General features: G+C 38.6%; 1 protein-coding gene, 1 long non-coding RNA gene and 1 pseudogene across 7 annotated transcripts; 1 reads left to right on the forward strand and 2 right to left on the reverse strand.

Moving 5' to 3' along the window:
• Positions 1-18,043: 18,043 nt before the first annotated feature.
• Positions 18,044-97,773, reverse strand: MAP3K1 (mitogen-activated protein kinase kinase kinase 1). 6 transcript variants are annotated; one of them, XM_032336196.1, is made up of 20 exons: positions 97,248-97,772; positions 53,549-53,699; positions 50,062-50,262; positions 46,376-46,576; positions 45,854-45,970; positions 45,340-45,488; positions 38,569-38,690; positions 37,796-37,877; positions 37,507-37,690; positions 35,240-35,515; positions 31,491-31,612; positions 29,837-29,928; positions 29,179-29,368; positions 27,580-28,858; positions 27,071-27,223; positions 25,753-25,915; positions 24,385-24,516; positions 23,347-23,489; positions 22,485-22,616; positions 18,044-20,688 (listed from the first exon to the last, which is right to left on the reverse strand). In XM_032336196.1, the coding sequence occupies exons 1-20, from the start codon at positions 97,730-97,732 to the stop codon at positions 20,539-20,541; spliced, it is 4,524 nt and encodes a 1,507-aa protein (XP_032192087.1). In that variant the 5' UTR covers positions 97,733-97,772; the 3' UTR covers positions 18,044-20,538. The 6 variants fall into 6 exon arrangements, 5 of the variants coding, with proteins under 5 accessions (XP_032192087.1, XP_032192091.1, XP_032192092.1 ...); XM_032336200.1 differs by lacking the exon at positions 97,248-97,772 and adding an exon at positions 96,651-96,943; XM_032336201.1 differs by lacking the exon at positions 97,248-97,772 and adding an exon at positions 96,177-96,637.
• A 37-nt stretch (positions 97,774-97,810) lies between these two features.
• LOC116586352 lies at positions 97,811-101,597 on the forward strand. Its single transcript, XR_004283998.1, has 2 exons — positions 97,811-98,192; positions 99,515-101,597. It is a non-coding gene; the product is annotated as an uncharacterized LOC116586352 (long non-coding RNA).
• Positions 101,598-120,926: 19,329 nt separating this feature from the next.
• On the reverse strand, positions 120,927-121,790 carry LOC116587208 (annotated as a pseudogene).
• Positions 121,791-144,179: the final 22,389 nt, after the last annotated feature.

A 144,179-nucleotide genomic window follows, 5' to 3' on the forward strand; every position in this document is an offset into this window, starting at 1 on the left:
CCTCCAGTCAATTCTCTGCAGTTTGTTCTTTGCCTTTAGTGGGGAGTGTTTGCACCTTGGCCAGAGTGGTTAGTTTTAACTAGGTGTGCTCTGGGCTGCTTGTTAAAAGAGACCTGATGCTATTTCCATTAGAACTGAAGCTTGGCAGCACTCTATGGCCAGTAGACTTCGTGCATGTGGGGCGTTTGTGTTGGTCTTCTGGAGGGGGGCCTGCTGCTCTGGTTCTCATGTACCCTTGTCCTAGTAAAGAAGCACATGCAGAGTGTAGGAGGCAAGACTTGGTGTAAGCAGCTAATGCCTCCACTTTTGGTGCTTTGCTGCTTCCTGATGTTAGTTTGTACTGGGAGACTGGGGAGGGAAATGGCACCACCCCTCTCCTTTGTCCTTGAAGAGGGGAATTTGTCCCCACCAGTTTCCCGGAAGCCCTCACAGAAGAATGAAAAATCTCTCTGCTTGTGTCCCAGGCCTCTCTCAGATCCATGCCTTCACCCTGTCTGTGTTTGGGCTGTTTGCCTGCCCTGCAGCACAGTGCAACTATGTTCTATCCTAGGGAGGCCGGCTGAGTTTTAAAACTACCAGCCTTAGGGACTTAGTATGTGTTGCCACCTGCACTGGTTCTCTGGGGAAGGTGTTCACTGTTCTGGGGCTGGTGCAGGTTTGTCCAAAAAGGGAAGTCGCACCAAAGCATAGGTGCTCGGAGTATGGAGTAAAATGAAGCAAAGAGTCAATGTCCAGGTTAGCCACCCAGGTTAGCAGGTGTCTCTGCATCTGTGCTGAGAGTCAGGGAGCGTAATGGTATCTGCAGGCTCTTTTGTCCTTGGTGAGGCATGCCACCTCTTCCAGATGGGCTCCAAGATGGGGGGACCATCTCTCCCAGTGTGTTCGAGGGGGTCCTCAGATCTTTCTGCCCGCTACTGGGTTCTCTGCCCTCCTTCACAGGAGCACTGTACGGCCCACTGGGTTCCATACCAGCTAAGGCGTGGACCTTTAAAGCTCCAGTCTTTGAGCTCCACTGGTTGTCAGAACTCACCATAATCAGCTCTTCTCATTTTCCGCATGAATGGCTTTGGGGAAATTTTTCCTATGTGATTCTCTGTGCACTCCTCTCTTTCTCTCTCTTGCCTCTCTCGGTGATTAACATTGCCTCTCCTCTGCAACATGCACAATCCTTTCCTCCCCAAAATCTCATCTCTGCACCTACTACCTTCCACAGTAGCCTCTTCTCTCTGCCTAGTTGTATAGTTTGTTCTGTTACTCCTCAGATTGATTTCTTGGGTTTTCAGAATGATTCAGTAGTTATTTAGCCATGTTCAAGTGATGAGGCAAGCCTAGGACTTGTTTTCAAAATTGATATTATTGTAGCCAAAACAGTGAAATTAAGTGTACATATAAACTTTTGCAAGTGTGTGTATACACACACACACACACACACACACACACACACACACTCTTGAAGTTTATTTGGGGAGATAGTGTTAAATAAAATTAAAGTTTTATACATTAGTTACATAACTCAACATCCTTAATATGGTATAAGTGTGACACATTTTCTTGTTTTCCTGTGTTCTGCTAAATCACCATAACCTAAACTGCTTTATAAAACTGATATGTTGAAATTTATCTTTATCTTATTTATTTATTTATTTCACAGAGAAAGACACAGCAAGAGAGGGAACACAAGCAGGGGGAGTGGGAAAGGGAGAGGCAGGCTTCCTATAGAGCAGGAACCTCAATCCCAGGACCCTGGGATCATGACCTGGGACAAAGGCAGATGCTCAGCAACTGAGCCACCAAGGCACCCCTAGCTTTACTGTTTCTGCTTATGCTCAGATTCCAAACAAAACTTTTCATAAGGTTCTTCTGTCTCTGGGTCCATCTCATCATCAGTATCATCCAAGTATGGGTCCTCCCTATATTTTAGGTTTATGATGTAAGGTATATTTTATATCCTTTTATTTTGTGAGTTCCTTGATGATACTTTATAGAAACACTAATTTTTACTGCTTCTGTGTTTCCTATGTTCATACTGTCATTTTTTGTCTTTACTTTCCACTCAAAGAGTCCCCGTTAGTATTTCTTACAGGGTTGGTTTAGTGGTCATGAACTCCTTTAGTTTTTTTTTGTCTGGGAAACTTTATCTCTCCTTCTATTTTGAATGATAGCTTTGCTGGATAGATTATTTTGAGGTGCAAGTTTTTATCATTTAGCACTTTGCATCCCACTGCTATTTTTAAGAAAAAGATTTATTCATTAGAGAGAGAGAGAGAGAGAGAGAAAGGGTATGTATGCATGCGCACACAGGAAAGGGCTGAGGGAGAGAGAGAGGCAGAAAAGCAGACTCCACGCTGACAGTGGAACCTGATGCGGGGCTTGATTCTAGGACCCTGATATCATGACCTGAGCCAAAAATCAAGAGTCAGATGCTTAACTGACTGAGCCACCCACATGCCCCATGTCTTGTGGCTTTTAATATTTATTCATTATCACTGTATTTTGCCATTTTCATTACAGTATCTTTTGGTGTTGCTCTGCTTTTGTTGTTTTGTTGGCAGTTCTCTGTGGCTTCTGCATCTGGATATCTGTTTGCTTTCCCAGGTTAGGTAAGTTTTCATCTATTATTTTTTAGAATAAATTCTCTGCCCCATTTTCTCTTTCCTCTTCTAAGACTTCTATAATAGGAATGTACTATGTTTGATGGAGTCACTGAGTTCCCTAAGTCTCTTCTCATTTTGCATAATTCTTTTGTCTCTCTCTTTTGTTTAGCTTGATTACTTTTATTACTCTTCCAGGTCACCAATTCATTCCTGTGCTTCTTCCAGCCTGCTGTTTATTCTGTGAAGCTGTTTCTCATTTTGTTCATTGAGCCTTTTATCTCTTCTCTGTTATTCTTTATCTTTGTGTTAATAGTCACTAATGTCCTCTATTCTTGTATCCTTACAATCCTTGCTTTTAATTCTCCATCAGGCATTGTTACTGATCTCTTTCACTTAGATCCCTAGTGTGGCCTCCTTCTATTCTTTCATTTGGGACAAATTCCTCTGTCTTCATTTTGTCTTAAGTCCCTTTTCCTGTTTCCTTGTGTTAAGGAAAGTCAGCTCTTGAGAGTAGTGGCTTTATGAAGAAGAGGTCCCTGCAGTGTCATGTCACCTATTCCCTGGGGCCTGGTGCTACTGAGAGTATATCCATTGTGTGCTGCATAGACTCCTTTTGTGTCCTGGTTGCTTTATCCTTCAGGTCAGTTGTCTGCAGAGGCTCTTTGCCTCTCATGGGCGGTCTTTGGCTCCTGGCCTGAATGTGTTGAGCTTCAAGTAGGTGTCCTCTGATCTGCTTGTGAAATGAGACCTGTTGGTGCTATACCACTGCCACCAGAACTAAGGGTCCCCAGAACTCCCACATTAGGAGATGAGGTGTGAGCATGTGTTTGGGCCAGTCTTGTGGAGGAAGGGCCCCGCCATGCTGGGACTGAGGCAGGTGTAACTCAAAGGGGCAGCTCCAACGATAGTGCGGGTGCGGAGCTTGGTGTAAGTTAGGTAGCAAGTGTCTGTGCTGGTTCCGGCAGGTGGCCCTGTGATTATGCTGAAGGGCAGGGTGGGAAATGGTGCCTGGAATTCCTTTCTTCCAGGAGGAATTTCATCATGAATGCTGACTCTCTGTGATATGCTCTGAGAAGAGCAATTAACCTCACCATGTGTGCCCCAGGTGCTCTTCAGATCATTGTTTTTATGCTGTAAGTCTGCAAGTTGTTTGACCTGCCTTTTCTCTTAGTGCAGCCCCATTGTCTTCCTGAACTCTTCTAGAGCCAAGCATGCTGACCTTTAGAACTCCAGTCTTTAAGCCCAGCTAGTTAGAAGAACTCAAGAAATTCGGGCCCTCCTTCTTTCTAAGCCAATTGCTATGGGGATTTATTTTCCTCTTGCCCTCCCATGTGTTAGCTTGTCTCTGGTCCTTCTCTGTGACCATGGCTCCCTCCCCACTGCAGTGGCCACAGTCTGTTTCTCTCCTAACCACTGTCTCTGCATTTCTGCCTCCTTCAGTGTGGCCTCTGCATTACTTGTAGGGTTTGTTTTGCCAGTTTAAAGGTCAATTTCTAGTAGATTTAGGATGACTTGATAGTTACCTAGTTATATTCATGGAGCGAGGTGAAGCTAAGGTCCTCCTACTCTGCCATCTTCCCCTGTCTCAAGAATCCAGTTCTTGGGGTTCCTGGGTGGCTCAGTCAGTTAAGCATCTGCCGTTGGTTCAGGTCATTATCCTGGGGTCTTGGGTTTAAGCCCCACATAGGGCTCCTTGCTCAGCAGGGATTCTCCTTCTCCCTCTTCCTCTGCTTGTGCACTCACTCTCATGCACACATTTTTTCTCTCTCTCGCTCTTTCTCTCTGTCAAATAAGTAAAATCTTAAAAAAAGTCTAGTTCTGGAAATAAAATAGTTGTGCAAAAATTAAAAAATGCCATTCTTCTCACTACTTGGGAGGGAGTGTGAATTAGCTGCTTTTCTTAAAGGTATGTTTTCTATATTAAGATGTAATAGATTTTGAGTTTTGATTTTTAATGAATTAATAGGTAAATATTTTAAAGCATTATTTTTCATACACTATAGGAATATCAGTAGATATATCCCATATAAACAAAAGTTCCTTGAAGACTCTTGATAATCTTCAAAAGTGTAATGGAGTCTGAAGACAAAAATGTTTTAGAATCAAGTGTTAGAACCACATACTATGGTGCAAGATTTTGAGGAGGGAAGTATGTGATAAGTCATTGCATTAGATATTGAGTTAATGCCAGTTCTTTCAATTACAGTGGTATATCGCATATTGACAAAATTAGTCACAAAGTATTTGGAAGTTATTTTGTGCTGTAGGACCTAAAATACTGCATGAAAAGAAGGAGAAAAAAAAGCTATTTAGTATTTCAAGTAGCAAAAGCCACTACCTCTTCCGGACACTTCACTGCCATCTAGTGGAAACTAATAAATACATAAATCTGTTAGTACAATAGTGTGAACGATGCCCCATAGAATTCTGTAGTATACTGTTGGTTGTACAGCTTTGATATCAACTGGAAGATTCCATGCATCTGGTTCTCAGCTGCCTCTCAGACCAAATTATGAGACAAAGGAGTTTGAGAACTACGGGTATTAGCAAAGATACAGAGATGGGATTGAACACAGTGGGTTCAGAGAGCAAAAATATGATGATCCGAGTAAACCAAAAATTTGCATTAGGAGTAGTAGGAAATAAAATTTTCAGTCAGAGTAGAATCACACCATTGGAAATGTTGAGATCTGAGGTAGGGAGTCTTTGAAGGTTCCAGCACTAGCATATAGAAATAGTTTAGGAAGCTCAGGGGAATAGTGGTTACCAAGATGGATGTGGGGGTGTGTGAGTGGGTAGATGAATGGTGGATGGATGGGTGGGAGTGTGGATGGCCAGCTAGGAGGAAGGTGGTTTTCAGAACAGGAAGACCAGAAAAGAAGTTATCAAGTGTCTTGATACAGCCACTTGATTGTAACTGGCTGTCAGAGGGGAGAATAGGAATGTCCCATCAGATAATAAACATTGAGTCTAGATTTTAGATGGAAAAATTGAAGTCTCAGAGACTGCCTTTTGAGTTTTCCAATTTTCTAAGAGAAACACTAACACAACTGCTTTGTTCACGAGAGGGAGGAGAAGTAAAGTCTGATTTTCAGATAACTGGCAAAGTTTAACACACCCAAGATCATCCTTTAAAAAAAGTTTTACTCTGCTGCCCTCTTCTGGATATTATGTAATTGCCAAAATATTTCTTAAAATGGTGGTCAATTAGTGAGGGTAGAATTGCCACTGAAATGCAGGAACTTAGCTGCAAAAGAAGGAAATCAAGGTAAAATGTAAAAAAAGAAATGGCAAACCAAAAACTGTACAAACTTAGAAATATTTTACCAACTTTTTAAAAAAAGATTTTATTTATTTATTTGACAGAGAGATCACAAGTAGGCGGAGCAGCAGGCAGGGAGAGAGGGGGAAGCCGGCTCCCCACGGAGCAGAGAGATCGCGAGATTTTTTCTTCCCATTTAAACAGTTTTACAAGAATAACGTTTTTCTATGTAATCCCAATATTATATGCAATATCATGAGTATATAGTCCACATTTAAATTTCTTTTATCTCGAAAACGGCTTGTTTTTTAAATTGGATCAGAGTTCATGCATTGCATTTTGTCTATTTTATCTGCTCTAATTTAGTCTACCCCTGCTTTTATTTGTTTTTCATGACAAGGCATTATTTATTTATTTGTTTAGTTAGTTATTGAGTTGGTAGGCTCCACACTTAGTGTGGAGTTCATCATGGGGCCTGAATTCATGACCCTGAGATCAAGACCTAAGCTGATGTCAAGAGTTGGTTGGACACTTAACCATTTGAGCCACCCAGGTGCCCCAAGACATAAAACATTTATGAGGAGATCAGACCTGGTGTCTTATGTTCACCATTTTTCTGATTGTTTGCCATAATTCAACTAGGACACTTTTGGCAAAAGGTAGACGTCTAATTTTGATGCTTCTGATGTATATTATATATAATTTGTACTTACTGCATCGCTTCAGGAGTCCCATCATTTCAGAGTGTCCTGGTAACGCACTGCTACATGCAAGCACTTTTGAAAAGTGACAGCAGACCTCCACTGGAAGATAATGGTTTTCCGTTTTATTTTTAAGTCATCTCTAGAGTGATGCTCTGTGGCTATGAGATGATCCCTTTCTCCAGCCTTTCACTCAGTTGTTTCAGCATCAATGAGGATTTTTGCCTGAGTCGGTTACTACATTGGAATTCATGAAATGATGTGTTTCTAATTTGATCCCCCTTTCTGTATTTATTGGTTTATTAGTTGGTATTCTTTTGTAAAGAACAGTTTTCTTTTTCTCATTCTCTGCCCTCTCATAATCACTGTTAGCTCTAGCTAGGGCCTTTTTTTATTTGACGTATTAACATGATTATCCCATTGGATGATCAAATTGCCCCAAATTTGTTCTGTAGGAGCCCTGTTAAGCTGTATCCTTTTGACTTGCTACATTAAGGCTTGTGTTCTAGGCTCACTTTCTGTATTGTTCCAGATCTGGAACGAGTTATTTATATAAGGAGCCCTGTTTCTTCTCATCTAAGGTGTCAGCCTCAGATGCCAAGTTTGAGGAGCTAGGTGTGCTCATTGTTACTAGAAACTATATTTTAAAAACCAAGAGTTCATGGCCAATTGAAATTTAATAACATCTGATTTTCCCCTACCTTTTCCCATTCATATTTCTATCTTCCTTCTCCCACAGTGAAAACGCTGTTTGTCAGTGGCATCAATATATTTACTTATGCACTCTGTCCTACAGTATGCAAAAATGCTTTGAGAATTACAACACCACTACCGAAACCAAATATTTATTTGCTTTCTTTTGTTCTTGAATATATCCCACTAGGAATATACAGTTAGAAAATTGTTCTCATCAGACACTTAAGCTATAAAAATTTTAATTTAGAGATCAACTGTATTTTTTTAGTCAATAATTTCTCCTTGCCATTTAGTTCAACAAACCAAGGTTAAGTCCGTTTCAGCCCCTGCACTAGTTAGTGAGGGCACAGAAATAAATAAGATACTCTTCCTACAGCTGCAAAACACATAGTCTCTTTCAGAAGAAAGGTAATTAAAAGATTATAGCCCAGTGGGAGAAGGATGAAAAAGTGTAGTTATGGTTGCCAAAGCATTACAGGGAAAATCATCTGACCCACTATGGGTAAGAGTAACTTCCTAGAGGAACCAAGAGTAAGTCTTAAATAATAAGGTGAAGTGAATCAGGTGAAAAGAGGGATAGCATGTCCTAGTAGAGGAATGTGATGATAAAGAGACCATTCCCCATGCTGGGAAATAGCAGTGGCTGAGGAGATATCTTGGTCTTAAGATGGTGATAGTCCAGGAGATGAGAGTTGAGCAGAAGTCAGATCATGAAAAGAACATTTTAAGCCATCTATACTACTTCCTTTCACTTCTACGTAAGTAGCAATGTGTTAGTTTTACAGCATAATGATTTATGTATACACTGCAAAATGACCAGCACAATAAGTTTAGTTGATATCTGTCACCACACAGTTACAGTTTTTTTTCTTGCGATGAGAACTTTTAAGATCTACTCTCTTAGCAACTTTCAAATACGCAATGTAGTGTTGTTAGCTATAGTCACCATGTTGTACTCAATACTGTACATCCCCAGGACTTATAGCTGGAAGTTTGTACCTTTCAATCACCTTTATCCATTTTTGCCCAACAACAGCCCCCAACCCCTGGCGACCACCAATCTATTCTCTATGAGGTTTTTGTTTGTTTGTTTGTTTTAAAGTTGCTACATATTAGTGGATCATACCGTCTTTGTTTATCTCTTATTTTTTTTTTAAAGATTTTATTTATTTATTTGACAGACAGAGATCACAAGTAGGCAGAGAGGCAGGCAGAGAGAGAGAAAGAGGAGGAAGCAGTCTCCCTGCTGAGCAGAGAGCCCGATGTGGGGCTCGATCCCAGGACCCTGGGATCATGACCTGAGCCGAAGGCAGAGGCTTTAACCCACTGAGCCACCCAGGTGCCCTGTTTTTTTCTTATTCACTTAACATATAATGTCCTTGAAGTTCATTCATGTTGTTACAAATGATAGGGTTTCTTTTTCACAGCTGAATAATACAGAAGCGCACACACACACACACACACATACCACATCTTTATCCATTCATCCAGTTGATGGACACTTGGGTAGTTTTATGTGTTGGCTGTTGAAAATAATGCTACGGTGAACATGAGAATGCAGATACCATTTTGAGATAGTAATTTCGTTTCCTTTAGATGAATACCCAGCAGTGGAATTACTGGATCATGTGGGGAAGTTCTGTTTTTAATTTTTTGAGGGAACTTCATACTCATCCACAGAGGCTACACGAATTTGCGTTCCTCAAGGTGATACCTCCTTGTGGTTTCAGTCTGCATTTCCCTGACAGTTATTCATACTGATCATTTGTTCCTGCATCTCTTGACCATTTGTATGTCTTCTTTGGAACAAACTATTCAGATCCTCTGTGCATCTTTTAATTAGATTGGCTTTTGCTATTGAGTTCTGAGTTCTTAATGTATTTTGGAATATTAACCCCTTATGAGATACGTGATTTACAAAGGTTTTCTCCCATTTAGTAGGTTTTTCATTTTGTTGTTTCTTTTGCTAAATAGAAGTTTTGGGGTTTTTTTTCAAAGATTTAATTTTTTTTATTTGATAGAGATCACAAGTAGGCAGAGAGGCAGGCAGAGAGAGAGAGAGAGGAGGAAGCAGGCTCCCTGCAGAGCAGAGAGCCTGATGTGGGGCTCAATCCCAGGACCCTGGGATCACGACCTGAGCCGAAGGCAGAGACTTTAACCCACTGAGCCACTCACGCACCCCTGCTGTATAGAAGTTTTTAGTTTCATGTTCCTCTTACTAATTTTTGCTTTTATTGCTTCCACTTTGGTGTCTTATTCAAAAATTGTTGCCAAGACCATCACCAAGAGTTTTTATCCGTGTGTGTGTGTGTATGTGTGTGTGTGTGTGTTTCTAGGAGTTTTACATTTTCAAGTCTTGTAAGTCTTTAAACCATTTTGATGTGATTTTTATGAGTGATGTAAGATCAGTGTTCATTTTCATTATCTGGAAAATTGTTACCCAGGTTTTTCTAGCACCATTTCGAAAGAACTTTTTTTTCTTACTGAATATCTTGACTCCCTTGTCAAATATTAGTCGACTGTATATGTAAGGGTACATGCCTAGGCTCTTAATTTAGCTCCATTGGTTATTGTACCTATTTTTGTGCCAGTATCGTACCATTTTGGTTACTGTAGCCTGATAGTAGAGTTTGGAATCAGGAAATGGGATGTCTCCAGCGTTATCTTCTTTCTCAGGATTGTTTTGGCTATTAGGTGTCTTTAGTGGTTCCATAGAAATTTTGGAATTGCTTTATCTATTTCTTTGAAAATTGCCACTGGAATCTTGATAGATTGTGTTAACTCTATAGGCGGCTTTGGGTAGTATGGACATTTTAACAATACTACTTAAGTTTCTTTGATCATAGTTTTTTAGTTTTCAGTGTCTAGATCTTACATCTTCATGGTTACAATTATTCCTGTCTTTTATTGGTCTTGATGCACTTTTAAAGGAGAATGTTTTCTTTCCTTTTCAGATATTTGATTGTTAGTATATAGAAAGTACTGACTTGTGTATGTTAATTTTATATCCTGCAACTGGAAAAAAAATTTAAATGAAGTTATTTGACATGTAATATTGTATTAGTTTGAGGTGTACAACATAGTCATTCAATAGTTACTTATATTTTGAAACACTCACCATGATAAGTATAGTTACCATTACTCATCAAACAGTTACTTTGATATTATTGACTGTATTCAGTTAACTTGTATTATTGACTGTATGCTGTACTTTCGATCCCCATTACTTTTTTATTTCATAACTGGAAGCTGGTACCTCTTAATCTCCTTTACCTTTTTTTTTTTCCCCCTTTACCTTTTTTGCTCATCACCTCCCTCTACCCCCACAATCTCACTCCCCTTTGGCAACCACCAGTTCGTTCTTGGTATTTATGGGTCCATTTGTTCATCGTTTTGTTTTTTTTGGATTCCACATATAAGTGGAATCATATGGTATTTGTCTTTCTCTGTCTTATTTCACTTAGCATAATATACCTAAGTCCATCCATGTTATCACAAATGGTTAAGATTTTATTCTTTATTTTTATGGCTGAGTAATATTCGTGTGTGTGTGTGTGTGTGTGTGTGTGTGTGTGTGTGTGTATACACATCTTATGTATTGGACACTTAGGTTGCTTCTATATTTTGGCTTTTGAAAATAATGGTACAGTAGACATAAGTGTTTAGTGTTTTTGTTTTCTTTGGGCAAATGCCAAGAAGTGGGATTACTGGATCGTATGGTAATTCTATTAATATTTTGAGGAAGCTCCATACTGTTTTCCATAATGGCTTCACCATTTTGTATTCCCAAGAGAGAAAGGAATCTCTTTTTTCCACATCTTTGCCAACATTTGTTATTTCTTGTCTTTTTTTTTTTTTTTTTATACTAACCATTCTTACCAATTTGGGGTGATAGTCATTGAGGTTTTGATTTGCATTTCCCCGGTGATTAATGATTTTTGAGTATCTTTTCGTGTGTGTCAGCTATCTGTATATGTTATTTAGAAAAATAACTAATCAGGTACTCTGCCCATTTTCTAATCATATTGTTTGTTTTTCAGTGTTTAGTTGCATGAATTCTTTATATATTTGGATATTAACCCCTCATATATATCATTTGCAAATATCTTCTTCTCTTTAGTAGGTTGCCTTTTTGTTTTGTTGATGGCAGCCTTTAGTGCAAAAGTTTTTTAGTGTGATGTAATCCCAATCGTTTATTTTTTACTCTTGTTGTCCTTGTGAGAGGAGAGAAAACCAAAAAATACTGCTAAGACTGATGTCCAAGAGTTTACTGCCTATAAAAAAAAGTTAGTTTCTTTTAAGATTTTTTATGGTTTTAGCTCCTGTGTTTAGGTTTTTAATCCACTTTGTTTATTTTTGTATATCATATAAGAAATTGATTGTTTTATTCTACTTGTAGCTGTCCAGTTTTTATAACACCGTTTGTGGGGGAGACTGTCTTTTCCCCATTGTGTTTTCTTGTCATAGATTAATTGACCATATAAGTGTGGCTCTACTTCTGGGCTACTCTCTATTTTCTTCAGTTGATCTTTGTTTTGTTTTTTTGTGCCAGTATCATACTGTTTTGATTACTCTAGCTTTGTAGTATAGTTTAAAATCAGGGATTGTGATAACTCCAGCTTTTTATTCTTTCTTGGGATTGTTTTGGCTATTCAGAGTCTTTTGTGGTTTCAGACAAATGTTAGGATTCTTTGTTCTTGTTTTGTGAAAAATGCTATTGGTATTTTTTTTTTTCTTGGAGATGCATTTATTTGAAAAAGAGTGAGAGTGCACACATGTAGGGGAGGGGCAGAGGGAGAGAATCTCAAGCAGACTCCCCTCTAAGTGGGCAGCCCAGTGTAGGGCTCTGTCTTGCAACCCATGAGACTACGACCTGAGTCAGAAGCTTAACCAACTGAGCCACCGAGGGGCCCCTGTTGGTATTTGATATAGACTGCACTGAATCTATAGACTGCTTTGGATAATATGGACATCTTAACAGTATCAGTTCTTCCAGAGGAGGAGCATGGTATATTGGTATATATTTTCATTTATTTGTGTCATCTTCAACTTCTTTCATCAATGTTTTACAGTTTTCAGAGTACAGGTCTTTCATCTCCTTGGTTAAATTTACTCCTAGGTCTTTTATTCTTTTTGATGCAGTTGTAAATGGGATTGTTTTCCTAATTTCTCTTTCTGCTAGTTATCATCACTGTATAGAAATGCAACATATTGGGCACCGGGGTGGCTCAGTGGGTTAAAGCCTCTGCCTTCAGCCCAGGTCATGATCCCAGGGTCATGGGATCGAGCCCCGCATTGGGCTCTCTGCTCAGCAGGGAGACTGCTTCCTCCTCTCTCTGTGCTTGCCTCTCTGCCTACTTGTGATCTCTGTCTGTCAAATAAATAAATAAAATCTTAAAAAAAAAATGCAACATATTTTTCTACATCAATTTTCTATCTTTTAACTTTACTGAATTCATTTATTCTAACAGTGTTTTGGTGGAGTTTAGAATTTTATGTATGTAAGACTGCATCATCTGCAGACAAAAAGAGTTTTACTTCTTCCTCTCTGATTTGGATGCTTTTTTTTTTTTTTCTTCTTATTGTTCTGGCCAGGAAATTCCAGTAGTATGTTGAGTAAGACTGATGAGAGTACGCATTCCTGATTGTTCCTATCTTAGAGGAAAATCTTTCAACTTTTCTACACAACTGAGTTATGTAAAGCCCTCATCCTGGTAGCATATTTACATCAAGATTGAGAAATCTCCCTAAGCACAGTGACCTTAAGGGAAAATAACAATTACATACATGAAAACTTAGTTGGGTCTGATGTTAGTTGTGTACTTGTCATGTATGGCCTTTATTTAAAATGTTGAAGTATGTTCCTTCTATACCCCAGTTGTTGAGTGTTTTTTTAATCATAAAATGACACTGCCTTTTTGTCAAAAGCTTTCTACATCTATGTGGCATATCACATTCTTTGATTGTCTATGTGGGACCATGCTTCTATCCCAGGAATACATTCCTCTTGTTCATGCTATAGGAACCTTTTGATGTGCTGCTGAATTCAGTTTGATAATGTTTTGTTGTGATTTTTCGCAACTATATTTATCAGAGATTTTGGCCTATAGTTTTCTTTGCTGGTTGAGTGCGTATGTGGCTTTGATATCAGGCTAAGATTGGCCTCATGAATAGAGTTTAGGAGTGTTCCCTCTTCAGTTCTTTGGCAAAACTTGAGAAGGATATTAATTCTTTCAATGTTTGATAGAATTCACCTGTGAAACAGTCTTGTCCTGGGCTTTTTGTTTTTCTGGAGGGGCATAATTTTTTTGATTACTGATTCAGTCTCCTAACTTGTTACAATTTGTTCACATTTTGTGTTTGTTCATGATTCAATTTTGGTAGGGACCTATTACGCTGCCATGATGTCACTCTCCCTTCACAAATTTTTTTAAGTAGGCTCCAAGTTCAGCTTGGAGCCCAATGTGGGACTTGAACACCCTACCCAGAGATTAAGACCTGAGCTGAGATCAAGAGTCAGATGTTTTTTTGTTGTTGTTTTGGTTTTTTGTTTGTTTTTTCTGAGATTTGATTTATTTATTTGACAGAGAGATCACAAGTAGACGGAGAGGCAGGTAGAGAGAGAGATAGAAGGAAGCAGGCTCCCTGCTGAGCAGACAGCCCGATGCGGAACTCGATCCCAGGACCCTGAGATCATGACCTGAGCCGAAGGCAGCGGCTTAACCCACTGAGCCACCCAGGTGCCCAAGAGTCAGATGTTTAACCGGCTGAGCCACCTAGGCAACACTCCCTTCATAATTTCTTAACTGGATACTGCAGCTGTCTTCTTTGTCTCAGTTTTTTGTTCTACTGTGTTTCTTTCTTCAAGATGCTACTAGAGTGATCTTTACAAAATACAGTCACGCCACTTCCTGCCAAGGATTTCTCAATGTCTACCATCCCGTGTTATTGCTCCTCCTTTCCCTTTCACCCTAGTTACACCCTTATTCTCTCAGTATCTCTTTTTTTTTAGGATTTTATTTATTTATTTATTTGAGAGCAAGCAAGTGAGCAGACACAAGCAAGGGGAGCAGCAGGCAGAGGGAGAGGGAGAAGCAGACTCCCCACTGAGCAGGGAGCTCAATGCCGGGCTGGATCCTAGGACCCTAGGATCATGACCTGAGCTGAAGGCAGATGCTTAACTGACTAAGCCACCCAGGCACCCCTCAGTATGTCTTTATACATGGTGAGAAATCTTTAGCAAATTGACTTTAAAGGAAAATAGCACTTAATTATCTCTAAACTCTAATAGGAATTTCAGCATTGTTGGAAAGGTACTTTGGGGTGTGATGACTTTGCCTCTTACATCATCATGTTAGCTTAGTTTTAGCCCTGCGTGGGTGTCAGAGGTATGAGGGCCATGAGGCATGGGTTAGAGTGATTCCAGGATGACTATAAAGTGGTGACGCTGCTTCAATCATGGATGGAGTTCTCTAGTCACATAATACAGAATATCTGTTGTCAAATAAAATTCACAAAGTTAATATCACAGTGATGGCATATTTGAATGTTACATATGCATAATATGCTACCTGATAATTAGGATTTAATGGTAAACATTTCACATTAGTGCATATAGTTAGACATTAATTTTCTCCTCAGAGGTTTATTCTCTAGCATCTGTAATCATCTCCAGTTTCCCCTCTTCTCACAGCTCTTAAAAGACAAAAGTCCTGGATCCACTTTTCCAAAACTGAGATTCTCCTCCAGTAGTCTACCTTCTTTTGTTTTAAAAGACTGGACCAAATCAGAGATCAGAAAGTGGCTAGCCACAGGTTAAAACTAGCCTATGAGTTTTGTTTAGCCTATAGTTCCTAATCCAAATTTTGAATTAGTTTCCCATATTTAAACAACAGGAAGTTGCAGATAAAATCCAGATTTCCAGCTTCTTTTGAAAATTTAGAGGCTTTTATTTATTTTTTTTCTTCCCATTCCAGTATGGCAAACACAGACCCCTTCTTGAACACGAATTTGGCATGAACTCTTAGGTTGGCCATAGGCCCTGCTAAGGACACTTCAAGCCACATAGGTATTTGAATCTATAACCTTTGGATCACTCATCTATTCATCCAAACATACAGTGTGCATCCAACATGCCTGACAGTGTTCTAGGCCATTTACATAGGTTCTTTTACTTTGCACAACACTGTCACTTTCATTCTATAGAGGCGGAAGTGAAGGTTCAAAAGGTCAAATGGCAAGTGGCAGAGCCAGATTTGAGCCAGTGTATGTATGTATTCATGGTTTCCAGGTCCCTCCTTATGACCTACTACTGTTCCTTAGAAACCTAAAAATTGTCATGGTGTAGAAGGGTGACAGATTGCCAAAATTTCTGTTTAGTCACTGTTTTCCCCAGTGGCATCAGTATTTCATGCATTTTATAACAAGTGAATTACTATATTAATTCACATGGGCATTTATTGGCATTTCTGGGTAAGCATGATACCCCAACATTTTTCTAGATTCTCTCTATCCTATATATACAGCCCTTTTACACAATTATTATTGCCATTTAAATAGATGGCAAAATCTGTTCTCAAAGGTAATATTTTCTGGAAATGACGTAAGTGTACTGCTTAACAGTAATAGCTAAAGCCTATTTAAAAGATGCACATTTAGGGGGGCACCAGGTGACTCAGTTGGTTAAGTGTCTGACTCGACTTCAGCTCAGGTTGTGATCTCAGGGTTGTGAGATTGAGCCCCATGTCAGGGCCCACACTGGGCATGGAGCCTGTTTAAGAATCTCTCCTGCCTGCGCTTCATCCCTGCACCCCTTGCTTCCTCTCTTAAAAAAAAAAAAAAAAGATGCATATTTTCATATTATACAGAGTCTTTACAACAAACGTGGATGTAGAAAATGCCGTCTGAACCACCACTTAATCCGAGACATCACCTATTTTGCAGGCTTAATTCATCTTGTTTCTGATTAAGTTTGATCCTGTGAGAGATGACTACTGGCAGAAAAATGAAGAATAAAAGTAGAAATGAGTACACAACCACAAGGTACAATCTAAGACTAAAACTGTGGGGCAGGCCAAGGGAGTTCCCTGGTGTAGCTTGATTGCAGAATGATTGCAACTGGCTGGTTTCTGCATTTGTGAAATGGAGCGTAATCACTGTTCCAGGGTATGCCTGACAAATACTTCTGGTGAGTGAATCTTTATTCCCATACAATATAAAAAGAATCAACTAAGTTTAATCTGTGCTGCTAGGAACAGTAGTAGTATTTATATGAAAGTATGTAACATGTCAAGCCACATAAGGTAGAGTGTTAAAAGTGTTATAACTTTCACTTAAGATTAAAAAAAAAAACTTAACTTTTTTGGAAGAGCTTTCCTTCTTGGCAAAAAGTCCTTAGATGTTGATAGTTGAGGAGGCTGTGAGTCAATGGGACCAGGAAGCATATGGTTAATCTCTGAATCTTCTGCTAAATTTTGCTGTGAACCTGAAAGTACTCTAAAAAAATAAAGTATATTGTATATATAATCTATATGCTATTATATGTAGAGTATGTATCATACAACTTTTATATATTCATGTAAGATGGCTTTAAAAAATATATATGGAACATATATCTATGAAAGCCTACAGATAAGTAGGAACAAAGGCAGTCCAGCAGGGGTTGGGCCCCATGCAGGGAAGGCATAATATATATAGGCAGAGATATACATACACAGAAAAACTCTGGGATCAGGTGACACACAAGTGATACCCAAGAGCAAAGAGTATTTTTAGCACCATGTTTTTAAATACTAGTCTCTATCAAAGGAATCTTTGAAAAATGGCTGATCCCAGGGCTGAAACAGAGAACACACAAGATGAGTCTCTAAATATGGAAGTGTTCGAAGAAGGTGGCTTGCCAGCAGACAGAGAAGCTGGCTTTCAGAGGCACCCAGTGGCTGAGGATGGCTATTTGAGCTAATACATGATGACAGTTAATTGATTTTCTCTCACTGTACAGGAATCCAAAAAACCATTCTTATAAGTGAGTAATAAATAGGAGAAGAGAAAGCTCTTTTTATAGCAAAATGTCTATTAACAAAATACAGAAAGAATGCAAGAACTAGAAAAATCACCATTTGGCATCTATCGGGAGTAATAATTCAGAATTCAAGAAGGCTAAGAGCAGAGAGTGAAGTTGAATGAAGAACAAACTATGTAATCTCAAAGTATCACCTCTACAAAATACTTAACATCCATACTAAGCTGGATATTAATTACAAAGGGAAATGGTAACTTTACAGTGGTGAAGCTTACTCAGATGGTCACTGTTAATATCACCAGCATTGGGACAAATTGGCTTTGAAGTGCCTCCTGATAAGACACACCAGGAAGAGCCGGCACTGGGCTCCCTGTTCAGCAGGGAATCTGCTGCTTCCCCTTCCTGTGGCTCCCCCTTCCCTCCACTCTTGCTCACTCTCAAATAAATAAAATCTTAAAGAAAAAAAAAAAAAGACACACCAAGAAGAGCATAGCATCACCTCTCTGATATTCCTGTCACAAATGCATATGTTAAATCCAGTCATGAGGAAGCACCAGATGAACTCCAATGGAGGACCTCTATAAAACAAAAACCTGTAATCTTAAAAAATACTAAGGTCATGAACATAAAGAAAATACTAAGGAATGATTCTGGATTGAATGAAACTGAAGAAACTTGATGACTACGAGGAATACGTACTCTTGGTCTGGATCTTTCATCTATAAAGGACATAACTGGGCAGCTGGCAAAATAAATAAAATTACCAACCTTTGTTCAAAAACTTTTATTTACTATAAAGACAAACACCAAAATAGGTACAAATACTATAAAATTGGTTCAATGGGGTAAAAATTTTAATTAAAATATCTCGATATATTTAAAATAACAAAGGATACATTTAAGCCAAATTTTCTTAACCCAGAGATTTTTTTTTGTAACATTTGCTTACACAGTAAGGTGCTAATAGAAGTTAGCCCTTAAGCCCTGGAAGTCTTAGGAATCATAGTCACACAGCAAATATAATTTCATTGTGAAAGTGAACTTTGGTAGAAGAAGAACTATAGGACACCTGAGGTAGTAGAACCTGGAATAAACAGCAGTAGACATTATTTACAACTTTTGAGTACCAAATAACATTAAGAACACAAAAATAATTACACAATACAATTTTCAGTCCAGCTTTGATCCAAAGAAAATAAGAATATTATATCACATTTGCATTGAAAACAAAACAAAACAAAAAACAAAACACCACAATTACCAGCAAGCTGAGGGAACTGCAAACAAACTCAAACAATGGATTTGCATCTAGAGGCAGTTTGAGTTTGAAATGTGGTGGGCATGGTGATCTACAAAGTAATACTGATTAGCTGAGGTTCCTCAGTTTATACAGTTTACATTTCTGTCAGACACAGTATTAATCTGACCAGTGATGATCTTCCAGTACATAAAATGGCAAGAGTGCATCCGTTAAAGCTTGCACATGAGAAACTTGGAAACAATCTTTTTAGGGTCGTGAAAGTTCTAAGTAGTCACACACACAGAAAAGATAGAAAATAAAAAAAGGAAGTCAAGTACAACACATTTAGAGCTACCAAACTTCACATTTCGGTACTATTTTTAACTCTTCAAATATTGCCAATCTTCCAAAAACAAAGGAATGTAAAATTTCACTAAGAGACACATTCATGTAAAAAAAAAAAAAAACCCCCCCCCCCAAAAAACCAAAACCAAAAAAACCTGCCTTTTAAAAATTATATGCAATATATCTCTGTAAACTTATCTTGTAACTTATTTTACTTCCAATTTGTGATGTACATTTAAAATGTACTCTGTATAGCTTATTTAGTTTATCCTGAGTCTTTGAGAATAACCAATTCTGTTTCACTCTGCAATAATTCAACTGGCTTCTGAAGAGTTAAAACTTCTCATCTCAAAAAGTTGTATTAAATATTTAAAGAGTCACAAAAAAAGGATAAAAGAGCTGCCATTTTCCTTCAGGATTCCATGCATCTGAATTCAACTCTGATGAAAACCATTAGATAATTGAGCAAAAACCAAGAATTAGGGTGTAAGTCAAATTCAATTTCACTTTTCTTTCTGAACATGTTTTCAGAGTTCCAAGAAAATTTATTTTGTAAAAACACTATTACTCATTGATAGTTATTAGTTAATTTCTTTAATTATGAGCCAGGCCTACTGTAAAGAGATAATGCATGGTAGAAGGAAAATAGCAGTTTAATATTATTAGTGGTGATGGATGATGAATGATGGATTGTTACATACAAAGTTAAGACTTCAAAGGTGTGATGTTTCCTATAAAAGAAACCAATACATTAAAAAAATCAAATTTCAAGGTCATCTTGATCTTGGTTTTGAGCTGCATCACAGAGAATAGTTGATTTTCACTTAATTTATATTTAACCTGCATGAAAAAAGCAGTGACTGACTCAGTGAAGGTAGTATTTTATTATATTCCAATTTTAAAAACAAACAAAATTAAATCTGAATTTTAAAAAAAACCCTCTTGCAATAGCAAGATATTTAATAAACTCTAGTTCACACCTAGTTCTATTTTTTTTTCTGGTTTGAAAAAAATCACCTTTCCCTGAATATTAAACAAAAGTGAAGGTGAAATGAAAATACAGAACCATGATTTCCAAAAACGAAATGAATGGGCCAACAGTAAAATGCACAGTGAACCACAATTGCCCAGGCATTTAAAAAATAAAGGTCAACTGTGGTTCATAAAGAAGTTATCAACTTTTAAAAATATATTTACTGCTACTTATAGCATATTCTGACCTAAAAGAGGCAGATACTGATTGGGAGCCAGTGACAAAAAAAAAATGAACGGAATTGCAGAACCCCCTGCTTGTGATCACGATATCAAATGGAAGAATAATTCAAACATTAAAATAGATCCTGAGCCCCTCAGCTGCTAATATTGCTGAAAAAGTGCTCCAAAAAAAAAAAAAAACCCCAAATACGCTTCTGTTAGTCATGCAAACTTCACTGTTTTCCTGTTTACCTATGGCCAGTTCTTTGAAAGGCACGGTTTACAGTTTCTGCACAAATTGTGGGCTTTTGCATACTAAGCTTAGGTACAGATCATGATTTGTCAATCACATACTTAGGTAAGGGTTCCCCACTGGTCCTGTTCATAGCTGTTCAGTGGCATGAAGGCCAGCAGATTATCAGCGTGGTTCCCCACAAAAGTTTTGCCTTGTTGAGCAACCTGTCTCCATCAGAGTCTGTAATTGGCTACCAAGTAGTACGGAAGACTGGATGCTTCAGTAGCTCTCTTGACGGAGGTCGGTCCTGAGGTTGAAGTTCTAAACACCGAAGAGCCACATCTCGTAAACCAGGAGACAAATGTGAAGGGATCGATGGAGCAGTAGTTGCACTTGCAATCTATAAGAAAAACCACCAGTATGTTGACACCTTGCATGGTCGGAACTCTGTAGTACACACAGATCTTGTGCACAGAACGGAAGCTTAAGTGTGTGGACTTTCTTCTGACAGAATTTATGGGAAAACTCACCAGCCAGATGGGAGGCTTCCTCCAAGAACCTTCAAATTTTAGGATTTTTAGAATTTGACCAAATACATCCTGAGCAGATAGATCTATGCGTTTCCCTTATTGTCTCAAATGAACACGGATGAGAGCATCAAAATGGTTAGACAGGTAGGTAAAGTATTTATACTATACGCTCTCCTACATTTTCTTCTTTTTTTTATTTTTTTATTTTTTTTTTTTTAAATTTTTTTTTTTTTTAAAGATTTTATTTATTTATCAGAGAGAGAGAGGGGGAGAAAGCAAGCACAGGCAGACAGAATGGCAGGCAGAGGCAGAGGGAGAAGCAGGTTCCCTGCCGAGCAAGGAGCCCGATGTGGGACTCGATCCCAGGACGCTGGGATCATGACCTGAGCCGAAGGCAGCTGCTTAACCAACTGAGCCACCCAGGCGTCCCATCTCCTACATTTTCTATTATGCAGCACAAAGAGCTATTTGAAGACCACACCTGCCCATTTTGTACATCAGACACACAGCTGCACCAAAGGAGGAAGGTCTCTAAGTATGGGAAGAACCAGAGGCAGTTATGGCAGCTGGGAGGTGCTGGGGTGCCAAGGCAGTAGACTTTGCTTTACTCAGGCCCAGAGATAATCTCATGAAGTAGGTGCTGTCACTACACCCATTTTACAACCAAAAAAACAGGGTAGATTGAGTTAGTCATTCCCCTAGTGACAGGGCTATTAAAGGTTAGACTGTGGTTTGAAACCATGTCTGTATCACTCCAGAGTCCAAGCTGCTTTTTTTGTTTAACTTAAATTCAATTAATTAACACAGAAGTATTATTTGTTACAGGGGTACATATCTGTGATTCATCAGTCTTATATAGTACCCAGTGTTCATGACAACATATACATACCCTTCCCAATGTCCATCACCCAGTTACCCCATCCCCCATCAGAGCCCAAGCTTTTAACTAGTACGTGTCTGGATCAAAAGCTAAAAATCTCAACTATGATACTCTTCTCTGCTGGAAATGGACAGAGTAGATTTGAGCATTGTCAGAAAGGTAGAACAGATAGGATTTGGTACCTGATTCAGGTGTAATTTTTTAAAATACACCAAAGAGTAAATCTGATTTTAAAAATTGGCAGATTGTGTACATAAAAAGCTCTATGTTCTCGGGGCGCCTGGGTGGCTCAGTGGGTTAAGCCTCTGCCTTCGGCTCAGGTCATGATCTCAGGGTCCTGGGATCGAGCCCCGCATCAGGCTCTCTGCTCAGCAGGGAGCCTGCTTCCTCCTCCTCTCTCTCTCTGCCTGCCTCTCTGCCTGCTTGTGATCTCTGTCTGTCAAATAAAAAAAAAATAAATAAATAAAAAAATCTTAAAAAAAGCTCTATGTTCTTACCTTTGAAAGTTGGATACATCCATTTATGTATTTCACCTAGGAACAATGATTTATCATTTGCTAACTCATTGTTCCAAGTGACTTTATAGAGCCTTACTATTGTGAAAAATGAGGACTGACTGTATTTGCTGCCCATATTCACCACACCATATAAATTCCTGGAGATGTACACATGCATATTTATTTCAAAGAGGATATGCTTTCAACTGAGATTGAGAGTTAAGGAGAATCCATGAAAATCTGCCTCCTGCCAATTTTAGGAGAAAGAAGTAATTTTTATATCAGTTACCTTAAATATCAAAGCAAGATGATTGGAGTGTTTTTCTGCATTCCAAGGTGGTTTAGCACAAGCCATTTCTATAATGGCACAGCCAACACTCCATACGTCACAGCTCCTACCATACTGCTGACCTCTTAGTACCTAAAATGGAAGGTGATTTGGAAATATTACTCATTAAAAAAAGAGAAAGATGTTCTGTAGTTATAGATCCTAGCTTTTTTATTTCAGATCAAAACAATGGTAACTCCACGGATTACCCTGATGTCTCATTTATTTCATCAATAAACTTATTAATCTCCTATGTGGCACAAAAGTATTTTGGAGAATTCTGAGATAATGAAAGAAAGATATATCACAGAATTTCCAAGCACCCCCAGTGCACTTAAGTAAACCAAGCGGCCAGAGGACAAGTAAGTGATCACCACATGTAAACACGAAGAGTTTGGAACACAACAGATGAAGCCTGATTCAGAACAGCAGTGCTTAGTTACACTTCTTCCACTGCTACTAAGACCAGCTTCTCTGTGCTCACCTCCCTTTGGAACAGGGAGAGACCAACTGTTGAGATTCCTATTATGTGTGCTTTGGGTGTACTACAAAACAATAGTACAAATCACCCCAAAATTCTTTGTTAGAAATAGTCTTATAAGCAAACTATTAAAACCTGCCTTTTAAAATTTTGTCAAGACAAAGATGGAAAGGCACGGATTAAGGGTTCTGAAATCAAGGATATAATTAAAACCTTATTTTTAGAGCTATACGCTTCTAATTTGCAAGCATATACTGAATAACACTGCAAACTAATTTGCTCTAATTCTGTCACCTAGAACTCCAGGTATTTTCTTTCATCACACTCAAAGCTGCTTCTCACCTCTGGTGCCATAAATGCAATTGTCCCCAATAACTGTCCCTGAAACTCTCCTGCACCAGTTCCTTTTGATGCCAACCTGGCTGCAGCTCCGAAATCTGCAATTCTCAGTCTCTGACCTGTGCTGTCAATTAGCAAATTGGCACCTGTCAAAAGAAATAGCAAATGACCTTGTATGTTAAAAACAAAAGAACAGATTAGAAACTCAGTAAGATACTAACAAAATAGGACGTAACAAAGGAAGCAGACATGGAAGGGTTCAGAAAAATCTCCTCTCTGAATTCATTTCATTCTTGCTAAAGGCACAGAGGTATCAACAGTGCAAAATAAATAAAATCCAAATCCTCAGAGGGAAGATCAAAGTAACGAGGCAGAAGGAAATAAAGGCAGACATTTAATAAAAAGTGCTAAAAACCTTTAATATAATGATTCCCATCAAAAATCTTCCCTCGAAGTTAAAATTTTAGTGTAGTTTCCATTTTAAGACAAAGTCCTACTGAAACACACTCACTAGACCAACTGAAAATATACAGGAATTTCACAATTCTAACTTATAAAAAATTAATGTTATAAAATTACTTGAGTATGTTATATCAAATACTAGCCATAGACTCATGTCAGAAAGCCAACGTTGTTCTTAATAAGATGAACTGCAAAAGATCTGAAAGGATTTTTCTCAAAAGAAGTACATGACATCCCAATTATTCTAAATAAAGCCAGGAACAGGAACTTTTGGGGAGGTAGGAGGTTATGAGACCAAGATAGGAAATCAGAGACCTGATTTTTGTACCTGATTTGCCATCAATTAGCAGTAGGACTGGAAAAATCAGTCTCTCCAAGGAAGGCAGATTACATGACTCCACAGGTTCCTTTCACTTCTATTAATTCTAGTGATTGGAGTTACTCAGGAGAAACAACCCCAAGTTTCTAACTTGAAACCCCAAATAGTTTCAAGGTAGAAACTATCAACAAAGGTCCAAGTTATAAAACTACATGTATTTCTATTTATTGGTAGTAGGTAGTAATTAAAAGAATACCTACCTTTGACATCTCTATGAATGATCTGGTTTTCATGGAGATATGAAAGGCCACGAAGTAACTGTTCAGTATAATTAATAACTACTGATTCCTTGAAGGCTCCATATTTACTGAGCAAATGAGCCACAGATCCTCCTATAAGACAAATATAATAATTATCATAAACTCGAGCCAAAATTAAAACAATTTTATTACACTTAGGTTACATATTCTTGTGCCAGAGCTCATGTTCAATATGAAATATTAAATTTATACTCTGCACCAGAAGTGAAACGGATTTTAAAACTAATATATTCCAGGGATATCAATTAGACATTTTCATCCAACTTTCATGACCTAATTTTTTGGAAGGTCAAGATTTCAGAAAGCTTTGAAACTTAACAATTTTGGATGGAACTATTTTGCAATATACCATTCACCTCTCTTTTTGACCAAGATATACAAAATACCTTTCTTAGTAAGACTTAAGAGTGCTAACATGTTATTTTGCAGAAGGTAGAGAGAAGCAGCCAGACCAGAAGAGCCAGCAAGAAGCTTCATACTCTACTATTTACTAGCTCTGACCTGGGACAGGTCACAAGTTCAATAAACCTCACACTGAGAAGTATTTAAAATAGTCAACCTAAAAACAACAATCTACACAGCTACAACCAACATCAGGGAACATACCAAAGAACAGATATGTAAACAGAAACACACTCCTTCAGATGCAAAAAAATCTAAGATGCTAAACCAAGCATTTGTTCATTCATTATATCCCAAGTTACTTGTTCTACTGTATGTACAATATGATACCACATAAAATTCAGTTTTTATTTGTTCAAGTAGATGACAAGGTTCAACTTTATGCTTCAGTGCTAGTTTGCCTACAATAATTTTTCCAAGTTATATCTTAATTTCATTTTTATATTGTCACATTAAAACATCTCAAATCTGTCCAACTAATGATGGCTATCTGGAAAAATATGGCTCTTACACATAAGCAGGTCTTTCAAAAATTATTCCTGTAAAACAGTGCTACAAAATCATTTAAAAAGGAACACTGAAAAAGTCTGAAAGGTAGAGACAATGAATATCTTATTTATATTTAAATGTAAGACAAAATGGGCAACCCAATACTCTTGGCTCCCCTCGCTCTTTGAGAGCTTTGTACTATTACTCGGTACACTTCGTTTTGCTGCCCACCAATCAATCAGTGTAAGATAAAACAAAGTATTTCCGGTTTATATTATGTTAGGGTGATTTGCTTTTAGAAAAGCAACTACTTACTAAAAATAAGTGTTTTAAAAATAAGCTGTTTTTCTTAAATTTAGTATTAGCCAGAAAGTTAAATTCATGTGCTACTACTGGCAATTTAAAACAGGAACATACCTGCCATCCATTCGATGAAGAGATTATAATTGCTTTTCTCACATGTGGCTCCCAACATCCTAATGATGTTGGGATGATTCAAATGGCTCATCATTCTGATCTCTTCTCTTAATGCTTCCACTACTTCCTCTTGCTCAGAAGATGTATTTCTGACATATGTCACCTGTTTCAATAACCATGTTTATAAAGTTTTGAATTCTGATGAATTTCTATTTACAAACTTTATTAACAATCTGATCTAAAGTGGACAATTTCAAATCAGTTACAGATTAACAGGAGTTAGCATTTATGCTAATATGTAGATACTTCATTAAAAAAAAATCAAACTCTTAGAAAGAAAAGAGAGTCTAGCTTAAGAAGCAATGAAATATCAGAAAAAGGGAAAAAACTGGGATGTAGCCAGTCCTCCCAAACTGTCCAAAGATGGAGTAAGAAAAGCCCATTCATAGAAGAACCAACATAATTTAAAAATGAAAGCTTTATTTTAATTTTCTTCTTTTGATCAGGATGTTCATAAAAAGTAAACTAGAGATCCCAAGATGCTGCTGCACAGGTTACATGGGTAAAAGGAGTATGAAATCATAACTCTTGTTTATAAAAAGCACAACCAGGGGCAACTGGGTGGCTCAGTGGGTTAAGCCTCCACCTTCAGCTCAGGTCATGATCCCAGGGTCCTGGGACTGAGGCCTGCATTGGGCTCTCTGCTCAGCAGGGAGCCTGCTTCCCCCTCCCCCTCTGCCTGCTTCTCTGCCTGATTGTGATCTCTTGTCTCTCTGTCAAATAAATAAATAATCTTTAAAAAAAAAAAAGCACAACCAAAAACAACCTCTATGAGGCCCATCGTGGTGCTGCATTTTAAATAATCATGCTTTAAGACTATACTTTCAGGAGCACCTGGGTGGCTTAGTTGGTTGAGCATTTGCCTTCGGCTTGGGTCATGATTTCAGGGTCCTGGGAGCGGTTCCCTATCGGGCTCCTTGCTCATCAGGGGAGGAGGCTGCTTCTCCTTCTCCCTCTGCCTCTGTCCCTCCCCCAACTCATGCCTCCCCCGCTCCCAAATAAATATATGAAATTTTAAAAAGAAAGAAAGAAAGAAGACTATCAGGGGACATTTCTGCAGCTCATTAAAATAAATCATGCTTCAGCTTTCCATTAGAATCCATGATGCTTTTGGTGCTTTGGCAGTATTTACTTTGAAATTTAGGTGTCTGAAAAAGAACTAAAGCATATACACACTGGAACATATCCTTTATTTTTCTTACTTGCTCATGCTTCATTTCTATAATTTAAGTCATTTATGTGCTCACTAGGTATTTACCTGTTTAACAGCCATTAATGTTCCAGTTCCCACATCTTGAGCCTGGTAACAGGAAGAAAATGCTCCAAGGCCTATCTGCTGACCCTTCAGCCATTCAGTGTCTTCTCTGTAAGGCTGTTTTGCTTTGGTATGTCCTGGTAGAGTTTCTGGTGTCTACATATTAAATGAAAGCAATCTTTTTACTGTTAGGTTAAAAGAGGAAGAGTTTGTGAAATCAGCCTGGCAAAATACTATTCTTGCTTGGTCTGGCTTCTCAGACCATCTATAAAGTTGACCTCTGTAGGGACAGTGTCGGTGACCAATGTCAAATGCAGAAGGGATCACCATTACAGAAATGCCTTTGAAATAGGCAAGTAGTGTTTGTGGTCAAGCAACAATTAAAAAAACTGCTGTATAACTCTATGTGAAAAACTGCTTCTCACAATTAACTCATGTGAAAAGCATCGTTTCTGAGTTGTTTCTTTTAGCTTGGTGCAAGGAAACTCTAATCACTTCAAGACTATACTTACATCCTGTTGAATAATGATGATATCTTCTCCATTTTCAACTTGTAGTTGAGGAACTATGGGGAGGGCATCCTGAGACGCTGACATTGCCATGGCAATTGCTAAAGCTTCTTCTTCTTCAGCTTCCATCTTTTCTTTGCATTTTTGATTATGATTCACATCATCTTTGTAGGTATCATCATTTTCATCCTTTTCAGGGGAGAGCACAGCAACTTCTGACTTAAAAGTTACTGTTGTATCACTTGAAGGCATAGATGCTTCAAGAAGGTCCTCAATACTGGAGTTGAGCTCTGTATTGACATCTAGTCTGCATTTCTCTTCTACTGGGGTGAACACTGTCTCATCACTGGGTATGACAGCATTACTGCTATTGCTGCTGCCAAAGCTGTCATCACATTTGGCAGTACTGTTCAGATCAAGTGTCATGCTATTCTTTGAGGCCTCTCCCTGTTTACTTGAATTACCTGGGGAAGGTCGAGATGGCTTTGGCCTGTGTATATTACTAGAGGGCAGGGGTCTGGACTGAGTAAAGATGGGGGAAGATTTATCTGAGTCTCTGTTTTCCGAACAGTTTCTCTGGAACTGTAGAGAAAATTTTCGCTGTGTCTGAGGAGATGCGGAAGGTATTTTGCAGGGAATGAATCCCTGAGGTCTATGCTTAGAGACATCCGTTCCAGTGCCAGTTGGTGCAGAGGGGGCAGATGAAGAAGGACTTGACAAGGGTGGAAATATTAATGGAGAATGATGAGATAAAGGAGAGGTGTTCAAACACTGACTGTGGGGTCTGCCTTTTGTTTGAACCATTGGCTTTGGTTGCTCCATTGTTGTTGAGCTGGGAAGTCCTACTGAAATGCTGCCCAGTCTGTCAGTAATGTCCTCTGAAGTGGCACTCAGTTTTGTAGCACATAGTCCTTTTCCAGTTTTCTCTAAATGGTCTGTGTGCTCAAGGGAGCTGTTCTCTGTGGTTTCTGGGTAACTGGTTGGGACAGCCGCCTGTAAAAAGCTGTCATGTCGACCCTCCAAAGCGTCTCCTACGCCTAGCTGGATGGCCTCAGCAATTTCCACCTCATCTGCAATAGCCATCAAACGACGACGCATCCTGGTAAAATGAGTGGAACTGGAAACATTCAGCATTTCCAATAGTTTTGAAAATACGTGGGGGACAGCAGTAACCATTCTTGCGGAACTCAGATATATCCTTCGGGAGAGTTTACCAACCATTGAGTGGGAATTATCAATGGACTGCAAAGCAAAGGTTAAGAGGGACAGCAGCTTTTTATACCTGAAAGAAAAAAAAAATTCAATCACTAGACAAGTCAAAATTACTGCAAACTATATGCAAATAAGAAAGGTACTAGAGTTTAAAGCTTATACACTGAAAAAAAGTGTATAAGAACTTTGTTTCAGAACAAAGGATCTATTAAATTTTAATTAAATAGCCTAGACTTGAGGTTTTTTTAATCAATCAAAGATTAAGGTATTAGTAACCTATATATATGTTCTGTAGCTTCTGAGTCTTTATAATGAATCTAAAATGTGTCCTTGGGGGGGGGGATGAGTAGAAAGAAGAACAAAGTAATTTATTTGCAGAAGAAATATTACCTGACATCAACAGGCTCAGCTTGTGAAACATCAGTACTGACAATATGAGGGTAAAATTCAGCAGGAAATTCCAAGAGCAGTCTGTCTATAAGGCAAAGGCGGCCCAGAAGTTCTTGCCAGTTGTTTGATTCAGTTTGGTTTCCAAGAATACAACTTAAGACATAATCAACACCACCAATACCAATGGATCCTGTGAAAAGGAAAGCAGAAATAATTGAAAAGCAGTGATATTAAAATCTAAAACAAAACATGGTCAAAATAGCACAATGTCAAGGACAATACTCTAATTATATTCATTTTAAAAATTTGTTAGGGGTTTCCTGGGTAACTCAGTTGCTTAAATGGCTGACTCTTGAGTTTGATTCAGTTTATCATCTCAGGGTCCTAGGATTGAGCCCCAAGTCTGGCTCTGCGCTCAGCAGGGAGTCTGCTCCCTCTCCCTCTGCCCCTCCCTCTGTGCTCTCTCAGATAAATAAATCGTTTAAAAAAAGAAAGAATTTCTTAGATTAATTCATATTTCTAACGTTAGCTGACTCAATCAATTTACACAATTACTCCAAAATCCATACAACTGCCCTGTCAGAGATTACAGAATTAGACAGTCGGCGAAGGAAAATGGTAAGATCTGCTACATTATTATTAAGTAAAAAGTTATTACCAGCTTTAAGTATTTCTCTGCCAACTGCCAACTCTCCTGCTTGGCCTTTGCATAATTCCAACAGTGTCGATATAGACAGCTGACTTGTACGACTACAAATGAAAGAAGCAACATCAGACTTGGATCTTAGATAAAATGCACATTAAAAGGACAAAAGTAATGTAATGCTATGTGAAAAGGTGGGGAAAAAAGCTTCCACATGTGTTTGCTTTTCCACCACTAAAATCACATTAATAATATTCCTACAAATAATAATATTCATCATTTAATGTTAATTTCATTACCTCATTTGTGTTAAGCACAGAACTTTTACTAGTGGCTCTTGAAGAGCAAGTACTGATTTAAATAGCAAACCAGATAAAAAGCGTATTTTGGTTATTTCATTAAAATAAAAAATACTTGTTTTGATTTCTGAATTTTCAGTAAGAATCTCTTGCATTAAAAGCAAAACCTTCCCATCCAAAACTTTATTTCTCTTATTTAGCCTGAGTGAGTTCCAAATACCTTAAAATCTTTTTACTGTATTTTTTTTTAATAATGTTCTGTCACTGAAGGGACCAAGTAAACAACCTAATTTTAGTATTTGGGAAAGCACACAACACAACAAATGCCACAAAAGCAATGAAGTTCTCTGAAAAATATACTCTGATTCTGAAAAACAGCAATTTTTCTATGCATTTGCAAATTATTTATTAATCTGCCTAATGTTGTTCAGGTATTATAGTATTCTCTCTAAGCAACAAGACCATCTCTAATACTTTCACTTCATAGGCTTATGTGGAGAAAACAATGGAGGCAAAGCACACACTTCATGAAATGAGAAGTCAAATCTAAGCACCTAGTTTTTGAGACCAACTGCAAACCTAAAACTGCATCATGTGACTTAGGAAAGAAGACAAAAGTTGGGCTGAGCGAGCTTCAAATGGGTCATGGCAGAGGCACATGGGAGATCCAGTGCTTCCTCCCCTGAAATGGGCAGGACTGAAAGAGGTGAGAATGCCCAACGACCTTTAGCACTAGCTATGCTCATTAAAGGAGCAGTGGGCGAACCACTGGTCTCATAAAGGCACAGTTAGAGCTTAGTTTTTACTATGATCATGACTCATTTCTCTACCTAACTATCCTTACCTTTCCAATTAGCATTACTCTTGTTGCTTACCAGTTTTTAAGGATATTGCAGGATCAAATGGAATTTGTTGCTGTGTGGTTCTTTTTTTTAGCATAAACTGTCATAGAGTAAAATTCCAAAACACAGCAAATATGAAACTGTTTGGTTTTTTAAGCAGATGCAATGATTTTATTGGTTCCTATCCCGTGTAACTCATTCTCTAAAGTAAGATTATGTATATAACACCTACTGTTCTTTCAAATGGACTTGAGATTAAGAATATTACTTTACGATAAAAGAAAATCAATCACAACACAGTAAAATGGTTATCCATGCAGTTTGTTAGCCTGGTTTTTACTTGTCACTAGTCCTTCTCCCTAGTGTTCAACAGCTTTAAGTGTTAAATTTTAACTTCAAATCTCATATCAGAAAACAATATTCAAAGCCTCATTTAATAAACATGTATCAAATACTCACCAGGTGTGAGGCTTGTTGCTAGGCTTTTAATATAAGAGGGTTTGAAGCAGTTCATCAGTAGGGCCTTACCTATTGGCATCTGCACACTTGACTAGGATGGTGTCTACAACTGGCCGGAGAAGTCTCTGCAGTTTGATTCTTTCTGCCAAACTATGGCAAGGAGTATATACTAGCATGGCTCTCAACGTTTTCTGGGAAGAAAAAACCGAAGGTCAGTTTAACTGCATTTGAAAAGCATAAGAGACCCTGGCATAATCTGAGACCATTTAATAAAATAAATTATGATAGGAAAGGAAAGGACTGTAATCCATAAATAATCCATGATATATTTATAAATAAATAATCCATTATACACACACACACACACACACACACACATATATACATATATGAATAAACAGTGGGGTATAAGGAAACTCTTGAACTATTTCTGCAATTTTTGAAGAATGAATTTTAAAGTAAGTTAAAAAAGAGCTTCTAATGGCCAAAGCTCAAATAATATAAGCAACAAATTAAATGATGATAGTACTGGATTATAATCCACAGATAAAATAAATACCCATCAGTCTATACTGGTATAAATTTAAAAACTGAATAAATACATAAATGGGGGGAGAAGAGACAGTTTGTTCCTCTTGATAGAAAAATCCCAATTAATTAATATAGAAGAAATAAGGGAAATAGAAAATCACTGTTAGAACACTATAATAATAACTGCTATAGGCAAGATCCACTGACAAATGCTAAAATCAGTGCAATGCAAAATTCTTAAGAGAAATAGAGGATATCTGCAGCCTCAAAGTATCTCCCCTAAGACATTTATTATAGTAATTTTATAGCAAGAAACCCAATAAACATCTCCTTAACCAAATGATGAAAGACAGCATCACCAATAATAAGCCAGATCAACATCATATATCCTTTGATACAGTGCACTAAGAATGGCACATTGCCTCTTGTATTCCTTCTGTTTTTTTTTTTTTTTTAAGATTTTATTTATTTGACAGAGAACACAAGCAGGGTGAGCAGCAGGCAGAGGGAGAAGGAGAAGGAGAGAGGCAGGTTCCCCGCTGATAAGAAAGCCCAATGTGGGGCTCTATCCCAGCACCCTGGGATCTTGACCTGAGCCAAAGGCAGATGCCTAACCGACAGAGCCAACGAGGCACCCCAACCTCTCATATTCTTATGAAAATGCATAAACTCTATCAAATCATGAGAAAATACCAGATAAACCCAAAATGAGGGACATTCTTCAAAATAAGTGGCCAGCACACTTCAAAAATGTCAAGATGTATCCAAGACAAGGAAAGACTAAGGAACTGTCACAGATGGGAAGAGATTAAGGGAGTACAGTTAACTAAATGCAATGTGAGTTTCTGGACTAGGTCCTGGAACAAAAAAGACATTAATGGAAAAATTGGTAAAAACTGAGTAAAGTCTGTGGCTTAGCTATAAAGGACACTGTTGCAACAACGGGATATCTAGATATGGACTTCATAAGTACATAATAATACTGTTATTAATGCTAAATTTCCTGAGTCTGCTGATTGCATTGTGGTTATACAGAAGAATGTATTTGTTCTTAAAAGCTACCCGCTAAAATATTTGAGCTAAAATGTCATGTCGTGATGCCCACAAATAACCCTCCAATGGTTTAGCGAAGAACTGTATATGGCAAGGGAAGGGAGGGGAAAACAGGAAGGACAAAGAATGGAGAGCTTTAAGGGATGGAGCCGTTTCTGCTTCCACTGTGCATGGCACACTAAGTAATTATAGAGGAATCAAGAGTATAGTCTGATTCTCAGAGTCCTTTCCCTCCACAGTTCACAAACTAGATGGGAAACCGTCTGAACTTAGGAAGAAACAACCAGACAGTAAGGCAGTACTTTGAACAGTCAAGTAGGTTTGTGTTGGAAAACAGTAAGAAAAAGAGGTAAAAAGTTGGGCCAAAAACATTGGTCTTTATAGTATGCTGATCCCTGGATATTCTACATGAAAAAACCAGACCGTGGTAAGATAGTTTGGGAAATAATGCATTCTACCTCTTGTTCTTATAAATTCCTAATGTACATTATTTTACTGAAGGTTCCTAGAAGCCTTGCAAGGTACAGACCCGCTTAACTTGTGTAATTCACTGCTCATCAATTTTAACTGAACAGAGAACTCTTCCTTCAGGGGAAGTTTTCATAATCCTGCCAAATTGCCATAGAATATGCTTTTGGAAATGCTGCTAATCCTCTAAGGGTTTCTAACCCAGGCAATAACCAAAGTGGTCTTTAAGGAATACTGATGGCTACTATATAATCAGTGTTCTTACAATGTGCCACACTTTATGGCTAGAGGTTTTACACAATCTCATTTCAAACCTAACAGGTAATATTTTCATTATTTTATGTGAGAAAGTTGAAATTTAATGAGTCCTAAAGTGACACTGCCAGCAAATGGAAGAACCAGAATTTCAATTAAGGTCTCTATAATCTTGATCTTATGTTCAGATTGCCTAGGCTAGTCCCAGTTTAACTAGCAGATTATTCAAGTACCCCAGTTAGGATGGTAAGTTATGAAATCATTCAGTTCTAACTCCAAATTCATGTTCATAACCATCAGGCTATATTACCTCTCAAAAAGAAGATTCACTGGGCATAGTTCTTACAGGATGGATTACAAGAAGACTGAGGGTGGAAGCAGAGAGATTAAGGAGTTTTAAAAAACCTGAGCTTGGAGCCTAGTTAAAAGAAGAAAGAACTAGGTAAGAATTATTCTAAAGCAGTCGTCATGAAATGGGGCAATTCTGACCCTCAGGGACACTCAGCAATGCCTGGAGACATTCCTGGCTGTCATGAAGGAGATGGGAGGGAGAAGAGAGGTTTGCTACTGATACCTAGTGGGTAGAAGCCAGGGATGGTGCTAAACATCATACAGTGTACAAGACAGCACCCTTGCCCCCAACAAATACTTATCTGGCTTAATGTCAAGAGTGCTGAGGTTGAGAAATCCTGTTCTAAAAGATATATATACTTAAAATGGAGAAAGTCAAGTTAGCCTCCAAAATTACAAATTAAGCAACCTCCTCATTCCATCCCACTCAAGAAAGACAACTTTTTACAGCTTCAACTAGAAAAACAACTCAGTTATCTATGTCATGGAACCCTCCTCTGTGAAAACGATCCTGAATTTCCATACAACAATGTTTATTAATAATTAGTTCTCCTTAATGTCTAATGTCAAATTATTTTTAAAAAATCAAAGGAACTATGATCACTTGCTATCCCATAAAGCATTTTTAATTTGATCACGTGTAAGGTATTAGGAAGATTTAAAGATAGGAACAGCAAGACATGGCTATTTTAGGGGAGAAAAGTAACCAGCATATAAGAAAACCTGAATAGGTTAAAACAAGTAAAATCCAGGGGCGCCTGGGTGGCTCAGTGGGTTAAAGCCTCTGTCTTTGGCTCTGGTCTTGGTCTCGGGGCCCTGGGATCGAGCCCCGCATTGGGCTCTCTGCTCGGCAGGGAGCCTGCTTCCTCCTCTCTCTGCCTGCCTGTCTACTTGTGCTCTGTCTGTCAAATAAATAAATAAATAAATAAATAAATAAATAAGATCTTTAAAAAAACAAAAACAAAAAAACCAAGTAAAATCCAAATGAAGAGATTAAATAGAAAACTGCAATTTCTTGGGATTATGGAATAAAAATTTGGTTTTTCCAAAATTAAATCAGATAAAGTAGTTTTCACTGGATCTTAAGAGTGGTATCTACAAGTTCTAAACAAAACAAAAACCCACCCATAATGCTTTGGTTAGGTAATAAAGCTACTTACTAAAGCAGCAACGTACACTTTGTAGACAGGGTCGGCACAGACCATTGACAAAACGTTGCAGCATGCCTCTACCACGTCTCCTGAGATACTGGTCTGGGAAGACCCGCTGGCCCCAGCACTTGGGCTGCTTCTACCGTTGCTCCCAGAATTTCCAGTGCTCTCCCCATTTGCCAATAGCAGAGCCCCACTAACATCGTGGGAAAGACGCCTGAGAGCCATCTCTCTTATATTCCAGTTTCTAGAAAATAAGCAGCCAACGAGTTCCATTCCAAATACCTGTAGTCAAACAAACAATTCAATGTGAAGAAAAACTGGTAAGTCTCAAATATTTGAAAATAAGCATGATTTTTGAGTACTAAAGGAAAATTGTGTACATTTCTTAAATCTTCACCAATCTACAGTTTCAAATTATGCCCAGCCACTTAAAAATCAGAAGGAGGAATTTTATATTCAAGTTTAACTGGTAATTACCCAAACTCCTTAACATTCATTGGTGTAAACAAAATTAAGAGTGAACTTCATTAAGTAATTAGATGGATATGTATATGTTTTTGTACTGTTATACTTATGACCAAAAAAAAAAAATCTGTTTAGAACCCCAACTTTTTATTAAGGTTAGTTACAGAGAAAAAAACTGAAGCAAGATAAAGCCAAATCAAAAAAGGCAATGGAGTGTCCAAAGAGATACAGAGTATTTCTCCTACAGATGACAGTGGTTAAGTCAAAAACTTTAAATGTGATTTTTGTCTTGCAGAAAAAGGTTAAGGGAAAAAAATACCCTCAACAAAATAGATGGAACTACAACTAAGGAGTGGAAAAATCTCAAGAAAAAAACTTGTGTTCAGATCAGCAAATCACCGTGCCTGCAAAGAAAGGGTACATGGTGTTGACATTATGGGCCAATTAGTTAAAAGTAAACTTAAGACCCAAGATAACTTATCTTATGAAAATTTTCTGAATTTTAGAGATGAAAATTTCTGAATTTTTAGGGCAAATAAATGATGATTTATTTAAATGTGTTCCATTACAAGGTGATACTAAAGGAGAATAAATCAACCAAAATAGTCAACTTATGCCTGGCATGCAGTGTTAAATAACATACCATGACCTAAGTCTTAATTCTGTCTTATGTCATATTTTTAATAAAAAACTAGTAGATAGCATAGTCCAGCCTAAAGCTTAAGCAAAACTGACTACACCACTGCCCTGAAAGAATGGCATCCATAAACAATGAATCTTGGAACACTGAAAAAATAAAATAAAAAACAAAATACCAAAACACAGGTATTGCAAAATAAACAAAAACAACAACAAAAAACCCATGAAAGAATGGTATCCCTAGCCCCTGAGTACCAACTTTGAGAATTCTCTTGAGGACTCATGAAGGGGCAGGGTAAGGGCCTATGTTCAATACCATTAATGAACGAGATAAATAAGGTTATGTTTTTTAAGTTTCCAAATTTTATTAGATTCATGATAGGTTACTTACATACTAAGAAAAGAATTCAAAAGCTGCAGGACTATAACAGTCATTAAAAAGAAAAAGGAAATCCTAATGACATACAAACTGAATGAGTCAGTGTGTCTGTTTACAAATTTAATAGTATTAAAAAGAATTTAACAGTTTATTAAAAACATTTTACTTTACTACTGTCTACTGGAGACATCGTTTATAAAAAATAATAGACTAAGCAGACAACAACAAAGAAAATCACTAGAATCCAACCAACCAACTAACAGAAATTCCAATTTACCGAGTAAGAAAAAAGATTTCATCAGAAGAGAAAAAATGGAAACTGCCCTTTCAAATAAAAATGGCTAATGTAAGGCAAAAGCTCTATTTTTTTTCTTATTAATCCACTCAGCAATTTAGCACCTACTATATGCCATGAGGATACAGAAAATAGAAACTGAGTTTAAATGGTAATAAAAAGAAAAATGACAGAAAATTCTTCGTAGAAATGGGATTAAACATTTGAAGAAGTTAGCATTGAAGGAGTCTAGCCTCTATCCTTAGATAATCCTGATGTCTGATGGTTCCGAAAGAGATTTTTCTAGAGATGGGAGGTGAGACTCCAACAATGTTCCAAGTTTAAACTCTTTAATAAGCAGATGAGTGTTAATACCAGAGGTAAATTTTTCAGTCAAATTATCAGTCATGATGGAGGCAAGCAAAAGTACTTTCTTAAATTAGAACAACTGGGAGGTGGCTACATTAATTGGTCTATAAAGGTTTATTTGAGAAATGAAGAATAAAAACTATTTACCTGAATCCATGGCTCAGCTAAATCTTTGTAAGCAGGGGGAATCTGCTGAGTTCCATAATGTGTAAGGTTAAAATTGCTCTCCTGACTCCTCCGTTGGGATCCAGCCAAAGGTTGCTGATGTACTGTTTGCTGCTGTGCAGCTCGCAGGGAAGAAGGGGAATCCACAGGGCTTGACAACTCGTGGCTAAATGAAAAATTAACAAAAGTTTGTTAAAAAATTTAGTAACACTTCCAGAACATTTTTATTTTTTATTAAACAGGTCTACATCATTAATGCAAAAACTGTTACCTGTAGAAATCATGAGATCTCCACTTAGACCTACAAAGAGGACATATCAAAGGTTCTCTATTTCTTCTACATTCTTCTGCCCCTGAAAAATTAGAGGAAAAAAACTTCAAAAAATATAAATACTTAACATTAGTTGTATGTAATAATTGCTGCTAATGGTTTGTACAGGTTTATAGCGAAGGAACCTCAAAAAATACTTTGATGTATTTACCTGAAGCAGGCAAACACAAGAGGTAAAATTATTTTGATGCACGTACCTTTTGCATATGCTTTTTTTTAGTTACAGCATGTATTTTGCTAACTGTTTTTTAGAACATTCTGCCCACTTGATTACCTGGTAAAGTCATTCCAAAACTTGCTTTCATGTTACCCTGTCATGCCTGCCCAGGTCTTCTACCTCCTCACCTCTACGTACACTTTCCAGATAAGAAATATGTTTTCAATCCTGTGCATGCCTTCCATTACTACATGTATCACCCCACATTACATTTTTTTTTTTCACAAAGCTCATGTCCTAAGAGATCCTCAACTCCATTTCACTGGAAACTTTACATAAGGACTGTATCACCCCACATTACATTTTTTTTTCCACAAAGCTCATGTCCTAAGAGATCCTCAACTCCATTTCACTGGAAACTTTACATAAGGACCTAGATATACTTCTTTTCTTCTCTCCCCAGTCTCCCCAAAAGTCATGTTAAAATCCTAAAGAATATAGTTAACTCCTAAAGTAACTGTGCTGAGTAGGCACAGGGAGAAAAAGAGCCACATACAGATTGACATGCAGTGATGATGCAGCTTGTTCCTGCAGCCATCTTCACACACGGTAAGACTCTCTTCATCAAGCATGCCCAACAAGCATATAGGACACATCTGTTCCTCCTCATCTTTTATACTGTGAGGAAGGAGAAAGGAAAGCATTGAATGCCAAAGAATATAATGCAGAATTAACACCACAGCTAAAAACAATTTTGGATTCTTTACAATATGAAAAAAAACTCATTAGAAATTCTTGTTAGGAGCATCTTCTATAGAACTATTTGAGAAATATTTATTTCTTCTATTGCTATAGACTAATTTTAAGTAAGAGTCACACCACTAATATTTATAGATTATGGGTATGTGTTAACCTTTTCTTGCTATGAATACAATTCAAAATATGAAGTATAATCTTAGAGACCTATATAGCCCCAAAATCTGCAGTTGTACCTTTTCAACAACTACTATAAGGTTTGACTTATGGAAATGTGATATGCCAACAGATTCAAGATTTCGATCATTGAAAAGGACCTTAGAGCTCATCTATCCATGTAAGTCTGAAGGCCCATCACAGGTGCTTTTTGTGAGTCTATAAACTGGTCCAACTTTCCTAGAAACTAAGCTAAAACATACGTCACATTGTTAATAAGCAAATTAGACTTCCAGGAATGTATCATAAGGAAACAGAATAATGAATATCTGTATCTGTATCTGTATATCTTCACTGCAGTATTATTTAGCATAAAGGAAAAAATTAACCAAATGAACATCAAAAGGTTAAAAAAAATAGTACATCACACACTGTGAAGCTTTTAAAAAGGATCTAAGACATTCATAAATAATGACAAAAACATCCACAATATACTACTATATGGTGGGAGAAAACATGACAGAATTCTAATTTGTATAGAACAATTTCAATATATGGCAAAACTGCAACTTTATTGTGTATATTTAAAGTATACTGTATATATTTGAACACTCTTAATATACAAAGTGCTTATAAAAATCAGTAAGAAGGGGTGCCTGGGTGGCTCAGTGGATTAAGCTGCTGCCTTCGGCTCAGGTCATGATCTTAGTGTCCTGGGATCAAGCCCCGCATCGGGCTCTTTGCTTAGCGGGGAGCCTGCTTCTCTCTCTCTCTCTGCCTGACTCTCTGCCTACTTGTGATCTCTCTATGTCAAATAAATAAATAAAATCTTTAAAAAAAAAAAAAAAAGTAAGAAACTGTTGGTGGGAATGCAAGTTGGTGTAGCCTCTTTGGAGGACAGTGTGGAGATTCCTCAAGAAATTAAAAACAGAGCTTCCTTATGACCCTGCCATTGCACTACTGGGTATTTACCCCAAAGATACAGATGTAGTGAAAAGAAGGGCCATCTGTACCCCAATGTTTATAGCAGCAATGGCCACAGTTGCCAAACTGTGGAAAGAACCAAGATGCCCTTCAACGGACTAATGGATAAGGAAGATGTGGTCCATATACACTATGGAGTATGATGCCTCCATCAGAAAGGATGAATACCCAACTTTTGTAGCAACATGGACGGGACTGGAAGAGATTATGCTGAGTGAAATAAGTCAAGCAGAGAGAGTCAATTATCATATGGTTTCACTTATTTGTGGAGCATAACAAATAGCATGGAGAACAAGGGGTGTTAGAGAGGAGAAGGAGTTGGGGGAAATTGGAAGGGGAGGTGAACCACGAGAGACTGTGGACTCTGAAAAACAATCTGAGGGGTCTGAAGTGGCGGGGTGTGGGAGGTTGGGGGAACCAGGTGGTGGGTATTATAGAGGGCATGGATTGCATGGAGCACTGGGTATGGTGCAAAAAATAATGAATACTGTTATGCTGAAAATAAATAAAAGAAAAATCAGTAAGAAAAATACTAGTAATTCAATAGTAAAATGGGCAAAGAAGATAAAAAAGCAACTGAAATGAAAAACACCAATAGCCAATTAAGTATGAAAATTGAATTACAAATGCATATTAATCCAACTATCTTTTTTTAAAATAATCTGGTTGACACAAATTGTTTAAGTTGGTAACATCTGGCTTCATTTTGGCATAGGAAAACAAGTTCTCATATATACTACTGGTGGGAGTAAAAACTGAAATTTTTGAAAGGGAATTGCTAATATTTCTTAAATTACTTAATGTACATATGCATGACCTAAAAAACTATTTTCTAGGATGCTGTCCTACAGAGTCATTTGGAATATATAAACAAAGCAAATGTATTGCATTTAATAGGCAAAAAGTTGGGTGTACTAAATGTCCATTAATTACGGCAATGGCAAAATAAATTGTGTCCTATCTACATTATCTTATACAGCCATAAAAAAAAGTAGTGTGTATTTTTGTACTGACTCAGGAAAATCATCCTGGTATCTAAAATTAAAAAAAAAAAAGTTTCAGATCAAAATTTAAAGCATGAAATTTATATTTGTTTAAAAAACAAAGATGAGAGAAGTACTAAGGAGTGTGTGTATGTATATAAAAAAACAATGCAGGGGAGAGTTTTATTTCAGTTTTTAAAAGTTGTATTACACTGTTAACAGTAGTTATTTTGTATGCAGCTCAGACTGGAGAGAGGGGTTTTGTTTTATATTTTATAAGTTGTTGTTGAACCTTTATGATGTCACGAGTGGCTTTTAAAAATCAGTAATATTATTTCCATTACAGCATACAGACTAGGTTCTGAGATGTTAAATAAGCTGCCAAAGACCATTAAAATCAGTTTGTACTAATCTTTAATTTGAGGAGAATATTTCATATTCTGCCTACCCCAACAAATTCGAGTCTCTACTAAGCTTAGGCTTTTCTCTGGGCCTAATATTACACTTCTACAACCTTAAGCTATAGTTCCCGAAAAACAGTCTGGATGACAGACAGCAAAGTAACAGTTTGCTTAAAAAACTTTAATAAAAGCTGAACAAATGGGTGCAACAAAGTCATGATGCATGATTCCTGAGGTGAAGGCACACATACTAGTCTCTTCCCCTCCTGATTATTTGCCCCTTCTCTTTATCTCTTTTCATAATTATGGAGCTATGTGGAATGGGGAAGTGCTGCCAAAATATATATGTGGTAATGAGAAATCACTTGTACAACAGTCTATAATAAACATATGAATGGCAGAGATGATCCCAGGTCAAGCAACTTTCAAATTACACCAAAAATAGCTTATTCAAATGACTTAGAAGAAAAAAATAAAATTCCACAATTTAGTCCAATTGCAAGTATAACTTATCAAACAAATGCTTTTCTTTTTTTTTCCCAAAGTTTTTTAATTTTTAAGACTTTATTTATTTGACAGAGAAAGAGACAGCAAAAGAGGGAACACAAGCAGGAGGAGTGGGAGAGGGCGAAGCAGGCCTCCCACTGAGCAGGGAGACCCATGTGGGGCTGGATTCCAGGACCCTGGGATCATGACCTGAGCCGCAGGCAGACACTTAACAACTAAGCCACTCAGGCACCCCTCAAATACTTTTCTGACTTCAGCATTCTTTTATTGCTGGGCATGAATTGTTTCTCTATTTTCACCTTTTAAGAAACCAGCAGAAACATTTTTGTGCCCACTTCTTCTACATTATACATTTTCTTTTTACCATAGTTTTCTCAGAAGTAAAGTCACTTGAATAGAGAGCAGGTATTAGCATACTACAAGGGGATCACATTAGCCTGTACCAACTTTTGTAAATAAAGTTTTACCAGAACACAGCCATACCCATTTATTCATTTATCCTCTATGGCTATTTCAGCTACAAGGTGATGAATCTTAAAGCCCGAAGTATTTAAAGTCACCCATAATAATGCCACCTGCTAATAACCATTAAAATTCTTACTCATTATGTATACACCCACAATACCTTTATATATAAAAATTAGATTCAGGGGGTGCATGGGTGGCTCAGTGGGTTAAAGCCTCTGCCTTCGGCTCAGGTCATGATCTCAGGGTCCTGGGATTGAGCCCTGCATCCGGCTCTCTGCTCAGCAGGGAGCCTGCTTCCTCTTTTCTCTCTCTGGCTGCCTCTCTGCCTACTTGTGATCTCTGTCTGTCAAATAAATAAATAAAATCTTTAAAAAAAAATTAGATTCAGGCATAACATACAGTATTATAGAACCTGGATTTGGTTTCATGCCATTCAGTATTCTTCAGACTACATAATTAAAAAAAATTTTTTTTTTTTTTAATACTTTGTCAGAAAGAGAGAGAGCTAGCGAGCAAGCAGGAGGTGCAGCAGGTAGAGGGAGAAAAAGGCTCCCAACAGAGCCAGAAGTCTGATGTGGGACTCGATCCCAGGACCCCGGGGATCATGATCTCCTGAGTGGAAGGCAGATGTTTAACTGACTGAGCCACCCAGGTGTCCCCATAATTTTTTTTTTAAAGATTTATTTATTTGAGAGAGTGCACAAGACTGCAAGCAACAATAGGGGAAAGGGGCAAAAAACTGGAAAGAATCTGAAGCAGACTCCCTGATAAACTCAGAGCCGGAGACCAGGCTCAGTGACCAGGCTCAGTCTCAAAATCCTGAGAGCACGATCTGTGCTGAAATCAAGAGTTGGATGCCTAGCCAACTGAGCCACCCAGGCACCCCAGAAGCATAATTTTAATAGCTGCTGCATGAACTATTCCTAATATGGGTATACTTTAACCAAATGCCCTGGCTGGATATTTAAGCTACTCTCAATTTTTTCCATAATACTGTGACAGAGTTATATATATAAATATTGTGCATTTCTCAGATTAAAATTTTTTGTCAAAAAAGTACATTTACTACATCAACAAATATAAACATTTTTTAAAAAAACATATTTTTTTCCAGAAGACTACAGAACTTGACATACGGTGAAGCAAATCCTTATACAAGAACTGAACTGTCTGACAGATTATCTAAATAAATCTACATAAATATCTAAAAATCTATACAAATATACAAATAAATTTTTTTTTTTAAATGACCATTTCCTTAGTATGTTTGTTAGCTTCTTGAAATTTTTTTGTGAATGTCCTCTTCACGCCCTTTGCCCATTTATGTACTAAGACCTTAGGTTCACTTTGTCCCAATTCTGGCTTTTGTTGTTTCTTATATAATTTAAAATTAATACAATGCAATCAGGTCTCCAGACAGAGTTCCTGTTTTTTTTTTTTTTTATTGTAGTCTTCAGATATAAAAATTTGTGGTTACATGAAACATTAACCTACTTACCTGTACAGTATAATGTCAGTATATCAAGATGACAGCTTCAGTGGTTCCCCCCATATATATATTAATCCAAGTGAATAAATAAAACCTCCATATTATGGCCAGTCCATATTTGGAAGTTATCTTCATTTATTTTAGAGAGAAACTTTCTATTTTAACTTTGGCTACCCGGTTTTAAACATTTTTTTTTCTTTTCCAAAGCAAAAAGCTATAGCAATGTGAATCAAAAGGAGGAGGGTTCCAGAATAAGTTTGGGTCATGAAGCTCAAGAAATAAAGCTCACTTTTTCACTATTTACAAGAGATAAGGAGTAACAGAAAGAGCCCTGAACTAGAAGTCAAGATACTTCCTTTGCTCAGCTGAGCTGCATGACCTCTTTTGGCTTCAGTTATCACTAAAGCATGTAAACTTAAGAAATCTCTAATTCCCCCCAAAACTTGTAAAACTCTGCAATTCTAAAACCAATTCATTTAATAAAAAATAAGAAAATCTAGACATTTACTTTTCCCATATATCTCTCCATTCTTTTCTTTACAAATCCTTGACCTCATTACTTTTCATTCTTCATCAATTTTGAATTTTTTAATACTTAAAAAAATTGCTGATATGAAGATGGGACTTAATCACTAAGACTAGTGCTTCTCAAACAGGTGCCTCGGGAACATATAGGAGGTGCCATTTTAAGAGAAGCAGCATTCCTTTTCTGGAGTAATTTTAAAAACTCATTTTTACCAGTGAAGGAACCAATGAAGGAACCCAATAAAGAACTTAGAAAAGAAAGAAAATTCACATGAGAATTGAAAATTTTTTCACACCTGTCATTTTGGGCTGTATTTCAGATCCTCAGCATTACGTGTTCATTCTTATTAGCAGCTAGGCAATGGAAGAGTTTGAGAAGCATTGTAGATTTTAAATACCTGTGATTAACAGCTCCTGTATCACTTAATTATAAATGATTAATCTGTTTAGAAGAGCATCCTTGTGTTCTCACACATAAAACAGCCTGTAATGAGGATTCTGTGAAAATATCTATGAAAGAAGTAGTGATGTCATACAATTTAAGGTACTACATGGGAAACTGATTTTGGAAAACCACTTTGGCGTGTATATAATTTGTTTATAAAAGAACTAAAGACTTATTTTTTACACAGTAGCTCAACTTCACTGTCTGCCAAAGAGTGGTAAAACCATGTAATGAGGTTTGTATAAGAACAGAATGAGAAACCATATTAGGTGCTTGGCAAAAAGTAATGATTGATAAACAGTAGCCACTTATATTTTATACATGCCACCTGATTTTTCTTATGAAGTGCCTATTATATTCTGATTTTTATGGTGCCATTTTTCAACAGTGTAGTTTTTCAGGATGAAAAGTCCATATATATATGTATGTATATATGTATGTATACACACAAATACTCAGATGACCTTTAAATATTGTTTACCCTTGATTTTAACTTCAAAGCCAAGATTCAATAATTATTTTCAAGCAACTTAACAAGTAAATATAAAAAATTACCCCTATAATTGAAAAGTAACACTGGATTAATGCTTTTAATTCCTTAAATTGTACTAACCTGTTTTCTGAACTAGATGTAGAAGTACTAGATGATGACAATGTATGAGAATTTGACATGCGTGAAACAAACTTCTGGATGGTGTTACGAGATGGAGCTTTGATCCTTGAGCTACGCCTACTGTGATATTTCTGGAACAAACTTTCAACCTAACATTGAAAAAAAAACAGTAACAATGATATTCGCACTATAATATACATATAAAGAGTTCTAGAGGTTCCACTGTCTTTTATTTCATAAAATTTTTCACAAAGCCAATCTTAAGAGCTTCAAAAATAAGAACATATATAGCTTACTAAGGACAATATTTACTATAACATGTCAGTGTTTACTTTCTTTTCAATCTGGAAGAAAAAACTAGTCAATGAATTATAAGAGGTAAGTCTCAAATAATTCTTAAATATCTTCACACCTTCAAAATGTCTCCTTAAATTTATAGCTCACAGGAAATTGCCACGAATGAGCCATAAAAAATTGTTAGCAGTTTTACTCTAAAGCATTTATTAAAAATTACCTCAAAATTCTTTAAAGTTTTTCTCCATAACATTGGGTCTGAAGGTTCTAGTTGAAACACCCGGAGCATAACAAACAACAGATGAATACAAAAAGTTCCACGGCCACAGCTGCAGTTCTAAAGAGTTACAGAGAATTTATCGGTAATAAATCTGTGGTTCCATCAGAATTCCCAAGATGATCACTTTTTTAAAATTTCCAAGTTTAACAATGTTTCTGTTAATTTGCTTCATTATTCTTACATAGTAAAGTATATAAGAATATGTAAGAAAAGTCTACACTATGACTTAATCTCTTATTTTTGGTGAATTTATTAAATCAGATTTGTGGTCTAAAGTATATTGAGTCATACTAGAGACCTTCACAAATACATCAAATAAAAATGTTTATTAGCCCAAAATATATTTTAAATTCACTTTAGTTAACTAAAGAGAATTAACTCATCTAAATTTAAACTGTTATAGTACATACATTTGAGTTAATACCAGATACTAATAAAATGTAAAATGGTGAAAAATCCTACCTGAGGCCCGATAAACACCCGGTATTTGTTGTCTGGGCTGTCTCCTCCAATTAGGAAAGAGTTGGGTCCTATTTGTTGCAATAAGTACAGCCTGGCCCGCATAACTTTGTTTACACGGCGGTTTGTCTCCTCAGGGCTGTATGGTGAGAAGCCATCTGGTGAAGGGGCTCTTCGAGGTGGTGTGACTCGCCCACTCTGAAACTTCACAACGTTGTTTTTGTGTTAGGTATATTACTTACTTCTTGATAAGAATCAATGACCTCCAAAAGGGTCATACCAGATATGGCCACGTGGCATTTTATATTCTGAAAAAATGCTCCAAAATACAATGGGACAAAATGTGTTTTGCAAATGCTTATCTGACATACGCATCACAAATAAACTTCTAAAATCTCAGTTATCCTTACAACTAATGACAAATATTTGGCCAAGTGAGACAACTATGTGGTAGTTTTACAAAATGTAAATATTTGAGTTCTTTGAAAAGCATCAGGTAAATCAAGATTAAAAGCATAAAAATTCATCCATAAGCAAGCAAAATGAATTGCTTCTTTCTAGTGATAAAAATTAAACATCCAATTCCCTGGCTTCCACTTAACATGTTACTAAATGTTCTTTGCAACTGGTAATTTATAACTACCATGGAATTCCTCCCATATATTCTATAGAGAACTAGTAAGTGACTTTCCCCAGATTAAGACGTTTCACTGAAGGCAGACAAAATCTCCTGTGGTCAAGGTGATATATACCACTCATTCCACTCCACTGATTCCCCTAGAACTTGGACTTTCTATAGTAATGCCCAGGGGGAATTCTAGTCCTTTTTGATGCCTCGTTTAATTGCTAAAGATAATAAATGCTAGTGAGAACATGAGGCTAGATTAGAACCCTCATACAGTGCTGGTGGGAAAATAAAATGGTACAGCTGCTTTGGAAAACATAAGCCAGCAATTCCACCTTCGGGTATAAACCCAAGAGAGGTGAAAAAATACAAAGAGATCTGTACACAAGTGTTCCAAACAGCATTATTCATAACAACCAAAGACTGGAAACAACCCAGAAGTCCAGCAACTAACAAATGGATAAACCAAATGTGTTTATCCATACAAAAGACTGTTATTCTATAGTTAAAAATGAAGTACCTCCAAACAGAATTACAGAGAATTGGGTCAAATGGAAATTAGTTTTGAACGTTAAACAAACAAAAAACCCCCATGAATATGGCATAGCTAATATTTTTATGTTAAAATACGTATGTATGTGGCAAAAATCAACACACACATTGATAAACATATTTTGTGGGGGGGGGGGGGGACAAAAACCAAAAAAAACCCAAATGGGGTACTGGTACAAGTTATACTATGGATGAACCTCAAAAATATGATAGGTGACAGAAATCAATTAAAAAAAAAACACATATACTGAATGATTCCATTTACTGTTTATGAAATAACTAGAACAGGCAATTACATATAGACTAAGAAAGCAGATTAATAGTTACCAAGGGCTGGGCAGAGACTGCTAATTGGTCTGTGGTTTCTTTTTGGGGTGATAGAAATGTTTTAAAGTTGACTATAGTGATGGCTACAACTCTGAATAGACCAAAACCCAATGAATACTACAATTTAAACAGGTGAATTGTACAGTATAGGAATTATATCTCAATCCAGCCATTACTTTTTTAGTAGGCAGTTATTAAAAAGTAAAAAAAAAAACAAGTACACATGCACATGCTATATGACCTAAGTATTCAGACTATGGATATGCTCACAGATGTGTAAAATGCCATATGCATAAAAACTATGTTTGCAGGACCATTTTTTTTTTTAGTAATGAAAACAAGGAATATACATGTCCATTAATTAGTATGCAGTTCATTAAATAAAGTATGATTTATCCAGATAATGAAATGCTAAACTTAGTGTTAAAAAGAACAAGAGGTAATTCTGACTAACATATATCCTAAAGTGGGGGAGTGAAGGGGAAATGCAATTCTGTATACACTTGTGGTAGACTTTTATACTTTAATGGCCCCTGTACCTCCCTGTATTTACACCCTGTGTAGTCCCCCATCACACTGATTCTGGATATACAACTAGCATGTAACTACCTTTGGGCAATAAGGCATTAGGAAACAAGGCAGTTTGAAAAAAGCTTCCACACTGGACTTGCCCTCTTGATACACTTTTTTTTTTTTTTTTGGTCTCATAGTTCCAGAGGCTACAAGTCCAAGAACAGGTGTGTCAGCAGGGTTCCCTCTGAGGACAGAGAGAATCTGTTCCATGCTCTCTCCCAGTTTGCAAAACTTGGTGTTGCAACCTAACTTCCATGCTATGAGGAAGAGATGCCAACAGCCTCCAACTGTTCTGGTATCCCAGCTGAAGCACCAGACACATGCGTGAGGAAGCATCTTGGATATTCCAGCTTCAGCAGATATCATGATGAACAGACATAAGTCATTCTTGCTGAGCCCTGCCTAATTTACATGAGCAAAAACAAGATTGTTCTTGTTTTAAGTTTAAAAATAATGGCTCATTTAAAGATGTGTCAACATAAAGCCAATAAATACTGTTAGGTAGTTTGGACTTTAATGTAAAAAAAATTATTTAAAATTTACTTTTGGACGGATTTATATGCTGATCAGAGGAAAACCAGACCCCCCTGCCGTGGTCATGATCTTAGTCATTCTACCACCTACTCATTTGCTCTTTGCTCTTCAAGTTCAGAAAGTAAATTTAACTTGTATTTCTTCACTAGAAGTCTTTCTCTCTCTCAGAAAGTTAGCACCTACATTTTGCAAATCTCTCTAATGTCTGATTTAATACAGAAGACAGCTGGATTCTCATCCATACTTCTGCATTGCGTCTGCTGTGATAATGACATTTTGGTTAAAGTACATGAAGAAAATGTGGCTTCACAAATATATGCAGCTGGAAAAGGTATTTTAAAAGACTCTTCCAATAATTATGAACACTCTTCTTTGATACTAGTCCCAAGACTGTGATATGAAATCTGAAACCAGATCAACAAACTTCTCCTACTCTTACACATGAAAATCCAGATCTGTCTTTCACAATTTGAATGGATCATTTACCTAAGGATGATTTTGTTTCATCATGCATTGGTCATTAAGAAAATACTGGTTCACCAAGTTATGCAGATTCCCTAAATGTTTACGCATTTCGCTGTGCAATACATTAAAAAAAGGTCACATTTGGTAACATCACCAATCTTGTTAGAAAATTCAAGTATTGGGAAACTGCCAAGTTTATAGTGGTGGATATGAGTTTCCTGAAATTCTAAACTCCCTAGTTAAAAAACATTTCAATTTTCTTTCTTGAAGTTCCTTCCTTCACTTAACTTGTCTTAAGGAAAATGTCTGCCAAAAATACCCCGATTCCTTTTGTCATAGCCTTAATTTAGGTGAATGCATCAGCTTTACCCACCACTGTAAATGTTTATGCAGTTAAAGAGGCAAGTGAGATCTCAGTTTTATTACAAAATTTGTTTTGATCTAATGGATCCACAGAAAAGGTCTCAGGACCTGCGCTCTTCCCCCAACCAAGGGTCTGTGGACTACACTTGGAGAAATGTTGCTGTAACAGATGGCTAGCCAATCTTTTCTGTGTTATAAATGTATCAAAAAATTATAGAAACTTAATATACTTTTTGAAACATTAACTTACAGGCACTGGGGAAACTCTTTTCCTCCGAACTCCTGGAGATTCCGACTTCACTGAGCGACCCGATGGGGAGCTGCCAGGAGAAGGACTACGTCGGCCTTTGGGAGCAGGTGACGTGGTGCTCGCCTGGCCCTCTCCTTGTGACTCAGTTGCCAAGTTGTGAATTTCAGAACCATCTCCTTTAATAGGGATTGGTTTTACCACCTAAATTAAAATTCCCATATTCTGATTACTTAACAATATAAAAAACTAAGTAAATTTAAACACAGCAGACCAAAAAATGAATTCAAGTTTTCATTACACAATGTTATACAAATATAACAATTTATCAACTTTTATTTAGTATTACTTCAAACAATGAATGTTAAGACTATTTTTACCCACAGATTTCATTCATTTAGGCTTTATCACTAGTTAAAATGTTACATATAATTTTAGAATTTAGTATTATCTGTTATTATGTCCCCTAAATCACTTAACATTCAAAATCAATAATCATAGGTTAGTAAACAAACATGAAAAAGAAGCACTTTTACCTTCTACAGTTAATTTATTCAACTAGATTCAAGGAGATGTTTTCTTTTTCATTTCTATTGAGAAAATGCAGGATCTTGAAAACAATAATGGGCATAATTTAAATGCCCAAATAGTTTGATTAATATAAAACCATTTTGCCTTTTTTTATACAATGTTTTATTACAGTAGTTTAGACATGTATTTCAAAATCATCAAAGAAAACTACACATTTAAAGAGCAATGTCTCAAGTAGAAAGGCAGCTTGCAAGACCTGTGGTTTCTCAACAGACCTAATCTGGCTCTGACCAAAAGGCTAAACCCTGTAACCTTAGCCAACCTTCCCTGCCTTTCTCCCACTACTGTTTTACTCTACTAGCCTGCTGATGTGCCTACCAAACATGACTAACCTGACATCTTCCTGGGCTTTCACTCCCACTTTCCCTGCTAATCACATCTCCAGCCTGTAGCACACCAGGCAGCATACCTTCACCTGGTAAAAACTCCCATCTTTTTTATTTTTATTTTTTTTAAGATTTTATTTTATTTAATAGACAGAGGAGACACAGCCAGAGATGGAACACAAGCAGGGAGAGTGAGAGAGGTAGAAGCAGACTCCCCTCTGAGCAGGGAGCCCGATGTAGGACTCGATCCTGGGACCCTGGGATCAGGACCCAAGCGAAAGGCAGATGCGTAACAACTGAGCCACCCGGGCATCCCAAAACTCCCATCTTTTAAGGGTCAGTTAAAATCCAGATGTGCACTTAACTTTGTCAGCCTGACATTTTTCTTGTAAGTTGTTACTGTTCTCTGCCCACTCTACACATTTGGCATACAGTCACATACTGTTCTGTGATATTTCATGCCTTTATTTTTAAGTTCCATTTTCATAATTGGGAAATATTTATACCTCACATTTTAAGAAGGACCTGATTTAAACTACATAAGCATAATAAAAACAAACAAAAGCAGAGTCCCCAAGTAGACTATAAACTTCTTAAGGGTAATATGAAATCTGTAAACTGTGAGATGTAGGGTAGCATAACTGAATTTAAGGACTATAAGTCGTGTCTTATTCCATACATCTCTTCCCTCTTTACCTCTGTCCTATACACGTACTCAAGAATTTGTTGGAAAGGGGACAGTGAGAAAAAACTGAATTTAGCCTTAGATAACTGAATGTCCTTAGTTTATATGTCATAAAGGATTGGCTTTTTTGGCTTCTTTTCAAAAAAGTTGTGATTTCTGCTTTACAGTATTCTCAAAGATCTGGACTCTCCATCAGCACAAGGAGCTCCAGAAAGCACATTCAAACTTCAGATGGATTTAAACTACTCAAATATTCTTTATATTAATTGGGTAGAAATTTACCCCTTCTATAAGATGTTTTCAATAGAACTTTCTCTGTTCTAAGATGAATCCCCAATTTCTTCATCTGCATCCTCTGACATGATTACTGCAACAGTGAGGGGTTCTCACCATACTACTTCATATGAAAAACAAATGAAAGAAATGTGGAAGCTTAGCTGGAAAGAAAAGGACTCCTGGGCAATATGGTACATTAGCATAAAAGCTGATATATAAAGGAACAATTAAATATATTCTATATTAGCTCCATGGGTTAGCACCATTGGGTAGAGTGTGCAAGACAGAACACAGCTCAGTGATGAGGGAAGTCTATATGGCTACTGAGCATTAGAAACATGGCTAATGTGGCTAAGGAACAAAATTTTTACTTATTTATATTTAACTAATTTATATTTATTTTTTTTTTAAAGATTTTATTTATTTATTTGACAGACAAGCAGGCAGAGAGGCAGGCAGAGAGAGAGAGAGAGGAGAAAGCAGGTTCCCTGCTAAGCAGAGAGCCCGATGCATGGCCTGATCCCAAGACCCTGGGATCACGACCTGAGCTGAAGGCAGAGGCTTTAGCCCACTGAGCCACCCAGGCACCCCTAACTAATTTATATTTAAATTTAAACTAAATAGGCAAGTGGGGAACACCTGGGTGGCTCAGCTGGTTAAGCATCCAACTCTTGATTTCAGCTCAGGTATGATCTCAGAGTTGTGAGATCGAGCCCCATGTCGGGCTCTGCACTGGGCATGAAGCCTGTGTAAGATACTCTCTCCCTCTCCCTCTGCTCCTCCCACCTCCTCTCTAACCCTCTCTTTAAAAAAAAAAGGGGGGGGGCAAGTGGGATGAATGCAGGGCTAGATGATCATACAGCTGGAAGGTTTCAATTGTCAAATGAGTAGCTTGCCCAGTAACTTTTATGATTATACCCACCATCCCTTTGCCCTCCCCCAAATCTAATAAATCTTGTCTTTACTTATAAAGAACAAACAAAAAGCAAATAAAAACCTGCTGATACAAACTGATACTGGAAAACTTAAAAATCAAGATCTACTTCTTTTATAAGAAAGATGAGCACATTTCAAAGTATTTGTATACTTTAAAAGAAAATAACCATGGCAAAGGATAGAGAATGCCTTTCTTTCTTAATCCTAGCTAGCTAAGTTTTCTTTCCCCAAACCCTGGGCATCTTTTAAATTTACCTCAAACCCTATGAGTCTATTCAAACTTTTTGCTTTCCTGAATGATTTCTGGAACTTGGATCTTTGGATCCTACCTCGGAGAAAGAAAATCAAAATAAAATGTGAAAAAAAAAAAAATGCTTTTCTTTTTCTAAGTACAATAGAAGTCTCTACTAAAAAGTTTTAGATACTGACAGTAGGGGGCAGTGTTGCTTTAAGCATTACCTCCCCAACCCAACCAGCTTAGTTTAACAGTTTAAGGTGCTTACTGAGCATAGTTTTAGGTATATTTTGTTCCAAGTGGCTAGAATATCAAGCAAATGAAACGACTGTATTTAAAAATCAAGAAGAAAAAAACGCTTACAAGAGGATCTATTTATGATTCATTTCCCACTTCCTGCTATGCTTTCTTCCTTACATCAGGTAACCCACAGCCACTTACCACAGGGCCTCTCCGGTTTCTCCTTTCCAGCCACTCATGCTTCCAGGCTGGCATACAGGTTGCCTTCAGTTTCTCCCTGATCATTCGTTCTTCTGGGCGATCGTCCATCTTGTGCAAGCCCTTGAGAGTTTCTTTACTCTCCATCTCACGACTGAAATGGAGGGAGAAACAAGAATGAGATTAATATATAAAAAATAATTTCCAAGAACAAATCGAATTTTATACCTTCATTGGACATGTAGCTAAAAAGGTAACTGCTAACGCACCTCACCAATGATTTAAGCCAAGAATGAAAGTATCACTGTGAATCATACATACTCTTGTTCAATATCACATGATAATATGAGTTTACTAATGCCTTTTTAAAAAGAAAGGTTCTATTTAGAAGGTACAGACTTAACTAACAATATTAATGCAGTCCTTGTTCCCAGATAGTTAACAAAATGGATCCCAAGACCTTAAGTGTGGCATTAATCAACACATTCATGAACACTGCATTGTTTCCAATTGCACCACTCTCACATCCTGAAGTATTTAACAGGGATTTAGAAGAGTATTTTACTACTATAGGATTTCCAGTAATTTAAGGATTTCCAATAATTTATTCTAGCATTTCCAATAATTTAAGTCTTTATAGACTGAATTTGGTGGATATGCTCATTTTATGAAAAACAATATTTAATAAGCTAACTGTAACCTAAGCCATCTTCTGTGATCCCACAATATTTGTTCAAAGCCTAAATGATTAAATTTGTATTCTCCCAACAATAGTTCCATATCAAAGCATTGGGAATACTCTGTAAATAAAAAGTAAAAATTGGTACAAACATCGACCTTTACTCCATAATATAGTGTGGAGTTATTAGTACAAAATAATCTGGAAGCTAGTAACTTTTGAGACCTAATTCTACAAAGCCTAAATGGTAAAGCACCTGCTAATTTCTTTCTTTTTTTAAAAAACATTTTATTTATTCATTAGAGAAAGAGTGAGCACAAGCAGGGGGAGCACAGCACAGGGAGAGGGACAAACAGTCTCTCTGCCTGGCAGAGAGCCTAATGTGGGGCTCGATCATGACCTGAGCTGAAGGCTTAACCAACTGAGACACCCAAGCACCCCATCATCTGCTAATTTCAGATACACATATCCACATGAGGATATATATATCAAATGCAAAACACATATGCACATATGCATGGATTTTAAAAACCTGATTTAGAAGGAAAGAGTTAAAGCATTTGTGCTCTGGAAGAAGTAACAACTTAAAAAATACTAAGCTAATTTCAGTAACTATTTTGGATATTCTATAAAGTTACAGAACAGTTGTGTGTTTTTTTTACAGATTGGAAAAGGAAATACTCAAGGAAATACCACAGAAGATAACCGCAAGCTTAACTAAAAAGTCAAATGCAAACTTCTCTAGGAACTTTCCAGCTAATTACAACCATGAAGCATCAGTATCTCCAGAGAACCAGCAAAAAAAAAACTTACTAAAAACTAAATATGCACTAGAAAGGAAATGGTTATTGGTTTTTCTGAAACATCAATGCTGTGAGGGCAGTGGAAATCAACAAGTTAAAAATCCTGTGTAGAGAGACTGGTCTAGTTTTAGGAATGTAGAGGGCACAAAACATTTGAAACTTACAAGCGGGCACTAAGAGCATATAGTAGAATATTTCCACCACAAAGGTCTAAGAAAACTCCTGAATAGAAAGTGCCTGTATGTAAAGAAAAAAGGTAAATAAAGAATGGAAGGAAGGAGATTCTTTTATCTGCTTACAAGTGCCTGGCTCTTTTTCCTGCTCTGATTATAGTATAAAATGTAACTTTTGGGGTGTCTAAGAAGAAGAGGAGAGAGGGGAGAGGAGTGGGAAAAGAAGAGAGGGCAGGAAGGGAAGGGGAAAGGTAGAAGGTAAGAAGAGAATGGGAGAGAAGGAGTGGGGCGAGGTTGGGCGAGGGAGGGCAAAGGGAAGGACAAGAAGGCAGGGAGAGTAGAGAAATGTTTTCCCAAAATTTCATCCTGTTCAGTTACTACTTACCCAGGGAAGCTCGGATTTACAGGGAACCCAATTTATGGGCTGACTGCATACCAAAAATTCACTTACAACTCTGGTTTGAAAAGCAAACACTTTCCCCTCTAGTAACTATGTTGCAAGGCGTGGCTAGGTTCCCAGGCTAGTTCTCAAAAAATAAGACACACTGCAGAAGCACAGTGCATTTTCACCCCAGAAGCTCCTGCACTCATGGACAAAGGAGCTTATCTTGCCTTTGGTCCTAAATGTCTCTCCTCCCCCAAATTTGTTTTATGAGTATCTCTTCTCCATTCTGTATTTTCAGTGTCTCTCTCCCTGGCACTCACCCAAACATGAAGAAGACTCCCTGTCTAAACAAATCTTCCTGAATGATGTGGCCTCCTTAAAGCTGGCATGATTTGCATCTTTTCTTTACACTTGTTTGAAAATACTGTAATCACTTAAACCAGTTTCTTAATAAATAATAGGGGATATGCATATTAGTACCTCAATTTGTACATACATACAGGATTATTTCTTCACAACAAACGCTGTGAAATGGAACTGCTGGGTCAAATAGTACACAAATTAATGTTTTTGGTGATACTGGCACATTATCTTCAAGAAAATGTATCTTCTACTCCAAACCCCCAGGTCAAATTGCCAACTTAGCTGGTCTGTATTAACAACAGACTCCTAATTAAGGAGGCTTCTTCACTTTGAATCTTACTCCAATCCAGGCTTTACAGAGCAGCCAGGGTTACTTCCTCTATTAAAACCCTCCAGGTATCCCTCTGGGTTGGACTAAAATTCAAAATGTTTAACAGGTCATATGTGGCCATGCATCATTTGGTCTTACCTCAAATGAAGTAACCTAGACCTCCACCGGGCTCCTTGTGTTTTTTTCACTGCCTGAAAAACTCTAACATCTCTCCAGCTCAAGACTTTTGCAGAGACTGCTTCTTGTCTACTTTTCACCTTGTTTATTTCTACTGACTTTTTAACTCTTCTTCTATACCTCAGAGATGGTCCCAATCTCAGTTAGGAATCTGTAGTTCCATTCCTTCACACCATTGTACTTTTCCTTTAAAGTGCTCACTGCAATTTGCAAACCTATTTCTCCACCATAAACTATAAATTCCATGACCAGTGTTTTTTTTTTTTTAAGAGGTTCTTCTTTTTTTTTTTTTTTTAAAGATTTTATTTATTTATTTATTTGACAGAGAGAGATCACAAGCAGGCAGAGAGGCAGGCAGAGAGAGGAGGAAGCAGGCTCACCGCTGAGTGGAGAGCCCGATGTGGGGCTCGATCCCAGGACTCTGAGATCATGACCTGAGCTGAAGGCAGTGGCTTAACCCACTGAGCCACCCAGGCGCCCCATGACCAGTGTTTTTATCCATCATTCTTTATCCAACAACTAACAATGTCTGGTTTATGATAGGTTTCAAAGCATATATTAAATGAATGCTCATTTATTAACATCTTTGGTAGCCCTGAGGACCTTCCTAGTTTTAAAATTTGGCGGGGGGCAGTGCTGGGTGGCTAAGTTGATTAAGCGACTGCCTTCAGCTCAGGTCATGATCCCTAAGTCCTGGAATCAAGTCCCACATCAGGCTCCCAGCTCCACAGGGAGTCTGCTTCTCCCTCTGACCTTCTCCCCTCTCGTGCTCTCTCTCTCTCAAATAAATAAAATCTTAAAAAAATATTTTTTTTAAAATTTTATATATTTGAGAAATATATTTGATATAAATATTTGATATATTTGAGAAATATATTTGATAGAAAATATATATTTTTTATATATTTGAGAGAGAGAGAAAGAGCACAAGCAGGCAGAGAAGGGAGAGGGGAGAGGGAGAAGCAGGCTTCCCGCTGAGCAAGGAGCTTGATGTGGGACTTAATCCTAGGACCCTGGGATCATGACCTGAGCTGAAGGCAGTCACTTAACCAACTGAGCCACCCAGTACCTCCCTAGTTTTACAATTTAATGACTAATCATGTTAATCTTTCTATAGTTTTGTATTTAAGACTACAATTGTAATTTAGATTTTATTCAGTGGAGCAATTTTTGTTGCTCCTAAATTAATCTGCAAATATAAACCAAAAAGTTATTTCTAATGTTTTAATAATCATATATTATTCAAAAATGTAAATTTTTTTGCATTTTAGTATCTGTGAAATCTCAATACTTCTTACAACCAAATGTGGTAGGGTTTACATAAGATAATGGTTCAGTTTATAATCAATGGGATCTTAGATTCAATGAAATAGACAGTGAATTCTGTCTACTTGCTAGGAAAAAAGTCATGTGTGTATGTATATAGCAGTCATGTAACTTCTTATTCAATTAATATTACAGCCATAACAGGAAACATCTTTTTTTTTTTTTTTAAACACAAACTAATCTAAACAGATAGTTGCTAAATCACTAGGAGATTAGAGGGCCTCTAATTCAATTTAGTTAAACAACGTGAGTGTTTTGGAGAGTTATTTTTGCATTAGTACCTACAACCAATACCTGTTATTTTACGTTAAGTAATAGCTTGAACATTTCTGACCCTTTGACAAAACAAACATACATATTTTGGGAAACTACTTTGAAGACTTTAAACATAAATGAAATTTTAGCCAGACAAATATGAGAAACTTAAAGATTGTTACACATTAAGCTTTATCCTCCTTTCCTGTTTATTTAGGAAACATGTTTCTTGCTTTTTTTTTGGTTCTAAACATCATCAGAATGAATCTTTGATCAACCTAGAGCTTCAAAGAACCTTTTTCCTCTGCAGTTAGGCTTCTTGTTCTGGTCCCTTTCTAGACTTACAGAATTTACCTGCTAACAAATGAGATGGTTCAATGGTCCCTTCTTAATGAAGCCACTTGGTCCTCTGCCTGACCACCTGTGGCAGCAAGTACTGTTAACTGGACTGCCACTCTTACAGCTCTCCTCTCCTTGAACTTCTACGAGGTGATTTTTTCCCCAGTTCTGCTTCTAACTCTCTGACTGACCTTACTGGGATCATATACCAGACCCTCTTCCTAGAACCCCTTAAACACGAGCCACCACTTCTCAAAGCACTTAAATACTCTTCTTAAAGCATACCAAGGTATTTCATACCTCTCTGGTACTGCAGATGATTTTTTTTTCTTGACAAAATGACCCTATCATCTTACATGTCTTCAGTAAAGAATTTCCTACTGTCATTCTATAGCAGTTGCCACTCCCTCCCCACTGAGTTAATATTAATTATAATACATTATAAAGTTGAGTATTATTAGTTTAAGTATCTGCTTCCCTCACCACATTGGGAGCTTTCCTGGGACAGGTTATAACATCTTACTTATTTTTCTATCATCAGTAGCTAATGTCCTCGACAGGCCACAAAATGCACCTGAACCCAAGCCAGAGTGTCTATTCAGCAATGGACACCTCCCCTTTCAACGGTGGTGCCTGATGCTTGGGAGTACCATGCTTATACATCTGAACCCATCCTGCACTCCACAGTTGGCCAGTGCAAGAATGTGCCCTGGTCCAAAGACCCTCTATACTGGATGGTACTGTACATTTTAACCAGATCTGCCCACTATGGGTATGTGACTGTAAGATACACAGATCGTGTCACTGCAGGAAGAATGGCATTGAAATAGAGAAAAAGAGCAAAGTAGTTAAGTAGGAACCATAAGACAAAAATAAAGAAGAAAGAGAAATTAGAAGATGTGGTTGGCAATAGAAGTAAGGGAAAAAGCAATTCAAATAAACTTAAGAGTTATACCTGGGTCCCACAATATGCTGTTACATGACCAGAGCTACTTTTAAACTTCCCTGCGTGGTGAATAACCAATTCTCCAGAGGTCACAGGTATGCACTGCAATGGAGGAAACTTCATGGCTCCATTTTACATTGCACTGAAATAAACCCTATTATGTCTCTCTTCCCACCATCCCCAAAGAGCTTGAGCTTGACTACAGCACTAACACAGCACATTGCTCTGGTACACATAAGACACTAGAAAAACACTTAGAAATAGAATTCTACCAAGTTAATTATGATTTTTATTTTTTATTTTTTTTTTAATATTTTTATTTATTTATTTGACAGAGAGAGATCACAAGTAGGCAGAGAGGTAGGCAGAAAGAGAGAGAGAGAGGGAAGCAGGCTCCCCGCTGAGCAGAGAGCCCGATGTGGGACTCGATCCCAGGACCCTGAGATCATGACCTGAACCGAAGGCAGCGGCTTAACCCACTGAGCCACCCAGGCGCCCTAATTATGATTTTTAAAAGGTATTTCTTAAATGGTTCATCTTTAGCATGGAAGTATGTATGTTAGTCAACAACTAGTGATATGGAGAAATAACTGCCAGACTTATGTCATAATAGAAAAAATTAATGTTACATGCCAGGCAAGGTGTTAAGTGCTTTATAAGTATTTATATGTACTTCACCCTCCCAATAACCCTATGAGGTAGTTACCATCTGAGGCTTGGAGACACTCACTTACATGCCTGGGGTCACACAGTGTATAAGGAGCAGGATCAGGATTCAAACCCTCATCAACCTGACTCTTGACTGCTATGGCAGGTCATGTCAACTCTGATTTTGTTTTTACAATGACTCAACATCAGGTATCTGTGCTGTTTATCTACCTGATGAGAATACAAAATTTAAACAAGTATTTAAAATGGTGACTATTTTAAGAATTAAAGAAGCACGTTCTCTTCATTAACAGAGCACTTCACTATAATAAGAGTATGTAATGATCACATGAAACCTTCCTGGAAAGTAATGGGAGTTTAACTTTAGTAGATATATAAACATTTCCAGAACAGTTCACATTATGGATAACTTTATTTTGAAAGAAACTTAATTCTTTCACTGTCTAAGAACTCTCAAGGAACCCTGTCTAGAATAGGTACAATTCAAAGCCACTCAACTAAGGTCCGCTTGGCCAAGGGGAGAGGAGAGCAAGCGAGGAACTATCTTCCAAGACAAAAATTAGTCTGTTGTGGGACCCTTAAAATTTGAGTTTCCAGGTAAAAGTCAAGAGAAGGAATGACTTAGTTAAGAATGGGGAGAGTGTGTGGTGAACCATAAGGCTAACAACAGAGGCTAACAAACGCTTACCATGGACAGGGCACTGTGCTAACAGCTCCACCTGGGTCACCTCAGTCAATTCTCATGACTTGGGACTTTTACTGTCCCATTGCCAGATAAGAAAAAACAAGTAAGAAAAAGAAAACAAGGAAGAAAAACAACTTGTTTCCAAGATCTGTATGTGAAAAATACAGGCTATAAACCGAGATAAGAATGATTCCACAGTCTTTTTTTTTTTTTTTTTTAAGATTTTATTTATTTAACAGAGAGAGAGAGAGAGAGACAGATCACAAGTAGGCAGAGGAAGAGAGGGAAGCAGGCTCCCCACTGAGCAGAGAGACTGATGCGGGGCTTGATCCCAGGACCCTGAGATGATGACCAAATGCTGACCAAGATCTGAGTCCAAAATATCCATAAAAACTCTATTTTCCCATAAGATAATTTCTCGAGTATAGGCTCTTTTGGGCAGCAAGAATGAAATAAAATCAATGGTCAGTCCAACCCTTCCACCTTTGTAATACAACAATTATGACATATCTAATTTTAGATATGAAATAATAGTATATAAAATGGCTCACGTGTGTATGATAATGAGTCCCCAAAAGACTTTATTACAACTTGTGCTCAGTACTATTTGACTCTGAGAACTAATGATGACACAATTCCTATTTATTTACAATGAGAAAGAGGAATTGCTTTTTTCCCCCCCATAAAGAGTAACCATCTTCTCTTTAGCACAACAAAGAACTACTGATTTCTTAATACGGGTATGGCCATGGACAATCAGTTTTGTAATATATGGAATCTCTATCAGAAGTTTTTTTTTTTTTTTTAAAGATTTTATTTATTTATTTGACAGAGAGAAATCACAAGTAGATGGAGAGGCAGGCAGAGAGAGAGAGAGGGAAGCAGGCTCCCTGCTGAGCAGAGAGCCCAATGCGGGACTCGATTCCAGGACCCTGAGATCATGACCCGAGCCGAAGGCAGCGGCTTAACCCACATGGGGAGAGAGCTATTTCTAGTATTGTACAAATCTTTCTATTTAGTCCTTTGAGGGAGACAGGCACAGAATCTCACCCTCAAAAAGCCCACATACTGTTTAACAACATCAAAGGTAAAATAGTATGGAGGCCAAATAACAAAGACAATAATATATAACTTATTGTCAACAATTATTATTACAAGTAGTTTAATACCACCTTAGTGATTTTGATTCTATTTATAAATTATTCCAAATTATCTGTACATACTAAAATTCCATTTATCTGATCTCATGTTAAAATGGCACCTCATCTGAGCTTTAAATTATTCAGTAAAAATTACAAAATTCTAAAAAGTTGAACATGGGATAGAAACGTGAGGAGTATATATGAAATTAGACAAATGAATCCAATAGAATATATTAATGGGTAACCATACTGCAAGCGCTTGTTTACTCGCTGACTTAGGCCAACATAGACAAGGAAAGTGCAAGTGCTTTGAAGGCAGGGCCTTTCCCCTGGCGTGTCATGTAGCTACCAACAGAGCCCCCAGAGCAACAGATCCCATGGGCTACATAAATAATTGCTGATTCAGAGTCAGAAGTAGCTGGTTATCATTTCTAATAAATATCTGGGAAATAACATTGTGCAGATGTAGTATCCAGGAGACACACACAGCCTATTTAGCCCATAACTTCTATCAAAAACTAGTGTCTCTGGAACATAAAAACAATTTCAAAGAGAACATGAAGAATATTCAAAAGGTTTTCTCACTTCTAAATTAGTAATTTGTAAAATATTAGCTTAACAATCATTATGCAAATGACTTTACAAAATGCAGAGAGCTACTAGACAGTATCAAAGCATCAAAGCATTAAAAAAAAAAAAGATTTATATATTTTGGGGTGGGGGGAGGCAGAAAGAGAGGGGGTCTTAAGCAGACTCTGTGCTGAGTGCAGAGCCTGACTTAGAGTTTGATCTCACAACCCTGAGATCATGACCTAAGCCAAAACCAAGAGTTGGACACTTAACTGACTGTGCCACCGAGGCGCCCCAGTATCAAAGCATTCGTAAGGGTAGCAAATCCACATGGAATTTCTTTTAGCAGTCAATTACCTATTATCTAGTCTATGGAGTAAACTACATGCCTCAAAGGCTCCTTTTAGAGAATTCAAGTGAATCAAAAAGAAAAGTGTATTTTGGGACACCTGGCTGGCCTAGTCAGTGGAACATGGGACTCTTGATCTTGGGGTTGTAATTTTGAGCCCTACGATGGTATAGAGATTACTTAAATATAAAAGATTTTTATTTACTTAACAGAGAGAGACACAGCGGAGAGGGAACACAAGCAGGGAATGTGGGAGAGGGAGAAGCAGGCTTCCCGTGGAGCAGGGAGCCAGATATGGGGGGCTCAATCCCAGGACCCTGGGATTGTGACCTGAGCTAAAGGCAGATACTTAATAACTGAGCTGCCCAGGCACCCCTAAAAATAAAATCTTTAAAAAAAAAAAAAAAGTGTATTTTAACTACATAGTTCTGTGTTATATGTTCTTATATATGTGATAAATATGTATGGATATATTTAAAGAAACTGATACTCTACAGAATACTGAATAAATCCTAATGGATTGATAAGTCAGTTATTACTGGTAATTATAACTATTCAAAAGTCAGACATCATTAAAAAGGTTTTGAAATGTACATAACATATTGTAATTACCAACTAGGGCAATATCATGATGAATGGGGGATAAATTGTTAAGTGAAGAAAGAAAAGATTTTAGGTTTTCTTTTATGAACTTTTTAATTTAATTCTACTCAAAACTGTTTTATGATTAAAAGGCACCTTTCTTGATCACAAATACCCATAACAATATTCAAATAAGAGTTTGATAAAAAAAATTGCTTTGCAGGAAAAGTAAATCGTGTGTAATTAACACACAAGCCTTTTGGATGGACTTCAGTAGCTTCCAAAGTGACTAACATGCTGAAGGTAAACACCAAGGTTAGACTTTCAAGTAGATAGGTTTATACACGAGTAAACATCATCAAACTGAAGGGGTGTGTTTCCTGTGCCTAAGAACTACGCCAACCAAGAACAAGATACAGTGAAAAACAGTGTTCAAAATCACTCTTAAAGGGGCGCCTGGGTGGCCCAGGTCATGAGCCCAAGGTCCTAGGATAGGCCCCGCACTGGGCTCCCTGCTGGGCGGCAAGCCTGCTTTCCCTCTCCCATTCCCACTGCTTGTGTTCCTACTCTCCCTGTCTCTCTGTCAGATAAATAAATAAAATCTTAAAAAAAAAAAAAAAATCTTTTAAAATCACTCTTAACACTTGCCTAGTCCCAGGGAGAATATAAAGCAGCAATGCAAAAACTTGGTTAAGAAGTTTCGTTGGTACATCCGTGTATCTCAGAAATGTAATGGCATATGAAAAACTACCAAACATTCAAGTTAATGAATTCACCACAAACAGATCAGTCTAATATGCAGTACTGATGACATCACAGGGTATGGGACTGTGATACTCTATCCAAATCTGGAAAAAATTTGCTGTTCCTTCTAAATGTGCTGACAGATGAATGTGAAAATCAACAAATTTACATTAAATGAAAATAATTATATATACTTTATCAAGCCAGAGGATATTTAAGAATAATCACATGTACTAACAGGTGTGTAACTGGTCAAGAAAATGTCTCCAAAGAAGTTAAAACCTGCCAGGAGGCAAAAAGAATTTTAAGAAAATAAAATTTAATTTCTATTTAGAAAATAAATTTTTATATTTATTAAAAATAAATATTTTATATTATAAATTTATAATTTATAGAATATAGAATATAGAAATTTTATATTATAAAATAGTATTTATATAAAAATTTTGTATTTATAAAATAATAAATAAAATAATAAAGAACTTAAAGAAAATCTAAAGGAAATAAGGTGGCAAGCCAAGTTAGTAATCAAATTAAGTTAGGGAAAAAAATCCTATAAAATTAGCAATTTGACATCAGAAAATATGTTCATAAAAAAGCACTCGATAACACCCCTTGTATACTGGCATAAAAGAACAAATCACACTACAGTTAAACACATGCTTTCAGTTCTATAATGACTTTACTCAGCGAAATTCACTGACTCATCACAAATTATGAACTAAAATGAAACAGTAGTATTTATGGGAGACAAGTGAAAACTGTAAAAATGGTCAGAACTGAAAAGAAATGACTTTTGTGGTTTTCTAAGATTGATCAACTCACAAAATACATGAAAATCTTACTGACAGAACACCAACAAATGCTCTTCTTCTAACAATGATGGACAAAACAAATGGACCGAAAAGTTAACTAGCTGCCAGTGGAATGTTTACTATGTATTTTTCGAAAATACTTTTTTTGCTCATCAAAGTAATGGCCTTTGTAACAATATTTCTAAATACTGCTATCCTGCCACCCATTTTCCAGAGAAAGACTCATAGTATTCTCTTCTTTGTACCCACAAACTTGGGAGAGCTACCAAGTTTAGTGTAAACTAGTTTCTCAGAGCCAGTGTTTACAAAGGGAGTTTAAGACCAATATGGTCCCATTTCTTATTTGTTCCTTTCCAACAAAAACCCATGAAAGCTTCAAATACTTTTAATCTTGAAGCTTTGTATTCTTTTGATATTCACTGCTAAAAATTCCACTGTTTATTCCTTCCTTTGTGTGTCCTTGATACTTGACGAAGAACTTTTAGAAACCTTTGAAAAAAATGGGACGTATGAGCATCCTCTTCCTTAATTGTTGAACACAGATCAGTAAGCAAGGAAAAGGATGCTAATATTTTATAGTATTTGGCTAAATGTGTATTTCCTTTCAAGAATTCCCCTTTTGTGCTACATAACAAATCTAGAGTTGAGAATGTCTAAATGACAAATGATGCGTAACTATAGTAAGCTTTCATAATACATTAGAGAAGCAGATTGGAACTCCCTATACCACCACTATGCGAGTTTTCAGCAAAGCACTGTGTGTCCTGTCCTCCATCTACTACATAGTTCATGGTACAAAGCAGGTAAGGGGACAGGGGGTTGTTGGAAGGGATGGCTATTCCTTCACCATTTTGCTTTTCATGGAGAAGATCCCAAATCAATGTTATATGGAAGCTCGGCTGTATGCTCTTCTCTGGAACTTTCTCCAGTGGGTATGCAACTGCATTTTTACTATGTCAATTGTTTTTCAAAAATCAGAGCAGCTTAGTTTGAGTATTCTTTTAAGAGATCAAATGAATAAGGCTAATAATTAGGAAACTGGTCTGTTACTGCACATATTCCCCTCTTTTAAGAAAAGTAGGTTTACAGTTAAAATTAGAATATTTTGAGTGAATACCATCGATGTTAATAAAAACCCTTGGGCTGTTTTTAGTGTTCCCAGATTAATGGAGAAGAGAGTATAGCACTGGATTACAGCACAAAGCCCTCTTACAGCCTTTGCTAGGAGAATGATTTCTTTCAAATGCCGCAGAACAGCTGATACTATTTCTATAGTACTTCCTTCTAGTTGGTGGAAAGGCATGTTAACTGGGATGCTCAGAATGAGGAAGAATGACTTCCTGACAAATGCTGCTTTTCTTCTTTATGCTTTTAATACTAGAAAACCACTCTGTTCAATGAATGTTGGCACGTCTACTACATGGAAGCTCTGGGCTAGGCAAGAGACATAGAAATACAAAGTGGGAAAAAGAGACAGAAGATAAGTAAGATAGGATCTCTATTCCTCCAGGTGCTTAGTCTAGCACAACAGAGAAAATAGGATGCCATCTCTGTTATAATGAAGTATTTTAATATATCATAAATAGTTGCAAGGATGGAGTGGATATCCACCCTTAATTTTATCTAGGGGAGTCCTGGGGAGATCCACAGAGGCGGTCATACCTAAATAACCTTAAAGGAAAGAACAGGATTGGCAGGCATAGTGTTGATGAAGGCTGAAAGATTTTCTAGACAAAAGATATAACTTTGGTGAAAACAATGTTCTATAAAATACTACACAGTTTATGATTCTGCTGTTAGAAAACATGAAATAAAATGAAATTAAACAGGTTATTTAAAAACCTATGTGCTGGGGCACCTGGGTGGCTCAGTGGGTTAAAGCCTCTGCTTTTGGCTCAGGTCATGATCCCAGGGTCCTGGGATGGAGCCCCACATCGGGCTCTCTACTCCAAGGAGAGCCTGCTTCCTCCTCTTTCACCCTGCCTGCCTCTCTTGCCTACTTGTAATCTCTGTCTGTCAAATAAATAAAATCTTAAAAAAAAAAAAGAAAAGAAATAAAAACCTATGTGCACTTAATTTTCCAAGGCAGGGGGAAGAAGGTACACAGCATTCCTCATGCTGTTGGCACTGAAGTCCCTTTGAGCAGAACACCTTTGACGGAGTAGTGGTTTTGGGGATATACTATAAGAAATCCGTACTAAATCATCTCTACAGTTCATTCTGGCTCCAATTAGTATGTCTAAGAAGAATTCAGGGAAGAAACTAATACTGGCTATCTTACTGTCTTAATATAAGACTTCTCAAGCTATCACAAAATTCAGCATGTTTTTAATGCAACTAAGGACCTGAGAATTCAAAATATGGGGGAAAAGATTACTTGACAGCCAGTTTCAGAAATGCGTAAATGAGTAAAATGCGTAAAATCACCTGATACAAACCGATCCTACGAGATGGGGATGTCAGACATTCACACTTCGCCTAGTCTATTAGCAGAGGCCAGAGTTTGTCACTAAGATTTGCCCCTTTCTACTCACTCTCTGCCAAGGACTTAGGTCTTGGGTGAAGATGAGACATCAGCCAAAGGAAAAAGAAAAACAAAAAACTAAAACCAAAAAACCCTGACAAGCCATTTTCTCTCATCTCCACATGAATCGAGTAAAGCCCCAGAATATGAAATAAAATAGGGACCTGGGGCACAGTCTTCACTTCACTGCAAACTCCCAGAGCTCTGGCACAGTGGGAGCTCTCTTGTGTCTTTGGCACTGATAGCCGTTTTCCCGGCAGTGACTGGTGGGAAGGCGGTCAGAGCAGAAAGAGCATCAGTACCCGGCAGGAGCAGTGAGACCAATGTGGCCAGAGGAAGCAAAGGCAACAGACAGGGAGGCGGCGCTGTCCAGAGATAGCTACAGGGCAACAGACCAAATGCATTCACGAGCCAAGTCAGACCCACACTGGGGAGTTTAAGAAATACTGCTGGGCGTGGCTTGGTGGGGTGTCTTAAGGGTACTGATGGGGGCAACAGCCACTCAAACCAGTAAAATCTGCCTTGTACACATAATCAAACCTAAAAGACTTCTTATTCACGAGAGATGACATAATTTGAAGGATATTATTTCTAGGATAGGGTAGAAACAGAAGTCATACCACACACCTGATTAAAAAGTATGGCACAGTGATAAGGGGAATGAACTCTGGAGCTAGACTGCCTACGTTCAAATCCAAGGTCTGACACTATTAGCTATGGCTTTGGCCCAAGGTATTACCATCTCTGTACCTCAACTTCCTCACTGTAAAATGGGGATAAAAATACCTACCACGTAGTGTCATTAGTAGGATTAAATAAGCTAATGTATATGTAGAATACCTAAAAGGAAGTTAACCTCCCTAATTTCCTCCTATTAATTATATGATGCACTTTCCTATGCGCCTTTCACAGTTTTAAGCCCTTTGCATCTAGTTCTCATCTAACAGAATTTTAAAGTGAATGTACATGAATGAAGCACTTAAAAAGTGCCAATTACATGGAAGGCACCCAGATAAATTTATCTACTAAAATTACTACTATTATTGTTCATAATAATGATGTTAGTTAAAGCTGCACTTTAGGGAGCACCCCCTCTGTACTAGGTACTATGCTAGATGTTGTCCACAGAGTGGCTCTAATTCTCACCACGGCTTCAAGGTGAAACACACCATCCTCATGGTGGGAGCAAAGAAACTCTTACAGAAAGATCAAGTAACTTGACTAGAATTCATAGTAAGTGGATTTCTGAATTTTAAAACTGGGTTTATCTGGCCTCAAAGTCCCATCCTCCTCCTTGCAAACTATGTTGATTCGTATTTTCTTTTAACAATACGTTAGTTGAAAAACAGATGAAAATAGTAAAATACAACTATGTTTTTCTAGTTTCAGGAGGTAACTGCTGTACAAGTCTACCAGGTGGTCTGTTCTCTGTGGGGTGCCAGGAGGGAGGCAGGGGGACAAACAACTATTTGTTTAATATTTGTTCCTGTAAAGTACATACATTCATGTACCCAACTGGAACAAAAATGATAAAATATTAACATTTACTAAATACAGGTGACGTTTTATGGCTGTTCATTATACTATTCTCTAATATTTTCCCTCTGTATTTTTCTATATGGCCAAAATCTTTAAAAATAAGCACATGGTACGAAACTACTACTCTCTACATTGTGGAAGGCTTCAAGAATCAAAGAATAAAAGGACTGGGGAGTTTGGAGATTCAGTCAAGTCCTAACTGCCATTAACCAGGTATGTGATCGTCAGTAATTCACAAGCTTTCTGGAATTCCAAAATTTACCAAATCAGATCAGACTACAAGGCAAAACTTCAGGGTCATCCAATGTGAACATTATGACTCATTTATTAATTCCACTATTTACATGCTATAGTCCTAAAAGGGAAATATAGTATCAAAAAATATAAACCTCAACATGACTCCTAAACTCCCTTATTTGTTAAATTTGAAGGGTACCTCCTAATAGTTTATTTGTGCAAATTATTCTTTGCCACTCCTACGATTTAGTTGCTCCCAGTATTTTAAACTGTGAGAATCCTTTCTTAACATAACCAGCACCATCACCAGCAAGGTACACATGTGGACCTGCAGACCCTGTGAAAACTTAGGCTAGAAAATACTAAACAGACTCTGTATACTTGACGGTCACTCTCATAAAAGCAATAAACCTAATTATGAAAAGGGATGAGTATTATATTAAAAGACTCAAAGCTCTCTCAGCGGTGCCTGGGTGACTCAGTGGGTTAAGCCTCTGTCTTCGGCTCTGGTCATGATCTCAGCGTCCTGGGATTGAGCCCTGCATCGGGCTCTCTGCTCAGCAGGGAGCCTGCTTCCCCCCTCTCTATCTCCCTACTTCCCCCTCTATCTGCCTGCTTCTCTGCTGACCTGTGATCTCTGTCTGTCAAATAAGTAAATAAAAAAAAATCTTAAAAAAAAAAAAAAGGAAAGCTCTCTCAGAAATGTCAAACTGTCAGGACAAACATTCAGAAAGGAGACCACAAAACATAGACTTTTAGGTTGTTTTACATTAGAAACTCCAGTTTGTTTTTTTTTAAATTGAATTAACCACAAATTTTCTTAAAAGATAAAACCATTTTTGCATATTTAAGTGCTATAAGTCAAGAAGATGTGAAGTAGTAGCTAGAAATGATAAATGAAGCATGGATACTTTCTGGCCAAGTCTCGGCTGCACTGTGACAATAGCCAATCTGCATTCTAATTCCCATGGTTCCAGGGCTCTCTGCAGCCACACAGCCCCTTTTTGTCATTATCCGGTGTCATAATTTCAGAAATGCTTGATCTGTGTCATAAAAATGAAGGTTTGCTTTTCTAAAACAAGGAAAATCTGGGATATGTTAATATTTAATGTGTCATATTGAATACTAACCTGAAAACCCAAACACTGCTAGAATATTTTCATTTTGTATTATTAAAAATTGTGGGTTTTGAGGGGTGCCTGGTAGCTCAGCCTGCTGAGCTCCCAACTCCTGATTTAGCTCAGGGCATGACTTCAGGGTGGTGGGTTCCAGCCCCATGTCATCGAGCTCTGTGCTCAGCAGGGAATCTGCTTTAAGAATCTCTTTCCCTCTCTTTCCTCTGTCCATTCCCCCACCAGCTTGTGAGCTCCCTCTCTCAAATTAAAAAATATATATATATTTTCAGAGAATGCATGTCATTCATTCAGCCAATTATCATTCCTTACTTATGTAATAAGAGTAGACATCACTACAATTTACTTTTTTTTTTTTTTTAAAGATCTACTCTCTTAGATACAATTTATTCTTTAAACTGAAAGCGTGACTAACCTTTGGTTAATTACATCTGGTATTTAGGACACAAGCTTGACATGTTTGGATTAGACAACATAAATATTTTATTTATTTATTTTTTAAAAAGATTTTTTTTATTTATTTGACAGAGAAACACAGCGAGAGAGGGAACACATGCAGAAGGACTGTGAGAGAGAGAAGCAGGCTTCCCCCTTAGTAGGGAGCCCGACTCAGGACTTGATCCAAGGATCCTGGCATCATGGCCCCAGAGGAAGGCAGATGCTTAACGACTGAGCCACCCAGGCGCCCCCATATAAACATCTTATATGGAACAAATTCTAATGCCCTATACTGTATGTTTTTCTATTTTTCAGTTCAGGATTTTAATACAAAACATCATTCCTCAGTGGGCTGTACTATCAATCTACAACAGCAGGTATAAATCAATCTGTCATACAGTCTAGCTCCTCTTAAAAAAAAATCACTCTCTACTTACATAGTCCAATAAATAAGCGGAAAAAGCTGCAAATGTTTGATGCCTAGCAATAAATTAAGCCAAAACACCACAAATGTGCCATTAAACTATAAATAATGATCATGTAAAATTCTCAAATAAAATCTTTAATTCTGTGACTGGTGTGTTTGCTAGTGTTCATGTTCTCAATCTTTCAACTGATGAGATAACATCTTGTTCATAACTACCAAAAGTACCAAATGGATTACTGTGAAAGAGATATTAGGGTTTCCAACTTGACTTCAGGTATCTCCCCTACAGCCAAGGTGTGATCAAATAATCTCCATATTATTATTATTCGGGCCCGTATTATTATTATTCTTTAGGTGACTGAGGTCTTCCCACCAGACGCTGAGACCAATGTCATATGTTCCTTACGCCTCTTCAGTCATTCCTTGGAATAATTACTTCCCACCCATTTGCCCACCTATTCCCATTCAGTGAGTGTACACATACCCATCTTTTTTTTTTTTTTTTAATTAACATACAATGTATTATCTGCCCCGGGGTACAGGTCTGTGAATCATCAGGCTTACACACTTCACAGCACTCACCACAGCACGTACCCTCCCCAATACACATACCCATCTTAAAACAAAAACCTTTGGGCCAATCAGTACATTCACAGAAGGTTTTGAAACTTGCAAAGTGCTGAATCATGTTTCTGTTTATGTTTGTTATGTTTTCTACAACTGGTTTTGGAGGCACAAACTTCCTCTATGCATACTAGCCACCTTATTTATTTAATCCATTGGATGATGAGATCAGGAGTGAACCTAACTTCTTTGTTCACTGGCTTGGCATAAGCTACCTGTTTGTAGTTAAAAAAAAAAAAACAAAAAACAAAAAACAAAACCCTAAGAATTACAAAGTGAAACAGAACATTCTAGAATGGAACAACAGGGAAGGAAAAAATCCTTATTCAGTAGGTGGCACTCTTTCCTTTGAAATGTAATTTAGGCGACTATTAATATCAAAGATGTCATCTACCCCCCTACTTATTTTTTTTCATTATGTTATGTTAGTCACCATACAGTATCATTAGCTTTTGATGTAGTGTTCCATGATTCATTGTTTGTGTATAACACCCAGTGCTCCATGCCATATGTTCCCTCCTTAATACCCATCACCAAGCTAACCTAACCCCTCAATGCCCTCCCCTCTGAAACTCTGTTTGTTTTCTGTAGTCCATAGTCTCTCATTTGTCTCCCCCTCTGATTTTCCCCACTTCATTTTCCCTTCTTTCTCTTAATGTCCTCCATGCTATTCCTTGTGTTCCATATACAAGTGAAACCATATGGTAATTGTCTTTCTCTGCTTGATTTATTTCAATTAGCATAATCCCCTCCAGTTCCATCCATGTCAATGCAAATGGTGGGTATTTATCCTTTCTGATGGCTGAGTAATATTCCATTGTATATATGGACCACATCTCCCTTATCCACTTGTCTGTTGAAGGGCATATCGGCTCCTTCCACAGTTTGGCTATTGTAGACATTGCTGCTATGAACACTGGGGTGTATATGCCCCTTCTTTTCACTACATCTGTATCTTTGGGGTAAATAAACAGCAGTGCAATTTCTGGGTCATAGGATAGCTCTATTTTTAACTTTTTGAGAAAGGGGAACTCTCTCACACTGTTGGTGGGAATGCAAGTTGGTACAGCCACTTTGGAAAAAGAGGTATCACTTTAAAGAAAAGATACATTAATTCTGATATCGTGTTCCAAATATAGTCTGAATTATTACTTTCTGTCTACCTAAATAATGTCTTCCTCATTTCAGCAGAATTCTGGAGGTGTTCATAAATATGCCATTTTTTTTTCACTGTAGCAAAAGCTACAGTTTAGAAGAGCCAAATAATTGCATTTATTTTAAAATGGCAGGTTCTGACTTAGCCTAGTATATGCTTCAAAAGACAGTCATTATAAACATTTCTAATTTTAATGAATTCAGTTATAAAAAGAATAATCTGAATGGAAATGGGGCAAAAGACTGTACTTACATAAATTACTATTTTCTTTATTGCTATTTAAGAATGTGGCAGCATCTCTTTTTCATAAGCATGCATGTGAATATTCTCTTTACTTGGAATAACTTTGACTCAATTTATTACCACTCTGGCTGATACTCAACCTTAACATTTTTAAGTTGAAAAATGGGAACAAAGTTAACAATAAAATGTAATTTATCTACTATACAGAAGAAAAAAATAAAAATAAAATTTGTCTAGTTTTCTTTAGGAATATCTCTTAGTCTCAATGCCCTGTAGTTGCCATCTTATCACTCAAGTTCTAGGATTATCTTTACCTAAGAGAAACTGTCCCAGATACTGCTGTTAGCCTTCCCCACTAGTCACAGCCTCTCTAACTCAGTCTGAGGTTGGGGTGAGGGATGGATCCCTCCATCCCCACTAAGTAAATAGTACCATTATAATGGTCTCTTACATATCTGTCTCCAACACTTGACTGTGAGGGCAAGAAATGATCCTTGAGGGCAGAAATGGGTCTCAACATGTTCCCCGCCCTAGCAGAAAGCTTGGCATATGAGAGGTACTTAATAATTAAGTCCTCAATAAAGGAACAGGATGATCATTTCCCTCATGCTGTATTTTTCTTAAGGGTAAAGCCCATGTCTTTCTCGACTTCCATTCTAATATTATGGACCTTCTAATGCTTGGCACCTGTACACAGCAGGCTAGGAAGAAGCAATGCTTTTTCAATATAAGCCTCTAGACCAGAAAGATCTCTAGGATGTAAATAAGCTTCACTGAGACCTTTGTTTAAACCAAGTATCCACCATTAGTTCTAGGGACTGCAGAAAGAGGGAAAAGCAGGGATCACTCCTTGTGAAGTGAAAGATTTCATCCCCTGTACAAGAAGTCAAGAACCATGAGCCTAGACATCTGTCTTTCAGTGAAAAAAATTTCCAGTAATTTTGGAGCTTACCCATGACTCTAATTTTGCTAATGCCTGTTGATTTTTCTATGGTTAATAAGAATAAAAAGTCTTGAAGAAAACCCCAACAGGTTTTGTGTCTGGGAGGGGAGAGGCAGAAGCCATGAGACTGTATCTTACTGTGAAGCAAACTCAGAGGGACCTAGCTAAGGGGGCCAGTGAATGGGGTGTGTCCAGGGAAGGGGCAGTGTTGGAACCCCAAATCCAGACTCCTCAAACCAAGGTTCTCCTAGTTTAGGGAGATATAGGTGTCAGGATGCATCTGAAGCCACAGCATAAGCATGAAAAACAGACCATCTATTTCTAGAATGCCAATTTTATTCTAAGATTTGGGAGAGGGGGACAGTGAAAGTTTAGTGTTAATAATACAAAGATGACTAAAACAAAATTCTAAAGAATTAATTAATGTAAACCCGAGGCTATAGTCTTGAGAATCAATTTTGTTCATTATTCCAAGTAAGCATTCTTAGGATGGCAGACTGCATGGAACACTCCTGGGTTCTTTCTAACAGAACTGAATGGATGGCCAAAGTGTTCACCAATAAGCTAAAGCAGCCGTTCTCAACCACCTTCCAATCACAATATAATGTTTACATAAACAAGATACAACAAAACTTAAAAAATTGTTTAGAGAGTGTAATTTATCGATGGCACAGCAACTAGCCATATGTAAGCAATAAGTCACCCTCTACCTAAGGCAGAGATAAGATAAACTGCATACCTGGGGCGCCTGGGTGGCTCAGTGGGTTAAGCCTCTGCCTTCAGCTCAGGTCATGATCTCAGGGTTCTGGGATCGAGTCCCGCATCGGGCTCTCTGCTCGGCAGGGAGCCTGCTTCCTCCTTCCTCTCTCTCTGCTTGCCTCTCTGCCTACTTGTGATCTCTCTCTGTCAAATAAATAAAATCTTTAAATAAAACAAAACAAACAAACAAACAAAAGATAAACTGCATACCTGCCAAGTATACGCCACCTCTGTACCACTTTCCATCCAAGAAAGCCTACCAATTATGCAATATACGTAATATTTACAGGAATATTTCTAAATATGTTCTGAAGTACTTTTCTAAAAATATGTAAAAACTTTGATACTTTATTATTACCAAGAAAGTACTCTTGGATCCCCTCCCCAGCTGCATCACTACACCACACCTTCAAAATCAAAATCTGATTGGCCAGACAGGTATGCATGCTGACCACGTTAAAAATGGGACAATGACACTATTTCTATGAGGTAACTACACGTGACAATTAGGAAGGGGTAGAGAAATGTAAGGAACCCCGAGAGGGCTGGGAAAGAAAGCAATCTTCTGAACACTTGGGGCACGGAAAGTCACTTAAAAAACGGGTTCCTTGTCAGCTGTAGGCAAGTCCATAAAACATGAACAAACTGTGTACGTAGACACCATGAAATGGGTTCCAAGCACACTTAAAACAAAACACTTATGTTTTGTGAGAACATAATCTCTATAAGAGCAGGGATTTTTTTGTCTGTTCCATTGCTGGTGTATTCCTAGCACTTGGCACACAGCCAGATGTGTTGAGTGAGTGAATGTTTTGCTACATCATGAACTATAATAACTTAAACACAGAGAAAATGCCCATCTACATATTTCATAACCATGGCAAACTTTTAATCACAGACTGGCTTCCTATTCACCATCCAGTCAAGTGCCCTCCAAGCCTCCTCCTTAAGAAATGTCAGTGTTTCAGAAAAAGCAAGCTCGCTACTTGAACAACAAAACCTCCTCTCTCTGCTCCATCTCTTCAGCCTATAAGCATTCTTCCTTCTCCTAGCCTTCTACACAAACTAACCAAATCAATCCTGAAACGCTTCTTTGCCTTTGCTAACCCATAGGCTTTCTCCCTCTCCATGAGCTTCTCAAGAGGAGCCTGTGCTTCCTCACTTCTCTGTCACTCCCTAATGAAGCACAGTGGCGTTGATGCCCACCGCTCCACTAAAACTGCTGGTCAGGTGACCCACACCACCACCCTTGCATTCCTTGCTCAGTGGCACTGCTGCTGCTGACTGTTTTCTCCCTGGACAAAGTCCTCTCTCCTGCCTTTTGGGTGTCATCTGTCTTGTGACATCTCAGGCTCCTTTGCAGGTTCTCCTCTGCTCAATCGTGGCACTCCTGAGAAGAAGGTATCTGAGCTAGGATTTCCCTATTATTTCAGAGGTCCACATATGAGCCAGGGCCTATCTGTAATAGTTAAAATTGCCCCCCAACAACTCCCCATTCATTCCTCAATCCTCAGCAACTGTGAAAGATTCTGAGCAACCCAGGGTTCAGCTGAGCAAAGGTATCCTTTTTTTTAAAGATTTTATTTATTTGACAGAGAAAAACACAAAAGAAAGAGGGAACGCAATGAGAGAGGGATCACAAGCAGCGGAGTGGGAGAGGGAGAAGCAGGCTTCGCGCTGAGCAGGGAGACTGATGTGGGGCTTGATCCAGGACCCTGGGATCATGACCTAGGCTGAAGGCAGACGCTTAACAACTGGGCCACCTAGGCGCCCCTGAGCAAAAGTATCCTTACAAACACTCATGAGAAGCCATGAAATTTCAATTACAAAGTTGAAATTATTATAACTGTAATAGATATAAGATTAAGCATATCTTACTTTCCACAAGTTATTTTCTTAAAAGATGTATATAAATAAAACATACCTAATAAAATAACTTTTAGGAATTTGATGCATCATTCTTGCTTTTTTTCTTGGGGGGTGTGTGTATGTGTGTGCCAACTTACACTTTTTTAAGAGGCCTTTCTTAAGGCATAGCAGTATTTCTTTTTTCATCTTTTTTCTTCACTGCCTACATCATTTGTACACTAAAAGGTAATCAACAGGCAGCATTTATGAAGCTGTCCTCGTATCCAGCATAAGCATGAATACTGTCAAATCCAGGTAGAATGGACAACTACTCCTTTTTTCTCCAAGAGTTTTTCCTGAAACTAGCTACCAGAAGTCAATAGCTAGGGAACACAAGAAATGAATCATCTTCTTACCTCCTCAACTGAGTTCCTAGCACAGTATGCGAGTATGCCAGTAAATATGGACTGAGTTGAAATGATAATGTAAGTTTCTATAAGGAGCACATATGTAAGATTTATAGGTCAGCGCACATGTTACCATTATTTTTAAGAAAACAAAACAAGAGAATAACGTACATTTCTTGCCCTGAAGATTTCATTTTTACCTGAGTGGCATTTCTATAGTTAAACTCAAAGATAATCTCCTTTGTTTGTGGGGGTGGCATAGGGTCAGGGCGATTACTGAATTCTCTCAAAGCCACTAAGCTCTTTTAATTATCAAAGAAGATGCCTGCTGAACACAAACTAAAGATCCCACACTTAGTAGGCAGGCATTTGTTAACTTATATTACAGATAAGAACAAACATCAATAGAGAATAAATGGACTAGAATTCATTTAGGTATACCTGTATATTGCATGGTAGCCTTAGAAATTGACATCCTGATTAAAAAGGAATAGTCAACAATTAAAATACACCTACTAAAAGAATGCTAAAGTCTGAACTGAGCTCTAATTTAAAACCACTGGACACGAAAACTAGTTATTTTTTTCAGGACTCACAAAGAGCTCTAATAACTACATTTAGGTATAAAGAAGTAAATTCCAAAATGTCTGAAACACCCAAGGCAGCTACCTTAGAGTATGCACTAGGACACTCAAGTGTAAGTTGAGGAGGGAGTGTGTGCACATACGGCAGAGAGTCAGACTTTTCACTGTGCCCCTTCCTGATTCACTTCCTTGGGAAGGCTAACTGTTCTGAGGTATTCCCACCATCTGTAAAATGGGAATAATGGCTGTGTCCCAGAGTGTGGGAGAGATAAGTCTGTGTGTGCACTCTCTGAAGGGTGAGGATTCCACAGTATTAACGATGACCACTTTCAATGCACATGTGCCCCAAGCACATCTCCCATTCTATGGACAAAGTTCTGTGTATTAAGGAATTCAACTACATTTGCAGCCTGGAGCCTACTCTCTTCTCTAGCAGAGCAAACAATGAAGTCTAAATTTATTTGTGTTCACAGCTGGCCTTATTTTATAAGAACTTCACGTCACAATGAAAAATGTTAACATGGTTTACTGATGCTTCCTGTGTATTTTGGAAGACGTAAACATAATTTAAAAGTCACCACCAGATATGATTTTTACTTCAATAAAAGCCAAGACAAGGAAATAAATAACGGGTAATAACCTGTGTGCTATTGTAACTCAAACCCATCCTGATTTAGTATGTATTTTTATATATATCATATATATATACATACACGCACACACACATACATATATATATATACATCGTGTGTGTGTGTGTGTGTGTGTGTGTGTGTGTGTGTAAAAGATTATTTAAAGCTTAAAGGCATAGTCAAATTATGAGGGTTCACAGCCAGGCTTCACTGCCTAGCTAGCTGCCAAGTTACCTCATCTCTCAGAGTGTCTGCTTTCTCACTTGTAAAATGGAATAAAACTGCACTTTATAAGGACAGTGCAAGGCTTAAGTGAGAGAAACTATATAATGCACCCAGTGGACCAGGCATGGAGGAAGCAAATTATTATTGTTCTTTCCAGTGAGACCAGCACACAGGAGTAAGGGGCTGAACTATAATGAGCTGAGGGAACTCAGCACTGGCCAGCCATTGCAGCCTGGCACTCCAGGGCTCTGCTCAACCCTGTTGGTGTAATGCCACTGTGATATTTAGAGAGGCAAGTGCTTGCACTCTGGAATTCTAGAGTGCTGGGACCATAAACGCTAGTGCATTATTTCTACCCTTTGAGAGTACTTTCATATACAATATCTCATGTGATCTTCTCCAATTCTGGACGTAGGGAAGGTATTACTTCCAATTCACAGATGAGGACAAAGTCAAAGAGGTTGGAGTACTTGAGTCAATCTCTTGCAAAGTTAAGAAGACAGTACTGGGGACAGGCCAGATGGTGTGAGCCAATGCTAATACTTCATCTACCACAATCAGCTCCTGGACAGCAGGTCAAATACCTTTCAGTTAAAGACTCGTGAAAATTCCCTATACAATACCTGAAAGGGGAAAGAAGGAATCAGATGTGTCCATAAGAAATTCTTGAATTTGAACTGCAATTTAATTAGGCTTTTAATTTTAACTGAAACAGGGAAGAAAGTCCAAGTTTTCTATCAGAATAATTTTGATTTTCAAAGTATTTTCCACATTTTCTCACCTTGAAGTTGGGCTATTTGATCCCTGAGAGGTCAAAGAAGTGTCATGGAATTCATTTGTTCCAAATTTTTTACATTAGTCCTACATAAGCAATTGTTAAGTATCTTGAAAAAGACTAGAATATTCAAAGTTGTTTTTAATGTTTAAAGTTCTAAGAGAAAGAGTTAATGACTCCAAGTATCATTTAATAAATGCAGAAGTGAATATGCTACCAGTTTTTTGAAAGGGTAGTCCAAAGCCCCACTGACAGTCCAATTAAACTTGAATTACAAAATGAACAATTAGGAAAACATTAAGTTACAAATCAGGGGTTAACAAAAAATTAAGGCCTGAGTCTTCTGTGGTCCACCTCCCTCTGTCAGAATCTAACTACCTTGTAATAAATACGCCTGATTTAAGTTTTGTAGTTCACTGGTTGTAAAGATTGACTCTAGCTGATGGGGCTACAGTGCCACCAGTAATGGTCCCTTCTTTTCTCCATCCACCCATTCCTGATCTAGTCTCCTAAAAAAGTTCCACTGGTGACTTCTATGCTCCAGCAAGGCAGAACAATAGGTCAGGTCAATATCCTGAGCAAGTATTATCCAAAAGCAACTCTGTGTTATCTGTAGTATCTTGCACTAGGGCAAGGAGTCCACCTCAGCCTCAGCTGCATCAGAGCAGAGAACCCCTCTTTGCCCAGGATCCAGGGTGAGACCCAGTGATGTTTCCTTCCCAGACTTATAGGAGAGACCCCAAAATAACTACTGGGTTGCTGGGCAGAAAATGAAAGCCACAACAGCTAAGAGTGCTGACTTCACAATTTCCTCCATGACACATAATCCTGGAGGAGTGGTGGTGATGGCTGTCAGGTCTTCACAGTGTCCAAACCCCAGATTCTTACACATCAGTCTAAAAACCCAGGATTTTATCCCATTTTCACAGGTAAAAGTGCTGTAGAAGAAAGAGCTGGAATGGTGAAATTATAAAATTTCCAAGGATATCTTCATGGTTAATGGAAAGAAGACAGAATATTGTATTTTAAAAGATTCGTTTCAGGTGGCTGACAATGCATATGGAAAACCTGAACATTTAAAATATATCCCTTAAGCAGAATCTTTTTACAAAACGTAAGTGCTATTACCAATGTTTTTGATGCAAGCAATCTCCTTTAGTACACTTAAAAAAAAAAAGAAATCAATCCTAGATTAGGTATTTTTTTTTTAAATCAATTAACATGTACTTCTCTAGGTCTTTGAGCTAAATTCTGTGACAGAGTTAAAAATAATCTGACTTCAGCGAATATAAAATGTAGCTCCTGTGCTCAAAGTAACATGATAGGGCAGAAGTAACTCAAGAGCATGAGGACAGAAAATCAGCCTAAGAGTAAAAGTATGGGATAAGCAACTCAAAGCATAGAGCAGATTGATTGCAAAGGCAAACCCTATCAATGCTCAATAAATGATTTTTAAGATTTATTTTTAATAAACAACTGAGAAATACATGAAAATGTATGAATGCAATGGCATTATAGGAAACTCGCCATAGCAAAGAACTTAGTTCTTACTGAAGACCTTGTAATATCAAGTCCCAGAACAACTTGTCAGCATGAGTGAAAAGGCAAGACCTACATGCGTGTTGGGGGCTGAGGGAGGGGTGAGGGATGTATATGTGTTACAGGCGGAGACTATGAAACACAGACAGAACTCAGAAAAAATAATTTCATCTTGGTTCAGTGTATGGTCAACCATATTATCTACTCAGATAAGAAATTTCTACTAATTTATTTTTAGTAATTAAAACCTGCAACATTCACTATTTTAGCGAACCTTCACTAAGAATAAAGCATTATATTACACAATGTAATTCTGAGCACATTTCTTTACCAAGCTGCTGTATTTCGAGATAAGCTGACTTCAGACACTAATGGTTTTCTACCATTCTACCCAGGAAGTAAGCGGGAGAAGAGAAAGCAAGAAGTTCTTGAGCATAAACCTTTTCTCTTTGGTGCCAAAACTGCCTTTATGGATCTAAGCCCCAAGAGGGAAGGCTTTGTTCTCATGCATCTTTGGCACTATTTAAAACTCCTAGCAAATCCTCCTGCAGTGGAGGGAATGTTCCACCATGCACTTATAAAACTGAAGGATGAGTTCAGTTTGCATTGTGCAAATGACAGTCTTACCTGCCTTATCAGTGGTAACAAAAACTATCGCGAGTTATCATAATCAGTCACAATAAGCTAGAAGAATGGTGTTAATGCGACAGAGACTAAAAGAACTTGCTCTGCTTCTCATCACAGCTATGTCTGTGAATAAATCAGGTGTGTGTAGCATGTAGTAAGTGCTCCCAGATGTGTGAATAACTGATCCCAACATTCAGAACTAAGTGTATAGGCTGTGATGGAAACAGAAAGGGTCAAGTATTCTTCACGACCAGGAATCTAAGACAAATAATGTTAGTGTTGGATGTGCTCAGCAATGAATTAGAAGCAGCTTTAGTTCTGTGTATGAAGAACAGCAATGGGCCAGAGAGTTTTCTGTGGATATGCTTCAAGTTGGTACAATCATAATGAGTTAAGTCAGTTAAAAAGTCCTATTCTACATCTACTTGAAAGTCAAATTTTTCTATAACCTGAGCCCCAAATTCTTAGATAAAAAAAATTCACAGGGAAATTCATACTTACTAGGAACTGCCAACTCTTTTCAAAGTATGTGAAAATAACCCCACCCAATACAATTAAATTTGAATTTTCACAATTAGGAAACAATACAACTAAATGTTCATCAAAGAGCACATTTTAAAGTTTTAAGTAAAAAGGAAATTATGTATGCATATGGCCATTTATGGGAAGAACTTTATAAACACAGGAAAAAGTCCAAGGAGAGCTTTGCTTATTAGAGGTTACCCCAGGTATATCCATCCTTATACAACTAAAGCTGAAGTAAAGAAAGACAATTTTTAACACTATAGTTACCAAAAACTAGGCTTATTTTTTTTTACGATTTTATTTATTTGTCAGTGAGAGAAAGCACAAGCAGGGGGAGCAGCAGCAGGAGAGGGAAAAGCAGTTTCCCCGCAGAGCAGGGTTCTTATGTGGGGCTCAATTCCATGATCCCAGGATCATGACCTGAGCCAAAGGCAGCCAGTTAACAAACTGAGCCACCCAGGTGCCTCCCAAAATTAGATTTAAAGTTATTTTCAAAATTCCGCTCTAACAGAATCTGTTAAACACAAACATGCTAACTACTCAGTCCTAATTTCTCTCCACTTTGCACAATACTATTCTTCCAGTATAGTTATAGGCTTTAAAAAAGTAAGTATTTTCTCTTCATTTAATGTCACTTAACAAACATGATTTCTTGTTTCTGAGCTTTCATCAATTCTCCTTTGTATTTCTCTTTAGAGCCGATATCCAGGTTTAAAATTCCAAGAGTCTGTAAGTTCAAAAAACTAAATGTTTCAATAATTATTACTAAAGATATACGTAAGATGTAATTTTCAAATTAAATCAGTGGAAAGTTGCTAGAACTTTAAGGGAACTAAGAGATTATGTAAGTCAACCTCTTCTTTTCACAGGTGAGAAAACCAAACCCAGGAGACCAGCCTGATGTCCTCACAAAGTGATGAGATCCCTGATCTATGTAGTACCAATGATATGCTTTATCCCTCAACACATAGTTTTGAGAGTTGTGTTTTCTATTATTTTAGCAAATAATTTCAGTATATGTGCTGCCAAAGCGAGCTTAGCAAATAATTTCAAAATAATGAAGAAAATAAACTGCTCTCAAGATGACGTATAATCTATACACACTACTTTTGCTAAACTAATGGCAAATGGCAAGGTAACCCTGAGTCTCTTAATTTCATCCTCATCTGCACAAAGTATTAATTAGTGAGTCTTCAGTTACTTGCAGTGAAATTATTGACAGTTAATGTTTACTGAGTAGTCTTCTGGGTCAAAAATCATGCTTCATTATTTCATCTGATCACTCCACTCACACCATTTTTGAGGTAGGACATTTGAAGTTCAGAATAAGTGACTTGCCCAAAGTCCAGCAGTATTAAGTGGCTAACAGGCCTGACTCTCAGGATGCAGGTTCCCAATCACTACACTGAGCCATCTCCAAAATATAAACGTGCAGTTCCAAAACCACATTCAGAATCAAAGTGGATGGAATTTGTTTTACAGGAGAACACTTCCCAATCTGTGAACCTCTGAAACTGTGGGAGCTGTTGGCAGTGCAAAGAGCCACAGCTCCCAGACCTGTGGCTGCAGACTATCTCACACCAGCTCTGATGTAACTCCTTTGGGTCTCCTAACCCAATTCCCAGCAACCTGTGATTACCTGTCAAACTACAAAAGCTTTTTATTTTGTCCTAAAAACAAAGATCTAAGGATCCGCCAGTAGGAGCAATACGGAAGCAGAGAGCATGACTCTCTGGACAGAGACAGAAATCTTGTTCCCAGCTTCATTCCTGAGCCCCATCTACACCCTGCTCTCCACCCAGACAAAGCTATCTGAATTATACTTGCAGTTCTCCGTATCAACAGAGAAGGCCTGCCCTCCCAAGCTCTGTCACCCCAGCCATGAAACCTTCCTGCAAGCCCCTTTCACCTGCTTAACAACTCTGCATTCTTTGGGACTTGCCACGGAATTCCCATTTCCCCGAATACCCTCCCTATACTGCCCCCCTCCCGGCTAAGGCCTACACACTCCTTGTCACTAGTACACTGTTACCTTGTTAAAGTCCTTCATACCTAGGCTTCATCCCTGCTGGGTTCCTAGCACCTTTGTGCCTGGCTCACAGCAGTCACTCAAAGTGCTCCTGAAGGCACAGGCAGTGGCGCCCTCAGGGGGGTAAGAGCACTGGCAATGGGCATTCGCCCTGGCATGTTTACTACTCTGCCCTTTGGGTTCTCTACAGAGAGTACAGACCAGACAAAAAGAGATTTCAAGTGATCCCACAACTGACATGCCTATCTTCTACAGCCCATCAGCTTCCTGGAACCTTGCCTGAGGAGGCCCAGAAGCCAATATAAACCTTGTGATGATGTGCCCACAACACAGTCAAACCCTGTGCTTGAAGCATTTGAGCATGTTTGTTCTCTGACTGGAGATGGTCTTGGATTATTTTCAAAGACAGCAATACGTTGTGTGGCACCAAAATATTTTCTGATATTGCACCTTTGAAATTTTAGTACAAAAGAAAAATCTGACTTGTTTATAATAATATATACTTTATAAACAACTCTGTAAACACTACTGTTCAGTGAGACATGACCATGCATATGCAGTGACAGAGGCAAAACCGAAGAGGTTTAAAAGTGGCAAATCTAATTCAGATACTGAAGAACTCAAAACCAAAGAGTTCAGCAGTAATGAGTTCCCAATACAGTAATGACTTCTGCAAATAGCCACATTTATATTTAGTAAAATGCCAATAATTCTTTATGGCAAAGAGAATAAAAACATATTTAAAAACATCTCACAATGGAAATAAAATGAGTATTCCGGATAGGGGAAATGGCACACGGAGAAAAAAGAGGGGCGAGCTGGGAAAACAGTAATATGAGCCTGGATGAACAAGGATGAATATGGATGTCTGGAGGAGGATGCCCTGAAAGGGGAGTGAAGAGGGGAGCAGAGCTGGTCACTAGAGGCTTCTGAGCTACAATAAAGAGTCTGGACTTCATTCAAAGGATGAAGGAAAGTTTCGTGGACAGAAGTGTCACGGTCCGACCTGCACTGTAGAAGCCCCACTCTAACCACAGCGTAGGGAAAAGACAGGAAGACATGTCTAAAAGCAGTATGACGGCACAAAGGTACGAAGAAAGCTTTCCAAGAACTAGGATGAGGTGACAGAGGCGTGACCCTGCGTTAGCAGCTACGGTGTAGATTCCAAAGCCAGCAGAGAACTGGGAACACTAGAACTAGAGACTGCCTGGATGCTGAGGCTGAAAAAGCCAGTAGAGTAGAGTGCAGTAATTAGGGGGATGGTGGCAGGAATTAATAGGCATCTCAAACAACCTGGAGGTCTGAGGGAGAGGATGGGAAGGCTGGGGAGGACAGAGGTTCAGTTTGGACAGGTGGCAACTGCAGTGCCTGCCAGAGCTGTACCTTCGAGAGAAACTAACCTGGAGGCAGTTGGATGCAGGGTTTTGCCACTGAGACTAAGACATTTCAAGAACCAAAATATTAACGAGTCAGCAAACATACAGTTAACAGTCTCGTGATATATTCTTTCTCTTTAGTCAATGACTTTCTTTTAATTTTTGTACAAAACTTGAAATGTGGCTATTCAGGAGTTTAGGCTCCTGGTGTTAAGAAAAGGATCTGGAATAAAGAAATGTATTTTGGGGGGGGGGGGGGTGCCTGGGTAGCTCAGTCGTTAAGCATCTGCCTTCGGCTCAGGTCACGATCCCAGGGTCCTGAGATCAAACCCCGCATCAGGCTCTCTGCTTGGCGGGAGGCCTGCTTCTCCCTTTCCGACTCCCTCTGCTGTGTTCCCTCTCGCACTGTGTCTCTCTCTGTCAAATAAATAAATAAAATCTTTATTTAAAAAAAAAAAAAAGAAATGCATTTGGGAACTTCCAAATGCTTGAAAATTTAGTGTATGATAAAGGGGATATTTTTTGTCAATTAACAGTGCTAGAACACCTAATCATTTGGAAAAAATAAAGTTAGAGCCCTCTGTACCCCTTAAACTTCAGATGGATCAGAGGTTAAAGTATTTCTTTTAAATACATAAAATTAGGGGTGCCTGACTGGCTCAGTTGATTAAGTGTCCAACTCTTGGTTTGGGATCAGGTTGTGATCTCAGGGTAGTGAGATCAAGCCCTGCATCAGGCTCCACGCTCAGTCTGGAGTCTGCTTGAGATTCTCTCTCCCTCTCCCTCTACCCACTGCTTGTGCTCTCTCTCTCTCTCACTCAAATAAATACATATATTTTTAAATACATAAAAATATTAGAAAACATTGGCGAATTGTGATACTTCTGCAATGAAGAATAATCATAGCTATTACTTACACAGGGTTTCCCATTCACCAAGCACTGTTTGAAGAACTATACAAAGATGATGTCTATGCAACAACTATGAAGCAGTATCTTCATATCACAGTTAAGAAAACTGAAGTGAACTGCCTGATTACCCTACCTGATATTGGGGAAACTCTGATTAGAATTCGCGTGTCTGTACTCTTAGATACTATGCAGCACTGCATCTCTAGGCCATTCTATACGATCTAAACAGAAATAATGAAAAGAAAGAACTGAAATTTGAAAAAATAATTAAAGTTTCTCTACAGAAAAATACTGTAACTGAAATTCATAACTCACAACAGAAGTGGAGGAAAACAAATGCAATATATCTCAGAGCTAAAATTATAATATACCAAGGATGATTACAAACCACTAAGAAAAAAACAAACAATTCTTACCCATGTGTGAAAGGAAATATACCAAAAAATATGAAGCTGATGATAAACAGGACAAGTTGTACAATGATGCTAAAAAGCTAACAAACAAATTAGAATAAGAAACCATCTTTCATCCACCAAACTGGCAAAAAATGAAAGACTAATGATATGCAATGTTGGCCAAAATGTGGGGCCATGGGCACTCTTACATACTATGAGGTAAATATAAACTGGTACAGTGTTTGACAGGGCACTTCAGCTACACAATCAAATTTTAAATAAGCATGTCCTTTGACTCAGCAATTCCACTTCTGAATATTTGTTTTACAGAACTACAAGCACAAATTTATGAAAATGTATACACAATGGTTGTCACTGAAACTTAATTTACAAATTCAAAAACAAACTATATAAATGTCTAAAAATAGGAAACTGGCTAACATGACATACATAAGATGGAGTATTATTCAGTCATTAAAAGACTCTGTGTTTATCATGATAACAAAATATTGTCAAGAAAAAAGCAAAGGATAGTCTACAATGTACAGTCCTTTTTGTTAAATGATAAAGATACAATTTTTAAAAAATAAATTATTCTGTTACTTTCAAAAGGACTGTATAAGAATTTTATTAATGAAGTTTAATACTATAAATTCTGAATCCCAGAAACATTAGGACCTCATACAACAGCCTGGAGATGTCAGCGTACCAGAGCAATTGAAACATATTTTCAAAATTCAAACACTAAAACTTTTTCAGGAATCTTAGTATCTACATTAATCGGCCACATCTTTTGTGAAATCGAAGTTTCAATAAATACACAAGAAGAATTTAAGAATACTAACAGAAATCCAAAAAATAAGAGATGTAGCCAATTTATTATCTTAAAGGAGAAAAAAGAAATGTGAAATGTCTGTTCCAAAACACTTATCATCTTAGCGCATACAGACATGACGAATGTTTTTACAAGTAATTAAACCAAAAACCTTGCAGTCATCAAGTAAATTGATCAATGTTACAGAGTTGGAGCTTACTGCCTGACTCTTCACAGCCTCACTAAGAAAAAGGTCAGTGTATACCAGGGGTGGTGATTAATAAGTATCCTAAGGAAACTACAGGGTATAAAATGGCTCAGGCCAAGAAATAAAGCAAAATAGATGTTCCCATACAGACAATCCACATGGCATTTCTAATGAGTACCCTCCAATTTTACGCAATTCTAAAGAACACTTCATTTATTCAGTATCATCAAGGCCATAAGACTATCTCTTCTAGGTAACTTAGAAGCTTACCACTTTAAGGATCAAAATACATTCTACAACTATCTTGAATGGAAATCTTGCTTAAAATATAATAAGCCTTCTAGCTCAGTTCAGTGAGTAGACAGAAACAAAGCCTTGTAACAGTAAGCCACACTCACCATTATAAAAACAATCCTGATCACACTCATTCTATCTACATAAGGAAATTGGTACTCAAAAAGTAATGTGGGAAGTCCTGCCATTTAATAAATTTATAATCTGAGAAGCTATCCAGATATGTGGAAATGAATGTTCTCACATCAGGTGTCCCCTGACACCAAGGCTATGATGTCCTCTTCTCCCTCCCTCTCTCCTCTTACGGTCAAGTTTCTCTCTACGCTGCGGCCATCAGGGAACCTGTCTCTTCCTCATACTGCCAGTCTAATTGGCTGCTTTTGATTGCAATGCGTTGGGGATACCAAATGGATAAGACTACAAGAATAATATCTTAAATAAGTGTCAGTGAATTCTGAGCCAATGCCCTTGAACTTTTGTTAAGCATAAAATCAAAGAACTTCAAAGGACAGATTTTGTTACAGGCCCTCTGGCAGCTGAGAGCCTTTTTTCCTTAGTTCTTAGTGCTAAACCATGTTCTAGATAAGGCAGGCTGTAAGATTTAGTTACCACCAGTAAACTTTAAAGTGTTTTCTGTTACATGGGCTCTTGGCTCCTAAGATTTCATACGGTATTTGCTTAGCAAATCTTTTCTTCAAAGCAAATGTGAACTTCTATTTACTCTAAGATGAATTAATAACAAATTAATAAATTTCGCATGACAGTAGGGTTATTGGGACAAGAAGTCCATAAGTAGTATTTTAAGTTTACATTATAAGTACTTGAAAGAGGAACAATTACATTAATGCATAACACCTTTTTGAGTATATTTATACTTAAGATGTAAATACACTCAAAAAATAAATACTTAAGGGACAAGAACTCTAAAATGGCATCTTAAGTTTACATAACATTCTGAGAATTTGAAAAAATGAGTCATTACATTAATGCATAACACCTTTATGCATATTTATGTATATATGAATATGAACATGATTACAAATACCATATATACATAAATATACATACACACCCATTTTCATCTCCCTAGTAAGTGCAAAAGAATTACATACAGATAGTAAACTCCTCCAACCTATAGCAGATTATCACACAGTATAGCAGTCTCCCCTTATCCACTAGGGACACACTGCAAGACCCCAGGTGATGCCTGAAACCACAGACAGTTCTGAACCCTACATATACAATGTTTTCTCCTATACTTACATACCTATGATAAAGTTTAATTAATAAATTAGGCACAGTAAATGAGTAACAATAACTGATAAAATAGAACAATTATTGCAATATATTTTTAAGAAGTTATATAAACGTGGTCTCTCTCAAAAGCTTACTGTACTGGTCTCTCAAAATCTTACTGTACTATACTCACCCTTATGATGATGTAACATGATAAAATGGCTACACAATGACATGAAGTGAATGGTGTAGGCATTGTGATGAAGCATTAAGCTACTAGTGAGTTTCTGATGACAGTGTCAAGAGGAGGATCATCTGCTTTCAGACCGTGACTGACTGCAGGTAGCCAAAACCTCAGAAAGTGAAACCATGGAAAGGGGAGGCAGGGACTACTATATAGCTATTTCCTTCATGCCACATTAAGCTGTCCTACCTCACTCACAGCACCTGGCATGTCTTAGAGTCCAGATACCTCCCAAAGAATCTATCACAAACTGAGACTTAGGACATATCAATCATCTAGGCTTTTGCTGTTTAATCCTGTCTCAGTTAGGTCCTAGACAAGTCTAACCAAAGGTGAAGAACAAACGATCTATGAGGTTGAGCTTGTCATGTCATTATTATCCTTACTCATTTATTCCACAAATATTTACCAACAGGCTACTCTGGGCCAGGCATTTTGCTAGGTGCTGGGTTGCTATCCAGCCACAGGCACCGCCCACTCAGGTCTTAAAGTCTTCAGGAGAAGATAGTAATTTATCAGATGAGATAACAAATGTAAAATCACAACACTGAGAGTAAGGACACTGTGCTATGAAGCCAGTCTGGGAGATGAGGGAAGAAAAGCTTCCCTGAGGAACTAACAGTGAGCTAAGATTTGAACAATGAAGTGCTGACTTGGGACTGGGGAAAAGTGTTCCCGGCAGAGGGAGCATGCAGTGCATGCCAAGGCCCGATGGCAGGAGGTAGTGTGCTGACTTTGAGGAAATGAAAGAAGGCAGTCTTGCAGAGAACAAGGGCAAGTGTGATCTGAGATGGGCCTAGAGAGGCACGCAGGGGCCAGACAGGGCAGGGACTGGGTAGGGCATGTTAAGGATTCTCTAGTCTTTAACCAAAGGGCAAGCTTTGGAAAGTTTTTAGACTTAATCTTATTTGCATTTCTAGAGGAACATTGTTATAATCAGATTAACACTTTAAAATGATCACTCTGGTCATATAATATGGAGGGCAGACTGGAAGGGAGAAAGCAGGATACAGGGAACAAGTCAGGAGGCTTGCAAGAAAGAGATCTTGCAAGCCTGAAAAGTGAAAGAGTCCAAGAAAGAGATCATGCAAGCCTGGCCTAGGAATGTGGCAAGAGGCCAAATCCCTAGCCTCTGATGGTGGACTAAATACAAGGAGTGCTCAAGGATAACTCCTCGGTTCTGGTTTTGCTGTCTCACGAGCAAAGAATACAATAGTAGGACAAAGTACAGGAAAACCCTGAATTTGATTTTAGATACCTGAGTATGGCTATGTCACACAGATAGGTGTAGGTCTGGAGTTTAGGAGAGGTCACGGCTAGGAAAACAAATTCTGCAATCACTTGTGAATGGTCAATAACTATCTAAAGGCATTAATGGTGGGAATGGAGAAGACAGAATGACAAAAGCCCTGGGATCACCCTAAGGATCTCTTAATATTTACGTTCAAGTGGGTGATGATGGGCCACTAAAGAAAAACTGCTAAGGTCAAAAAGAAAATCAGGAGGAGTGCCTAGGTCGCTCAGTCAGTTAAGCGTCTGCCTTCAGCTCAGGTCATGATCCTAGAGTACTGAGATCAAATCCTGCATTGGGCTCCCGGCTCAGCAGGAAGCCTGCTTCTCCCTCTCCTCCCTGCTTCTGCTCTATCTCACTATCTCTGTCTTTCAAATAAAAAAAAATAAATAAAATCTTAAAAAAAAAAAAGGAAAGAAAATCAGAAGGGTTACCCATTAGCCCAAATAATGAGTCATTTCAAATATTAGAAACTCAGTTTAAGCATGGCTCTAATTACTATGAAACTATATTTAGCTATTAAACTAAGTATGTTAAGTTTTGTTATATAAAAGCAGTCTATATTATCAACCACTGATTGCTAAATACCACCTACTGCAACTATGTATCAACATAAGAAACAGATCTTGCCTTTAAACTAGACCATGGTTAAAATCACATCAAAGTAAATTATTGTGATCTTCAGATATGGTAATATAAAAATTACCTCTTCAGGAAAATTAATTCATCCTAACATTTATGGGCACACCTAATATCCATGGGTGTCAGACACTAGTCTAGGTACTAGGCAGTGGTATAAATAGTAAAACAGAGTTTCTCATTTGCTAACAACTGATATTTAGTATTAGAATGCTGTAGAACAGTTGAAGATTTGATAATTTATCAGTTAAGTGACTATTTAGGCAATAACAAAAGGTAATGATCATGTCTATTTGTTAAGAGTAAAGTCTCCACCCAGTATCTACTATCTCCTTACTCCATATCCACTCACCATCATTATACTTTCATGTGATAAACTTAGTTAATGCACGAACTACAGCACTGTGTAAGCTTCCTCCAGTCTTCAAGAGGTCTGATGCCTGTTTGAAACTGTTTGAAACTAATCTGTATCTAGATTGCTTTTTCCATTACTCTGGAAATGGAAAAACTATAGCCTATACCTGTCCTAAGAAAGGCAAAAGAGACCAAAGGAAAGGAGCCAAAACTATGAGAACAAATATACAAGCACAAAGAACAAAGCCACCACCCTTGACTACTAACCTGGAAGGCCAGTTAATTCCTCAATAAGTTAGGGAGATACCACTGTATTCACTACACGACTATAGTGTGAAAGGCTGTGCATGAGACTCAAAGCACTAGTTTTTAAACTGGGAATATCTCTGTATTTCCATCTCTCTTAAAGCACTTAATATAGTACTGTTAAACATGTTCATACTAGACCCCTACCAAAAGAAACAGCAGCCATGCATCAATAATCTTTTTCTCTACCACTCAGACCATCATCATATAGAGATTTGTAAACCTTGGATGAATGAAATAAAAAACAAAGGAGCAAGATACCACTATACTGAAATAGCTTCTTTCCATGTGTGATGATTAAGATTCATGAGTAACATTAACTTTACCTTATTTCCCTCCACTTATAATAAAGCACAAAAAAAAAAAATCTAACACTCAACCTAAATCAATTTTTCTCCTTGCCTAACACGGTAAGGTGATTTAAGTACAGTCTACTTGTATTACACATACAAGGCCAGGTTATAGAAAGCTATGCAGTATATACATATAAAGGAACAAATATATTGGCAATGGCACTGGGTAGAGGCCTATCTATTGTTTATTATGAGTCCTGCAGAGCAAATTCTTCCTAAAAAATTATCAATTAAATTATTAATTTGGAAAAATAAAACCAGCACAGATGGTAGAAAGAAATGAACTATGGAGTCAGAAAGACATAGCTCTATCTTCTAGTTATGTGATCACAGGGCTTCAGCACCACAAATGAGTTTCCCTCTCTTGAAAACAGAAATTATAATATTGGCCTTAGAGGGCTGTAGTGGTAATGAAATGAGATACTACATATAACTGGCCTAACCTGCAGAAGGCAAGAAAGGTGACTACATAAACGGAATCCAAACATATATGTAAACTCAATGAACATATTTTAGCCAGGGCTAAAATCCACTTACAATCTTGCTATAAGAAGAGCACCTGACTAATCTCATTGTTTTGCAACATTTACTTTAATTCTGTTCCTGATTACTTCTTTCGTGCTTAAAAATGTTCTTAAAATGGGGCGCCTGGGCGGCTCAGTGGGTTAAGCCTCTGCCTTCAGCTCAGGTCATGATCTCTGGGTCCTGCGATCCAGCCCTGCATCAGGCTCTCTGTTCAGCGGGGAGCCTGCTCCACCCCTCTTTCTTTCTGCCTGCCTCTGTGCCTGCTTGTGATCTCTCTCTCTCCATCAAATAAATAAATATAATCTTTTTAAAAAGTTCTTAAATTCTTTGTTAATGACAACTTGGGTCTGTTCCTAAAACTGCACATTTCTTCATGTTAATCTTCTATCCATTTACATTTTTAAGTAGCTCTAACTTTTGACTTGGAATATAAAAAGAGGCAAGGACTGAGGAAAACCAACAAGTCTAAGGAATATACTTGGTATATCTGATATAAGCAGTATTCTCCAGGTCAGAGGTGCAATATATGCAATATAGTGTAGTTCTTCAGCAGCCTCTGGAGACCATTACTTTTCCATGCCATCTTTTCTACTGCCTCCTTTACAGAGAGTTAACTCTCAACCCAAGAAAATGGGTTACAAATGCAAAAACTGTGCTTTCTCAGAGTACTTCTGAATGCTCCATATTTTCCCTCAGGGGAATCCATTCACCATTAACTGCTTTGCCACCCCATTATTTCTTCTTCTGGAATGCTTACAGCCAGTGTCAAAGACTGATGAGCAGACAGCCTAGGCAAGCTGTAGCTGGTTATTTTGCTCTCTTGAAAACAAAGAACACTCCTTTCTTTACATGTTTTGAAATCTTCAAGTCAGTAAGTCAATGGCCATTTTTAAGACATGCAACATATGTTTGAGGTGCTACAGAAGACGGGAAAGAGTATCAATGAACAGGGCTACTTCCTGGTTTTTGTATCTAACAAAATGGAGTTATTATAGTGTATTGGAAATCATACATTAAGGAATGTTGGTTAACCAGTCACCCTTGCCAAAATCAGATATGAAAAGAAAACAAAAGTTGGCAACAACGATAGCTCTGATATTTTTCTTTCAGAATTACATTTAATAAGGTTAAATATAATAAAGAGTGCATTAATGTTCCTACCTGATTTAAAATAGAATCTGTAGAAAATTCATAACTATAAAACTTACAAATTCATGTAAGTTATGTAAGTTATGTAACTACTTCCATTGTTTCATAAAATCACCAACTTAATATTTTACAACTTATTTTTAGGTAATAATGTTCCTATATCTCCTCTAATAAAAAGGTCACTAAACTGTATTTTTAACTTAGCAGCTTCTAAAAGGAAGTGAAAGCTGAAGGCTATATGAGGATATAAAAGCAGCCTATGAAATGGTTTTAGTTTTAAACAAAAACTAACATTAACAAGTACAGCATATCTTGTTCTTTCATGGGGCCAGCAAATTGATAGTTAGGGATTTTTTAAGTTACAAAAATAGGATAGAGTAATTATATCTACCAAACACAACAGCCTTTTCAATGGAAAGCAAACACTGTAATTTTTCTTAAAAAATAATAGGTAGGAAAAAAAGTTCCTAATTCTATAATATAAGTTAAAATTCCAAACCCTTGGGCGCCACTTACAGGCACAAAACTTTCATTGATTTCTATTATTACACTAAAGGAGAAGGACAGACAGAAAATCTTTTATTTTTAATGAGTATGACTTACACAATTTATATTTCACAAATATGTTTCCCACATTTTCAGTTTCTACATCCAAAGAGCAAAAAAACTGAAGGAAATTCTGAAATTAAAAATCATAGAATTCTCTTTTAAAAATCCAAAAGGTCTTTAGACAGACGGGAACTCCAGACCCATACTACTGGAACACAAAAATACTTCAAAATCTCGATGCCCCATTTTCCTCAAAAAAGTACAAATAAAACTACTGTCAAAAAAGTAAAATATAAAGTTCACTGAACTCTTCTTAGTCGGTGTTTATACCAATAGATGCAAATGAATTTCAACTCCACAGACAGGGAAGTGGAAGGAAAATCACTGTATTTTCAAATTGAGGAAATCAACATTTTACTATAAATGAAGTCTGTAGGTATTACATTTGGGGTGAACAAACAGCATTCTGGCTAGTGAAATTCATTTTTTAAAAATGATTATGCTGATTAGCTCATTATTTCATACACTGCAATACAATCCACTCCTTCAACAAAGAAGGCAAAAACACCTACCTTACAACATGCAAAAATTAAACACGAATTATTCAGTTCCTGAATTCTGCCTCCATCTTAGTCCTCTTATTTTGTGTGGAGGCAACTCTAAACAACTTCTATAATTATTTTTACAGTGGTCGCTCCTCTACTATATTCAAAGCTCATTAAAAGGACTAGAATGCTGACACTAAGTTATTTACTGTATTCAAAAAGCTGCTCTCATAAGAACAGACAAAATTAACTTTTAAAATTAAAGTTTAATATTTTTATATGGAGCTCATTTGTAGTACCAACTGTCTTCAAAGAATTAATCTAGTGAGGTTTTAAATCCAATCTTCACAGAAGCAGGAAGGTGTACAGAAACGTAGCTCTTGTTACACCAAGTTATATTTTCAAGTGCACACAGAAAACTATCACAGCCACAAATCTCCTTTCCTCTCAAACTGCCATGGCAGTGTTGACCAAAATTTTTAGGGTTTTTTGGGGGGATGGGGTGGGGGTGCAACTTCCTGGTAATAAATGAACAATGATTTTAAATAAATAAAAATTTAAGCTCAAAAAAGTGCCAAAGCACTTTAGATAATTAACCCAAACCACGGATTCCTACTGTCAAAGTCGCCTCACAAGGGGAACAAATATAAGACACAGTCTTTAAAATACCCAGAATAAAGGTCAGGAAACTCTACAGGGCAACGGTTAACTATCAGAAAAACATTTCCAGCAACTCAAAATACTCATCAAGACTATGCTGTGCAAACACTAGTCAGATTTCCTAAAAAGAAGGATTACGACTGTCACACTTAAAAGAATTTCCTTTAACATAAATATTTCCAGTTGCCAAAAAAGGGTCAGGCCGAGAACGGCTCGTCTGTTACCTTACACGTACCGTAATGCATAGACACGTAGGACTCTCTGAGCCGAAGCCCACTGCACTGTGGTCCCTGGAATCCCGCAGCCGGCGGGTAGCCCGCGCAGCTAGCTGCACGGAGCAGGAAGCACCGCACCCCGGCCACAGTCCCCAGCCACGCCGGAGAGGCTGCGGGGAGCAGTCACCACTGCTTTGAAACTGAATGGCTGACACATCCGGTCCTGGCTCTTACACCACTCCGCCAAATGCAAACTTCAAAGGCCAAATTCAAACTCCAAACAGAAGTCACTCAAGTCTTAGTGGCGCTGGGCGCATTCCCAAGAACATGTGGAGCCCCTTGAGGGACGCAGTGAGAGAACCCAAGTCCTAAAATATTCCAAATCCCCGAGTTTGCAGCCTGCCCGCCCACACCGCTTTGACAGGCGTTACGGAGCCTTGCACCCCGAGAGCCTTGCGGTCGTGCTGCCTTCTGCCGATTCCCGGCCCGAGTACCTGACAAGGGGCTCTGTCTGTCAACGTCCGGTATACCTCGCGGCGTTCTCCGCGCCCCAGCACCCCCACCCGGCCTGGGGCTGGGCTCCGCACCCACTCCGCCCCCTTTATGACCACCGCCTGCCTGCAGGCTCGGGCCTCACCCCCAGCAATCCCGGGACTCTCTTCTGGGGGCGCCGCCGCTGGGCTCTTGCCCGGCCCCCAGCCCAGTCCCGAGGGCAGCGCCAGGGTCCCGAGCCGGGTCACTTCGGAGAGTCCCGATTCCGGGAGCCCCACAAAGCCAGCCCGGGGCCCCACACCTTATCTCCACGGGTCCCTGCAGCGCGGCTCGCACGCCTGTCACATGTCTGCAAACAATAACAAACTCTCCTGCACGTCCCCGCCCCGGGTCTCCGTTCCGTCCCCCAAGCCAGGTCCGGGCCGCCGCCCGACGCCGGAGGGGTCAAAGGGGGTGCCCGAGGGCTCGAATCCCGGCGAGCGGCGCGCAGCCTCGCTGCGCGGAGCCCCGAGACGCAGTGCGCGGTGCCCGGGATTCATTCATTGCCCTCGCCTGCCCGCCCCCCAAGTCCTCGCCGCGTTCCCGGCCGCGCTACTCACCCGGCGGGGGCCGCTGCAGGAGGCGGCTCGGCGGCGGGCGTCCGCTTCTCCCCGGGCTCGGCCCCCGCGGGGCTCTGGGCGCCGCTGTCCTGGGCGGCCGCGGGCTCCAGAGGGTGGGCGCCGCCACGGTTCGCGACTCCGTGAGGCTGCGGCACCGCCACAGCCTGGAAACCGCTCCCGCCCGCCGCCGGGTCCGAGGGCTCCGGCGACGGGGAAGTGGAAGAGGACGACGGCGAAGAGGAGGCGAGGAAGAGCGGCGGCTCCGGTAGCTGGTCCAGCTCCACACTCCGCACTTTACGCAGCTGCCGCCGCCGCCAGTCAGCCCGCTCGCGGCCCCCGCTGCCCGCCTCCCGCAGCAGTCCCGCGGCTGCTGCGGGCGCGCTGCTCGCCTTGAGAGCCCCTCCGCCGCCGCCCGCCTCGGGGCTCGCCGCCCCGGCGCCCGGGAATCCCGACGACGAGGCGCGATTCCCCGCCGCCGCCGCCATTTTCTCTCGCGGGCTACATTCGCTCGGCCCCTGCGAGGGAGGGAAGGGGCGGGGAGAGTGCAGGGGGAGGGCGGACCGGCGGGCGCTGCGCCGCTAGCGTAGGGCCGCCTGCGCCAACTGCGTGGGCAGGGCCCGCGGGAGGCTTGGCCTGGACCGTCCGGCAGGCGCACGGGATTCCGCTGGGCCGGGTTGGTGGGGAGGTGGTGGGGCAGGGTGGGGAGCAGGTGGAAGGAGTAGGCTGTGCGCCCCGCGTCGCGCACGGGCCGTCGAAATGGGCTGGGACGTAACGCCGCAAGGCGCCCTGGGCTTTGCGTGTTGCACTTGCCGGGCGCCAGGTAGTCCCGGGTTGCACCGGCGAGAGGAGGAGTCTCGGCGACAACAGCTTGCGGCTTCCTCTTCGCCGCAATCTTGGCCCGGCTCGTCGGGAGGTCGCCTAACGAGAGTTGCAGTTTGAATTTAGGTGTGTAGTGCGTTGAAGGGGATGCTAGCGAGAGGGTTTGCGGTCTGTCATTCTTACTGCCCTTTGCGGTGGGCGTCGGGGAACCCCGGCAAGGGCTAACCCTCCTCCCCCACCCCGCGCGGGAGGCGCAGGTGGCGCCCAGGGTTGTCGCCTGATGCAAAGCGAAAGAACCCCAATATTTAGCACACGTGCAGCCGCGGAGCTCCAAAAAAAACCTTTCTCCTCTTGTCGTCCCTTCCCCAACGCGAGCTACAAATACAACCTCAAAGTTTCCTGGGATATCTTGTTCACAACCTGAAGTCACGGATTTGGGATATCCCCTCTCACCACCTTCTCCGCCCCCGCTAGATAGAGACTTGGAGGGGCGGAAGTCCTTGTACATCTTTATTTTTGACTCCGCTGTTTTTGGGAAAGGCAGCAGTGTAACAGGACCACAGAGAGCTTGTTAGGGGAAGGAACCTAGGCTCTGCCGGAAAGTACTCGCTAATGTCATTCTCGGCCAGGTTTTGGCCCTCCCCGAATCCGATGCCTCTGGCGGCACGTCCCTCTTCCTGGCAGGGTCGGGCCACGGTCTGGGTTCCCTCCGCCCCCACCCCCACCCCGCCCTCCTCCGCAGTCCCCGAGTTGCCTAACCTGACGTTCGGAGCCGTTCTAGTCTTTGGGGAGGTCTCGGCGATAAGGAGCCTTGGAAGTGAAAGAGTACCATTTACATGTTAATGATTTTCGACCTTTCTTCTGACACGTAGAGCTTCTGCGTGGCGTTCATTTCTCCCCTCCCTTCTTTTCCTCGAGCTGATTTGTCCGTGAGGGGAAACCTCCCACAACCGGGGACCTGTATCCCTAGATTTATTTTGTGAAAACGTTAATTAAGACAAGGGGGTGGGTGGGAGGGGGAGGGTTCTTCAGGAACAGAAAGAGCGCGATCTTGTCAGTGTTCCTAGAATTATACGTTATGTCAGTACTGTCTACAAAATAATTCATTTGACTTCTTAGGACTAGAAAATCTTCCCGACTTTAAGTGTTAACCGCAAAAGGTGGTGATATTCGAGGGCTTTTTAAAATGTTACTGATTTTATATTAGCTCAATGTTTTGAATACTGCTGCTTCTGCCATAAGATAGTTACATTCAACGATACAAATTTTGAAGTTTAGATAAATCTGTCAAAATTTATATTCTACATTTAGGCTATAATTATACAGTACTTTAATGGTTACTAAGTATATCATCTAAACTAAACACTAGTTATCTCCCGTGTCTTCCAGGGTGCCACATCCACCAAATCCTAAATTAAAAAGAGTCAACTTTCCTCTTTCCTATTTAGATCGAAACACATACTCAAGTACCTGTAAAGGAGAAAAGCAAGTGGATGCCCTTAGCCTTTCAAGATTGCTCCAGTTTTGAAGTCTGGCCATAATAGCAAAGTAAAACAGGATTCCAGCAAAACTCCTTATTTGTACCAAATACAACACTGTCTACTAGTCCCCAGTTCTCCGCACCACCATGGAGAAACCCCAGTACTGGTCTTTTGCCTAGATTTGATGCTTTAAGTCATTTTGCCCTTGATCTTTTACGTAAATATTCAGCTGTCATCATGCATCTGTACACTAACAAATTGAATTTTTTTTTTTTTTGAGGGATAGAGAAATAAAGGACATGCTTGACTGCAAAGGATGTTCTTCCTCTGCCATATGTTATACAAAGTCTCCTTTGAAGAGGAGTTAACTGGTGGGATTGCTACTGTAGTTTCTCCATCTTAAGCATGGTTAGGACTCTAGCACTGGTTTTGGTGCTATTGGATCCTGCTTTATGTTACTGCTCAAATGCATATCTTGAAGTGCCTTACTTTGATTTCTTTAATGGCATAAAGTAGACTTGTGTCTTTTCAAAGATTGCTTGTACACTGAAAATTCCAGTTACTATTCCCAAGCTCTTTAGTTCTATCCTTTCTTAGATACAAGCATTGCAATGATTACATTTATGCCATGACAACTTTACTAACCTTTATGCTAGTGCTTCATAGATCACTGCTTCTACACAGTGCTTCTGGGAATTGTCACATTTCAATTCCTACACACATCCATATGGAGAATCTAGTTTAATACTGATGCATTTCTTGGCTGTGCATAAATATCGCTGACCTTAAAATGAACAGATTCACTATGCACTGCCAGAAATATTTCATACTGTACATCATTCATCATATATTTATTAAGCACCTAGCACCTACTATGCTCATGCAAGGGTTTTCCCTCTTCCCTGGGATATTGTTTGTTGTTTTTCATATTTACAAAATTAAATGAAACATTCTTATCTGCAGATATTTTTATTAGGTATTTATCAGGCTGACTCTATGAAGATTTCAGATTTGTGTGTATGTGTGTTTGTGTGTGTGTGTGTGTGTGTGTGTTTTCATGCTTGTCTGTAAGATTTTTATGTCTTAGGTTGACAAAGAGTAGGAATGTAACCTGGAGAATGGAGCAAATGCTTGTGTTCTATTATAGATAGATAGATAGATAGATAGATAGATAGATAGAGACAAAATACTTCAGGAGAGTTGGGCTAGAATTTGTTTTTTCCATACTTTCCAGACACCATATTTCCAGGTACTTCTACATGTTCTAGGTCAGGAAATCTTGTCATTTGTGGGGTAATTGACCCCCCTACAAGGGCAGTGTAGGTGACATTATAGTAGAAAGTTTCTAAAGCAGCCTTCACTTAGCTGACTCATCCAGCAACATTCCCAGTGTGGTGTTCAACATACAGAGGGATGCCAGAGGACAATGAACGCTCATGGTGCCTGTTAACTTCTCCCTCCAGGTGAATTGTGGGCCCCAAGAAAATCTGTCCTACTTGTTCCCAAACCTGATTATACCTATTATAACTGTCCTTACAAAATTTAATTAAACACTATTAAATTAATAAAACAAGGGTGTGTGATTGCAAAAAGAATGTTGTTCCAAAGAAAATTTAAGTTTCAGTTTGGAAAATGAAAGAAGGTGAGACACTGAAAAAAGTCTCTATTGGGCACCTGGGTGGCTCAGTTGGTTAAGTGTCCAACTCTTGATTTTGGCTCAGATCATGATCTCAGGGTCATGAAATCAAGCCCCTCGGGGGTCGGGATTCATACACAGCAGGATGTCAGCTTGAGATTCTCTCTTCCCTCACCCTCTTCCTTGCCCTTCTCAAATAATAGATAAATAAATTCTTAATCAAATCTCTATCAAATTAGTTGTGGATGGGATAACTGTAAAAGATTGGGAAAGCAAGTATCTATCAGTTCCCACTTTGCTTTAAAACACTAAGAAAAAAAAAATGTAGACAGTGAGATACGTGACAATGATACATGAAACTCTAAATAGCAAACACACACTCAACAGACCAAGGTCCTACAGCCAAATACTGGTTAAAAAAACCCAAACCATACAAAACAAAACTCTTTTATTTATGTTTTAGGCTAAAATAAGATATTTAAGATATGTGTATCTTATAAAGATATGTAAACATACACATATTTATGATTCCTTTTTATTAACCAGCCATCTAAATATTTGGATATATTTGCATGTACTTAAAATCAGAAACTAAATTTTGTAATAAATAAAAAATACAGATGAATTGGGCTTTTCTACTTCAAAATAAAACTACAGCTTATGAAATTGATCTCTCTCACAGTTAGCAAAATTCTGCTACTTTTACAACTGCACTGATTCTTTGAATTCTTTGAGTCATGTTGATTAACATTTTCGAAGTATGGTGAGGTGTTCTTTCTCCATTTGACTTTTGTGGTTTATTTGTGACTATTATTTTTGCAAAAGTATTTGAAGACTTCATACATTACCCTAAGGTCCTCCTGTAATATTCAGTTACTTTCTTTGAATTGATGTCCCTTTTGGTTTTCTCTTCCTTTGTGGTCTGATGGTTCAACTCTGTTGAATCTTACACTGAACAGGCTTTACATGTGAGCTAAGTACCACTTCCAGTGGCTTAATTAGCTTCTGCATCTTTTGCAACATTTGCACCTTTACTTGCAATTGATTTGCATTGTTTTGGGGTGAAAACTGCTAAATAGGTATACAAAATTGGCATCTGCTAGAGCAGTGCTAATAAAATATAATGCAGGCCACAAAGGCAAGTCACATATGTAATTCAAAATTTTTAGTCTGCATTAAAAAAATAAAAAGTGACATTAATTACTATATTGTGTTATTTTTATATAGTACATCCAAAATATTACTATTTCAATATGTAAGCAATATATAAAATATTATTCATGATAACTTTTACCATTTGTTTTGTGCTATATCTGTGAAATCTGGTGTTTTTTTTTTTAAAGATTTTATTTATTTATTTCACAGACAGAGATCACAAGTAGGCAGAGAGGCAGGCAGAGAGAGAGGGGAGGAAGCAGGCTCCCTGCGGAGCAGAGAGCCCAATGCGGGGCTCGATCCCAGGACCCTGGGATCATGACCCGAGCCAAAGGCAGAGGCTTTAAGCCACTGAGCCACACTGGTGCCCCTGGTGTGTATTTTTTTTTTTTAAAGATGTTTATTTATTTAACAAAGATCACAAGTAGGCAGAGAGGGAAGGAAGGAGAAGCAGGCTTCCCGCTGAGCAGAGAGCTCGATGCGGGGCTTGATCCTAGGACCCTAAGATCATGACCTGAGCCAAAAGCAGAGGCTTTAACTCACTGAGCCACCCAGGCGCCCCTGGTGTGTATTTTATACTTCAGAACATCTTGAACATCATTTTAGACTCACCACATTTCAGATGCTCAAAAGACATATGTAGCTAGTAGCTGTGATTCAGGTAGCCCAGTCCTAGAGCCACTGAACCTAACACTTATGAGTTAGATGTACTCTTAACTGCCTGGTTAGGCCAGATTGGGGTATAATTAAAAATATCCACCTTTATGTGTTTAGGAAATAAAAAATCACAACAGATAGAAATTGGTAACATATAATAAGTCAATTACTTTCTACCTCCAGTGGAGGTAGTCCATTGTTTAACCTTACAAATAAATTTTAGGCACTATTATCAGCTATTTTTCTAAACTGCGATTTTGATTCTGTCTCTTCTTCTCAAACTTTTTAATGGTTCCACATTACATAGAGAATAGAATCTAAATTCTTTCTTTCATTCATTCAACAGATATTAAGTGCATTAACTCCTACGTGCTAGTTACCATGCAAGGCCCAAGAGCAGACATGCTTTCTACCCTTCTGAACCTCTCAATCAATCTCCTCCTTCTAGTTTCCACCATTAACTGTTTTCTGCTCTACCATTCACCTTGTCCTGAGGCCTGGGCTCCAGTTACAAGTATCTATTCCTTAGGTCACCCCATACAGTTGTAGCTGGAAACAGCTGACCAGCCAGTGACTGTTTCCTTGCCATTCCTGCAGTTAGATATGGCCATGTGACTGGTTCTCACCAATAGAATGTGAACCATGGCTTTAAAGAAATGGTACTGGCTGGATACAGATGACTATGATGCCCCATGGGATAGCAGAGTCACAGAATGAAAGGGTCCCTAAAGGACTAGGTAGAGAACAGTTCCTCTTGATAACCTGAATTCATTCCCTAGAATAAAATGCTATTGCCTTGTGCCATCACTTATTTAGACTCATGTATTATAACAATTTAATCTACCATAAATAACATAATATAATTTTCTTTTTCACTAAAGCATTGTGATACTGCTTTTGATAGGAGAAGCACCAGTACACAGACACAAGAAGACTTCAGTATCAGCCAGGTTGATACTTCAGTATCAGCCAGCCACGTTGGTGTTTGAATCACAGTTCTTCCATTATTAACCACATGACCTTTGGCAAGTTGCACACACTTCAGTCATCAGAAACATGGGGATTTTCTGTTGAAGCCTCCCCTTCTCCTCTCACTGTTACCATTACTTTGGTCTATACCATCCAGATTTCTATGCCAGCAACTACATCTCTCTGGCCTCTGAGGTCACTTTGCTGACTATATAGGCTGCTGGAAGGGGAGCGTTAACCTGAGCATTCCTTAACCAATGATGAGGATTGCAATGGTGTACTGCAGATGGTTCTGCACCAATTTATAAGAACCTGGAGTACATGCGTCTTCCCAACTTCACTTTGGTAAGCTTAAGATTGGCCACACTGAGTGTATTTACACCATGGGAATTATTAGCAAATGCTACAAATTAGAACTCTACCATCTTCTACCAGAGCTATTGGTTAAACACTGACCAACATGCCAGAATTTCTTACCCTTGGGGTGGGATAATTCAGGAGTGTGCTCCACAATGATTTCTAGATTTTTTTCCCCCCAACAGGACTGATCTCCAGTTACCTATAGTAATTGCCAGCTTGGAAATACAACCTTTATTAGCTGTCTTTCCTGTCTCAGTTCTCCACTCCCCTGCACTCCCTTCTCGAAAAACTGTTTACATTAAAATCCTATCTCAAGGTCTGGTTTTAGGGCAACTCAAGGAAAGGAGCTAACAATAAGTCAAGTTGAAATTATGTAAAGTGAATAGTGCTTAGCTGATGCTCCACAAATATTAGCAATTCCCTTTACTGAAATAATATATGGCTAAAACCTACTGAGCAGAATTCTTATCCGTTGATTAACCATAATAGGAATTGGAAGTACGCATTTAAAACTCAGTTGGGGGGTGCCTGGGTGGCTCAGTGGGTTAAAGCCTCTGCCCTGGGCTCGGGTCATGATCCCAGGGTCCTGGGATCAAGCCCCACATCGGGCTCTCTGATTGGTGGGGAGCCTGCTTCCCCCTTTCCCTCTGCCTGCCTTTCTCCCTCTGCCTGCCTCTCTGCCTTCTTGTGATCTCTGTCAAATAAATAAATAAAATCTTTAAAAAAAAATAAAACTCAGTTGGCCTAAATATATAAATCACATCAGTGACTTTTTAAAATTAATTAGTTAATTAATTTTTTTGGTAGTCGGCAAAGAAAGTTTATTAAGCAATAGCACAGTGATAGTAAATAGCTCCCAACGAGGGAGGGGACCCAAAGGGGTTGCCCTCCAATAACTTTTTTAAAGCTTTCATTATTTTAAATGGTTTTATCATACATAAAGAAACTATACATGTGAAAACTTAAGGTAAATGTCTAACATATCCAAAGAGACAAAGATAATTCAGGAATGTCATCTTTAGGCTCCCTTTACATGCTGGTATCTATAGGCTTCTAATAAATTTAAAATCTCTGATCCCTTTATTCATCAATTTTGATTTTTTACTAACAACTGTCTGTTTTGTCTTAGTTGTTTTTTATTTTAGATTCCTATCTTGGCCTCATATTTGATGTGACCTTTTAACAGTGACGTGTGCTAGGATCCCAGTATTCTAGTATTTATAATTGTAATTTTGGAGCCATTAGAAATCTCTTTCAAGAGGTCACCATTACAAAGCTATAACCACTCTAAGAATACAGCTATCTGCCGTTTTTCAAAAGTTCTCTTTACAACTTTTTGCTTCTACGAAGGACCTACATTAGTACCTGTTTTCACTAACCAGAAGAAATATGAACTCACACACCACACTCAGCATCTCAGTGCCAAGCCGCCATAGCTTGGAACTGTGTCTGTGAGCAGCTGTGCCTTATCTTGATTTGTTTTGGCATCTGTTAGCAAGATATGTCATAAGGTATCAGAAAAGCCCGAGAGATTATTATTACTATTATTGCATCTGGGAATGCTCAAAAACTTTTCCATATAAATTAATAGTTATTACTTCTTTGTTTTATGCCATTTGGGCTTATGACAGGTTTCACAGGAAGGCTCTACTTTTGTATAGCAGGGGAAACCTATAGGCCTTTGTGATGCCCTATGGTGATATTATGAATAACATTTCTTATCTTACTATATTTCAATAATAAATGGGTCTTTTCAGACACAAGGACTGAGGATGTTTTGGAAAAGCCAAATGATCAGTTTCTGGAGAAAGGAAAGCATAATTTAGTAAGAAAAACACCAAACCCAGAGTCATGGGTTCCAGATTATCACTCCCTCTGTCTGTGTCATATTGGGTGAGTCATTCACTTATTTCCCTTCCCTGGATTTTAGTGTCCACATTTCCAAAGTAAGGATCCTGAACAAGATGGTATGTAACATCTATTTCAGCTCTACTCTTTTATAAAAATCTAACATTTTATCAGAGACTGACACATATGGACAAAGGCCCCAATATGGGGCACCTGGGTGGCTCAGTGGGTTAAGCCTTTGCCTTCAGCTCAGATCATGGTCTCAGGGTCCTGGGATTGAGCCCCGCATCAGGCTCTCTGCTCAGCAGGGATCCTGCTTCCCCCCCCACACCGCCTGCCTCTCTGCCTACTTGCGATCTCTCTCTCTCTCTCAAATATATAAATAAATAAAATCTTAAAAAAAAAAAAAGGTCCCAATGTACCCATCATTTGCTAGTCCTGTCTTAATATGTCAAGGGCTATACGACAGTATAAAAAGACTTATGTGCATATTATATACTTGGTATTGTCTTTGTTGTATCAATTACTATGTGAAAATCAGAAAGTACTGCCTTCATCTGGGGAAAAAAAGGGCCAAGGAAAAGTTTTTCCTTAGGGTTTTACTGTTAGAAGAAATGGCAGATTCTTGATTATGGTTTACTTACTGATGTTTTAAAGTGTTTTTTATATGTAACTTACTATTATTCAGACTTGCAAATTAAAGCAGTGAGATCTATTTTTCCCCCCTATAACATTGACAAGATTTAAAAGGGTGGACAATGCCTGATATGACTGCGGATAAGAAGTAACAGTCACCATTGGTAGAATTTAATCTGTATCTATGTTAACTGAAGTCCCCCCAAAAGCAGAGCCTGAGACAGGGGAACAGGAGTGGGGTAGTGAAAAGGGAGGGCTAAAGACAGTCCAGGGGAGCCTTTTCTACCTTGTTACCACCCTTATAGGCAGTCTGGACTAAATCCTTCAGGAATCTTCTGAGGAGCTGTGTGGATTGTGCCTCACAATTGCACATGGGGAGGAGGAGGGGAGCATTTACCCACCAGCTCCTGTCCTCATTGGATAAGAGTTGCACCAATAAATGTTAAGTTAGCCTGTCACATTTCAAGGTGTGCACATGTGCAAAAGCTGATCAGTGTCCCCAGGACTTGAGAGACCCTGGGGAGAAATGAGAGATAATGAGGTCAGGCTGGAATGAGGCGCTGTACCACTACAGACAGCTGCACATAGCTGTAGCAATGACGGAAATAAAAGGTGGTTGAGATGAGAGATGGGCACAGGAGGCATCCAGTATAGAACCACAGAGGACAATGTGAAATAGCTTTCAAATTTTTAAATGAGACTGTGTTTTGAAGCCGCATGGTTTTCTACACTGCAGAGAACCATTTCTATTTTATGGAAAACTGAGAATGTCCTTTAGAGTGGTGTTTGTGTTCATGACAGAGTGACAGTGCACCAGATGCTAATTAGTTGTGGTTGGATTTTCAAAAATGCTACCTAAGCATGAATATTCACTCATGGAGAAGAGTGAAGTAACTTGTTGTACTTATTTATTATATTGACAAAGATGTCTAAAATGTACTGAAGTGCAAAAGCAAGTACCAGAATAGAATAAAATTCCATTTTTGTAAAGCCTATAATTATGATGTATACTATATATAATGTTAATGTAATATGACAAATTTTTATATATTTCAAATACATATAAGACAGTTAATAGCAACTCTTGGGAGTTGAAGGAAATTTCACTTTTTACTTCTATGTTGTTTGTCCATCTTAAAACAGACATGGATCTTTTCTCAGTAATAAATTTAAATAATACATACAATATGAAATAATAAATCTTTCAAAAAAGTTTGCCTTATTAGTGATTTTGTTTTGGCTAAGTTTTAGTTAGAGTCCTATAACTTGCCTAACTTTTTGAAAATCAGAGTGTTTCTATAACAAGGCTTTAATTTACATACATTATGAAGTTTACGTTTTGGGTAGAGGAATAGTCTGAGTGACATTAAATGCTAGAATGCCAGGTTCCCTTTGGGGAACATAAAACTTTACTGACTTATTTTCCCCAAACTCTAGTGGTGAAACTTTGAGTTGGTTATGAAGCGTTTGCTCTTCAGTCTGAAATTATAACCCTGAAGGCCAATCCTTGCAATATATTCAGTGTATGCTGTGGACAAAGCCTATTTTTCAGCACAGTAAGTAATTTTTTAAAAGTGTTTTTGGTTAACTTAAAAAAAAAAAACCTAAAAAAGAAATACAATTCATGAGATGGGGGAAATAATCTTCATTTTTGGATTTAGTTTAGTGCCTCTCTGCATTTCCTTAGCAGACACCTATTACTGACTTCCATCTCTAATTAAATTACAAAGAAAAATAATTTCTGAAATGAAAATGCCATTGAATCAACAGCTCTAAAACACAGGCTGTCTTTCTGGAGAAAACCCCACCTTCACACATTTTGTTGGCAATTCCAGGATACATCCGTTGTCTCAGACGATTCTTAGCAGAGAATCTGCTGGGCCAAGCTGCAGGAGAACATGAAGAAGCTAAGCAGAAGCTTTTACTCTCTTCAGTTTATAGACTACAAAGCAAACTGGGTCATATGCCCATCTAAGAGAGAGGCAAAGGTAAACTAAAATGGGGTTTCTTTGAGAAGCACTCCAAATGGTGGCAAAAATCACAGAACTATTTCTTTATTGCTGAAGAGATCAGTGTAAGGCGGGAGGCCATAACTGTTGTAGCTTATTATTATATAAATGAAAACTTTGGAATGCCAGCTTATTTTAAGAGAAGAAAACACTGGACTAGGCAGAGTAAGACCGTGGAAACAAACTTTTCGTCTTATTTTAAATCACTTTTCAGATTGCAGGGGGTCTCAAAGTTATGTTTTAAAGATTCATCTCCTTCTTTAGAAATAAGGTCTTGGGTGAATGAAGTGAACTAATTTGAAAAGTTAAGTTTTTAAAATTTTTCAAATATTAAAATGATCAGGGGTGGAAATTATATAGAAATATCAGTAGAAATCAAAAGCTTCTGAGATATAAGAACATTTCTAAGCTGATTTTTAAATTGCCAGATTTTCCTAAAAGCAATTCTTTATCTTCCTGAAACAGTTGACCCTATGTTGGAACTTAGATTGTGTATTGAGGGTTGAGGAAACCCCGGACATTTGCATTTTTTTATTCTCCAACTGCTTTGCAGGCTTGTTGGCTAGGACCAGTCAGTGGGACCTCACTGCACTTCTCCGGCCAGCCCCAGCTCTGCCTATTCATGTGACAGTTACTGATCATCGCGTCTGGCAGAAGCAAAAGGGGAGCTCCCAAACAGTCTGGCCTGTCTCATACTGGAGCTGTCAGCCTCCTCAGAAGCAGAGCATATGTTCAGAGTGGCCCCTTCTAACTCAGGTGATTTTTAGCTTCTTCACGTGTTATCTCTTCACTTTTCCTTGGATTCTATTTTCATTTTATTTGAAGGGAAATATCCCAGCATCCATCATAACTTTTCATATAATCTAATCAACGATAATAATGTCAGCTTAGGTAACTGCCAAAAGGCCGTAATTGAGGAGAGGATGGCAGAAAATCACCATCAGCTCATTTCTCTGTGAAATGCTGCAGCTGTCCTTAACTAGGGAAGTTACTATTGGATTCACTGACTCCTTTACCAACGTACACACTGTGAGCTTGCTAATACCTAAAAGTCAGTCTTAATCCTTTATATTGGCATTGTAATATTTAATATTCCTATTATTTTTGCTTGCATCTCTGTACTTTGCCCAAAATGAGTTGGTTATTTTTAAGAGAAGAGGAATACTACATAATCCAGAGAACAAAATAAATAGATTAAAATTATTGGTGGAAAGCCTAGCATTAAGGACAAACTCACTCATGATAATGTAGGATTCAATTCAACCAACATTTACTCAGGGCCCTTGTCTGTCAGGTGTTTTTGCATACTGTCGCCCACTTAATTCTTCCACAGGTGTTTTTGGAGCCAGACCTAGTTCCTCCTGTTTTACAGACTGGGAAATGGAATCATAGGGAGATTTCTTTTTTATCCTGCTGCAAATCACTTAGCTGGAAAATTAGCACGATAGGATGCTAACTCTAAACTTGGTCTTCGAACCATAATACATCACTGCTTCCAGGAAGAATAAATGTACTCTTTGTGTAACAATCAGGCATCTCTAATCAGTCAACAAATGTTTATCAAGTGCCTATCAGGCACCAGGCACTTGAAGGTTTTCTGTATAACCATAGTGAAATCAATCAAGGTCCTCAACCAGTCCTATTTTGAGCAGTAGCACAAAAGCAGGTCACTGGGGCTAAAAGTTTAGTGGGTGGTAAAAGTAACAAAATTTCTTTTAATGATGCTTTGTAACTCAAACAAGGACCATGACTGTCATTTCGGCTAATTAGCATTATGTTCTAACTCACTGAGTTATCAGCTCTCCAAAGTGGGCCTGGAATTCCATAACAGATTCTTAGGTATTTCAGTAGAATGATCCAACACTAGCTGTTCAGGATACGCAAATACTGATATAACATTCTCAGTTTTGTATTTTTTCAGTTTTGCAAATTGAGTACATCACATTTACTCTCTTAGTAAGTCTATTTCAAAGTTTAGCTCTTTCATCTTTTTCTAAAGATGCTCACATGGATAAGGAAGAAAAAATATCAACCAAAGATGCCAAGAAAACACTTTACTTTAATAAAGGCCTCATAACTGAAGGAATGCTAATCACTTACTCTTCCTAAATAGAGTTTTGGGCTGATTTCAATATGGAAAGCTCCAGTGAGAAAGGATGAGTCCCAGAAATTTGCAAATACTTGAAAACAGGTAGGATTTTATTTATTCTTCATCTTTGATTCTAATCTTTTCTATTAGCATTCAGTAGGGCTAACACAAGTCCAGTGGAGATGGATACACAGAGATGGTTAAAAACAAAAACAAACAAGCAAAAACATTAGCTGGCCAGCAGTGAACAATAGCAGATAAAAATATCATTGTTCTTCGACTCTTAATTTTACAAAAGCCTTTGGGTGAAATGTTACCTCTATTTTCCGAAGTGCCTCCCTTTACCAAGTAATTAAAAATTTAATTGAACTCAAAAGGGCAGAAGAGGCCCTCAGCATTTTACACTTGAAGTATAATCAGCATCTAATTTGTTTAAATGCATGGCCAAATGATGAGACATTATACAATAGCATATGGCGTATGTTTTTATCGTTTTCCCCTCTAATATTTCTATGTCACTGAATTAGAAACAGTATCATAAAATAGTGGTTGTAGGCAGATGATCTGAAAGCCCAGTCAAAACAACCCAAGTCTGGTTTTTCTTAAAATGGTGATAAATTAATGCTGCTGCACTTGAAAATCTCAGAAGTATCTTATGTGCAATCCTGTCTTTTCCTTCCCCGCACAAGTGAAAAAGAAAAGGCATGTTTTCTAACCCATCTGTACATTTCTTATGGCCAGCATGATACCCTTTAGGAAATCTCTAGGGCTGCTGACAGGCCAGAAGAGGAAGTGAATGGCTTAAGATGGTGTTTGGTTTACTAGTGGGAAAAGGGAGAGAGCAATTCCTATGAGTAGCAGAAGGTTAAACCAGTAGTTTTGGTAGAGGAGAAGGAAGGACTCCATTAGTGAGGCATCTGTGACCAAGGTATCTCCCTTCTCCCTTTTAACTAGCTCCTCTGTGACCCATGAGGCCAGGGCCGCCATACCTCCTGCAATATCTCCTCCCTACAGTCCCACAACAGGGTTTGGGCTGAAGCTGCAATATCTCCCTACAGTCCCACAACAGGGTTTACAGTAGATAGAACATTCCCTTGCAGTGGGGAATTATATCCTGGAACACTGAGTTGGAACTGGGATGCTTTCCAAGGCACTGGCCCCTCTCTGGAGGGTGAATCCATTCCAGGGAGCCCTGCCTTTCACAAAGAAGAGAGAACTATCGCTGGGGCTCCCACCAGCTTCTCCAGGAGCTGAGCTGGAATTACATCCATTTTCTCTAAAACAGTATTAGACATGTTAGTTTGGTGCTATAGGACTATTAATCTTACACTATATATTGGAAGTTACAACAGATTTTCTGTTCCAAGATTTTATAAACTGCAGGTCAAAACCAATTAAATGATTAGGAAATCATGTTATTGGTTTGTAACCATTATTAAAAAAAATAAAATAGGATAGAAAATATGAGAGTGCATTGTCTGAAGTGCAACATGGATCTTGTGTGTGTGTATGTGTGTATGCATACTCATGTAGTTACACTGTAAAGCGTATTCCTTACCATGTGTTACAGTACAGTAGGATTAAAGATCATTCAAAATAGGACCTAACCTACATTTATACATTTCACTTCTACCTGTTGAATCAGGCCCATGTAGCAAAAGTCAATTCGGTGACAATAAGTGAATTTGCCTCAAGCCAGTTCATTGAAAATCCATTCCATGAATGATTTAATCACAAACTCATACTTCATTGCCTTATGGGGGACTTTTCCTATAATCTAACTTCCTTAAAGCTTTGCTATAGTCTTGTAGCTAGATTTGTTAGACTCGTCAAATTATCAGTTTTGGTTACCATTCTCACAATTTAGATACCTCTGTCCCTTTTGCCCCTGGCCACATGGATGTCTTGTATGGTAACATAGCTTTGATTAATTTTCTGACAAATTTCCGCAAATCTGTCATTTGGCAAATAAATCATTTGGTATATTGACTTATAGAAAACTGACCTATGATTCACTCATATTGTTTCTCCTTAGGAAATTTTCTCCCACTCATTTCCATTCACCAGGACCTCTCTTTCTGGTTGCTTGAACAGTCTCTCTCTGAATCACACTGTGCATTATGATATGCTGTGCTATTCTCTAGTTATACTACATCACAGTGTCATACCATATTGACATATATATTTGAATGTAAACTTGGAGCAAGACCACCTGGGTTTGAACCTGATTCTGCAACTTAGTAGCTGTGTAATTGAATAAATTACTTAATCTCCATGAGCACTGGTTCCCTCATCTAGAAAATGGGCGTAATAGTGGTACCTATCTTATGGGGTCTGAGAGAGGGATGAATGAGTTAAAACATATGAAGCACTTAAAATAGCGTCTGGACCACAGAAAGTACTACATAAGTGTTAGTTGTTCTACTTCTATATAAAATAACATATAAAGTACTTATAAATAAAGTAACTTTAGAATCATAGATTTGGGTTTCTTTTTTCTTACCAGCTTCCAACATTTAAAAACCTGTCTTTTCTACCTTACATCATCAATTAACCATGGATTGTTCCCAGAGAATCTATAATATCCTTAGCTGTGTGGAACCAAGAAGGCATTTGAAAGTGATAAAAAGCAAAGAAGTTTATAGTGTTGTTAAAAAATGATATGAACATGAAGCTGTTCATGAGGATGACAGTCCTGTACAAACAGGCACCAGATTCTACAATTATGTAATTAGAAAACATCATAGTGTATAGTGATGCACCGATCCTAAGAGTTGGACAATATGTGTCAAATAATATAGTTTATTTTCCTCTAGGTACACACTGTTCTCCCAATAAACTGAGATTTCAGCCATCCCAGTGTCTCTCCTCCACACGAAAGCGCTAATTCCTAAGAATTTTCTGAAGAAGGGGCACCTTGGTGGCACAGTTGGTGGTGTCCGACTCTTGATTTCAGCTCAGGTCATGATCTCAGGGCTGTGAGATTGATGCCCCAAGTCGGGCTCTATACTCAGTGCAAAGTCTGCTTGAGATTTTCTCTCTCCTCTTCCTCTGCTCATCCCCTGCTTGTGCACTCAAAACAAATAAATAAAATCTTAAAAAAAAAAAAAAAAGAATTTTCCTAAGATACTTCTTTTAGTTCTCCCCCTCTTTCCCACCATTTCTATCCTTTCTCTTAGAGTTCAGTTTTTCCTGGAATATTGTAGTGGTTTACTGATTTATTTTCCAAGCACCCCTCCCCTCTTCCTCCTCTTTAAAAAAAAAAAAAAGTTTTATCAATAAAAATTATTAAGGGACTCAAATAGTTCCATGAGTTTTGTTATAAAAGCAGTGGTTCTTTGGCTCCCTTTCCATCTCTCAGGTCATGAGACCCTCTTCAGAGGCACCTGCATCAATGGTGTCAGGCAGTGACTGGTCCTGATCTCAGGGTTGGTGGCACATCCAGTGTGGTGGCACCAGGTGACCGATACTCCTCTCAAGACAACAATAGTCAACAGAGGTAGCCTAATGCCTGGTGAGGGAAGGTCTGTTTTTACATTAAAATTTATACTCTACTCTAGCAAGGGAGTGAAACCAAGTTTGTATTTGGTCATTACAAAAGTTGTGTTTGGAAACTTATGTGAAAAAAAGTGAGATAAATATCTCTCTATATATACATTTATCACAATATCATTTGCATAAGTTAAAAATAAATGTACACCTGTACCATTATGACTCATGCTTGTCTCTATGTGCATGTTTTATATACACATGCTTTAAAAAAATATACCCCAAAAGCCTATTATTAAGACATTTGCTCAGTTTCAATTTGAGCAGTTCAACTGGAATTGTCAGAGATAGAGTACTTGTTCAAAAAATCTCGAGAGTTTTTAAAAAAAACAATGCAAAGAGATGAGACCTGGTCTGAGAAACTTTGAGGGAGAAGGAAAAATGGCCAACCTCACATATGGGCTTTGTTTGGAAACATTGCCTTAGTTTCAGCAAGAGGAGCCTTGCCATTTAAACAACCCAGAGAAGAGATGGGGAGAACATCTCCACAAAGAAGAACAGGCAGTTTTACATGGAATTATTACTAGGACTTTGTTTCAAAATTGATTATAAAAATAATATATGGATAAAAATGAAGTAAATTTAAAAATATATGCATCAAAACGATCTAGAAAAAGAATAAAATTGAAATATTTATACTTCCTGATTTAAAAATTTACTATAAAACAACAAGAATCAAGATATTATGGTCCTGGCATATAGAACAGGCATACAGGTCAGTGGAAAGAACTGACAGTCCAGAAATAATGCTTCATATTTATGGTTAAATTGATTTTTGAACAAATATTAAAACAATTAGATGGAAGAAAGAATGGTGTTTTTGACAAATGATTCTAGGACAACCAGATAGCCACATGCAAAAGAATGAAGTTGGATCCATACCTCACAGCATGTATAAAAATTTACTCAAAATGGATCGAAGGCCAATTGTAAGGGGTAGAATTATAAAACTCTTGGAAGATAGGAGTAAATCTTTGTGACCTTGTATTTCATAATCATTTTCTTAAATATGACACAAAGCACAAGACCCAAAAGAAGAAGTTAGACTTCATCAAAATGATTAACTTTTTAGTTTCAAAGGATACTATAAAAAAATTGAAGGGACAACCCTGATGATATTTTTTTCTTTCATCTAGCCATTTATTCAACAGATGCTTTCCAGATACCAGGCACTGTGATCAAAGCTGTGATTCAAATATAAAAGTACTTTAGTCCTTGAGCTCAAGGAGTTTTCATTCTAGTGGGAGAGACAAACACTCAAAGCAACAGTTATAATATGGTAAAATACATGCCATTATGAAGGTATTATGGAAACTAATGAATTGGGGTCCTTTACTTAGAGGTTAGTATGATAGTAATGTGCCAGGCATTCAGAATTTCAGATTAGCTAAAGTCTAGCTCTAGATTGCCTAGATTTAAATCCCATCCCTTCTCCTTTGAATTGTGTGGTCACAGACAAGTTAGGTGACTAGTGAGTGCCGTGATTTCATCATTTTGAAGTGGAGATAGTAATTACGCTTCTTGCATTAGGCTGATACCAAGATAAAACAACTTAATATATGTAAAACACTAGAATTAGTAATATTTAGCAATATTTACATATACTTTATGTTAATTATAATTATCACCCCTTATTTTCAAAATAGATTTGACATTCCATTAGAGCAGTAGTTTCCAAAGATAGTCCATTGAGAGCAGGAAGAAAATACTATAAATTCTTTCCTATTTATTTATCTTTAGATTATGTATTTATTTACTTATCAGAGAGAGAGAGAACCAGAGAGCACAAGTGGAGTGAATGGCAGAGGGAGAGGGAAAGCACACTCCCCACGGAGCAGAGAGCCAGATGCAGTGCTCCATCCCAGGACCCGGGGATTATGACCCAAGGCAAAGGCAGACACTTAACCAACTGAGCCACCCAGGTGGCCTGTCTTTCTTATTTATTTTTTTATCCCTTTTCAATTCTATTTTGTGTGTCTTAGAGTATGTATAATATATTAGTAGAGAAGTATACATATATAGTTTATTAATCAGTGAAAAAACACATATAGGTTTTATGGTAAATGTTAATTTCTTTTAACTGGTACTCATTTAGAAGCTTAGAGATGATCACATTACTGAACTATATGACACCTCTGTCCACAGAAGGGACTTAGAGTTTATAATTTACAAAGCACTTTTACATACATCACCTCAAGTGCCAAGAATATACTGAGCATATTAGAAACTGCATGCTTTTCATCACGTTCTGATTCTTGCTACATCCAAGTGGATGGAAGTGAATGATGCAGATACAGGCATACCAGAGTAAATGATTTCAGGTCAGTTCTTACACCCTTGAGGAGGCATCTGCTAGGCTTTGCAGGGGCTCAGAGAGATTGTCTTGTATGTGCTCATCAGACACACTCAGCTATTGTGTGGAAATACACGAGAAATACAAAAATCCACTGGAGTATAAGTTGCGCATATCATTGGTTAACATTTTTTCCAGTGTGAGGGTTAATGTATGATCTTTTTTTGGTGTTTACTTTCTTGAGATTTTAGAAGTTCTATGAGGCAAGCATACAAAAACATTTACTATGTAAAGCAATCTGGTCTTGTCTACATGACTCATTTTCAGAATTTTTTTGTGTAAAAGAGACTGAAGACACCACCAAAACAACAGCTGCTTAGCTATAAATTACAAAAACAAGCCTCTCTTGCAAAATTATTTTTGAAGGGTTTTATTTAAAGTAATTTACAAATTCATGAAGGATTTCGATTAATACATTCACACTTGATATGGCTTTTGAAGGCATTTAGGGAAGGTCTGGGAATTACACAGGAGCACCCCCTTTTTTCTTCACTGATAATTTGAAGAATAATTTATGTACACCAAAAGGAAAGCCATGTTTATTAGAAATTCCATAAGCTCACTACTTATTTAATTGGGGTTCCATAAGACCCTGTTCACTAAAAAGGAAAGCTTCTCGAGTCAAAAGAGAGTTATCATCAACTTCTCACTTACTAGAAAGATAACACAGAGGAGATGGTGGTAATTAGTGGGAAACTTTGGCACATACAAATTACTAGCTTTGGAAATTCTGTTCTCAGTTGAAAACACACACACACACACACACACACACACACACACACACAACTATTCCCTTTACCAAGGCTCATTTTCCTAAAGTGAGTTATTTTCTCCTTTGGTTTTGTTTTGTATTTCTCAATTTTTTAAGAGACAAAAATCCAAAGCATTTTTCTTAACCTAGAATCTACTCTACATTTGAAGCTGACTCATGCCTGCCTTGGACAAGTCATTACCTCCTCCTTCCTCAGTTTCTCCATCTGCAAAACAAGGATAATAATGACTACCTCACAAACTTGCTGTGTGAGTTTATTAGCTAATAATGTTGATGAAGCATTTCTAAAGATGGAATGTACTGATTATTGTTACTTTTCATATACTTACTTAGATAATTTGGGATATGCACTCTGAATTTTTTAATGAGAGTAAATGACCCTCAGTTTCTCTTCTTTTGATTGTGTATGTGTGTCAAAGTGATTTGGTCTTATTTTTTAAAAAATATTTTATTTATTTATTTGACAGACAGAGATCACAAGTAGGCAGAGAGGCAGGCAGAGAGAGAGGAGGAAGCAGGCTCCCCGATGAGCAGAGAGCCCGATGCAGGGCTTGATCCTAGGACCTTGAGATCATGACCTAAGCCGAAGGCAGAGGCTTTAACCCACTGAGCCACCCAGGTGCCCCGTGATTTGGTCTCTTAAGAAAAACAAATATTGGGACACCTGGGTGGCTCAGTGGTCAGACTCAGTGGCCTCTGCCTGCCTACTTGTGATCGCTCTCTGTCAAATAAATAAATAAACTCCAAAAAAAACACAAACCGAAATATTGTGAACTTCTGGTAAATTTGTTAATGAAGTATGACTTACCTTGACTGTTTAATTGACAGACTACTCCTATGATATTCATAACAATCTGTAAGTGTTGGGAAACACAAAGAGGACTGTTTCTTAATTTTTGAAGATCCAAATGTCTCCTCTTCTTGAACAAAACAAAAGAATGCTATTTTCTTTATGTGGGTACTTCCTTTGATAATGTCCAGATTTAATAAATTTCATCCTTTTTACCTGATGAGCTTCTTTTTTTAAGGATTTGAGAGCTACAAAACACACAAGGCATAGCCTATTATCAATGAATCAATACAAGCTTAATGAATATCTTTTTTCTACTAGTCCTGGTTTAAGTAATGTGGGCTAGCTGATCTCAAAGTGTAGTCTCAGGACCAACATCACCTGGGAACATGTTAGATAGGTAAATTTTGGATCTCATGGAAGACCTCACCAAAGACCTCTGAATCAGAAACTCTGGGGAGAGAGTTTAGCAATCTGTGTTTTTTAATAATTTTTTTTCTTTTTTTAAGATTTTATTTGTCAGAGAGAGAGAGAGAGAGAGCGAGAGAGCGCGCACACAAGCAGGGAGAGCGGCAGGCAGAACAAGAAGCAGGTTTCTGCTGAGGAAGGAGCCCAGTGTGGGACTTGAACCCAGGACCTGGGGTTTATGACCTGAACCAAAGGCAGACATTTAACCAACTGAGCCACCCAGGCATCCCAGCAATCTGTTTCAACAAATCCTCTTGGTGTTTGCTGAAGTCCAAGAAGCATACTGCTCTAGAGGATATAAAGTTGGTTAGATTGTTTGTAATTAAAAAAAATTTTTTTTTAAAGATTTTGTTTATTTATTTGACAGACAGATTACATGTAGGCAGAGAGGCAGGCAGAGAGAGAGAGGAGGAAGCAGGCTCCCTGCTGAGCAGAGAGCCTGATGCGGGGCTTGATCCCAGGACCCTGAGATCATGACCCGAGCCGAAGGCAGAGGCTTAACCCACTGAGCCACCCAGGCGCCCCTAGATTGTTTGTAATTTATAAACTGTCCCCATCTGTGTTTGCTGCCAGCATTTGGACTGATACAGTCTGTCAGTGCACACCTTCCAAATAAGTGCATCTGTTTAATATTATATACTTGCATTTTGGGGTTTAGTTTAAGAAACACTCTGTATTATTACTTCTTGTATCTCTACTCTCTATAAGGAGTAGGTATTGATGTTGCCCTGGGAATATAAGATTCTCTTAACAAAATTCAATTTTTCTAGGACTGATGATCAGCCCTACATTGTAGGGTTTATACAAGGGCCCACATCTGTGCAGAAGGATAGTTTAAGGCTGTAATAAAGGCAGCTCAGCGTTGGAAGTAAGACTGACTGGAGTGGTGGCAATAAGAGGGTGTAGCCCTTGCTTTGTTTTTGTGCTTCTGGCTCTGTTTTTTTTTTTTTTTTTTCTTTTTACTATTTTTATTTTGTACTACAAACAACAACAACCAGTTACATGCTGCTTTTCTTCACATTCAAATGGATTTTAGGGAATTACTGCTTTTACCCTTGAAGACATAACCTGCAGACAAAAAAGTAATACCTGTAAATTCCAGAAGTCAACAAACAGCTCGAAGACAACCCCTATGGTCAGGGAAGAAAACACTTGTTCTAAGAGATGGGACAAACACATACAAGGACAACTAACCAGGGGAGATGACTGTTTCAGTGCCACCTGACTTGGACAGTAGGTACTTTTGTTCTCCCGCCCCCCCACCCCAGTGCTACCACCTCAAAGGCCTGATTAGGTATAAGATCTGAAGAACTTTTTTCAAATGACAGAAAAGATGGTTTGAGGAGAGGTATGATAAGAAAGTCTTGAGTATGAATAAGAATTGTGTAAAGTCCAAAGTCAGGGAAGAACATAGGACACAGGACACCCAGAAAGATCAATATCTCACTACTTCAAGCAATTGCCTCCACTGGGCTCAAGGAGTCTCAAAAACATCTGAGATTAGAAATCAGCACACAGACTGTGTCCCTACAAACACTGTTGGGTTATTTTCCTGACTGGATGATGATAAGCTTATGCCGTGAAGCAATGGAGACAGAGTCTGCGATTGCCAAAGTTAAAGTAAGGTGGAAATTATATTTCCTTTAAAATGAATGACTTCATAACTGCCTTTTCTTTTTAAAAGATATTATTTATTTATTTGACAGACAGAGATCACAAGTAGGCAGAGAGGCAGGCAGAGAGAGGAAGGAAAGCAGGCTCCCTGCTCAGCAGAGTGTCCGATCTGGGGCTTGATCTCAGGACCCTGGGATCATGACCTGAGCCGAAGGCAGAGGCTTTAACCCACTGAGCCACCCAGACGCCCGCTTTTTCCATTTTTCTACAGGTTATCTATTGCCTTAAGCTTGAAATGAAAAGGTGAACTAGTCAGCATACACAGAACTGCAGTCTTGAAAAGGCACCGTAGTACAGTACTACAGTAGTCAACACATGCTGTGCTTTCATAATAGCTTCACCTTCCTTCAGTCCCCCAAACCCATCCCTAAGGTTGGTCTGAAGTTCGTTTGCAGGTCTGGTGACTACTCACTATCACTCATAGTGGGAGACAGTGAGGGTTTCAATATTATATGAACTGTCTGAGTTTAAAAATAAAATCACAGTTGTTGGGGTCGAGCTAATTCCCCTAGCCCAGTTTTTACAGGATGTGACTGTAGTTGTGGGTTTTCTGCTGAGCTCTGAGACTGCTGAATGTGTAGGGACTGGAACCAGCACTGAGGTAGGGAATGTGCAGTAGGAACCCTGCATCTTAGGGCTCAATGTTTGCAAATGGGCCATGAATGAAGAGCTGGCTGCCTTTCCGTGGCAGGAGGGAGCCAGGGAGTGGGTGTGGAAGGCAGGATCTCAGACTCATACCGCAAGAGCTGCTGGCCCATAAATCCAAAGTTGGACAAGACCATGCTCCTCCTTTGCTTGATGTAATCGAAGGTATCCTTCAGGCAGAACTGCTTGGTCTTCATAAGGCAGGCCATGCAGATGGTGTGTGAATAGGAGAGCCCAGCCTCACAGTGAACCAAAACCTTGCTTCCCCTTTCCCTGACATCGTGAAGCTTACTGCTTCTTTAAAGTGGGAGCTAATGTCAGTCATGTGACTGTTTTACATGGGTTCCATCTGTATTGCCCGTGGGTCATGCAGGATTCCAAGGTCTGCTGTGAGGCATTCAGCAGGGCTGTGATGTGGCGGTTGGCCAAGAGCTCGCTCTTGGATGCATGATAGGCTCTTCCAAGGTGGAAGACCCGGGCCCTGGGCAGCCCGGGTCATAAGCAGGCCTGTAGCTGATGTTGCGCATTGGTTTCCCACACTGGCTCATGAGGGCTTTCTTGGTTTCAACTTTCTCTTGTGAAATGGGTATTTCTATCCATGCAACACTCAGAATATTCTGAATAGAAAGCCTCTTACCTCCAGAGAAAGGATATCCACGGCCCCCTGGAAAGCAGGTGAGGAAAGAGGAGCGTGGGACGCCCACGTCGCTCTCTTCCCAAAGCCCGGGGTCCCACACAGGGCTTTCGAGCGCAGCAGCTGCGCGTGCGCACACCGGCTCTCGGGTCTCTGACGCAGCACCACCCAAAAAGGGCTGGTGTGGAGCGATGGGCTCTGGGTTTTTGGTCCTGCGTTTTTGCTGGGTAGAGCCCTTGGATTATCTCAGCTGCATTCCGCCTTCCCATGTGAATGAGATCTTTTTTGCCTGATGACATGGCTTTACCCACAGGTCCACTAGTCAATAGCTGCTGCTTCGGTCCCTGTCAGGTAAAGAATGTTCCAGATGCTTTCTGGTAGCATTCATGGAGCTGGTGGGGTTGTGGAATGTAAATGACCACCTTGTCTACCCTGATGCCCCTAAGTATGGGTTGTGCCTATGACGATGTCCACCCTCCTGTCCTTTGTTCCTATAAGGGCCGCTCCTGACTGCTCCTGGCTCCTCCAGGTAGGTGTGTCGTCTCTGAAGTCATACTTTTCTCCTTGATGGTCTAGGATGGCAAACGGAAGATGTGTGTGTACCACCTGAACACATGCCTGACAGGAAGGTGTGCCTGCTTTGGAGATACTTGGGGGGGGGGGGGCTTCCACTGGCTCTAGCCACACAAGTCTCAGGACTCCAGCTAGAGACTGGGATTAGTCCTTGTAGTGGTGAGAGCTCTTGGGAGGGAAGGTGAAATCTGGTTTCCGTTTCTCTAAAATGGATGGATTTATGGGAATATCACCTCCTTGGACACTTGTCTTTGATATGGTGGAGACCCCTCTAGCTCTGATCCCATCGTCCCCCTCACTGGGGGGAGCTGGGCCTGTTCTGTAGGAATGTCTGAATATTGCTCTGCTCTAGATTCTGAGTTGGCCAGGCTCACCGCCACCTTCAAGTCACTTAAGTGGGAAAAGAGGAGCTGGAATGAGTGGTTTTTTTGCTCTTGAGGTGAGGGTAAAACATATTGTTGTTAAGCAGGTCTCTGATTGGGATACAACCTATTCCCCTGTTCCTGTCCTTCTTTGTATCATAGGCCTAGGGCTGGCCGAAAGCTGACCTGCACCTTACGATGTCAGTTCCTCACCATCTGGCATTCCTCATGGGCTGGCTTGGATGCAGGACACGAAGGCATTAGTTATTGGTCTGTGTCAATTGAGAACCTGGGACTCTCTGGGTATGGAGGATGTTGCTGGATGCTGACCCTTGGTTGAGCGTTGGGCCTTTGGTCTCATAGAAAGGTTAAGTTTCTCCTTGTCATTTAAGAAGCTTTCTGAGTAATGACTGCTTAACTTAATTATAGTGAGTTTTAAATTATCATTAATAACACTCTTTAACCATGGTGCCAGAGTTGTGTTCTCTTATGTTGGATATGTATTTCTTAGGCGACACTACATAAATAATATATTATTCTGCTTATATGAGGTACCTAGAATAGTCAAATTCATAGACAGAAAATATAATGGTGGTTGTCAAGAGCTGGGCATATTTGGGAGAGACTGTTTAATTGGTATAGAGTTTCAGTTTAGGATGACAAAGAGTTCTGCAGGTGGAAGCTGATAATGGTACACAACAATGTGAACATACTTAATGCCACAGAGCCGTACACTTAAAAATAGTTAAGATGATAAATTTTATTTTGTCTATTTACCACAATTAAAAATATTTATCTTAAAAAAAGCAAAACTGATACTGTTAGGATAATGGTTACTGTTAGCTGACAGGTGGGCAATAGGGGAGAATGAAGGGAGGTCACTAAGATGGGGAATGTTCTTGATCTGGGTGGTGGTCCCATGGGTATGTTCAGTTCCTGAAAATTCATCAAGCTGTTAACTGCCGTGCACTTGTGTCTGAACACTAAAGTGCAAAGATACCGTGGATGAAAAAGAAAGCAGTGTCAAGTTTTAAAGCACATCAGTTTGTGCTATATTACACTACTGAGTGCCATGTGCAAGGCATTCTCCCACTCACTTAGCACTATTACTACACTCTGAGGGAGGTGCTGCTTTATGAAAGGAAATTGAGGAATGGTGATTCCCAAGGAAAGAGTAATCATTTACAAGTTTGTAGTATGAGATATCAGCTATTTCAAATCTTCTGGGTATACATCTTTATGGGTGTATTCTCTTGTCTACTCAGTTTAAAGTTTTTCAATCTTCAAAATAGAACTTGTAATTCTTAAATAAGACCTGGTGTTAAATTACATGTGTCTCAACCAGAAGGAAAAAAAATATCCAGTTTAAACTAAGCAGAAACTTTCTCACCCATGTCAATTTCAGGATAAGCAGGGATCATAGGATGGGTGCTAGCTCTGGATAATTCAGAAGCAATCATGATAGCCCTATTTTTTTAAATCTAAGTGATTTTTTAAAATTTATGATGTCTCTAAAATTTGTTAGAGGGTGGGGACCAAATTAGGAATTCATTTGGAAAAGTGTACATTTAAAAATGTACAAAGTGTATTATTTTATATTAAAATATCTTCATCCCTACTTATTTTACAGGAGGGAGAAACATTCTGATATGTCTTCCCCTCTAGATTCTACTTTCCTTTGTCTGTCTGCTATCCCCACCCTTCTGTTTCCATATTTTTCTAAGGCATGTTTGTCCTTCCCTGTTTAGATTTACCGAGCTTTGCAACAGTACCACAGCTACCTTCAGGCTCAGCCACATCTACTTATCTCTGGCTGGCTGATCAGAACTCACAGCAGCTGTGGGTGGGATCCTGCTGCCGTACAGAGGCATGTGCCCTGGTTGGCTGCTCTGGGCCTTGTCCTCTTTCATAGCCCATCAGATTTTTGATACTGCATCTTGCCCCAGGGATTGGATCTGGTTAAAATAAACTGTTCAGAACACTTTCACAATTGTTATCTGGAGATATTGGAAAGAAGGCAGAGAAGGACAGTCATTTTGGAAAAGATAAAGAAAAGCAGGACAGGAAATGGGGACGAGATAGGGGTAGAAGTTAGTTCTTATCACAGCCAAACTGGTGCATCTTGCTATATATCTTCCGAAATATCTCCTTTGACCAGCACTTTATAAGATGTCTGCTGGTGACTCCTACTTATTTCACAATCCTAAATTCAAGGGTGCCCATCAGAGAAGAATACAGTCTCTATTGAAAAGACTCCCACATGAAGCCCATTGTGCTATTCCCTAATTTTAGCTTGAATTCAGGCATGCTAACATATTTTAAATGGGGGATCTGTGTTCACCCTCACTCACTGCATACAAGCCATTCTCCCGCTATGTGGAAACCTCCCATTTCTTTTCCCCACTGTATCTTTGGTCAACAGTTATAAACTCTTTCTCAGACAGCTGGTTGTATATTAAAGTCTATTTATAACAGTCAACGGACAACTGCTTGTTTATGGGGAATCATGGCAATTTTTGCTTAGGAAGGACAATTGGGGCATTTCTTCTGTTGTGGAGCGGGTTCAGCCACTGGAGTCCGCAAACATTGCCTCACTTGTCTTCTTACATTCTGTGGACTGAGGTTACCCTGGGTGCTAATGATGAATTCAAACCCAGCACAGACTGCTGGTTCTTCAGTCAAGGTTTTTGGGGGCTGGACAATAGAAAACATGAAACAATTATACTTTGTGAGGAGCAAGGAAGTATAAAAGTACCCATAGTTGCGAGGAACAACATACTACACTCAAAATCTGAGTACAGTTCATGAAAATGTAGATCCTTCCCCAACCCATACCCTCCCCCCACTCCCATGGCGCTACTTAAACTAAGACCATATAATTGTTAGCGTTGGAAACAAAACAAAATGAAATAAAAACTGTTCTGGTACGTCTTGAGGTTTTTTTTTTTTTTCCCCAGAACTACTTTTTTTTTTTTAACTAGAATATAATACAGAACTAAAATCTGAACGTGAATGGACAGTGAAATAAATATATGAATGGGAAAAAATCTTGATTCCTAGAGGATGTCTTAAATCATGTTTTTTTAAACCAGCTTTAACTTTAATATGATGACTTTGCCCTCTTCCCCAATTGTTTTGATAACAGAATGGTAATGGTATTTAATTTTAAAATAGCATATATTCAGTTTTTAACATAAGAAAACAGAAAAAAATTAAAATAGGCTATATCCTCATTATCCAGGTAACCCTTGTTTTATTAAAAAGAAACTGTCACTAGTATATAGTTAGAAAGCTCAACTGGACAGTTTTAAACTAAACTTGAAATGAAGACTAAACATAACTGTTCATCATTATCACCAGAAAAAAAATGTGTATGTGTACCTTCCATACATATAGATATATCTGTATCCATGGAGAAGTTTTTGGTTTGTTTGTTTTTTTGTGTTTTTTTTTTTTATGATTTTATTTCTTTGGGAGAGAGAGTGTGTGTGCTTGTGTGGGAACAGGTGAGGAGCGGGGGAGGAAGAGGGGCAGAGGGAAAAGGAGAAGCAGACTCCCCCTGAGCAGAGAGCCCTCCATTACAGAACACCGAGATCATGACCTTAGATGAAGGCAGATGCTTAACTGACTGAGCCACACAAGAGCCCCTCCATGGAGAAGTTTTAAACAAGTATATTTAAATGCTAAAATGAACCTTGTCCACCTCCTTGTTAACTAATTCTGATTTCAATTTATTTTACATCATTATAAAACTGAGTATTGTATTCATTTTATTGTCTTTTCTAAAAGATGATAATAATTGCAATGAACATGATCTTGAGTGACTTTATGGTTAGTAAGTCATATAATTTATAAATTGGGTTTACAGAATTCTTGGAATCACTTTGTTTTTCAAAGCAGTATGGTATCCTTAAGTAACTACTTATCCCAGTTTAGATAGTTTTATTTAATTTAATAACTTTTTAAAAGATTTCATTTATTTGTCAAAGAGAGAGAGAGTGTGAGAGAGAGACCACAAGCAGGGGGACAGGCAGAGGGAGAAGCAGGCTCCCTGCTGAGCAAGGAGCCTGATGTAGAACTGGATCCTAGGATCCTGGGATCATGACCTGAGCTGAAGGCAGATGCTAAACAGACTGAGCCACCCAGGTGCTCAATTTAGTAACTTTTTGAATGACTGTTAAACCCTTGTTTTCCTGTGTCTGTGTGTGTGGGTGTGTTTGGAGACCAGTTTCAACAAGAATCAGCCTTGTGTTGCTGAAACAATTTGTTCTTAATTCTGTATCTTTTGGAACTCCTTTCCAGAAACAAGTGGTAAACCACCCTCCCCCACCTTTTTTTTTTTTTTTTTTCCAATATTGCCTCTTGGAAATTTAGTCTCTGTGCATTTTCTCTCTGCAGCAAAGGGTAAATTAATAATGAAGTATACATGAATCAGTCAGAGTCCTTTCAAGAGGAGACTGTACAGCAATATCATGGTTTCTATTCCTACATTCTTCTTAACATCTCAAGATTCTTCTGGGATGCAAAACTGCAAAAGCTTTCTGTAGAGGTTGGAATCAGTTTCAGGTTGTTCAGACAAGGCCATCATTTTCTCTTGTCTTGTCTTGTCTTTTCTCCCCCCCCCCCTTTTTTTTTTTAAACCACAGAAAGAGTGGTTCTCCAGACTCACTGGAAGAAAAGAATAGCACATGTTTTCACCAAAGCTTTCTAGGAAACTTGGGAAGGGCAAAGGGGGGGTTGTGGAACATTCAGGGAAGTGGCTTAAGGCGACAGAGCAGAGAATGACTGAAAGAGAGAGAAGAGCAAACCTAGGGCAAGAGCTGTAGGTGCTTCTGGATGGAGTAAGACTCCTGGGATGCTGAGGGGATGGGGAAAACACTTGAGAATCCGTTCAGGTGCCATGAGTGTTCTTAGTGCCATTTATTTAGTGCAGTTCTTCTCCATGCTGGCTTAGTTGGGTTGAGGTAAACTTGGGGTCACCCAGACACAGTACATTAGAATCTCTCGAGGGGTGTTTGCTGTATTTAAAGTCCTGTCTAGGGGTGCCTAGGTGGTTCAGTTGTGTAAACATTTGACTCTTGATTTCAACTCAGGTCATGCTTTCAGGGTCTTGAGATCAAGCCCCCTGTTCGGCCATGGGTTGAGTGTGGAACCTGCTTGGGATTCTCTCTCTCCTTCTCCCTGTGTTCCTCCCTGCTCTCTTTCTCTCAAAAAAAAAAAAAAAAAAAAATCCTGTCCATGTAATTTTAATGTGCAGCTATGAAATCAGCTTCTGATCAGGGAACTAACATCTAGTTTTGAGGGGTTTTTTATTCCAGGTTTTTCTATTCTAGAAAAGATCATATAAATTCCAGCATGGAATGATTTTTAGGTGTTAACCTTGGGTAACACTCCAACTAAAGCCTACTTCGTGCAGTTGTTGGGAAGAGTATCCTTGCAGTTGAGCTGAGAGGTTTGGAATCAAATACTCTGGGTTCAGGTGTGTGTTCTTAGGTTGTTTAATTTCCTTAAGACTCAGTTTCCCCATTTGTAAAATGCGGGCAAAAATACTTGTAAGGAGCATTTAGTTCTTTACCTGCCCAGACTATGCTACTTGACGTATGGAAAGCATGCAAAAATTGTAGCTGCTCTCTTCTTTCCCTTCTCCTCTTGTTGCTATTATGATATCTAATGCCTAACAAAATGTATAAAAACCTAAATGATAACCTTTCTTTCCATTTATTTTAAAAAAACATATCTACTTATTTTAGAGAGAGAGCACACGTGCCCCTGTGCATGCACATGTGTTGCACATGTGCAGGGGGAGGGGCCGAGAAAGAATTAGAGAAAGACTCTCAAGCAGACTCCGTGCTGAGCGAGGAGGCTGACATGGGGCTTGATCTCACGACCCTGAGATCATGACCTGAGCCAAAATCAAGAGTTGGATGCTTAACCAAGTGAGTCACCCAGGCGACCCTGTGGCACATTATTTTATTATATGTATACTTTATAATGTGTAATGTCTTCTGCCTTTTGATTTTTTTTTCTTTTTCTTAATGTTGGCAAAATAGTGGAAGGACTAAATGCTGTTTGCCTTGGTGGGGTTTAAGCCAGATCAAACGTATATCACCACCAAGTAGATAATAACTGACTATGCTGAGCACCTCACATGGACTGCTCAATTCAATCTTTCCAGGAACCCTTTGAGGTCATTCATAGAATTGCCTGTGTTTTTCGATAGGGAAATGAAGGTTTGCCAAAGTCAAATCATTTGCCCAAGGTCCAAGAGCCAGCCTGAGGAGGAGGAAGAAGAATTCTAACTTGGGCAGGCTGGCTGAGCATAGCTCTGCTTGTAACCTCTTTGCTAAATAGGCCTTACCTGCCATGGGTCAGTGTTAGTTTCAAGGTCTTCCAAGGCAACTCTGAGGGAAAAGGGAGAACCAAGAAGCCGTTTTCTCTGGGCTGCTAAATATCGGTTTTCCTCATATATAAATTACTACTTAATGGCACACTTTTTACACTGCTATTTTTGGGCATGGTGTGTTATGTTCCTGTGGTTACATTATTTATGTGTATCTGCACATATTTGAAAACCTATATGTAAGAAGAGTGATAAAAAGGCATGAGAAGTCCTGAGAAAAATAATACTGATCTTATGTTTTAAGATTTATTTTCTTGTATAAAACAGGTACAAAAACCAGAATATAAGGCAGCATGTACAGTATTGTTGACTATTTTAAAATGCATTTACACATGGAAATGTACAGAGGAAAGTAAATCCTAAATGTTAATGCCAAAATGTTGGCATTTTGGCCAACATTGGTTATCTTCTACAAGGTGGGCTTGGACTATTTTAAAATGCATTTACACATGGAAATGTACAGAGGAAAGTAAATCCTAAATGTTAATGCCAAAATGTTGGCATTTTGGCCAACAGTGGTTATCTTCTACAAGGTGGGCTTGGGTTGATACTGCTTTATTTTTATGAATTTTTGAATTTTTTTTCCTTAAAATAGGCACATGGTACTTTTATGATCAGAAAAATTTAAAAAAATGTCCATTCTAGAAAATTTGGAAAATCCAGAGAAGTATAAGGAAGAAAATAACAATTATTCCATATCCACTACTCAGTTAAAAATGCTAATGTTTTGGCCAGTTTACTTTCAGTCATCCTTCTCTCTATGTCTATTATGTGATCATAGGGTATGTATAGCTTGGGGAACTCAGTTTCTTTTCTCTCTTTAATCTTTTTTTGGATACATATGTTTTACGCATTTTATGATATGAAAAACTTCTTAGGCATTGAATGGCTACATAATAAGTCATATATACAGTTTACTTGACTATTGTATTTTATTTTCTTTTTTTTATAGTGAGCATCAATGATATGCTAAACATCTTTGTTCATGAATCTTGGTCGATATTTCAGAATTTTTTCTGGATTCACAGAATTACTGGAGAAATTGAATGATCATAATTTAGTTATCTGTTGCTATGGAATAGACTGATCCCAAACTGAGAGACTTAAAACATTATTGACATTCACGATTCCATGGATTGAATGAGCTGAACTTGGCAGTTCTAGTTTCTGATCTCATGCAGTCAGGTGGAGGCAGGGGCTAGTGTTATCTGAGGGCTTTAGTGGGCTGGACATTTAACAGGGCTTCTTCATGCATGTCTGGTATTTCTATGCTGTTCCACATGGCCTTTCCCCAGTGAAGTGGCTTAGATTTCTTCCATGTCACTCAGGGCTCCACAAATAGGAAGGAAAGCTATCAGTCCCTTCAAGGCCAGGACCCAGAGCTGGTACAATATCACTTCTACCATATTCTGTTATTGAAAGCAGTAGCAGCTAGCATAGATTACACCTCCTGATGGAATAAGAGTGGCAGGTACCTGCAGGAGGGTAGGAATTGATGCCAGTCACTTTGCTGTTAAGCTACCACAGATGACTTTTGAAAATGTATTTAAATATAGTTTGGTACAGTTTAAGGCAAACTTGTGAAGTGGTTGAATACTTACAGAATTACACAGAAAAATAAATTTATGTCAGAAAGAAGTTTTAGTAATGCCCCTAAATGAGGATGAGGGAGAGAAGCAGACCTATCAAGATTGGCTCTCCTTAGCAGCCCTAAATATACAGTGAGGGCACAGCTGGGATGGAGTACTAACTAGTATGAGGTTCTGTTGAATGACTTGTCATGCCTCAGGCAAACACAGAAGTTTCTCATTATCTGTAGTTCATCTCGGGCTGTCCCTGGCCAGTGTAGACCTCCAGGGCCAAACCACAGCCTGAACAGAGGTGCCAGGAAAAAGGGTCGGGGATGCTGGCAGCGTATTGTCCTGGGGCAATGAGAAGAGATTTGAGATAGGGCTGTGAGGGGAAGAAAGACAGAGGCACAGGACAAGTTGACTGAGACAGAGATACTCAACTCTGGCCTAAATATACAGTATATCTGTAGTCTTATCTTACAGTGGTCCTAAGTCCACTATGACTCTTTCTGGAAATGGTTTTCATTTTGCTTGGTGTGAACCCTCCACCCAAGGATCAGAAATCTAGCTTTCTGCACTGGTAGAAATGCTCCCACAAGGTATTGGGAGGCTCTGAAATACTTGAGGAACAAGAAACTTGAGGACTTCTCCATCTGCTTCAAATGTTCCTCTGTCCTGCTTATACCACTCTAGAGCTCCCCTCTTCCTTTCACCCCACCCTCCGCTGAAGCAATCCCACCATCCTTAGCTATCTCAAGTCTTCATGAAATCAGGGGCCAGTAGTGATTAGGACCTTCTGGAGCTCACTGCTCAGATTCAAAGTCTGCCTCTACCATTTAATAGCTGTGAGTTTTGGTAACTTACATAGTTTTTCTGCGCCTTGGCTCTCTCATCTATAAAAAGGGGATTTAAAGGATAATCTTATCTATTTGGTTGTATTGAGGAGTTAATTCGTATAGCTTCTTGGAACTATATGTGGCACACCATAAACACAATTCATTAGTTATTTTAACTTTGTATCAATTTTTCAAACTTTAAATTTTTTAAGTTTTAAATAGATTTTATTGTTTTAGAGCAGTTTTAGGTTCCCAGTTGACCAGAAGATACACAGATTTCCACATTATCCCCCCCTCAAATAGACATGGTTTCCCTCACTATCAACATCCCTCAGCAGAATAACACATTTGTTACAATCGTTGAATCTACAATTGACACATCTGTATCATCCAGAATTCATAGTTTACATTAGGGTTCATCCTTGGAATTGCACATTGTGAGAGTTTTCACAAATGTCTATTATAGAATCACTCAGCCTAGTTTTGCGGCCTTAAAACCCTTTGTGCTCCATTTGTATCACTTTTAATAACAGCTTGCCTAAAATTGTAGATAATGGAAATTTCTTAGGTGTGCTTTAATTCCTTTTCTAAACCAGAGCTGAGTTAGTTTATGTGACTTGTACAATTAATTGCTCCACAGAGCCAGACACAGCACAATGCAAAAAGTATGCTGAATAATTGGTAAGCCACATGCACAGATGAATGAGCAAGATCTGTGGATGGATATAAAAGACTCAAACTGACATGACATTTTCATTTGTTTTTTAAAGATTTTATTTATTTATTTGACAGAGATCACAAGTAGTCAGAGAGGTAGGCAGAGAAGGGGGGAAGCAAGCTCCCTGCTGAGCAGAGAGCCCGACATGGGGCTGGATCCGAGGACCCGGAGATCATGACCCAAGCCAAAGGCAAAGGCTCAACCCACTGAGCCACCCAGGCGCCCTGATATTTTCATTTTTTTATACTTGATATTTTCCACATTTTTCTCTTATGAACATATCCTTTTTATAAGCAGTAAATAAACAGCACTGAAGGTGACTTTTGTGGGTTTTTTAAAAAAGGCCTTAAACTTGTTCTTTGCTCCTCAGCCTGTTCCTCACTCACTAATTCTTAGCCCTGGCTCATCTTGTGGCAGTGAGCACCATGTTGTCTGTGGCAGGAGTTACTGGGTTTTTCCATTAGTGTTCACTTATATAGTAGTTAAGGGCATAGACCAGAGCCAGATGCTTGGGTCTGAATCTCATTTCTTCCTATCCTAGCTGTGTGAACTTGTGTAAATAACTCATTTCTCTGTGCCTGCTTTGTCTCATCTGTAAAATGGGTAAAATGATGGTAACATACTTACTGGGATTTGTGAAGATTACCTGAGCTAGTGTGTGTAAAGAACTTAGTGACCAGCACCTAATACCTGCTTGTAAGTGGTACCTCTGCAGCTCATTAGGGTATCCCAGGATCAGCACAGAGAAATCTCTGTTCCAGTTAAGTGACTGTGAGTTTCTGTGCCCCATCCTATGCACTGCCACACCCAGACAATGGCCTGAAGAAATAAGATTCTGACGAAAGAAACTGCATTTTCCATTTTTATATACATTTAACTGTAAGCTTCTGTTACATTTTGAACTAAAAGTGTTTTGTAATATAATAAACACATCAAGAAAATAATTAGACTTAGAGATTAGATTGCAAGGCAGATTATAAAGGGGGAATCTGCTTACTCCTTTGATCTCCCTTTCACCCTTTAGTAGCAACAGCAAGATGTAACAAGACCACAATGTGAGTTGAGCCACTGTTGAAATTGTCTAGTCGGAGATGGTCCGGGCAGGTCTTATTACTCTGTATCCCAGCTCATCTTGGCATGGGGTATGAGAATTTGTATGGTTGAAGGTTATCACCATCCCAGCCAAAGTGCCAATTGCTAGATTCTTCATTGTTAGAGAAATGTTCAATACTGTGGCTTCTGCCAACTGCAGTCAAACCTGAAGTCCAAATCCAGACCTTTTTGGTTATTATTATGCTTCTGTTAGCCTGGGGTTTCCCCAAAGTTCCTACAGTGATTTGATCAGTATAAAAAAAAATCTCCAAATAAAATGGTCCTATTTGCAAGTAATGGCCAATATGTTCCTTTACAAAAATGACCTCATTCAACAAATAGTTTTAAGTAGCTAGTGGTTCCAGGTACTGAGGTGGGTGCAAGGTTACAGTGATGAATAGGCCAGTGCAGATTTCTTTTTTCATGGATCTTGCAATCTGGACAAGAGCCAAAGACTGACTTGTGAATCAATGATATTCAGTGCCTCAACAGAGATAAAATAAAAGCTCCACATTGTACAGTTTTTTTGTTAAAGTCTCAGGATTGTTTCCTGTGATTCCTGGTCAGATCTCAAATAGGAGTGTCTAATCAACTCTCTCTTTTCCCTCCCTTTCTCTTCACCAACCCCTCTTTCTGGATTCTTCTTCCTGTTCAAAGTCTAGGGATGGCACTTTTGATTGGTGGATGCATTAGTCTGGATTTTTCAGAGAAACAGAACTGGTAGGATATATATGATTTATTGTAGGGAATTAGATTATAAGGAATGAGGTTTATTATAAGGAATGTTTCATATAATTATAGAGGCTGAGGAGTCTCGAGATGTGCTGTTGGGGGCACCTGGGTGGCTCAGTGGGTTAAGCCTCTGCCTTCGGCTCAGGTCATGATCTCAGGGTCCTGAGATCCAGGCCAGCATTGGGCTCTCTGCTCGGCAGGGAGCCTGCTTCCCCCACTCCCTGTCTGCCTGTCTCTATGCTTACTTGTGATCTCTCTCTGTCAAATAAATGAATAAAAAAAATCTTAAAAAAAAAACTTAAAAAAAAAAAAAGATCTGTTGGTGGCAAGTCTAGAGACCCAAGAATGCTGGTGGTATAATCTCATTCCAAATCAGAGTCCTAAGAACCAGGAAAGTCAATAGTATGAGTTCTGCTCTGAGCCTGAAGGTAGAGAGAAGACAGATGTCTCAGCTTCTGGGAGAAGACAGATGTCTCAGCTTGAGGAAGGTCAGGGAGAAAGAAGAAATTTTTTCTCCTCTGCCTTTTTGTTTTATTCAAGCCTTCCGTGGATTGGACAAGACCCACCCATATTGGAGAGGGCAATCTGCTTTATTTAGTTAATGGATTGAAATGCTAATCTCATGCAGAAACACCCCCACAGGCACACTACATACCCAGAATATATTTTTTTTAAAAAGATTTTCTTTATTTGACAGAGAGATAGAGGGCACAAGTAAGCAGAGTGGCAGGCAGAGGTTGAGAGAGAGAAGCAGACTCTCTGCTGAGCAGGGAGCCCGATGTGGGACTCGATCCCAGGACCTTGGAATCATGACCCGAGCCGAAGGCAGCCGCTTAACCAACTGAGCCACCCAGGTACCCCATCCCAGAATATTATTTAACCAAATATCTGGCAGGCTGTGGCCCAGTAAGTTGATACATCAAATAAGTCATCACAGGGGAGCCAACATGTACCCAAATTCTAGCTGCAAGGGAGGCTGGGATAATGACTATCTGGTCTTTGAAACTTATATAATGTGAGATAGGTTCTGTGTCTTTTTTTTTTTTTTTAAGATTTTATTTATTTATTTGGCAGACAGAGATCACAAGTAGGCAGAGAGGCAGGCAGAGAGAGAGGAGGAAGCAGGTTCCCTGCTGAGCAGAGAGCCTGATACGGGGCTTGATCCCAGGACCTGGGATCATGACCCGAGCCAAAGGCTTACTCACTGAGCCACCCAGGCACCCCAGGTTCTGTGTCTTAAGACAAGAGAGCCCTTAAACATGTAAAGGAAGGTCACTACAAAGAATGGCAAATGTTTACTGAAGTTTAGAATCTAGCTTTCTTGATTCCAAGTCTCATGCTTTTTTTTTTTTAATTATGTCTTGGCTGTTGCTTTTTTCCCCCTTTATTTTCAGAAAACAGGCTTGTGGGGTGAGAGAGCATGGAGAATTCCATTCTTGAGTGTGTACTTAATTCTTTCTACACTGGAGCAAATGCCATGGATTGATTTTTTTTTTTTTTTCATGGGAATTCAAGCTCCACTCTCTTTGGCAGAAAGTCCTAACTATTTTTGGAAGTTGGAAAAAAATTCAGAGAATCTGGTTCACTTTTGGTCATGTACAGTAATGTTATTTTTATGTATTTAGGACAGTTACATGGTCAGTGCTTATTTTTAATTGGCTTTCTGGGGACACAAGGGTGGGCTGTGAGGTCAGGAACAAGACAGGGAAATCACTCAAAATTGACTGGAATCCTGTCCCTTCAGTCTGTACTTTCTATCCCAAACCCTTTTCTCCCAGAGTACCTGAGATTTTTCCCTTCAGAGCCTACCAGGCCTCTCTCTTTGGTCTTCCTATTTCCTTTTGATTCCAGCTAGAATGTTCTCCAAGGGTTGGGATAGAGTGCTCTAGTCCAAGAATCAGGACAGCAACATTTGAGCTGTTGCTCTTTCAGTTAATCACCGCTAGTGTTGAGCAAGTTACTTACTCATTTGGAATCTCAGTTTATCTGTGAAACAAAGTTACTGGATTAGATGATGCCTAAAGAGAGGACTTTTGTCTGAAAATCATAAGGTTTAAAAATCATAAGGTTTAAAAATAAGGGATGTATAATGTCAAAATCAAAATTCTGGAGTTAAGATTATTTCATGAATTGGTTCAGCAGCTCAGTGTTATATATAACTAAGGACATAGACTCTTTTGTCTTATCATGCTGTCATCTTTAGTTTAATGTCTCTCGTGATGGTTGCAGATGGTTGCCATGGTTTTAGGCATCAATAGTTACTTCCTTGTAAGGTTTTGTGTGTGTGTGTGTGTGTGTGTATGTGTTGTCGTTGTTTTTAAATCAGAAGAAACCTTTCATAGAAGACCTCAGCGGACTTCTTAGGTTCCTTGCTGTAGTCACAAAGGAAGGTAGCAAAATGACTATTAGACATTTGGAGCTTCCATAGTATGATGTCAGGGTTTACCAATGAGAATAAAAACCACAAAATCCTTTCAGTTTCCAACATTCTTTGATGTCTGTCAGGATCAGGCTTTGGTCCTGCTACTTGAGTGTTGGGTCTTTTGTGACTTTGGAAGAACAGTGGCCTTCTCCTTTGAAAGGTACATGGAGTGAATCTTGGCAATACTCTTCAAAAAGTTTTTCAGGGGGAAATAATGACTTGCTTGTTTGGGGTGTAACTTCCTTTTTTAAATACAGAAACAGAGATATACTCAATGTATGCTTATCATGAAGTTTGGTTTTTTTTTTTTTCATATTTCTTTCTGTAATGCATCCTCATGGCATGGCAAGGTTGTAAGCATTCCATTTACCCTGACCATAGATTGGGTTCTCTGGAAACAGACCCTGAGACAGGACTAAAACCTGTAATTCTCTGTAGTAGTAGTAGAGTAGTAGAGACTTTCCATCAATTCAGATGGCATCTTCTCCTATTACTGATAGTTCCAACACCACAGTGTCTACACACTATATGGCCTTAGTGGCAGGGCTGCCTTTACCACAGCCTGAATCTGCTATAGATCCCTTTACCATCTAGGCCACCCAGAAATCTGGCAGCCTTTTTTATCAGTATATGGGATGGAAAAGGATCCTTGCATGTGGGTATGTTGTCTCCAGAACCTCAAGAGGTTTACGAGGCTTGTCTTCTTGCTGATGGTGTAGCATGGTCCTTTCTCCTATGAACTTGTCCACATCTTCAGTCTTTGGGTTTAGATCTGAAAACTGGCTTGGGTCCAGAAACTGGGCAAGAAGTGTGACATTTTATTGGAGTGAGTGCCCTCCAGCTCCCAGCTATCTGTCCTTAATTTTCTGCTGGTACAAGTAGAATAGTACTTTTGTCTGCCATTTATTATTTTGCTCCTTTGGATACTGTGCTCTGAGTTAGGCACCCTAGACTGCCATCTCAGTTTTGCTGATTCCTGCAATGACTGTAAACTGCTGGGTTCTGGCATTTCGGACTGTATGTTCTGGAGCCCTATTATTTTCTTTGCTGTCCGTCAGCCCAATTCTATAATGGTATCTCCTACCCTGGTCATCCCTGACCTATGAAGAGGAGCCAACACTTTTTTTGTTTTTTTATTTTTGTCCTTCTCCCTGGTGTATACCTTATGGCTTTACAAATGGTGTGTCTTTTGGGCTTTTCTGTGGAACATAATATTCTAATGGGTCATCTGGCCATAAACAGTATATCCATTCCAGTAGGTCACCTTCCTGAGCCTTTTAATCCCTTTGTCCACCATCTGTCATGGTGGTTCTGGCATTTCAGCTTTATTTGGCATGTCAATCCTTTTTCCATACTTCTGGGAGCTATCATAGTAGTGACTTTACCATTTCCTAAGGTCTTCTCCAAGGTGTGAAATCCTACATCTCAGAAGAAGAATCCCAAGACCACATACTCTTCACTACCTAATTTTATGTAGTAGCTCAGAATCCAGTCCTACATGCCCTCTTCTGGACCTGCTCAACACACACAGGTAGTTCTTGGCAGTCCTTTGTGGTATAGTCCCTTTCATTCCGGCACCAAGGGTGACACAACTCCTTGTCTCCCATAGTCCCTAGCCCATTGTTTGTTATCCTAAATATCAAACACAGTGATATTCTTGGGGGGCAAAAGCTCTTGGTATATACTTAGAGTCCTGGAGCTTTCACTAAGGGGCCATATCAGTTAGGATAGATTAAGCAACGTTTTGGTAATATAATCCACCAAATCTCATTGGTTTAATGGAATACAGATTTATTTCTTGCTCCCATGAGTCTAACTCAGGTCAGGTAGTTTTTCTTGGCAGCTTTCATTGGGGCTATAACTCAAGGATCTTATAGAACTTTCTTCATTTAACTGTGTTATCTAGACACATGGTTTCCCAGGTAACCATGAAGTGGAAAGAGAATGCTGGATTATCAAGGGAGATGTTTTTGATGACCAGTGTAACAAGTGGCTTCAGTACTTTCATCTCTGTTCCACCAGTTCCCAGCCTATCTTCAGAGAAAGTTGGGAAATCCATTGTGTGCTCACAAAAAATGGTGTAGTGAGCATGTAGTATTGCCTTTGTAACAGAAGTCAAGCACCCAGTTCTCTGTTACAAAAAAAAGCACAACTTCTTCAATTGCATATTTGCATATACTTGTTTCTGATTCAAGCTCCAGACATGACCCTTTGAATGCCCTTAGTAATGACTGAGAGATTTAGGGGACCAGGTTCAATCTGTCAGTGTGTATGTGCAGGATCACATCTGAGGGAATCCCAAAACTAAGTATAGAGTAATGAAATTATTTGTGAGTCCTTTAAACATCATTGTAATAGCCAGTTGAGACTCTATTTCCTTAATTCTATCTAGGGTAAGATTCTGGTTTTAGAAGGTCTAGTACTAACTCTTCATGTTCTGTAAAGCCTCAGGTCGGTGCCTCCTGAGGATGTTAGCTGAAAGAGTGGTTTATGAACACATGTAATACTGCAGCTCACCACCTGGCTCAGAGTCTATAGTCTCTCATGGTTCATCTCATCTTCCAATTTCCCTCAACTCCCTTCTCCTCTCCATCTCCCTATGTTCTCCATGTTATTTGTTATGCTCCACAAATAAGTGAAACCATGTGATAATTGACTCTCTCTGCTTGACTTATTTCACTCAGCATAATCTCTTCCAGTCCCGTCCATGTTGATACAAAGGTTGGGTATTCATCCTTTCTGATGGAGGCATAATACTCCATAGTGTATATGGACCACATCTTCCTTATCCATTCATCCATTGAAGGGCATCTTGGTTCTTTCCACAGTTTGGCGACCATGGCCATTGCTGCTATAAACATTGGGATACAGATGGCCCTTCTTTTCACTACATCTGTATCTTTGGGGTAAATACCCAGTAGTGCAGTGGCAGGGTCATACGGAAGCTCTGTTTTTAGTTTCTTAAGGGATCTCCACACTGTTCTCCAAAGAGGCTGCACCAACTTGCATTCCCACCAACAGTGTAAGAGGGTTCCCCTTTCTCCACATCCTCTCCAACACACGTTTCCTGTCTTGTTAATTTTGGCCATTCTAACTGGTGGGTATTATGGAGGGCACGTATGGCATGGAGCACTGGGTGTGGTGCATAAATGATGAATTCTGTTATGCTGAAGAGAAATTAATTTAAAAAAAAAAGACTGCAGGTTTTGATGTCAAAGAGGCATGAGTTAATTATACCTCAGGCACTTATTATCTTTTGGTAACTCCCACTTCCTGAGCCTCAGTTTCTTTGTTAGTAATATGGGGATACAACATCTACCTCAGTGATTGGGGAAATTGGGGAGAAAATAAGGTAATATACAGTTCTTAGAACATTATCTTCAACATATAGTTTAATAATGACTTACACATTATAATTATCTTCCCACCTCTCTTTTAGGGTATAATAAAGTATGGACCAGGCCTTACTCATTTTTTTATGCCACTTATCATGGCTAGCATAAGGTTATGAACCTTATACACACTGAGTATTTAAGATAATTTGAAGTAACTTCAGTAGTACTTTGGTTTCCATTAGTTGAAATGCCTTGTACAAATTCAAGACATAATAAGAATTACATACTAATTTTAGATCATGCTTTTGATTCCCTATTATAGAATAAACATTTTGGAAGTTATTTGACAGCATTGTTGGTTTTTTTATTGAGTCAGCTCTTCATTTGCTTGCTGAGTCCCCTTTGTGAACTTGGTGGAAAGCATGATGCAAGATAGTGAGCTGAGGTTGGAACAAATGGAGTGAAACCATTCACAGCCACAGACACACAGCTGCAATTTGGCCTCATTAGCACAGTGCCCTAATTAAGTGCCAAGTAGTTATTATCAATAATTCAAGTATCCATAATGAGCTGATCACCTGAGCAAGAGATGGAGGGTCCATTGACAAAGGTAGAAATAAACAATAGTAGAAACTGCCACCATTCTAATAAAATGGTTCACCTAAAATGAATGCTCTCTGTACTGCAGGAAGCTTCTTAATTTCATTTCTACCTATAATTGAATGAAGCCTTAATAGCATTGGGGTTTGGGCTATGCTTCTATCAGAGTATATTTAGTTCTGTAAATCAGGATCCAACAGAAGCTCTTCTTATAGAACAAAGACAAGGAAAACAAGGCAACTGGGGTCACAGATCAATTCAAAGTAGCACATTTAAAAAAATACTATTAAATTATGAGCACTTTCTATAATACAAATATAGACCCAACAATCAAATTGGAAGAAGATAAGAGTTCTGCTTCTAATCATTAATTATAGGTGATATCAGCATATTGCTGGGTAGGGTAAAATGGGCAAGTGAATCAGTATCCAAAATTTATTTTTAAAAAATGACCAAGTACATGTTTAAAATATATTTTTGTAACTAAAAACCACCATGGAAAAACATTTATAGTAAACTTATTTTCTTTCTTTCTTGTTGCTGGTATTTACTCAGTATTCATTGTCATTATCACTGTTCTCATTAACTTCCTGATATTAACAACAATATGGATAAAAAATGGCCTGTATTCTTTTTTTTTTTTTTTTTGGTTGGGGGGTATGGTGCAAGGTTGGTGGAGGATAGAGAGGTGGAATATGAACCTGAATGCTGAAATCTCCCAGAAACACTGGCCTAGAAGAAAACACATCAGGTTGAGGGTATTCAAATCTTGTATTTGTCCACTGATTTAACTAAGTTAGCTAAACCTTGGGTGCCTCATTTTTCCATCTGTAAAGTGGAATTACTTGCAGATATTATTAATACCACAGGAATTGCTGATAAATAGATCAGTAGGGTATATGGAGAAACTTTGTTACAATGCCTCTTAAATATTTTCAACACAAAAGACCTTGTATATTCCTTACCCCAGGTGTTCCTTCTTACTATCCAAACTAACACCAACAAAAATCTTACCAGAATCAACAGAATGAGCATTTCTACTTCTGAGTAGTAAGAATGAGGGTTTTTCTTTTTTTTAAGATTTTATTTATTTATTTAATGGACAGAGATCACAAGTAGGCAGAGATGCAGGCAGAGAGATTGAGGAAGAAGCAGGCTCCCCGCTGAGCAGAGAGCCCGATCTGGGGCTTGATCCCAGGACTCTGTGATCATGACCCGAGCCAAAGTCAGAGGCTTTAACCCACTGAGCCACCCAGGTGCCCCAAGAATGAGGGTTTTAAAAATACAACATAACAAAAGAAATTCACATAAAAAATGAGAAGTTAAAGTATAAACATGAATTCTTGGATCCATGCAATGAGATGCTTATTCAAAATCTGGGGGCCCAGTTTTGGAATGTGGGGAAGTCAGGAGCTACTAGCTCCTCTCTTGAAACTTCATTGTAAATATGGGATTGGAGCATGCCTGTATGTGCTGAAAGAGATCTAAAAATATTTTAAAAAAGAATTCTTGCTAACTAAGCCACAGGACAGGTGGGGGACCCCCAGTGGTATGTGGCACAACAATGTCCTCATTGGAAATACCTAACTCATAGATGCTAGCAACATCTGCCCTAGTTCCCTTTTGCCTGAGGCTATCTCGAATGCCAGATACCAGGACTCTCTTCCTGGGGCTATGTTCCTGGGGCTCCTGGCATTTCCACTGCCTACCAGCTGTGGTAATTGGGTGATTAGGTGATGGGGCACTGGTTCCAAATCAACAAGGTCAGGTATGTCATTGAGATTTCTGGGTTCTTCCCATCTCATCTTCCTAAACTTCTTCTGCAACTACCCCTCTCCACAGTTACGGTTGCTATCATCTACCATATGACATACAAAGAGAGTAGAACAATTTTTTAAATGAAAATGACATTTCAGCACAGAACATTTGATCCTCGGTCAAGAGTCTCCATTCTGGTAGGCCTTCTGCTCAGCAACCACACTCCAGAATTGTATAGGTATTTTCTTTTTTTAATTTTTTCAATTTATTTATTTTCAGAAAAACAGTATTCATTATTTTTTCACCACACCCAGTGCTCCATGCAATCCGTGCCCTCTATAATACCCACCACCTGGTACCCCAACCTCCCACACCCCCGCCATTTCAGTCCCCTCAGATTGTTTTTCAGAGTCCACAGTCTCTCATGATTCACCTCCCCTTCCAATTTACCCCAACTCCCTTCTCCTCTCTAATACCCCTTGTCCTCCATGATATTTGTTATGCTCCACAAATAAGTGAAACCATATGATAATTGACTCTCTCTGCTTTACTTATTTCACTCAGCATAATCTCTTCCAGTCCCGTCCATGTTGTTACAAAAGTTGGGTATTCATCCTTTCTGATGGAGGCATAATATTCCATAGTGTATATGGACCACATCTTCCTTATCCATTCGTCCGTTGAAGGGCATCTTGGTTCTTTCCACAGTTTGGCGACCGTGGCCATTGCTGCTATAAACATTGGGGTACAGATGGCCCTTCTTTGCACGACATCTGTATCTTTGGGGTAAATACCCAGGAGTGCAATTGCAGGGTCATAGGGAAGTTCTATTTTTAATTTCTTGAGGAATCTCCACACTGTTCTCCAAAGAGGCTGCACCAACTTGCATTCCCACCAACAGTGTAAGAGTGTTCCCCTTTCTCCACATCCTCTCCAGCACATGTTGTTTCTCCTAAAGAACGCAGTTCACACATGATGAGTTTTTATGTGAGCTATAGTGTACTCCACTAGTTTTCAAATTGTAACCCACTATTGGGGTCTCTGAGACTTCTTCAGGGGGTCAGCAAGTTCAAAACAATGTTTATAACAGCAAGAGCTTACTTTTTATCTGAGTTGACGATTGCACAGATGGCACAAAAACAACAGTTGGTAAAGCTGCTAGTCACTCAACAGAAATAGAGGCAGCAGCACCAAATTGGACTAGTTGTAATTATATTTATTTTTTATCACCACGCTGTTGACATAATTTTTAAAATATTTTTATGATGAAATGGAAGTTTTCTTCATGAAGTACTTCTGTTGTAAATTGAAGTATGTCATATTGAAAAAAAGAAATTATACAATTTTTTGAATTTGGAACACCATCTTTACTTGAAGGAATGGAAAACCATGGATATTTAAATTTGGGTATTTGGCACACATTTTATTTAAAATGAACAAAGATAGACTGCCACTTTCAGAAGAACAACTGGCAGTATTTTTCCCGGTGTTAAAACCCGAGATTTCCAACAAGAAAGAAATCCTGAAAACTTGTGTCTGTCACTGTGAGCTTGATAGCTGCACAATGTTTAAAGATTTTTTAATGAGATCAGTGTTACATTAATGAATATTACATGCCAGTGTGATTATAATCAATAAATGACAACATCTGCTTTTGTGTGAAGAATTGTGTCAACATTTAGAAGATTTTTGTAACTCCAATGAACTAACACTTTCCAAATGACAATGCATAGTTTTACATTATAACATGGGTAAAAGACCCATTAAAATGCATAAGACTAATGGATTTTAGTATAACTGTATGAAATTTTTTTTTTTAAGATTTATTTATTTGAGAGAGAAAGAGAGGGAGGGAAAGAGTGTGTTCTTGTTGGGGGAAAGGGAGAAAGAATCCCGAGCAGACTCTGCGCTGACCATGGAGCCCATTGTGGGGCTTGATTTCATGACCCAGAGATCACTATCTTAGCCAAAACCAAGAGTAAGATGTTT

The sequence above is a fragment of the Mustela erminea genome, chromosome 3 (assembly GCF_009829155.1).
Source record: "Mustela erminea isolate mMusErm1 chromosome 3, mMusErm1.Pri, whole genome shotgun sequence".
NCBI classification, from domain to species: Eukaryota; Metazoa; Chordata; class Mammalia; order Carnivora; family Mustelidae; genus Mustela; species Mustela erminea.

Excerpts from the sequence above, each read along its gene's own strand:
- MAP3K1 (XM_032336196.1), bottom strand. The coding sequence starts at position 97,732 with ATGGCGGCGGCGGCGGGGAATCGCGCCTCGTCGTCGGGATTCCCGGGC. Across the intron at positions 53,700-97,247 it reads CCTGCAGCGGCCCCCGCCGG|TCGTGAGATGGAGAGTAAAG; the intron begins GTGAGTAGCGCG and ends CCTCCATTTCAG. Across the intron at positions 28,859-29,178 it reads GCTGAGCCTGTTGATGTCAG|GTATAAAAAGCTGCTGTCCC; the intron begins GTAATATTTCTT and ends TTTTTCTTTCAG.